Genomic DNA, 144,179 nt, shown 5'->3' with positions numbered 1-144,179 from the left:
GGAGCGTGGATGCAAAGCTTGTGTGCAAGTGATGAACTATACCTGTTAGGACACAGAATGATTCAGAAAAAATAAATAAAAATAAAGCACATTTTTTTATATATAAAAGCTCTAGTATAATGTATTTGCAGATACAAGGTTTGCTATATTTTTATATAATTCAAGGAAAACCATAAATCTTTACAGTAAGTGTGACTTAAGTCTCCAAGATGTCCACATATTTTCCATCAAACTGTGAGCCTCTTTTTTAGTTTCTCTTCAGTTCACCAGAATGAGTGTTTTATCGTCTTGTAGCACCATAATGAATGTCTTGCCTGAAGCTAGAGGTTTTTTTTTCTTTTTCTGGTCTTCCAATGGACAAAGGGGTAGGATGAAGAATGTACCCTTCCTCACAAAGGACTCACAGAAACAAAGACTAAGAATCCAAATGACTGCTTTAACACCAGGACCCTAAGACCTCAATTTTCAGTCACAGTGCATCGAAAATGACATTTAAATTTAGACTTTTAATAATGGTTACGATCTGTTTAACTTCTTTCGCACATCCTAATCTGATATGAATATTTATATGAATCGTTTATTATAAGGGGCCTGCTATTCACTAAAATGTCAGACAACGAATCATACCTGTGGCTAACATTAGTCAAGCACTACTCCTATGGAAAAGTGCACCAAAACAAGACAAGTGTGCCAAGACAAAACAGTGATATGAAATGAGCTAAATATCAAGTGAAATTTCTACCATAGTCATTAGAAGTGAAATCAATTATTTTAGGGTCTTTGGTCAATCTTTGTCCATCACATAGAATATCATGGGATATTTTTATATCTGCTTAGCTTATTTAAACTCGCCCTGGACAACCCTCGGCATTCAAGGGAAGCATAAGCAACTGACACATGATTTATAATTGGCTGAACATCACTTCCCATAGAGCTGCTATTTGCATATTTCCCAGCACTCTTGTCAAAGTGGCAGAGTTTTATGTGCCTTAACATATTTAGCAGCCTGTGGTGTTGACAACTTGAGGTGTTGCTGCAGCTTTAAATATCACACATGCTGTTGGAGTAAGATCAATCCTTTGAGAGCCGTTGGACAAATCTCTTTTCATCACAGTTGAGAGTAGGTTTAGTGTGACACTCATTTCATCGGCCACCAATGGCTTATCAAGCTTACCTACAGAATATAACCCATGATGGCCATTTGTCCTTATCACAATCCACAATCTAACTGAACGATTTCTCAAAGTCAAGCCACATGCTTTATTGTAACTTATCTCCTGTTTTCTCTAATTTCTCAAAATGTCCAATTTAGACTTTTTAAAGTACCAACTGTTTGATATTTGCTTTGCCATTTTCAAATTGAGCTCCACAAATACGCAATTCTTTTTTTTTTTTGTAAAAACATTTTTTACAAACTTGCGTCATCACATTGTGGACAGGACTAACAGAAACGGACATATATTTATATTTAACGTTATATTTATCGTTTCATTTTGACAAGCATTATACCTATAGGGAGAGGGGAAACTAGGAAATCATCTGCAGTTTACGTTAACCATGTAAACTTGCATTTAATCATTCTTTTAACTAAATAAATAACTTTATAGTGTAATAAGACATTTTTTATAATTACTATTGTTTATTAAATTATTTCATACATATATTTGGAAAATGACCAACTTTTGATTGGGTGGGCCACAATTCAAATCCCATCCCTAGCTTCACCACTGTTGTGATCCGTGAAGGTGGAAAAAATGAAGTTCTTTGATTTCTTGTATAAAGATTTAAATGCAAAATAAAAGGCATGAGAGTCAGCTGTTTTTGTCAGTTGTAAATTTTAATTAAAAATATTTGTGATTTTAACATGTTTAAATGTTTTGCCACTTGCGCAACTTAATATATAAATGTGTATAGAAGTAATGAATTGCATAATATGTTGTTTGCATAATATGTTGTCTATGAAATATTGTATAACTGTACTGTGTACACAATGAGAATCACATCAAATGTTATATGTGGTATACTACATGAACAGTTGCACACTGCAAATGCATTATATGTGAAAGTACAATGAGCACAGGCTGCTTTTCCACCGCATATGTACTGCATATGCACTGCAAACAGAGTATGTGTGAACCTGTTGTAACAGTGTCAGTATATTGAATCTGTGCATTATGTCTGAAAGTAAAAGCAGCCTAATATTCCTGCTGCTATCTGTGTTTTTAATGTTAATCAAACAACTAAAGACTCACTGCCAAAAAAAAAAAACACTTAAAGGTCCCATGACATGAAATTTTCACTTTCTGAGGTTTTTTAACATTAATATGAGTTCCCCTAGCCTGTATATGGTCCCCAAGTTTCTAGAAATTTCAATCGGTGTAAATCGAGCTTTTGCTATCTTTCTCTGCCTTTGAGAAAATGGAAGCTCAATCGCGCTGATCTTGAATCTCCTCCTTGTGACGTTATAAGGAGGAATGTTACCTCCCCTGTCTCTGCTTTGCCCGCCCAGAGAATATTTCTCGCCCATGAGAAAATGAGCTAGGAAGGAAGTAGGAACGCGCGCGCGCGATTTTAGTTTGTCCACGAGAGATATCATGGCTTTTGAGCGAGCGAAGCATAACAATTGCTCAATAATTGGATGTACAAATGAACACGAAAGGGTCAATACAGAGCTGGGCTTGCTGAACGTCTGAAACTAAAGTCTGGATCACTCTCTTTGGCTCAGCTACACACCTCGGAACAGTAAGTCAACTAATGATATATAAGTGTGTTGCTTTACTGTTTATGTTTGCCTAGACTGTTACAAGTAGAATGTGGCTGTCACATTAGCTATGCAGCTATGCAGTTTATGTGTGTGAATACACACACTGTAACGCGAGTGTTTTACACTTCTTTGTTATTTGGATAACCGTTTTCCTGTTGGTTATACGGCGCGCGCGATATCCGCATTTCAAGATCGCAGAGCTTGATGATGTAATTGTAATAAGATAAATTACAGATGTTACAGATCTCTCATGAAAAGGCAACAGTAGGTTAGCGTTAGCTACATGATAATAACTGTAAACCATCCGAATAAAGTACCGTATCCAGACATAATATTTTAAACTAACCATTCGGAAATGTCCTGCTGGAGCCGCTGAGTTGCAACTTCTTCATCCGTTGCTTCTCCATCCGGATCAGATTCTGGGTCAAACTGAAATGCTTGAACGACTGCGTGTCTCCGTGCCATTGCAATATATCCAATGTAAACATGCATGGTCTACCGTTGCCGCAGATGGTCAAGGCCACACCCACCCTCCACCTTGCGCCGCCTTTCTCCTCCTTATTAGTATTTAAAGCTACAGACACCGAAACGGCCTGTCTGAAGGAAGCTCATTCTGGGACTGGCTTATAGTGGCTATAATTCTGCACTGAGACTGAATTTTTGAAAAGAGATTTCAGATACAGTACTAGGGACTACTAAGGCCTATATTAAAGCCTACAAAAAATAGCATGTCATGGGACCTTTAATGCTCTTGACTGAATAACTTTTGTAACTTTAATAAGGATTCATCTATATTTAATTTATACAGTGAGTACTATGCGGTGTTATTTTACATTCGGTTACTTTATTCAATGTCTTTAATCTACCGAAGCAGTTTATTTCAATTGTATCTATGTTCAATTGTGTTTATTTGTGCTATTGCTTGTAGTTTGATTATTTGTTCTTATTTTATTACAGACTGTTTAATTATATTTAATAGTGTTTATATTCTATATTTATATAAAAAAAATCATTTTTTGCACACAAAAAAGGAAACTACTTTCCCAGGATGAGAAGCTTTAATCTAATTGGTTGTTTCTTTTGCATACAGATATTCAGATATTTGTCAGAGCCAGAGGCATCTAGTAGATAGTTAACCAGATATATACTACACATATACTTAATTTTTAAATAGGTCGAAATTCTCACTACATTCACATTTTTTCAGTGTTTTCTGTACAACCATTTGCAAAGGCTGTTGTCCCATTATTTTAATGTCATTGTGATAAACCTCTCATACCCCTTGTGAAAAAGAAGCGTACTTTAATTGTATTGAATGTGCACTTGTAGTGTACCTAAGTTTTTAAAAAAGCTTTACTTGCAGATAATATAGTATGGTAACACTTTATAATAACGTTCAGTTGTACAGTAAGTCATATATAAGTGGTTAGTAAATGATGAACTAATAATTTACAAAACATTCATAAATGATTAGCAAGTGATATACTAACATTTTATGTATGTTTTGTAAATTCCGTTACAAGTCATTTACAAGTGATTAGTAAATGATTAACTAATTATTTACGAAACAAACCTATGCATTCATAAATTATTAATAAGTGATATGTTCATTATTGTATGTATGTTTTGTATATTCAGTTATAAGTCATTTACAATTGATTAGTTAATGATTAACTAATCATTTACAAAACATGAATATGCATTTCATAAATGTTTAATAAATTATGTTTTTTTTTTTTGTATGTATGTAGCAATTAGAGGGTGCAAAAGTGTTGTAAATGCCTTAAATACACGTACAGATCATTTGTAACAGGCAAGTAACAGTGTTCGACACAATGATGTGTAAATGCATGAATAAATAATTTACAACACTTTCTGCGTCCCCCTAATCTAAAGTGTAAACTATTCATCACTTGTAAATGTGTTACACATCATTCGTAGATTACCACTTCAAGAATCAATTAAGGCATAAGATCAATGAATCGTATCTACGAATGATGTGTAAGACATTTACAAGTGATGAATAGTTTACACTTTAGATTAGGGGATGCAGAAAGTGTTGTAAATGATTTATTCATGCGTTTACACATCTATAACAGGTGTTGAACACTGTAGTGTGTACTGCAGTGTAAGTGCTGACTGGTGAGGGTATAGACAGCTGTCTTCTCTGAAACACATGGAGTCCACTTTAACCACTGCGTACCTGATGTGAGCAAAACATACAAATATAAATAAAAATGAATTAAACATTTATGAAACGCATAGTCATGTTTTGTAAATGATTAGTTAATCATTAACTAATCAAATGTAAATGACTTATAACTGAATCTACAAAACATACATAAAATAATGAACATATCACTGATTAATCATTTATGAATGCATAGTCATGTTTTGTAAATGATTAGTTAATCATTAACTAATCAATTGTAAATGACTTATAACTGAATCTACAAAACATACATACAATAATGAACATATCACTTATTAATCATTTATGAATGCATAGTCATGTTTCGTAAATAATTAGTTAATCATTTACTAATCACTTGTAAATGACTTGTAACGGAATTTACAAAACATACATAAAATGTTAGCATATCACTTGCTAATCATTTATGAATGTTTTGTAAATTATTAGTTCATCATTTACTAACCACTTATAAATGACTTACAACTGAACGTTATTATAAAGTGTTACCTATAGTATTAATCACTATCAGAAAAAAAGGTACAAAAGCTGTCACTGGGAAGGAACACTTTGAAAAGGTACACCTAAAAAGTTCATATTAGTACCTCAAAGGTACATATTGGTACCTAAATTATACATATTAGAACCTTTTGATAACACATTAGTTTAGAGTCCAATTCTCACTATTAACTAGTTGCTTATTAAAATGAAACGTGCTGTAATGTCTGATGACAAAACAGAAGATGTCGCTCACTAAAGCTTTTAATCAGGATTGCAGCTGTAAGGCCCGCTATATTGGTCCAATCTGCCGGTTCGCCAATACACGGGGAAGGAATCACGTGTTCTGTCCTCACTCATGCAAAGTATTGGTTGGTTAAATTTGTAATACATTAATCATATGTATACTCGTTTATTTCATCTGACTCCATAAATGAAAGGTTTTAATAATATCTGTGCCTCACTAAAAGTGAGCTAATGTTTGACTATTCCTTTTAACTCTTTAATGAAAATAATGTCAAAGTCAGTTAGAATAATCAAATGTAACAATTTATTATGTCAGGTAAATGTATCATGCCAATTTCATAATCAATTCAAAGATAATCGATACAAAACATCAAATGCTCTGAAATAGAGAGAAGATGCAAACCCAACTTTAAGAAATACATGAGGCTGAGAGATCTCTCTCTCTCTCAGCCTCACGGGCCAATCTGAAGTACAGAAAAGGCCCCGAACTCTCTGCTGCATCTCATTAAATAGTCAGACCTCTTTCACATGGAAACATGTGCTAACAAAAGAAATTTGCATGCAGTAGTCGCACTCTCATGGGGGTGGGTGACCATTTGCTTGAGAGACCACCTTCCTTTGTAAGTCAGTTATCCATAAACTCTTAAAACCTTATTACCTTTTATTTTATCTATCAGGATATGAGATATCTGTACCACTCACTTTGAGACATTTCAAATGACACCAAAAACATAACAGTCAATGATAAACATTTTTTATTGTACAATGACATCTTATATGTCAAAATATTAACGAAAATTGATTTCTCAATTCATGACCCCTTTAATTCCAATCAACATGCAATTAACATGCAATTACGTGTCCGAAAACATTACATTCAGTTCATAATTAAGTAAATGAATTTAAAGTATATCATATATGTAATAAGAACGTGTAAAACAATACCATACATGTTGATTTCAAAATAATGATTTTTGTCTTAAAATACACAGCTAATTGATCAATGGTTTCTGTACATATCAGTCAAATAGTCTCATCCTTTCCAAGTATATATGTACTGTAAGCTGCAATGTGAACCAGACTGTGTAGTTTATTAAAGGTTTGGATGCAAATGCAATAAATTCCAAAACAACTTCTTTAAGACTAATACAGATATGCAGCTAACACATTCTGGTGTGACAGGGAGGAGAAGAGGAAAGAGATGAGCATGTCCTTTGGTGACAGCTTGCTGAAGGTGACTCTTGTTCTGATGGTCTCCAAACTCCCACCTGCAACAGATGCATAGAAAAGAGCAAATATAGCAGCGGAGAAAGGTGCGATATAATGGTCGTCTGAAAGTGACAGGAGCCTGGCTGTATGCAAATAGTGTGTGTATGTGGAAGCACGAGAGACTGTGTGTGTGTGTGCCCTGTTTGTCTGCCATACTTTTTACACATCATTATTTCCAAGCTGTCATTCAGTATATGGCCGAAGGGAAAGAGGAACAGTTTTTTGCCTCCAGGGAATATGCTGAAGCTAGAGTCTCTCTGCATGAGTGTGTTAGAATAAACACCAGAGAACTCAATCACACTATTCCCTTGTGCCCTTCACTCTTTCCTAAACACCACAAAGTTCATATGCAGGTCACCAGCAGCTATTGGTTAAAGGTGAAACACAGACAGTTCGAACTGGGATGGTTGGAATACAGTCAGATATTGTTATCCCTTCTGGGCTTATCTTAATCTCATTCCTGGATAACTCTCAGAAAAACACTGTAATCACAAGCAACAGGGACATCGGCTGAACATCACTGCCCATAGAGCTCTTATTTGCATATGTCTTAGTGTGCTTGTCAAACTGGCAAAGTATTTTTTTGCCTCAATGTATTTAGCTGCATGCGGTCTAGACAACTCGAGGTGTTGCTTGTAGTTTATGCGATCCGAGCCTGCAGTAAATAACTCCTTGCAGAGAGACGTTTTGCACAAACACTGATTAAGAAAAAAGTTACGCTGTATATTTGACTATGCAAATCAGTTAGAGGCAAGAAACTTTTCATACTCATTATTCAGACTCACGTGTTTAGGTTTATGTTCAGAATTCCGAGGCCTCTAATTCACACGTTAAAGATGTTTAAAGCATTTGGATCAATGATACAACACTCTATTTTTTCTCCAGAGCTATCAATTTATTCAAACATAACTAAATAAATATTTCAACATAGGCTCAATGAAAAACATAAAAAAAAACATTAATCTAAATGTATCTAGAAATCACTGCAGTTTCCAGCTGAAATTAACACTACAGTAACAATAAAACACTAACAACTTTTATTCCTTTATTCCTTCCTCCTATTCCTCATAACAGAAATTATGATTACAAGAGCAGATTGTTGATTATTGAAGGTTCTATATTGTCAAAACTGAAATTTCCTGGCTTTTTTCATGATAACAGAGGTCTAGGGGCTATGAAACTACAATATAAGTTTCAAAACAGTCAATCCACAGACAAATGCACGCAGCCTGCATAAAGTAGCTGTGCCTTTTCTCGATCCATTGTGACTTCCGTAAAAATTTGATGTCAGAACTACTCAGTCGCCTTCAGTCACCACCCCGAGCACTGCCCACCATCAGGAAACTACATCATTGCACAGGCTTCCGATTCTGAACAACATTAATAATAGAGAACAGTGGCTAATGTTTATTTATTCGGAAATACCACAGAAATTAAGTTCGACCTTAACCTTCTGTTCTGCACATTTCACAAGTGACTGCATCTGTAACGAAGCTGAGAAACGCAGGCGAAGACGAGGATCGAAATGCAGGGTGATTTAATAAAGTAACACAAAACAGGGAACACAGAACTCAAAAGAACAAAGGAACAAAACCAGGGGAATCACAGAGACAACCATTACACGTACAAGACTTCGCAGGGAATGATGAGGTGAACCAGGCTTATATGGGGTGAACTAAACAATATAATGAGACACAGGTGAATGTGATAATCAGGGATGATGAGTCCGGGCAGTGAATTATGGGAAATGTAGTTGTGAGTGAATAATAATAGTCTGATGTAGAGTGCCCTCAGGTGGCTCTCAAGGGCACTCCAGCTGGTGACCGTTACGTTAACAGTCTCTGGATCGGCAGACGAGAAGAGAACAGTATCTGGTTCGGCAAACGTGACGTGAGGTGACTCAGACTTAGCAGACATGACGTGAAGAGACTCAGACATGGCAGGCATGACGTGAAGAGACTTAGGCTCTGCAGGACTGACGTGAAGAAACTCTGGTAAACCGCATCATCTCACATCATGATCATACCTGTCAACACTCCCGTTTTTCCCGGGAGTCTCCTGTATTTCACACCCAACTCCCGGCCCCCTCCCGTTTTGCTATTTCGCCCGGAAACTCCCGTAATTTGTATGGCCCAAACCTCGTTATGTGAATAATCAATCACATCAATATAATAGGCTTGCAAAATCTGCGCAGAACCAATCACCGGGCGGTCATCCACTCCTCACTGCAGTCGTAGACCTTATGTAGCCCCGCCCCTTTTCAGCGCTGGGCTTGTTGTCTTTTATATTCCGGTCTGTATTTTCACAGCGATTTTGCGTATTTATGAATGAACGCCTTGTTTTAAAATCTTCCCATTTGTTAAGACATCTGTTTTAAACATTACAATCCTCATGATAACTTTCATTAACTTTACATTAAGTAAATCCACTTCAAAAGCTAATTACTCTTGGACAGCAATGCCATAGAAATATACAGAGCGACCACAAAAACAGAAGTTCAAAGACAATATTCTAAAGATGGCTGCGCCCTTATTTCTCTGGCGCATAAGGTCTATACTCTTGCAAACATTTCAAGCGAGGCGCATCTCAAACAAACCTATTATTCCAAGGTTGTCCAGTTGCCAGATCTTGTATGAAACGCATCCTACTCACATAATACATATCATACAATTTTCAACCCATTTGTGAGCTCCTTAACCTGGCAACCTACAACCCAGTTGCGTTGTTGATATATGGCACAGGTAGATGGGGGAATTTGAATCAAGAATCAGTCGTAGAAATGGCATTAAAAGGATCAGGTGATACGGGGGGAAAAAACTAAATATAGCTGCAAATTTAACAAAAGCTGGATGGAGGAATTTAATTTCTTATCTCTAAAATACTCCTCTGGAAAGACTAAAAGAATTCAGCTTCTTAAAGGTGCTCTAAGTGATGCGACGCGTTTTTTAGGCCAAAACATTTTTTGTCACGTACAGCAAACATCTCCTCACTATCCGCTAGCTGCCTGTCCCCTGAACACACTGTAAAAAATGCGGTCTCTCTAGACACCACAGGCTCCACAAACGGCAACAAAAACAAACTGGGCTCACCCGCACCCCGAAACATAATAAACAGAATTCCAGCCAATAACCGACAAGAAGTATTGGAGGGTGGGGTTTGCGGGGTTAGTGCACGTGAAGGGTGTGTGTGGAGGAGAAAGAAGCATGAAGAGGGAAGTTTGAATTATGGCCGACACACGACCAAAGAGACGACGTTCCGATGAACAAATTGCAAAGAAGAGGGACAAGGATAAGTGACAAGGATAAGGAACGAATTTACATCGGAAATACCTTAGAAAGGTGGCGAAAACTCCGCCGGCAGAAGGGCTTCCAATCCGACATTCAGTTGCTCTGTTTTTGCAGTACAGGTAAATCCATTTTTCTTTCTAAACTGACGTTCATGTTCGCTAAACCAATACAAGGATGTAATTAACTAGATCTATGCAGTCAGCGTTAACTTTAATGAATACAACATGTATGTTTCAAGCAGCGATCAATCTCTATTGTAAATGATCAAGCAAATTCACAACAGACAATTTGTGTGAATGATTGTTTTCACCCACTGTTTGTTATGAATTTGAATGTTCATTTATAACGTTAGGCTGTTGACAACTTTGACTAAATTTGTTTACGACGCGGCCGTTGTTTATGCTCACTGGGAAACGCGAAGCTAACGTTATCTTGCTATCATTGCGTCCTTGTATGGGAGCTATAGTTATAACCTCAGGTGGTGAAACGATTTTAAGATAATCTTTCTCTTTTTCTGCATTCTGTTCTGCAATATATAAAAGCATTTATCTAACTTGGCGACATTACACATTGAATGAAGTATCAGTAAAACTTAACTTTGTTTGTAGTGACTATTTTGACTTTCCTTTATGTCGGAAGGAAGGGGAGGAGGGAGGAGACGGGATGAGGAGGAGGGAGGGTCTAGCTAGCCTCCGTTTTGTTTGACAACAATTCGAATGTCAACAAGAAGTTATGACTCCCGGGATCGCTTAGAGCACCTTTAAAGGTAAGTTCATCTGTCTCAGGGCCGGCCCGCTGCATAGGTGGAAAGGGCGTAGGTTTGATTTTGAAATTGGTGGGGACGGGGACATCCCCAGAAGCTGAGCTGCATCTGTCATTAAAGGGATAGCTCACCCAAAAATGAATTTCACCCAAAAAAATCTGTCATCATTTACTCACCCTCAAGTTGTTCCAAACCTGTATGAATTTCTTTCTTCTTCTGAACACAAAATTAGTTATTTTGAAGAATGTCGGTAACCAAACAGTTGATGGACCCCATTGACTTCCATAGTAAAAAAAAAAAATGCTCAGTGCTGGTTACCGACATTCTTCAAAATATGCATACAGGTTTGAAACAACTTGAGGGAGAGTAAACTATGACAGAATTTTCATTTTTAAGTTAACTATCCCTTTAACAGAAATGAACTGTCTGTTGGCATATTTGTTTCACATCAATAATGTCCAGTTTGTCCAAAAAAACAACAAAAAAAATAACACAAGGACAAGTATTTCGGATATTGCCATCTTTGTGGTGCCTATGATTTTGTCCCTATAATGTAGTGCTCTCTCTCTCTCTCTCTCTCACACACACACACACACACACACAGAGACACACGAAACTAACGATTGTTTGCCACTTATCCCGTGATTGTAATACAGTAGTAAAAACTTATTTGCCCCGCATTTTTTTTTGCACAGAACTGTTCATTCCTCCCTAGCTTACCGCATCTAGGTTTCGTTTGGAGGAGCATTGCCGTTTCACACAAGAGCCTCTCACAAGTTAGAAAGAAAAAACAAAGCCAATCAGTTTAGCTATGTGTTAACTCAGATATATTAACCGTTTGTGTACCATGAATTGTGCATTTTTCTCAGAACGCTCTTGTAAGAGATTTTAATCTAAGTAAGATGTTTCCTGATTAAATAAAATAAGCATAATACATAAAAACCACAAGACACACCAGTGGTTATATATAAATATATTTTAAGTTTTGATCGAAATTATTGCTAGGGACATATCAGTGTCACTGGATATTGGTTAGCAGGGGGGACACGTCCCTAGTGTCCCTACCAAATTCTATGCCCCTGGATGGAATAAGCAAATGCTAGGGGCGCCACTCATCAATTTTTTAGCGCCAAAAAGAGTGATTTTTTATTTATTTTTTTATTTAAAAAATAATATTTTAATATTGTTAATTCGAAATATTACCAAAATAAAGCAAAAAAGCCCACAAAAACTTAAAGGGGGGGTGAAATGCTCATTTTCAGTCAATCTCCTGTTAATCTTGAGTACCTATAGAGTAATATTGCATCCTTCATATCTCCAAAAAGTCTTTTGTTTTATTATATTTTTAATTGAAAGATTGGCTGTACCGAGTCTTTCCGGAAAAAAACGAGCGGCTGGGGGCGGGCCGTGTGGGCGATGTGCTAAAGCTGTGCTAACGCGCCGAGCTAGTGACAACACACAGAGACATTTGTTCAACAGTTTTACTCACCGTTCCAACGCACGACCGCGAACCTTTATCATTGTGACTGCTCGATCCTTAAGCATTAGACGATCTGCAAATTCTTCGATCTGGGCTTTGTTTATAAAACAATCATCGTCGAAATGCAGGGAACAACAGTCTTACACAACTCCGTTTATGCTCAGGAAAAAAACTCCATCCACTGGTCCCTTAACGCCGGGTTCTTTGGGAATCTGTGCAGGGTTGTCTTGCCCTGGCAACCAAAAACACACTTCTTTGGTGACATTGACTTCCCAAAAGCCGGGCAGGGCGCTTTGATGGCGAACTGCTTTCACTCTCTTGCTCTAGTCTACGAGTGCGCGCGCGCCCGCGATCTTACCAGAGAAGTGCCCTTAGGACCCATATAAGGAAATTCCGCTCTATCTTACGTAAGACAGAGCCATACTCGAAAAAAACTTTCCGAAACTTGTGACAAACCGAAAGGAGTATTTTTGGAACAAAAATACTCCTTCAAACGTACAACTTAGTTTTTGAAACTTTGTCCATGTTTAGCATGGGAATCCAACTCTTTAACAGTGTAAAAAACTCAGTATGCATGAAATAGCATTTCACCCCCCCTTTAACTAAGTCCCCCAACTCATCTCGGTCCGCCGGATCAATCTTCCCCCGCCCAGCGAGTACTTGAAAAGAGTTACCATGATATGTATAGGCTATACAGTTTTATAAAAAAAAAAAAAAAAAAAAAAAGATATTTTATGTAAAATTAACATTAAAGAAGATCTACATTTCTCAGTTTTATTCATGGTGAAAACGTGAATCGTGCCATATTTTAGATAGTTTAGTGGAAGATTGCTGCCATCTGAAAAACAAAAACTTTTGAAATTGCTTAGCCCTGATCTGTCTATAAACAAAACACAAACTTTAATACATCACCTTTAATACATTTTATCTTTGACTATAATTCTTTTTCTAATTCTAATTATTTGTTAGGTGCCATTGCCCCAGAGCTTGATGATGAGGTAAAAAAAATCTGCCAGACCCAGCCAATTGGATTACTTTGTGATGAGTCAAACAACATGCAGACAGAAAAATAACTAGTAATACTGGCAAGAGTGTATGATGAGAACAGTCTTGAGGTTGTGACTAAATTTATTGACATGCCAGTCTGCAATGTGGGTACAGAAGCTGGAAACCACTTTAAGGTGAGTTTATTTACACAATGAAGAATGCACTTAAGGCTCATTTTAATTCGATGACATGAAAGTTAAAGGGGCTATATGCGTTTTTCTGAAATTTAAACTCGCGACTGACACCTGTGGCCAAAAAACGGAACTGCTCTTCCTTTCTGCTCGCTCTCGTAAGTGCACACTTCACAAGTCATCCGCTGCAAAGAAGTCTACATTATGTTTACAGAGGTAAGAACAGTCAAATACATATATTGTTTGAGAAACTAAGTTTGTTTGCTGACTAGCGGTGGTGGCAGAGTGATCTGAAACGTTTAACATGAACGCGCTTGACGTCACATCCGCAGACAGCGCGCGAAAAATCCGACCCGACAGAAAATAGGAAAAATAGGATACAGCCTTATAGGTGCACCCACTGTGAGCTGACAAGGTGTCAGTATGCTCATCAGGAGATGTTTGAGTCATACATGGTCAAATAAAAAGGCTATTGTTACGTTTATTTTGGGGGAAAAGTTGCATTTAGCCCCTTTAACAAAAAATGTATTTGTCTGTTTGTGACAGAAATAGAGGAATCCCATCGGATAACCTGCTGACCTTCAACTCTGACAACTGCAGCGTAATGAAAGGAAAGCATCATTCAGTTATCACCAAACTAAAAGCCAGTCAACCTTATGTTCAGGATGCGGGTTGCATATGCCACATTTCCCAACTTGTCACAGAATGTGGAATGAAGGTATATAGCCACTTCCACAAAAGGTCAGTATAAAAGAAGAAAAGTTTGTCTGTTAGTTAGTCTGTTCTCTGTAAATTTAGGGTATAATGACTCAGTTTATCCATTATTCATGTACATTTTCCTGTCCTTATTTTTTGTTGTTTGTGTTTCATGTAGTGCCAAAATAAGTGAGGTGTATAAAGAGTTTGTGGAGTTCACAGACACAGACAATCTGAATCTGCTCAGAGACTGCAGTACACGATGGCTCAGCCTCCACACGTGCATAAAAGGGTGCTGAATCAATGGGCTGCTCTGAAGGCTTACTTTAATAGTCATGAATATGAGAGGAGTGCTAAAATCAGGAACCTACTGTAGTAGGCTACTTCAATAATCCTGAGATCAAGTTCTAATTTCTGTTTCTGAATGCTGCTCTTAAGCCATTGGTTGCGTTCAACACTGCCTTCCGGGTAGAATGAATGAATGGTGGAGATCTAGCATTATATACATAAAAAAGTGTTTATTTTATTTAAGTTTACCCATGTTTGCCCAATAGGCAGAGAGCGTGATGATCCATAAGCTTCACAGTGAGATGACAAGACTGTTCAAGAGATATGTGGGCTACATTGTTCCAGCTAGATTAATTGTGGATATTTCAATCAGTGAAGTATCATATGGACATGAACACCAGCTGGCGAATGAGGATCTCTTCATTGGGGGTGAGGCCAGAACATTCCTTGAAAATGAAGAACTGCCCTCCATGGCAAAAATATGTCAGTAAGTTATAACTTCAGTAATAATGCATGCTTCATTTGTCTTTCTTCTTGATTCCTTGTTAATATGTGATTATGCTATTAATTGTGCTCTTAGGACAGTGAGAGCTTTCTATGTGGAAGTCATTGGGGAGATGCTAAAGGTCTTTCCCTTAGACTCACAGCTGCTCTGTGACCTGAAGGTGTTGGACCCAGCCTCTCGCCTTGGACATCTCTCCTGAATCAGGTTGACCTTGTTATTTTATGATTTACCTACCCCCTCAAATTATCTTATTGTTGTAAGAATACCGGCTCTGTACATTTAAGTATGAAGTATATTAACCTAAGTAACCTAACTTATGTATTGAAAAACTGTTCATACCACATAGTGACAAGGCTAGGTTGCATGTTTCCACAGCTGAGGCTTGATCCAGATATACTGAGAGAGGAGTTCACAGAGGTCACAGACAGCAAGGAGTTAACCCAGGAAGAGACAGTGGACAGATTCTGGGGCCTTGTAGGGAAAAGTGAGACTGAGACCAGGTTTAGTCAGCTGACTAGTCTGATGAAGACACTGCTTTGCATTCCTCATAGCAATGCCTCCTCAGAGAGAACCTTCAGCATGGTCAGAAAGATTGTAACAGAAAATCGAATGAGCATGAATAATAGCACACTTTGTGCTCTATTGTGCTGCAAAATCAACTATACAACCCCTGCACACAAGTACACTGCCTCCAGGGGGAAACTTAGAGCAGCAAAGTCTGCTACTTACAATTATAATTCTGGATGTAAGAAACACTAAACCATACTCATGCATGTAAACACACAATGTTAATGTAATGTACAATGTTAAATACATGAAATACATGTGTTTTTGTTACATGTTCCACAGTGCTACAGCACATGCACCACAGTGTTTCCGTTTATGTAATATGACATTTTTTGCAATAAAAAGAAATGAAAAGAATAATTCCTATGATTAATACCATATAAAACATTTTATTAAACAAAGGTTCTGTTATTATACAACATGCTTGATGTATCAGTTGTTGCTGCTAGTCAGAGCTATTGCTGTAGGGTGTATGCTTCCCCTGCCAAACTACACTAGTTTTAGCAATAGTTCCGTGATTTTACAACATGCTTGTTGTATCAGATGTTGCTGCCGCTAGGGGTGTAAGGTTCCCCCAAAAGATCCCAAACACTGTTAAATTGGCTACAGCAAAACGCTTGTTGCATGTTGTGTCCTTGCTTGCTCCAGCTGGGGTGATGCTTCCCCCATTAGATTGGATCTATAGTGCTCAACATATGCCACTAACATTCGGATGTATTAACCATTCTATCAGCCTCAGTCGTGTTCGGGGTAGTGTGTAAAAAAAAAAAAAAAAAACAGTGGACAGCAAGTAAACTACAAGCAAGTAAAACAAGGTTATGATATGGTAAATGGACTGCATGTATATAGCGCTTTCACAGACCTATGGTCACCCATGCACTTTACATAGCCTCACATTCACCCATTCACTCACTCATTCATACACCGACAGCGGTGTCAGCCATGCAAGGCGCCATCCAGCTCGTCGGGAGCTGCTGGGGTTAGGTGTCTTGCTCATGGACACCTCGACACTTGGTCAAGTGGAACCGGGGATTGAACCTTTCGGTTTGTAGACAACCTACATGAACCACTGAACCACTGCCGCCCCTATCATTGGCAGGTGTTAGTGTGCGCACTTTTTGCAAACCTACATATTTGTGCCTAAATATATCTAAGTATCAGAATCACGCTTGTTGCATTAAACCATCCAGCTGTATTAATGACATGCTGCTTAATTCTGCATGTACTGGAAGTTTCCACCAACATTACTCAGTATTATGACGTATTTCCAATGAAAATGATCATTGAAAATGAGATCTCCATCTCTCATCTCTAGCTTACAGTCGTCACTCAAAAGAAACTGGATCTGGACTGCGTATATACAACCACAAGCAAGCAGCTGTTTCATTTTGATATCTCAATATTCACTTCTTCATTTCAGACGGCATGTCATTCATGGCAATATGCATGTTTACTGCTTAAGCATTTCGGTATTGACAACATGCTTGTTGCTATGGCTCATGCAGGTATTGGCAACATACTCGTTTAGGTTATCCAGGTAAGGGCAACATACTTGTTGCTTACGGCTTTCCAGTATTGTTGGTAACATGCTTTTGCTCAAGCTTTTCAGGTATTGGCAACATGCTTGTTACCTTGGCTCACTCAGGTAACTGCAAAATCATCCAGAAGAATTGTGCTGTCAGTTGGGTTTGGGGGATATTGGCATATGGTTTTGTTTTGGGGGTTTATTGCTGCTCTCCCTGCTCTTATTAAAGTCCCCATGAAATCATAATTGACCATAATTGAAATTGCAAAAAGCAATGTAATGATATATTTTCAAAATGTCACAGTTTTTAATATTTAGATATCTTTGAAAAAAAAGTCCAAAATAAGAGTCATAAAAGTCATTTGAAATGCTCAGAAGAGTCAAAATCACATAATGCAACCAACCTGCAGAAGCATGCAGAAAAAAGATATTAAACTTTAAATTAGAAATTATATAATAGAGATGACCCTTATGACTGTATTAATAAATAAATAAATCTTTTAAAATATCAATTTTAAAGAAAAAAAAACATTTTAGTCAAAGTTTTCATGTGGCTTGACTCCCCAAAAAGAAAGAAAGAAAGAAAGAAAGAAAGAAAGAAAGAAAGAAAGAAAGAAAGAAAGAAAGAAAGAAAGAAAGAAAGAATATTAATATTAATATTAATATTAATGAAAGAAATAAAGAATATTAATATTAATGAAAGAAAGAAAAGAATATTAATGAAAGAAAGAGAAATTATATTAATATTAAAGAAAGAAAGAAAGAAAGAAAGAAAGAAAGAAAGAAAGAAAGAAAGAAAGAAAGAAAGAATATTAATATTAATGATAATGAATACAAATATTTTTATATCTTGAAAAATAGATTTAAAATGTTTTTGAAAATAATGGTTCTCTCACATGTATTTAAGGTGTAAGAAAAGTAACTTTTTATTTGATACACTACATGAAAATACAACATTTACATTTAATCATTTAGCAGACACTTTTATCTAAAACAATTTACAAATGAGAAGAGCAATAGAAGCAATTAAACCAACATTTGGGCAACAATATGCAAGTGCTGTGACTAGTCCCAGGTAGTCTTGCACAGTACATATAGCAAGGTGTTTTTTGTTTTTATTTCGTTTTTTAATAGAGATGTAGAATCGTACGTGTTAGCATTATGGGTAAGGTGTTGATGAAAAAAAAAGTGTCTTCAGCTGTTTCTTAGAAATGGCTAAAGACTCAGTTAGGCGGGTCATTCCACCAGCATGGAACAGTCAAGGTAAAGGTCCGTGAAAGTGATTTTACAAAGAGTACATTTGTAAGATTTTGGCACATGCATGCCAAACTAGATGTACAAAATATTTTTTAGTTTCGGTTTACATAGACCCTCGTATTTGTCACTGACCCACATGCTAATTGATCAGTTCAGTACATTCTCTTTTAGGGGTCGACAGGGAGGTATACACTTCACCAAATTAAAAATAGTTTCATGACAATCTAATGATGGACAGCATTATCAGCACACAGTAAAACAACCATGCATTAGAGCACAGACAGAGCGTGAGAGCGGGATCAGGTCAGAGCAAAGTCATCCAAGCTCTATAATAACCAGTAAATGCAGTGCTTGCATCCATCAGTGAGGCTGGTTTCGGGGTAATGACGGTGGGCTCTGTTGGTAGAGAGTGACTGGCTAAGGGCAAAATGACTTGTATTACCCTCCACCTACATCAACCATACTGAATGCAATCATAACACTCCACTGTACTGTTAATGACACCACCTGCTACCTCCCTGGCACTGGTTTGTGTGTGTGTGTGTGTGTGTGTGTGTGTGTGTGTGTGTGTGTGTGTGTGTGTGTGTGAGGGGGCTACTGGCTGCTCATTTCCCCTGCCAGGTTACATTCTAAATAATAACACAGAGAAAACAGCCCTGGTATATATGTAGCTCTGAGAACATATGGGATGTGGTGCCTCCAAATTCAGATGGGAAAATTATCAACAGTACAGTTTTTTTTTTTTTTTTTAACACTGTCCAATTGTGACACAAGCATAAAGCTTTAGATAGAAAAGGGTTTTTGTTTTGCACTTAGACATGCGCTTTATAAAAGCTTAACTACTTTTTATTTGGGAACTGGGTTTTTAGAATGTGATGAAAACGATGTGAATCATTCAGATTGGTTAAATTAAAACTGTGCTTCTGTCCATCCATGGTGGATTAAAACAAACAAATGCCCAACAAAATCAGAAAAGGATGCTAGGACAATGGTCAGACACCTCTTAGAGGGCAAGAAGAAGACCCCTAGTGTAAGGACAGTACTTCTAGTTGGTCAGGGTCTGGTTTCCTCCCTTCACCCATCTTTTTAGCGCAATTTTCCACCAGACAAAATTGCGATTGTTAACTCATGATTTCTGTTCTGTCTGTGCGCACCAATCTTGCACTTCTATCTACTCCTCAACCAGACCACCTAGAGACTTCGAGTTTTCGGCATTATGTTAAAGGGGGGGGTGAAATGCTATTTCATGCATACTGAGTTTTTTACACTGGTAAAGAGTTGGATACCCATGCTAAATATGGACAAAGTTTCAAAAACTAAGTTGTACGTTTGAAGGAGTATTTTTGTTCCAAAAATACTCCTTCCGGTTTGTCACAAGTTTCGGAAAGTTTTTTTCGAGTATGGCTCTGTCTTACGTAAGATAGAGCGGAATTTCCTTATATGGGTCCTTAGGGCACTTCTCTGGTAAGATCGCGGGCGCGCGCGCACTCGTAGACCAGAGCAAGAGAGTGAAAGCAGTTCGCCATCAAAGCGCCCTGCCCGGCTTTTGGGAAGTCAATGTCACCAAAGAAGTGTGTTTTTGGTTGCCAGGGCAAGACAACCCTGCACAGATTCCCAAAGAACCCGGCGTTAAGGAACCCGTGGATGGAGTTTGTTTTCCTGAGCATAAACGGAGTTGTGTAAGACTGTTGTTCCCTGCATTTCGACGATGATTGTTTTATAAACAGATCGACGGATTTGCAGATCGTCTAATGCTTAAGGATCGAGCAGTCACAATGATAAAGGTTCGCGGTCGTGGTTGGAACCGGACGGTGAGTAAAACTGTTGAACAAATGTCTCTGTGTGTTGTTAGCTTGGCGCGTTAGCACAGCTAAGCTTCGCCCACATGGCCCGCCCCCAGCCGCTCGTTTTTTTCTGGAAAGACTCGGTACAGCCTATCTTTCTTTCAAAAATATAATAAAACAAAAGACTTTTTGGAGATATGAAGGATGCAATATTACTCTATAGGTACTCAAGATTAACAGGAGATTGAGTGAAAATTAGCATTTCACCCCCCCTTTAAGGAAGGTCTAATCTCGGGAACGCACAAAAAAAATCCAGGAAAAGATTTACTATCTCTTAGTGTTGTGATCCCATGACGTGAGAAAATTGCGCTAAAACACTCACTGAGTTTTTATTACTTGTTTTTTTTTTTTTACTGTGTTTTTATTGAACTTTTCTAACAGAGCACTATTACATATCATTTACATATAATATTAATCATGTAAAGTAAATCCCCCTTCACTCATCTTGAAATTAATTCCTTAAGTTTAGGCCCGGACCTCTGTATGCAGCAGCAGTGGCTAAAACATACAGAGGCCACACTCTTAAGTTTATGTAAATTATTACACATCTGATCCATACTTATTCAGATAAATAAGTATTTTCAGAAACAGCTTTGGTACAACAGTTTACACATGCAGCTGTTAACATTGTTGTGGCTAGACCAATCAGACACAAAATTATGCATATTATTTAATGAATAATCCAACAGATCCCGCAAGCCCATAACAAGCAAAGGTCCAAGCAGACCCCATAAAACGGACTTCTCTCCATTAATTAATAGACAAACATTTCTATGCATGTAACATTTTTATGAATGAACATGCATATCCCCATGGCATTGAGTATTATTACTGTTTTGTATAATGTATTTTGTATTGTATCTGTTTTATGCATAACTTCTGTTAGAACTTTTAGAAATAACCTTATTGGTATCATGCTTCCTGTCAAAGTCATCCTTATTTAACGCCCTGCACATTGGTGTACATCACCTCCTTATACTGTAGCATGCATTGTATACTTGTTATATTAATCAGAGTATAAAGAGACACAAACTGGCAGCTCACTCTGATCATGCAAACGAGTCAGCTTCCAAACAAAGAAACCTTTCCCGCTTGAAAATTGCACCTTTCTCATTGCTCAAGCCAAACTCGACCTCCACAGACTCTCAGTGACCTTCCCTCTCTGCCTTCTTCTTCTGTTGCTGTTTGTGTGGGGCCTCACGTTTTTCCGAAGCCATGATGAACACATCAAGAATGTGGTGACTCTCCTGTCTCCTGACAATGACGTAGACCGTGTCTTCATTCAACCCGGAAGAATTTGATTGCAACTTCACCACCATCAAATTACTGAACCATCAAGACTTTCTCCTGAGACTCGTTCAACGGCTAAGGCATTCCAAGTATATCGTACAGGTAACAAACTAAACAGAGGTTTAGTATAAGTTCGTATCACTCCTTGTTAATAAGTTTGCTGATGGTTCTGTTCAGGAGGTTAACTGACTGTTGCGTTTGGTCGTTATGTTTCCATAGCTTCATTCCTCTGCTTCTGTCTCAGTTTCATTCATTCACTTTCACTTTCCATTCGACCCATGTATTTGGCTGCATCCGAAATCACACCTATACTGTAGGCAAAAAAAACAGTATATGACAAAAGAACTATATCCGAATCCACAGTACTCATAAAAGAATAGGCAAAAAGTACCAGGATGATCTACTACTTCAAACGAGATTCTGAAGTGTGCATACGATGGACAATTTACCATCCCATGAGGCCACGGGAGAGGATTTATGAATGAACTACACACATTCATACTATACAGAATGTAGTTTTTGGTGGTCATTAGGTAATTACTTATTCAAATTAAGTAGAGTATGCGATTTCGGACGCAGACTATGTGTTTGTTAAGACTAGTTATGTGTTTGCGATTTGTGCACATTAATGTGAGTGTTGAATTCTGTGGTCACTGCTTGCAAATCAAAACCTTTAATGATGTGATTACAGCTCTTAACATGCTCTTAGCACCGCTCCCAGTAAGAAAGAGTTCTTTTTCTGAGGCCACGGAAAAATAACCTTTCTAAGAGTTGATAGACAATTTTTACTGGGTGTTCGATGGACGAACAGGTTAATTTATTGTAATGTTAATTAACTACAACAAGTTAATTCTATTAACTGATCCAAATATGTATAATTAATTACAAGTTATGATGAATTATATGTCCCTTTCAAGCTAATTTTCTACAACATAAATGCATGCGTGACTGTACAATCTTTTCCAACATGTTGACACTCTATGTGTTTAGAACATTGTCAAAGGTATTCTGGTGGTGGTTTGGGAAGTGAATAATGCATAGGTGAAACTTTAAAGTTTGTGTGTGCTTTGGAATATGCAAATGTGTTCCACAGGAGGAAAGATTTGCCAGCATAAATTCACAGAACTGGAATGGAGAAGCACCAAATTGTAATCTCCTCCTCATCAGAAAGGGATAGACATGTCAAGAGAAAGTCCTGTAAGTCCTCAGGCCTGTAAGGGGGAAGACGTCCATCCAGTCACGAAGTAACAGACACTACATTTCCTGAGTCTCCAGTCTGTGAAGAGGGAGGAACCACATTAGTCTACAAGCTGTGAGGAAAGAGACATTACCAGATTCACTATAGTCAATGTATTCCTCCAGTGAGACAACAACAAATACAGCATATCCTTTTGTCTCTCCATCCCAGAGAGACAAATGCAGATTGACCAAGTCCTCAGTCTCTTAGAATCAGACTGACACGTCTGCAACCAGGTTAAGCTTCAGCGAGCAAACCTTCACTTCAAGGTACATTTTGTCTGTGTGTTCCAGATTGGTAGGAACCTTTTGGTGTTCCATGAGATCAGCATCTCACAGTACTTCGTGTTCAGGGCTGTTGAAACAGATTCTAACTCCTTTCTCACTGCACTGTTACTCAGCACAACCAGTGGGAAAATATCACTTAACCAAACCTCTTAACAGAGACCTTGGCATTAGTGTATTGTCAGTATGATTTTCTCATTTTCATTAGATGTTGTTTAGCTGATGCCAATAAATAAAAAAATTATCTTTCATTTATTTGTTTAATGTGGAATAAGGTTAGGCTATTTACCTGATTAGTTTTAGAGAAACCTTTCTGGATGTTAAGAAATATTTCTACAAGATAACTTAACATCCAACTATATTACTTATATTCTATGCAGGCACTTTATTTATTTATCCATTTAGGATAGTGTATACTAAATAAATGTTAGTTCATAATAATATTTATTGTATTACAGTTCTGTAGATAATACAGTAAAAGGCTCTACAGTTGATCCGATATTTTACAAATCCTTCAGATTGGTCAGCTGACATATTTTCTCCAAGTTACTTTTCTTTCTTTTTTTACTGTCAAGGTGAAAATCCTTAGCTAGTCCCCTGAAATAAAAAGAAGGAAGGAGTCACCTGACACTCTCACACTCACCTTAAAGGGTTAGTTCACCCAAAAATGAAAATGATCCCATAATTTACAGTAATAATTTAATTTTTTTAAAAGAAAAAAAAACTTAACTTCATTTCATTTCATTTATTTATTTTAGGTCAGTGCACATTAATCAACATTACTGTAAATGTGCCAGTGTTAGCCAGCAGGCTAATTTTCAACTGTAGTCCATTGGCAAGATAGGCACAAGATAGCTAAAAAAGAACATATTAAGTCACACAGCAATTAATATACAACAATAAAACATAATGCCATAGCACTGGGTACATTAAAACATAAAATCATAAAACATAAAACATATAACCATACAGCCATACAACTGTTTGGGAATTAATAAAGTAACCATCTATCCATCTATCTATCATACATATACCATAGGTTACAGGACAGCTAAAGTATAGAGTCAGACCTACATTAATTATTATGAGAGGTGCTCACATTTTTGTATGTTCAAAAGCCAGTCCTTAAGATGGTGTGTAAATGTATGGTGTGAGGTGGAATTTCTAATGTCCACTGGCAATTGGTTCCATAATTTAGAGGCTCTCACAGAAAAGCATAATTGGCCAAAGGAACTGGACCTAAGAGGGACTACACAGTCCCCTCTTAAGGCAGACCTTGTGGTTCTGCTGCTAGATGACTTCTGTTGTATAAAAGTGCAGAGTGGTGTTATACAAAAGTTTGTTTTTTTTGTCCAATACTTTAAGTGCTTGTTTGTGAAGTGATAAAATAGGCCTTAGTGTTGTGCTACATACCTGGGTCCAGCTTGTTATACAATATGTTAGGTGAAGAATTATCATAGTATTCATGTATAGCTTTGCTACAGGTGTTGTCAAACAGTTCCTTATATACCTAAAGTTCCCTAGGTTATATTTGGTTATTTGCACTACCTTTCTCACTTGATGTTTAAATGATAGAGTAGAGTCAAGAATAATGCCTAGATATTTAAACTGTGTAACTGTTTGAATGACCTCCCCAGACACACAGACATTGGGTTCACAATGAGATACAGTGTTGCTTTTGCTAAAAAACATACAGACTGTCTTCTTAACATTGAATTGAGATCCAGCTGTGAGCCAGTAAACCATTTACGTACATGTACCATTGTGTCACTGAGCTTGGCAGAAGCTTGAGCTTTAGTTTTCGCATGAACATAATATGACTGTATCATCAGCATACATCTGCACCTCACATCCAGTGCACACTAATGGCAGGTCATTTATGTAGATGCTGAACAGAATAGGACCCAGGACAGATCCCTGGGGTACACCCAGTTCGTTCCTCAGGGGTGGTGATGTTTCACCATTAACTCTCACAAACTGAACTCTATTTGATAGGTAAGATCTCATCCATTCAGTAACACTGATTGAGAAATTAAAATAAGACATTTTGTGGATGGGTATTTCATGGTTGACAGTGTCAAAAGCTTTTTTCAGATCTAAGAAAATTGCTCCAACTATGCCTCCTTTGTCCAGTTTTGACTTGATGTTTTCCACAAAGAAACAATTTGCTGTCTCAGTGGAGTGATTGGCTCTAAAGCCAAATTGCATGGAGTGAAGTTTAAAAGGACTACTGTTAAGATGCTCTGTCAATTCTTGTTAACATTCTTGTTAACTTAACATCAGTCTCTCAGTTTCAGAACAATTCAAATTATAGGAAGTTAAGTAAACACAGTGCTTGGTAACTCAATGAATTCAGTTCTTCCAGCCCACATAAAAAGTAAATTTGCCTGAATACTACATTTGTAGAATAAAGAAAGCAATTTTCCGGCCCGTTTAAAGCCGGAGGCTGAAGAGCTTTTCGTCGATTATGATGCTGTTGTATGTCCTAGTAAAAACAAAAGAGGTAGAGTCTGCATTCATTTTCTCTTTTAATTGAATAGCGGCGACTGTCTGGGTCGGTGTCTCAGTGACCATGAGCTCATTTAACCTGTAATGGCAAGTAAAATGAAAGTGGCATAAAGGGCAACACAGTAAAAGAACGTCTCGTACTTTTGTCAATCCATCAGTATCGACTGACAGGAGAGGAGAAAGGATCTTCATTCATCATATCGCATAATTTACCCATAATTCTCTGTCACCAGAACAAGAAGAGTGATGAAAGAAAACACACAGGATGGACCATAATAGGAGCCACTTGAGTACAGGTGTTGAGGGAGAGACAGACATAGCAGTGAAGGGTAAAGAGTAAAGAAAATATACATGTGACCTAAAATAATGTTTAAACTTTCCCATAGTCCACAGCTGTTTGTCTTATTTGAGAAATTATAAAATGGCCTTCACAATGAAAAACATGCTTCTTTGAATGCAGTTCGTTAAATAAAGCATTTCCCTCAATCCCTTCTGAGCATAAATAAAGCCTGTACCAAACATCCAGAGCCTCATTAACATTTATTGTGTCTCGATAAAAAGTTGCAAAATTAATTTGACAAACAGGAGAGAAATTAGACATGAACCCCTGTGCATAACAAATATCAGCTTGTTTTTATTCATTTATTTATTTACATATTTATTTATTTATTTTCTACCCAGGTACTAAGAAAACAACTCATTTTACAGTCAAATTTATGGTTGTCGGGCCACCGTTCAGGTTCAGAGGTGTACTACAATGACGCAAAGTTTGTTTATTCATTCAAGAAGAATATTAATTTGTGGCTTGTTCCACTTCGACTTCTTCTGGTCTGTGTAAGGATTTTTAAAAGGATGCTAAATTATTTTAATTAGTAAAACACCACCCTGTAATCAAAATTAAGACATGAAAAGAAAGAAAAGTCTTAAATCAGAAAATAGTTATTTTACACTGTAATAATTTTTCAGAATATTTTTACTGTCTTTTTGATCACTTTTAATTATTATTACTAGATTATACTCTGCAAAAATCAAAACATTTGTTCTAAATGCAGCAGACCTTCTCAAAGTATAATATAATATAATATAATATAATATAATATAATATAATATAATATAATATAATATAATATAATATAATATAATATAATATAATATAATATAATATATCACTGCTTTATCAAACTTATAGTGCTATAGCTGACTTCTTTCTCAAAAGAGTAACTGTAGTTTAACTATTTTAATACAGAAAGTAGCTTCACAGTGAATGATTGAGTGACAGGAGTGAGTTTCAAGGCCTCAAACCATACGATGCAAATCAACGGCTCTGTGGGGACTGTGCTAAAAAATCCAACAGACAGTGTAACTTCAGCGGGAGGCAAAAGTGCCCTGTGGAGTTACAAAGATGGATTCATTTTAGGTTATGTGCTGTGTGTGTGTGTGTGTATTTGTGATGAAATGTGAGAAGGAGAGAAGGAGAGAAGAGAGACATTGGTTTGGACTAAAACTGTAATAGGAAGGGTAACAAGGAGAAGAAAGTGAGAAATATATAGCATTGGTCTCAATTGAAATATATTGAGAGAATCTATAGAAAGAAAAAGAGAGAATGGAGGAACAAAGAAAAGGAGATAGAAGACAGCTTACATGATAGGTTGAGTGTCAGGAGGGAATCATAAGAGATAATGACAGCGGTGCTGTGCTTTAACACACTTCAGCACTCCCGTCAGCGCCTGATGGATGAGGTCTGGGCTCTTAACTACTCGCTGGACCAACTCAAACACACTCCACAGAAAACACTCCACACTGTTCTTGCTCCTCTCGAGGCCTCTGATCCACAGCCAGCAAGGTCATAGAATTGAATAGATGAAATAACTGTTATCAAACAAATGTATAACGACACTTCCGGGTTCATGGAAAAGAGCGATTTCATATTTATAATTCAAATCAAGCTAAAAATGAACTGAAAATGAATGTGGAACATCCAGTTTGGGCTTTTTAGATGTTGTTCCAAATAAACCCATTTAACTTTCCCTCTTCAATTAAATATAAAAGGAGAGGTTTTAAGAAATGTTGACACAAGCTCTTTTCAGTACAACAAAAGCATAATGGTGACTGAGCTCTAAGGGCTGCAGAAATCACAAAGAAAACAGAAATCATGACATGGCTTAGTGCGATTATCAAAACGTGAATGCTCCGATTCAATTAAATATAAGCGTTGCTTGTTTCAGTGAATTTGCGCTTGTAAATTGGATTGCGGAGCGCAAAGTTTGCCAACCATCTTCCAAAACCTGTAATGAGAAGCACTTATAAATCAGCTGTTGTCAACAAAAAAGAAGCTTTAAGATCTCCCTGCGGTTTTCATCCAAAATAACGGTATTCATGTTTGAAAATGAATTAAGACAGCCATAAATATTAATATTGTCATTTTATTATATAAAATAATAATATAAAATTATTCAAATTGTGCAGCCTAAGCAATTTTTATCAGAAATACTGCAATTAGATTTTCCCCCCAAATCGTGCATCACTATATGCTCTAAAAAGAGACAATAGTAACAGAAAAAAGTATACCAAAAGTGTATATATATATAAAAAAAAGTATATAAAAACATATACCATGACAACAGTCCTTACAACTGATGCCCTATATCCGAAGTCTTCTAAAATCATATTTTTTTAGGAATGAACCAAAATTTAAGTTGTTATTCACCAAATAATATTCACTAATAATCACTAATAATGATTCACTAATAATCAAATATCTCAAGCCATACCTGCATTTCAATTTGATATTGATTCATATTTGTTCATAATCGATTGGTTTCAGATAGAGGACAAGAATGCTGTAACTGTCTACTCTCAAAGTCCACACATATACACATGTACACAGATCCCCATGGTTCACCTCCCAAAATCCAGGCAGACTGCAGAAATAGTGGATTTGTGTCATTGTAGAATAGAATGTTCCACCCTGAGTCGACTGAGCTGTCTGCTCTGAATGTTTGTCCTGTTTGAGTGTACACTGTTCTTTCCAAGGTTATTTTAACTTTGCTATTGCAGGGTTGTGCCAGGACAGATATATTTGAACCGAGAGAGATAACTGAGCCTTTAATGTCTTGGGAAACATACATTGGTATATCGCTTACACAGTGAACACAATGGCCTTTCTGTCTGCATCACTATTAAAATAGGGCCTTGGGCGTCTCAACAAAAGTTCCTTCAAGAGCATAGAAACCTCTTCATAAAGATGCGGGATTCTGGCCAAAACATCATGATTATTGTCATTTATTTTCAATTCATACAAACACGTCTGACCTTTGCTCTGCGTCTGGCTTCGGTACAGGAGACTCGCATTAACGGGATGCTTGGCTTTACCGCTGGGGCTTCGTCTCTTCAGCCAGGACTCGCTTGATTCATTTTCCCTTTAAAGTAAATGTGTCACTTGTGGTTTAGCTACTTTGTGGTGTATTCAGAAGCTGAATGAGGGTTTTGTGCCCTTGAGGCTGAATGCAAACAGGTCTTGAGCAGGAAAGAGAGAGAGAAAGGGGGAAAGAAAGGGTAGAATGATGGAAGAACACAGACAATGAGACTGTCAGGTGGCCTCGGAGGCGTGGCACAGGCCATCAATCATTCTGGCCGATGAACATCAAAAACAATGTGAATATCAAGAGTGAAGGACTGAGAGAAAGCCAGACTCTAAATATAGAGCCACCTATTGGCGATGCAATTTTTCACGCCAGTTAAATGTGCCCTGACAAGAGTGCACAAGACGGTTTTCTCTATGTCGGACGTGTGACCTTCGTGCGAACGTTTTTATATCATTACTGTCCTACCTTTGACTTCTTCCCAGACATATCTTGTTCCTTTTCAGACTCACTTCATTCATCAAAGTTTGCATGGCAAGTCTTATTGGCCAAGGTTGCCAAAGTTAGTGCAAAGAGATTCAATTACTGTGTTTGAATAAGTCCAGTAACACACACATACACATAATACAGAAACTAAACTCTATATTTTCTTGTGGCTAACTGACCTGATGAGTTTGCTTGATAATGCATTCTCCAACACCACCGCTTGTTATCATTATGTGAAAGGACTTGTACTTCACTAATTACTTTCTGACCAAAAGTATAAATATCAGCATGATCGGTTTTGCTCTTTTGACCCAATGTGCAGACAGGAGAAGAAGAGGGGCACAGAGAGGTGGACCAAAAGTGAGAAAACAGACAAATGAAACAGAAGGAGGCATCATTAGCCACAACATGACTAAACAGCATCCACTTACATCTAATTTACAGTGTTTTATAAAAGCATGTTCACAGACACTAGAATAATTAGTATAATTTGCTAATGCTAACATCGCTATTACTGCTCATACTTACGGTTACGCTAAGTATTATGGGTCAATAAAGACTGCCCGTGTGATACTATGATGAAATCACCATAAGAGCTCATTAACAGCATACATATCTTGCAAAGTAACACCTTGTTAAGGCCCGTTCACACCAAGCACGATAACGTACTTGGTTACTTACGTAACCTCGGTTCCCTTAGAGTTAAGGGAACGAGTACTGCGTTGAAAACACTGTGGGAAAACTCCTTTTCTCGAGAATATTGAAGCCTTTATTTTAAAACGCATTGCTGCAGCACATGCGAGAGCTAGAAGCTCGCGTGAGCGTGCTAATTGGCTTGTGCAAAGCAACTGCACGAACCAATGGCGGAACAGCAGATGAGCGCGAGCCAATCGGGGCGCTTGGAACTCTGCCAGAGTCAAGCGCGCGAAACTGCACGTGACAGAAGAGTATAAATACACAGAGAATCCGCCATTTGACAGGTTTAAATCGACTGAAGCGAAAAGACACCTGCCATAAGAGACAATAGCACGGCAAGGCAACGCAGTACTCGTTCCCTTATCTCTAAGGGAACCGAGGTTACGTAAGTAACCAAGTACGTTCCCTTACGAGAACGTTCTCTCGTACTGCGTTGAAAACGCTGTGGGAACACTATTTAAAACGCCGTGCTTGTCGTCTTTGGCCAATCTGACTCACCGAGAGCTCCAGGAAGTACAGAATAGCCTAGGATAAAGAGACCGAATCTTCGGGCCCTTAGATATCCAAACAGATAAAGCTGGGCCAAGGGCCAGTCTTAAGAATCCCACAACACGAGATGACAACCAGTGTCTGAGTCAAAAACTAGTCTGGGTCCACAGAGCCAGCGTTAGATAGAGACTACTCATGCCTATAAGGCAGGTACCATAGAGGTCTAAGATGTGGACGGAACGGACCAGCCGGCCGCCGCATACGTTATATAGCGCATAACGTCCTGCATAGACATTTTCATAACTAGTCTGGATCCATAGAGCCAGGGCCTAGCTAGAGAGAATTCGTACCTGCGGAGCAGGGACTTTTGGGTTGTAACGTTTCACAAATGTGGACGAAACAGACTAGCCGGTCGTCGCACAAGTGTGACAGAAAGAATGTCAAAACCAGCCTGGGTCCGCAGAGCCAGAGCTTAGATAGAGAGAACTCGTGCCTGCAGAGCAGGAACTTCCAGGTTGTAAAATCTCACAAATGTGGACGGGACGGACCAACCGGCCGCCGCACAAATGTCTTCGATAGGAACACCACTTGGCCAGGCCCACGAAGAGGCGACGCCTCTCGCGGAGTGAGCTCTAACACCTATGGGACATGTAAGGCCCAGTGAGGTGTAGGCCAGAGCAATGGCATCCACTATCCACCTGGACAGCGTGAGCTTCGTGACAGGAAGACCTTTGGTTCGGCCTCCGAAGCAAACAAAAAGCTGTTCAGACTGTCTGAAAGAGGCTGAACGCTCTAAATAAATTCTCAAAGCTCTGACAGAGTGTGAGAACATCACTGAACTCTTCTGAGGTGGGAAGAGCTGACAGAGAAATAACCTGGGCTCTGAACGGAGTTGAGAGCACCTTAGGAATATATCCATGTCTTGGCCTAAGGATGACCTTAGAGTCATTGGGGCCGAATTCCAGACAGGAAGCGCTAGTAGAGAGCGCCTGTAAGTCACTCACTCTCTTGACTGACGCCAGTGCCAACAGCAGGGCGGTTTTCAGGGAGAGAGGTTTTAGGTCGGCTGACTGAAGTGGTTCAAAGGGAGGTCCCTTAAGAGCCCGCAAAACCAAAGAAAGGTCCCATGCTGGGACAGATGGCGGCCGAGGCGGGTTAAGCTTTCTGGCGCCCTTAAGGAAGCGAACTATAAGGTCGCATTTTCCTAAGGAGGCTCCGGCTTCCAAAACATGCTGTGCAGCAATGGCTGCTACGTATACCTTGAGAGTGGAGGGGGATCGACCCGCATCCAGCATCTCCTGGAGAAAGGATAGCACTCTTGGAATTTCACAAGTGTGTGGGTCGAGGTTTCGAGCTAAACACCAGCTGGAAAACACTGACCATTTATGGTGGTAGAGGCGTCTGGTAGACGGAGCTCTAGCTTCCCTGATCGTGTTCAGGACGCCCTCTGGGAGGTCCTGGGGTACCCGTTGAGTGGCCAAGCGTGTAGGGCCCACAAATCGGGACGGGGATGCCATATAGTCCTGCTGGCCTGAGTCAGAAGGTTGCGCCTCACTGGGATTGGCCAAGGGTCTTTCACAGACAGCCGTATCAGCTCCGGAAACCAAGACTGGGTTCGCCATAGAGGAGCTATCAGGAGCACTGCGCATTTCGTGTCTCTGATCCGTTCGATGACCTGAGGGAGCATCGAGACCGGAGGAAAAGCATAGAGGGGAAGGCTGGGCCAGTCGTGGGCCAACGCATCCCTGCTCTTTGAAAAGAAGATTGGGCAGTGACGATTGTCTTCTGAGGCGAAGAGATCTACTTCTGCCTTCCCGAAGACCTCCCAAAGTAGGAGAATCGTCTGAGGGTGGAGAGACCATTCCTCTGGGGGAACCCTGCCCCGAGAGAGCATGTCTGCTCCCGTGTTCAACGTGCCCGGCACGTGAGCTGCCCTGAGCGAGCGCAGATTGGTGTGAGCCCATAACAGTAGCTGGGTGGCTATGGCAAGCAGGTTGCGGGACCTGAGGCCGCCCTGGCGATTTATGTAAGATACCACTGACATGTTGTCCGTCCGGACCAATACGTTATGTCCAGCCAGGTATGGGAGGAAGGTTTTCAGGGCCAGAAAAACTGCCCTCATTTCGAGGCAGTTGATGTGTAGGCGTTTCTCCGAGCTCGACCAGAGGCCGGAGGCAGGCCTGCCCTCGTACAGGGCTCCCCAACCTAAGTTGGAAGCGTCTGTTGAAATCATCCTCCTCTTGGAGACCACCCCCATACTCACGCCCTGCTGAAACCAGCTGGCGTTCGTCCAAGGGGCCAGGGCTTGAACACAGCGCTGATCCACCTTGATAGTCAATCGGCCTGAGTGCCAGGCGCGGGGTGGCACCCGAGGTGCTAGCCATAGCTGAAGAGGACGCATGCGCAGTAGGCCTAGTTGGAGTACTGATGATGCTGAGGCCATAAGGCCAAGGATCCTCTGAAACGTTCTGAGGGGTGCATGAGAGCCCTCCGTGAACGATGCGGCGAGCCGCTGAATCGATAGAGCACGGGCCGGGGAGGGCCATGCTCTCATAAGAACGGAGTCGAATACTGTCCCCAGGAACATGATACGTTGGCTGGGTGACAGAATACTCTTTGAAAAATTCACCCTGAGCCCTAGACATTCTAGATGTCTGAGGAGCCAGGCTTTGTGAGTATGTGACTCCGCCTCTGACTGAGTCAGAATGAGCCAGTCGTCGAGGTAGTTTAGAATGCGCATTCCCCGCTGTCTCAGGGGGGAGAGAGCTGCATCCATGCACTTCGTGAATGTACGAGGTGCCAGAGCCAGTCCAAACGGTAGAACCATGTACTGGTATGTCTGTCCCTCGAAGGCGAATCTCAAGAATGGCCTGTGGTGGGGATTCACTTGAATGCGAAAGTAAGCGTCTTTCAGATCTACTGAGAAAAACCAGTCGCCTGGGCGAATTTGCGCCAGTATATGTCTGGTCGTGAGCATCCTGAACGGCCGTGACATGAGAGCCTTGTTCAGATGTCTGAGATCTAAAATGGGCCTCAGGCCGCCGTCTTTCTTCGGAACGAGAAAGTACCGGCTGTAAAAGCCTGACTCGCTTAGAGAAGGGGAAACCCTCTCGATAGCCCCTTTTGCTAGCAGACTTAATACTTCGGTGCGGAGGACATGACGTAATGTGCTGCTGACCGAGGTTTGAACCACAGCGCGAAAGCGCGGGGGTCTGCGTGCAAACTGAAGCGAGTAGCCGTGCTTTATGATGTTTATCACCCATTCTGAAACTCCTGGGATAGCCTGCCAGGCTAGAGCCCGAAGAGCCAGAGGCATCGTTATATCTGGAACGCCCGGAGACGGGGGCTCGAACTGATATGAAGTCAGGGGAGAAATTTTGCTCGTTTTGTGCTCTGTGTGGGTCGCTGTTAAAACAGCGTTTGGGTGCAGGGGTGCGTAACACGTGACGGGCCCATTGTCTGCATACACAACTGCTCCAGCCGCCTGAACTGAAGAGGGAGCTGTGAGAAGCACTCGAGCGATCTTCGGGGCTGGTCCGGCCGCGGCGGGACATAGACCCCTTTTCCTGCCGGTTAGGACGGCTTCTTGGGCTCATGGTCGAGCGTCAGCTTCGGTCGAGGGCCCTGGCGCCTGGGAAACGGGAATCGTTTTGCAGGCTTCAGGGGTCGAGTGGTGTCAGCCGCGGGGAGGGGCTGGAGAACCTGAGACGCGGGCTTTTCCGGTCGCGGCGTGCTCTTGGGGCGCCGTTGGACCGAGCTAGAGCGCTTGGGCAGGAAGTGCCTCATAGCACTTGAAGCTTTCTGAGCCTCCGTGAAGCGATCAGCGAAGCCATTTACAGAAGGGCCGAAGAGACCGGATGGAGAGACTGGAGAGTCGAGGAAGGCGGTTTTGTCAGCGTCCCTGATCTCTGTTAAAGTAAGCCACAAGTGGCGCTCTAAGACAACCAGGCTAGACATGTTGCGGCCCAGTGCTTGCGCGGTGGTCTTTGTGGCCCTCAGCGCCAAATCTGTAGCACTCCTGAGGTCTTTGAAGGTGTCTGGGTCCGGGCCAGACTCGTCCATAGTGCGGAGGAGCTTAGCTTGAAACACCTGCAGGGTCGCCATAGCGTGGAGTGCAGAGGCGGCTTGGCCGGCGGCAGCATAAGCGCGGCTGGCGAGAGCCGAAGTGGTCCTGCACGGCTTAGAGGGGTGCAGGGTTTTAGCCCTCCAACTCCCAGCAGTGGGAGGGCATAAGTGTGCAGCGACCGCTTCCTCTAATGGAGGTAGAGAAACATACCCTTTCTCTTCAGCGCCGTCGACAGAGGAGAGCGTTGAAGAAGCTGAAGAGCGCGTTCGCGCTGAAAAGGGCGCGCGCCAGCTTTTAGTGAGCTCATCATGAACTTCAGGCATGAAGGGGGCGGCACGTTGACGAGGGGCCTGTTGGCGCCCCGGCAGGTACCATTCGTCGAGGCGGCTTTTGGTAGGCTCAGCTGGGGAAAGCCAGTCGAGTCCCAGTTCTTCGACAGCGCGAGACATGACACGGAAGAGTTCGGCGTCGATGCTCGCTCGAGTGTCAATGGGATCCAGCTGAGAGAGGGGGGCGGGGTCCGCGGAGCCCGACCATTCCTCACTTTCAGATGCCGCCATAGAAACAGCGTCGTCCAGTTCTTCGGACAAACCGAAAGAGACGAGACCTGCCACTTCAGAAGAGGGGCGTTGGTCGCTCTGTGAGAACAGGACTGGAGATGAAGGCGCGGGCGAAGCGTGCGGGGAGAGACCCGGCGTGCATTCATCCAGATGAGCGCGTTCAGGAAGCCTCTGGTCGCGCCGCTTCTTCCTACGGGGCTCACGGGGCGTCGAAGATGGAAGGTGGGCGGGAACACTCAGCGAGGCGGCGGAAGATCTGGCACGGAGCGTGGCAACAGGCATTCCGTCACAGTGGAGGCAGCCGCCTTTAGTCGAGCTGTTATTCTTTAATATGGAGAACGATTTTTAGAATTATATCTTTATCTTTATCTTTATAGTTATCGTCCTTGGTGTGAACGGGCCTTTATACTCCACCCAAAAACTGAAATTCTCTCAACAACAAGTTGAAAAAATTATCCATTTTTTGCATATGGGACCCCAGAGTTGATACCTCAAAACCCATAGAAAACAATTTCATGGTAATCCATACGACCCCCAGTTATTAGATTAGATTATTTTTCGAAACATTTCAGTTTGTATTCCACAGAAGAAAGTCAAATACATATGGAATGGAATGAGGTTGAATGATGAAAGAAATTTCATTTTGGGGAGGAGTATATGTATATTTTTAAGTTGTTTGGCATAATCTTTTTCAATTATTACTTAGAGAAAAAAACAGTCGTTTTGTTAATATTATAATTAATATTTGAAAAACTTTTGTCCTCCAAATCAATGACATGTGGTGCAACTAGAATTCAGAAAAAAAAAATAATAATCATAATTATAGGCCTATACAAGGGTTATGGAAATGAAATGCCAGGTCAATAAATCTGTTAGATAATTTGACCTTTTATAACATGGCATGGTTAGTTCTGGTGCTAAAATTCCTAGAAACCATTAGTTGTAGAAGAAACAAATACCTTGAAAAATGATATGCAAGAAATTATTATTATTATTATTATTATTTTTCTTTTGAAAAATAATGATTAAGATGCAAACGTACATGTTTATTGCTTTGGTTGCTTTGGTTTGGTAAGCTTTAAAAAAAATATTAAAACTACATGAAACAAACATAATACACAACTTGTAATATGTTTTAATTTAGATTTTAAAAAGATTTTTCCTGCACTTGCTCTTGGACACTGTTTGTCATTCACCTAAAATCTATCAGGACAACTTAACAACAGTGGCGTGCAGTGGTGTTCTGAAATGAAGAGGCACAATTTGTTCTGTGCTATTATTTTCAGGGAAACGCACTGCTCAGGCAGGTCTCGACAGTTCCATATCACTTCGCCAAATGATTTCAATTATTGCAATGGTCTTTACAGCCCACAGAACTAAAACCCACATCGACAGTGACCAAGCAAATAAATATTGTAAACAATAGGATAAAAGCAACAAATTATTTAAGTTTTTTGCCACAAAATTACTTTTTATTGTGTATTTTGCAATTATTATGTATTATAAAGGCAGTACCAATTAAAACAATATATTTTATGTGTGAACTGATATGCAGCTGTTCTTTTTAAAGGCACAATATGTATTTTTTTTGCTTTAAAAATATAAAAAAATCACTATCTATGTTATGTATTTTTTAAAGTTGTGTATTTACATTATCCCGACAGTTCCAATTAACTTCTAAATCCAGAGAAATTAATATTTTAATTCGAAGACACGGACCGTGTCTTTATTTCCGTTTTGTCGCAGTCAATGGCGTCATATCCGCGTTGTCCCTGGTTTCCGCCTATGGTTTCCGCTCGTATTGCCATGGTAACCAGAGCTATGAGCAGAGCCCTCTGATTAACCAAAGCGACAGACGCAGACAACTGTGGAGTTTGCAATGTCTATTTGCACGCTGTTGCTGTTTCGTTCAAACATTACGGACCATGGCAAGCAGACTTTGGATAAAAAAGGAGAACTAAAACGAGAATCAATATCAGCGCGGTGTTTTCGAGATGCCGAGAGCTCCAATAGACAGTTTATAAACGAGAGCTCCACGTCCGAGACTTCGACCGCTTCTATTAAACAGGTGAGCACATTTACATAAAACTAACCAATGTTATATAGTTCAACAATGATAAAATGTTATAATATGATCTGTATGTTATTCTCATGTTGATGTAGCTTACTGCTAGTCTCATACAGATGAACAACAAACTAACACATAAATTTCAACACATTGAAATGCAGTTTAGTGTGCTAAATGTAATGTTAGACCAAGTGAAACAGCGCTGCGTTACCTCACAAGTTTAATTTGTCTAATAAACTGACCTGTGGGTAGTAATTCTGCACTCGCGTGTAACGTTAGTTCGGTTGAATGAAATGTCCATATTCCTTTTATATCCGCGGGAGCTCGCGTCGCGTGTGGAGCTGATAGCTGTCTCTTAGCAATCCCGAACTGCTTCATATCACAGTCATGATAAAAGCATCGATGTATTCAGTCATCCATAAACATTATTAGATCGGCCGGCTTGACGTTGACGACAAGAACCATAATTCTTAGCATGTGTTGCGTCATCAAACTACGCCTTTGTTATTGTAAGACGTTAGCTGGGAGTGGGAGTGCCCCCTAGTGGACAAAAAAATTCCATACTGTACGTTTAATAGTCAACTTATTTTAGGACCATCGTTCGTCAAGCTCAGTAAACACTGGTCACAGACAGGAAGATTCAGGCCATTTAAAAAAAAAAATAAAAAAAAATTACAAACATGACAAAGTGGTGATATCTATGTGTCTGAGTTGTTTGCTTTCTTTTTAATTATAGTCTTCCCATTAACACCATTGTTTTGTTCATTCAGATAAGATTGATTTGCGAATGCGCATGGCAAAAGAGGCGGGGTTTATCGCACAAACCAATTATATCTAATCAAAACAATCATAGCTCGATGGAGACATTGCCTCCTCTCGTGTGACTTTCCCCCATTCATTCAGAGGAAATGCCCCTGCCTAGCAACCACTTAACAACTTGGCAACCACCGAAAACCTGTTAGCTTTGTGGGGTTAGATGTCTGTTACCTGTAACATTTGCATGAGCACTCAAAACAGAGTCTAGAATTGGGTTTATTTGCCATCCAATAGATTACAGCATCTTCCCGATTGGATGTTTTGATTTACAATTTCGAATTGTTATTCTGTCTCACGTCTGTTTATTTATTAGAAAATGACTGCACTCGTTCTGGCCGATTTTTGGTTTACTGCTCTGAATTACTGGAAAGAATTAAAGGTCTCCTCTGGCACATCAACAAATACTGTCAACAAACATATTCAGGGTCATTTAAAGAGATTGTGTTATGCTGCACACACATATATACACACTACATCAGCCAGAAGCAAGCGAGGCAGGTGGAAATTTGCATCATGTCAAGCCTTGTCCTGTCTGCTGACTGCAAGAGATTGCCTCTCTCTCTATCTCTCTCTCTCTCTCTCTCTCTCTCTCTCTCTCTCTCTCTCTCTCTCTCTCTCTCTCTCTTTCTCAGAAACACACATACACAGTCAGACACACACAGAGACCTTGAAATACCTTGTTTACCTGGATTTGTGTGGCAGACATAGTCAAACCTAATCCCATTTAAAGCTTATGTTTCTAATTCAACCTGACACAAAGCATGCAAATGAGTGTACCCACAACAAGCACTCACACGCAGACACCAATTTGCCTCATAACACTTTATGACTTGTGGAAGATCTCTTTTAGACCAGGTGTTACAAATTAACACACACACACACACACACACACACACACACACACATATATATATATAAAGAGCAGCATAAAGAATTATCACAGGCCTATCAGTGGCATATATGATAAGCAAATAGCCAAGCGAGGGAAACAAAATGAGAACATTAAGCCAGATGCACACTACAAGACTAATGTTCATTTCTTTTTGATATATTACACATACTATAAAATTAGATAATATTTAGTATATATAGATTCATTGCAATGCTTGAACTGAATAGGCTCTCCCAGCTGAGTCTGATTCATCTCTACCCAAAAAATGCTTGCAAATGTCTTAAACTATGGGGCGAAATGGACAATTCTTATTTTTTTTATGGAATATTTCTGGTTATTATAAATAATTTATCAATGCACATCAATATTATTCTTTTTTTACTCCATGTGTCCTCATAATCTTTAATAAAAATGTTTCCCTCTTTCTTGCAACAGCTTCTCTTCTCTGATGACGTTTACTGACGCAAGGGCAGAATAACCTGTCACTCACATGGGATCACAGTAATAGCAAATCACAGCAATCCAATCAATTCTTGATGGACAAGATCAAGTCATGTCTTACATTTTGTCTTGTTCAAGGGGCTGTTTCACTTGGATATATGCCACAATAAGGAAGAAAAGACTGTCACAACTAGGGCTATTCAGAGTCAAGGAATCGACTCATTTTGAGTCGACTCCCCATCACTTCCATAAATCTCCATGTTTGTTGAAACGTTCTCAAGAATAAACTGTCACACTGCAATGCAAATTAGTTAAAGGAACACTCCGACTTTTTGGGACTTTAGCTTATTCACAGTATCCCCCAGAGTTAGATAAGTCCATACATACCTTTTTCATTTCTGTGCGTTCTGTAAGTGTTATTTGACGCACCCACCGCTAGCCTAGCTTAGCACAAAGACTGGATGTAAATGGATAAGGTAGCATACTAATCCCAATAAGTGACAAAATAATGCAAACATTTTCCTATTTACATGTTGTGATCTGTATAGTCACAGCGTGTACAAATAACAAGGCTATATGAGACAGAGACCATTTTTAATCGTATAAATACTGGGAACTATATTCTCACTAGGCGTAGGAGCACAGCTAACGTTACTTGGGCGGAGTGATTAGCGCAGCACACGAGACGCCCTGTGGTGAGGAGCAGAGAGTTCGCTCAGAGTTGGAGTAATAGAGTCAGCAATTACTAGATAGTAAATTTATAGTTTACAATCATGGGTGTTCGCTGTATCTTGTCTTACAGCTTCCAAAGTTTGTAACTCCTCGTCTGTGTATTCTGGCTCAAAACTATATGGTTCTGGATCTTGGTTTGATACCCAGTAAAATTCCTCTGACAATTCCTCAAAGTCAGCCATGATCACGAGTCACGTTCGCTACTAGCTAGTTAGTCACGTTTGTTTTGTTTACGGAACCATCAACAGGGCGTTTTGTGTGCTGCGCTAATCACTCCGCCCAAGTAGCTGTGCTCCTACGCCTAGTGAGAATATAGTTCCCAGTATTTATACGATTAAAAATGGTCTCTGTCTCATATAGCCTTGTTTTTTGTACACGCTGTGACTATACAGATCACAACATGTAAATAGGAAAATGTTTGCATTATTTTGTCACTTATTGGGATTAGTATGCTACCTTATCCATTTACATCCAGTCTTTGTGCTAAGCTAGGCTAGCGGTGGGTGCGTCAAATAACACTTACAGAACGCACAGAAATGAAAAAGGTATGTATGGACTTATCTAACTCTGGGGGATACTGTGAATAAGCTAAAGTCCCAAAAAGTCGGAGTGTTCCTTTAATGCAAGAATGAATTTCAAGATCCTGTACTCTATATTCAGTGAGGGCAAATGACATTGCATTTGACATACGTAAATCATATATGATTCTTTAAACAATGACTAGTTATGAGATTTAAGCTTATTGTGGCCTCACAGCTAAAGCTATTATCTAAAACCTAGCATGGTAAACATTTAGTAAAGTAGACTGTGGTTTTGTGCAAAAGTAGTGCTACTGAACGTCTTTCGTGGCATTATGACAGGCTGTAATTTGCAGGCTTTAAATGACATACATAACTGATTAAAAAACACTCTTCTATTTCTGCTGTGTTCCTATATAGTTTGACAGGTCTGTTTGATCTCTGAAAAATTGCATGAGCTTCTAAAGACACTGCAGACCCTTTAATATCCCTATCCAAACATAAACTTTTAGGCAATCAAAACAAACTCTGCAGATGTACTAACACACAGAGACATGCTCAAATGTGCACACGCAAACACTGGCACATATCAACCTCTAAACTTGTAATAAGTGTCTACTGAGATACGCCACATATCATAAATCCTTCATTAGTCATTTTCTCTCTGCGTGATGAATGTCTTTGCCCCAAGTGAAATCTATATCAGATTACAGCAATATTAATGTTTCAGACATTTTCGCAATCTCCCTCCCTCTACATACACAAATCCCCCTGGATACAGAGCCGCTCCGAAGCTTAGTCTGTGTTAGCACTACTAGCACAATGCACACTCGGAGACACTCACTGAATACACAAGGCATGCGTTTGCCATGCTGATGAAGGAGACTGAGACCTTGATCAAAGAATCATCAAGGTGTAAGAGTAGGAAAAAAAAGAAACACACAAACAAACCTCAATTGCTGTTTTTATCTGATCTCCAAACAGTAGTCACCTTGGAGCCATAAGTGTGTCTCTCTGGTGTCCTTATATGTGCGGGAGTAATACACAGGAAATGTAAATTAAATGTATCTTACAATTGCAAACCATTGATAAAGCTATAGCTGACTGACAAATGTGCAATTATGTGTCCACCTAGAAGATATAAGCCGAATATTAACCGTCAATGTCCTCACTCAGAGGGACCAACAAAAGTTATGGCACTGCACGGATGTTAGCTTAAAATGGTAATGGTAATTTGTGCTTTTGTATAAGCTCATTTTAGCTCAATTTCATTAGCTAATATTGGACTTCTCCTTGGCAGTGCCGGATGTCTTCGCCTTTTGCAACAGCCAATTTTGCTGTCCAATATTAGCTAATGAAGTCAGCACACTGCAGCTCGGAGTGCAGACTCTAATGAGACTAAGCTGTGTAGAGTTTAAAATGGGATTATGTCTGTTTTACACAGTCTTTCTGTCAAATTAGCCCTGCAGCAGATGAAAAAAAAAAAAAACACAATATCTACTCCCAGGGTCCACCTCGATTCATATCAAATATCAAATTAAAACGGTATTTTATTTTTATTTTAAATAAACCTAGCCAGGGACAGAGGCTGCAAATGAGCTATTAGCTACAGTAGAAGCCTGATGTGTACACAGCATCTGCTGAATTCTGTAACAATGTTATCCTGTATTATTCCTGTAAAATAAACAAATATATGAAGAAAATAAATGAAAAAATATGGTAACACTTTAGTTTAGGATCCAATTCTCACTATTAACCGGTTGCTTGTTAGCATGCATATTACTAGGATATTTGCTGTTTATTACTACTTATAAAGCACATATTAATGCCTTATTCTGCATGACCATATTCTACATCCAATAATACCTAAACTTAACAACGACCTTACTAACTATTAATTAGGAATTTATTGAGGCAAAAGTCATATTACTAGTTAGTTAATAGTGAGAATTGGACCCTAAATTAAAGTGTGACCAAATATATGTGACCATATATATCGTATAAGGTAGTGTTTTTCTACCTAAAAAAAAAAAAAAACTGGTACTAAATTCCCACACTCTTAAAAATAATGATTCCATAATAGGGTTTTTGCAGTGATGCCATAGAAAACCCATTTTGAACCCATTTTGGGTTCTCCATATAGAACCTTTTCAGGTCAAATTTCTTAAAAGAACCATTATTTTATTTGTCATTATAATCTAGATCATTATAATCATTATATCATCATCATTAAGATCATTATAATAATCTAAAGAACCATTTTCAATGAATAAAGAACCTTTTTTGCATTGAGAAGGCTCGATGAATTTTAAAGGTTCTTCGTGGAACTATCCATGCCAAAAAAGAAGCTTCATTTTAAAGAGTGCCATAAAAGCCATAAACGTCCATTCGGAGTCACACATCAATAGTCAGGAATCAAATTTGCCAGTGGGATAAGAACTCATCCTTGAGCTTCAATGTTAGAATGGAAATAAATAAATAAATAAATAAATAAATAAATAAATAAATAAATAAATAAATAAATAAATAAGTAAATAAACTAATCATTTAAATGGTCTTCATGAAATTGCTACTGTATATTTGGCTTTTAAGGGTTCACCAGGATTCACCAGGCTCTACCAGTCACTCTCTCACTACAATCCCAACCACCACAATACATCACCAGCACCTGTCACTCATCAGCATGCCAAACACCACAGTTTATAAGCACACACAGTTCATTGTCTGGTCTCAATGCAGACTATGAACTTCCTACCTGAGAAAGAGCCATCTTTGATATTTAACAGGAATGAAAGTGAGGCTGTGAGGGACATACATCTCTTCAGAGGGTTATACTGTTATTTAATGTGCTTTTTGATTGTTCTGCTGACGAATCACTGCAAACATATCTTTCCAAGAAATTCCAGTAGATAAACTCCGGACAGCATGAGCTGTGGCAAATTGTAAGTGATCTAGGAGCTTTATACAGCGGATGCCACTGAAAACACGGTAAGTCCATCCCACACATCCTCGCTTTCATACCTGTCATGAGCTGCTCTGAATAAGGTCTATGGAAGCTTGTTTACGCCACTTAATAAAAAATAAAAAAGGTAATAGGCTACGTGCACGTGGCCGCCATTTTGGATTTCAGATCAGCGAGTGTGCGGTTAGACACTTCCGGTTTCGCATTACACCTGGTGCAGGGAACCGGAGAAAGCCGAAATGTATCTTTTGTAGTTGTTTATAGAATCAATTATCACTTAAAATACTACTAAGATCCATATTACTATCACACGATAGCCAATGGCAATTAAATGCACGCATGCATAGTCAGATTAATGAATGAAATATAACTGTTCACGAACAGAAGATTGTATTTGACTCCTGCTGCATACACATACGCAATGACAGTTATGCCTACTGTAGCCTAAATATAGAGTTACAACTACGATTACAGTTGTTTGCATTAAATGCACGTTAGCCCTGTGATAGGCTACAATTTATATCCATAAATACTATTTTCTCAATTCTGCATGCATTTTTACTTACATCAATTGCTCGATCAATATTATCATCACATATTTTACATTTACATTTTTTACTGTAGGTACCACAAACAAATATAGGTAAGTTTGTGTATATTTTACACGTAGTACTGTATGTGTTGCTTATAAACACCAGACAGATTATTATTATTATTATTTATGAAACAGATAAACTTTACTCATATAGCCAACTCATAAACAGATCAACTTTACTCATCTCACTTGCACAAAATAAATGCAGTAATAGAAAGCATAGAAACGCACAGGTGAAATACACTGAAAATTATATGCATTTAAATATTTGGTCGGGTTGAAGTCCTCCCTCCGGATCTCCTGTATCCACTCAGCCCGTACCGCAGCGTCAACGGGGAATGCATGAAAGCTGACTTCTCTGTTGTAACGTGACGAAATGGTACAAAACGGCATACAACGATGAAGAGCTGAGGCTGTCATCGTCTGAAAGGCAAGTCACCTCTCTTGAATACTCCTTGTGAAAAAATATCTCTGTGGTAATGGAACTTGGTCGCTGTTGTCTCTCGCTGTCAGATCACCGTAGTTTTCACTGGAAGTACTGGCCCACACACTCAAGTTCGAACGTGCACGGAGCGAATTGTAGCCTATCACAGGGCAAACGTGTGAATGTTCACAGTGTATTTTATGTAAACAACTCTAATCGTAGTTGTAACTCTAAATTTACAGTAGGCATAATTGTAATTGCGTATGTGTATGCAGCACGAGTCAAATACAATCTTCTGTTCGTGAACAGTTGTATTTCATTCATTAATCTGACTATGCATCCGTGCATTTAATTGCCATTGGCTATCGTGTGATAGTAATATGGATCTTAGTAGTATTTTAAGTGATAATTGATTCTATAAATAACTATAAAAGATAATTTTCGTCTTTCTCCGGCTCCCTGCACCGGGCGTAATGCGAAACCGGAAGTGTCTAACCGCACACTCGATGATCCGAAATCCAAAATGGCGGCCACGTGCACGTAGCCTATAGTGACTTTATCTCGCAATTCACGAATGCGAGTTTATCTCTCGCAGTTCTGAGAAAGTCAGAATTGGGAGATATAAACACAGTTGCGAGAAAAATAAGTCAGAATTGTGAGAGAAAAAGTCACAATTATCTTTTATTTTTTTAATTCCATGAGGAAACAAACTTGTATACGCTACATACTCAAGAGGGAAGTGTAATGAACCCAGTTCATAAAGGAATTTTCAGAGATGCTGATGATGTTTTTTTTTTTTCGGCTTATAATTATGTTTGATAATGAAACCAGAATAAATAAATAAACAGGAAAAATTTTGTATCAATGTACAGATTATCACCATTACAAACATTTAGGCTATGAATGGAGAGCCCAATTCCAACTACTCTCCATCATTATAGCAAATGAGATCGGGTTGTTGTTCAGTCTCTCCTTTAGTCAATATTTTGGCTACATTAAAGTTTCTCACTTTGATCTTAACTACATGCAGCTAAAATGCTCCATGATGATGCACTAAATTGATACTGAAAACCGATTGACTTGGTTACCTCTGATAATAATTGGTTAAGCTATATACAGAATTTTTATTTAACTTCTCTGTGCATTTGCAGCTGGATTGTGGACGGAAGCAAAGGACATTTATTTAATATGCATTATTTTGCATTTTTGTCAGGGAGCATTATGCTGTCAGTCTTTTCTGTGCAGGGATTCAAACTCACCTGGGCTACAACTGTCACGGTGTGGTGTAGGTTGAAGACAAAAAGACCAATGGCTCCAATACATTTTACTAATTCACTCAAATAGGCACATACAGGCAGAAGGTTAACAAACACCAAACACGACGTTACATAGACAAGAATGGACAAAGACTGACTGAACAGAGGGAACTAAATACAGACACTGATGAACATAAACCAGGTGACACAGATGAAGGTGATTGACAAGACAGGTGATGATGATGAACTAATGATAAACAGAACACAGGTGACACAAATGAACTAATAAAGACAGACAGGACTCAACAGAAACCCAACACTGACAGTACTCCCCCCTCCCAGTAGGCGCGACCTTGCGCCGCAGATGGTAAGTCTAGGGAGGGAGGGTGGGCGTCCTGGAGTGTACCACAGGATGGTGAACTAGGACAGGGGACTCCAGGACGGGACCGCAGCGCAGGCGGCCATGGCGAAGATGACCCTTCGGGTGGCCGTGGCGGAGATGACCCCTCTGAATTTTCTTGGGCCAAATCAGGGGCTCGGGTGAGACACCAGTCAATATCTCAGGGGACGAAGGTTCAGGCTCTGGGATGGTGACAGGCTCAAGGATGGGCAGAACCAGCGGCAAAATAGTCTCTGGGCTGGACGGAACCAGCGGCGAAGGGAGTTCTGGGCTGGACGGGACCAGCAGGTGAGAAGCTTCTGGCTCGGTGGGTATGACTTGAACAGTCTCTGGCTCAGCGGGCATGACGTGAACAGTCTCTGGCTTGGCAGGCATTACATGATGCGCAGGCTCGGCAGGACTGACGTGAAGTGCAGGCTCAGCAGGACTGACGTGATGCTCTGACTCGGCGGGCAAGATGCGAGGCGAAGGCTCTGGACTGGACGGGACCAGCGGTGAAGGCTCTGAAAAAAGGTAGTAAATTAAGTCCTTCTCATCCGGACTCTGGACGAGGACAGGAACAGGAGACACTGGACTCTCGACGACTCCCACAGTGAGGGGCAATCCACATAACCACAAGGTGTGGTCTATGAACTCGACAAAAGAGAGGTGAATATCTCCCAACAGCAGCATCTGGGCGAGTAGATCGTCCAACCCACTCCAGAACTGCTGTTTGAGAGATTCCTCATCCCAGCTCACATCCTGATACAGGTAGAGGTAAACATCCACATAATCCTCCAGCGAGCGACCGTTCTGAGAGATCCAGTCTTCCACGTTCATTTTAAATGGGTCCGTTCTTCTGTCACGGTGTGGTGTAGGTTGAAGAAGACAAAGAGGCCAATGGCTCCAATAAATAAATTTTACTAATTCACTCAGATAGGCACATACAGGCAGAAGGTTAACAAACACCAAACACGACGTTACATAGACAAGAACAGACAAAGACTGACTGAACAGAGGGAACTAAATACAGACACTGATGAACATAAACCAGGTGACAACACTGACAACAATGTACGCAAGAAAAAAAAATGTATATGTATATATATATATATATATGTATATGTATATGTATATATGAAGAGTTCAGATGCTGCATTCTGAAATTTTCTTCTAGAATGATCATTTTTATCAAGCTTGTATATTTAAGTTCAATAATTTCACTTAAATGGCAATGAAAATGACCTGAAATTACTTAACTTAAATATACAAGCTTTATAAAAATGATCATTCTAGAAGAAAATTTCAGAATGCACTTAGAGGCTTTTGCATCTGAACTCTTCATATATATTTTTATTTATATATATTTATATATATATATATATATATATATATATATATATATATATATATATATATATATATATATATATATATATATATATATATATATATATATATATATATATATATATATATATATATATATACATACATACATACATACATACATACATTAGGCCTATATGCATATATATTTATGGATCGGCTATCAGTAGATAAATTAATTAAAATAAGTTAGGTTCATTTTGAATGTATATTTGAGGGGGACTGTACGAGTTTGAAAGATAAGCATTCTTATTTATTATGGATCAGCTATGTCACTCTGTAATCTTTTTGAGGTTTGCTTTTTGGAAAATTATTAGTTTGATACCATGCATAAATAAGTGATAGAAATGAATGGTTTTCAATTTCAGTTAGAAGCAGTGATTGAGTTTTATTCTTTATTAGTTAACAATTCAGAGTGGGCCAACAACAAATGAACAAGACTGCCATGGGGTTTTGTAGGAAAAGGTCTAACTACAGTAGGTAGGTGTATACTAAAATATGAACATGAGCATAGTGATTCTTTTTAATATATTTTCTTTTAGTTTTCTAGGGGTCCTAGTTTTCTTTTAGTTTTCTAGGGGTTTCTTTAGTAGCCTAGTTGACCAGGCTACTAAAGGCATTATTATATCAATCTGAATGAGATCCAGAATAGTATAATGATGAGAACATGACAAAGTGAACACACAATATTCGTCTCACATGGAAATATAGGTACATTTATTTATTTACATCCGCCCCACTCCCCATTTGACCAGCCTGGTTCCCTTATAGCTGCCAATCATCTGTTCCTTAGTGCCACTAATCTGCCTTCTCATCAGGTCTTCAGCAGAGATCACACTCTGTTTTTAATTGACCTGATGTGTCAGCACATCATGAGCAATGAGGCAGAGCTCCCAAACACTTGCCAGAGTTTGGTACAGTGCCAAAAATATGTTATTTTGCTCAGCAAGAGCCCAGAAATGAACTGAACCATTTCAGTTACAGTTTGACCCATGAAGCTCCACTTAGAAGCCCTTGACCAACTCAGCCATCTCCACATCTGTCGGAATTCAGCAGATGTGGTTCACCCTCGAACCCCCAAAAATGAATTCAACAGATCAGTTGTCCATTCAGGAGTCCAATGCAGAGAAATAAAAGATTCAGGGTGTATAGAAACTTAAGGTATTAATCAGAGGCTTCTTGGAGAACAATTAAAGAACTCTTTTGATAACTGAAAAAAAAAAAAATCTGTCAAAAATCTGATAACTTTTTTCATGTATTTCTGTAGAGTTTATTCCTAGATTCATTAGGATTTGAAACAAATTACAGCATAACAACATTTTAAAAGGTGTTTAATTATAATCATCATTTACCAGTAAGCATAAGTTCTAGACATCCAGACTCACACATTGCTAAAAAAAAAAAAAAGATCCAATTATGTGTGATAAGCAAATGGGGAGAGCGTTGCACAACCTAATGCTTTTTGACTTTCTCAGTTTGTGTAAATCTACTTAGGGTTCAGGGTTTTTATTTAATTTCACACATGTCTAGTACAATTGTGTGGTTTTGTTTTATTAATACAGTGTATACGTTTTTCTTGATTACATTGTAAAATGTGAGGGGCACATTGTAACATGACCATATGACAAATTAAATGTTATCTGATCTAATAAAAAGAATATACAAGACAAACTAAAATATTTTCTCAATAAAATACAATTATTTACTTTTTCATATAAAATAATGGCATTTTTGAATAATTAAAAATAAAATAATTTTTGAGTTTGACAACGAGCATACCGCAAAACACAGCTACACAACTTAGTTCAAAACATAACAATAATTAATAATTAGGCTACAATTTACATATGTGGTTTCAACAACCAGATGCATTTACACTTGTCTAGTTTCGTCTGGAATGCGGCCCAGACCACCTCCTGAAGTGGTTTGAGCGATCAGATTCAAATCCGTCTCAATTGCGTTTCTGAGGGCATTTACACCTGGTCTTTTCACGATCGGATAGCTATCCGATCTGAGAAAACGCATGAAGTGGCCAGGTGTAAACAGCCCCTCAGTCTTTATTCAAAGCATTAACGAACCATATCAACTGTTAAATAACATACTGGAGTTTAAAATATCTGATTTGTCTAATTTAAAATAAACACCAAAAATAGAGAAGAAAAATGAACATAAGTAAGAAATTTTACTATGGTTAAATAAATGTTTAGTGATATCTTCCAAAGATTTCTGAATTTTGGCGCAATTTTTTTCTCTGTGTTGATATGGCAACTAGTAAATACCCTACGTTTCTTCATGCTACCATGTGTGGAAGTATTTCCCCACGTTAGGTTGTGCCCCGCTCTCCCATATATATGCCATCTGAAATTTTCTTCTAAAATGATCATTTTTATCAAGCTCGTTTGTTTATGTTCAGTTATTTCACTTTAATGGCAATGAAAATTACCTATAGGCCTTTATCACAGTGCGCGTGACGTCACTTCCAACGGCGAGTAGTAGCGTAAACCGAGTTCCGGTCGAGTCTGTAGCAATGGCGGCGGCGCGAAGGTTTTCAATATCACTGCGGGATCTTCCCCAAATCACCAACGTTTACACGATTGTGGAAAATCTTTCACAAACGAAAGTGTCCAAATTTGAGAAGGGATATAAATTCTTCTTTGAAAACTACATCTTCAATTATGAAGGTAAGTTTCATTTTAACGTTTGTTTATTCTCTCGAAATGGCTAACATGCTACCTAGCTGGCTAAACCATGATTGTCTTACAAATACGCAAACCGATACAATTTTCAAGTAAAAAACGATTTTTATTTTGCTGTGATATGGTAGTGTGATTATAATGCTGTTTTTGTGCAATACAGTATCTGATGTTGTAGATAGTGAGGTGATTATCAGGGCACAGTGTTACCGGTCCATGAGGAAAAACGAAGAGCCACACTCTCTTCAGGTTACCTGTTCAGGTTTCAGAACTTTAGTTAGGTCCAGTTCGAGGACACAAATTTGATTGTGTTTATAGTTGCTACGGTTGTAGCGGGTTAAACTGCAGTTGCAGTTTGTTTGAAAAAGTGTTCAAATGAAAATTGTTAGACTGCTGTTGCAGTCAATTTATGTTAATGTTTCATTTGTATTCTAATTTTAAACCGTATATAATGTTTTATTTATTTAGATTTCATTTAAAGTCGACGAGAATCCTCCTGTCATCAGTACTTTTTGCTGTTCCTGTGTGGCTGGGAAAGAGCTATGCAACCATTTGGTTGGCTTGCTGTTTCAGAGTGCACACTACAGCATGATGAAACTTAAGACGGTACCACCCACTATACCCAGCACAAGCACTCTACAGACTTGGCACAGGCCCAGGACTCAGGTATAGTAAACAGCTATTAACTATTTTATGCATTAATTATGACAATCTCAGACAGTATTTTTGTCCTATGTGTTTTCATTGCTCCAAGGACATGAAAAAAACAAGTTTTGACTTTCTAGCTGTCCACTGCTGCAAACTCTTATTTTATTTAGAAAAATTAAGCTTTCAAAGTTTATAAACATGCTCTCAATAATAACATAATTTTTATTTTTTTAACAGGGAATCCATCCTGAAGCAGTGGATCGATTGCTTGTGAGGAAGCCAAAAACCTCTAGCAGAAGTGGTATTAAGTCCACTCTTTACAGGGCCTACACAGGTGATTACATTTACATTATTTTATGTCTAGCAAAAAGATGTACAAATTAAAGGACTTTTAAAAGTATTATTTCTATTCTATTCTATTCTCTTTTTTTTTTTTTTTTTTTTGCTTTGCTTTTAGGTCCCCTTCCCAATAATTTGCTGCTCTCTTCTGTGGAGTCTTTAAGAAGTGTCAGGCCTCAGCCACTGATCTGCAAGGTTCTGCATGGCTTGTCGGAGATGAATCTGGTGGAGTCTAAGTTTGGCCTGGTACCCAAAGGTTCTTTGCTGTCCTATCAGTGCCCTGCTGAGTCATCAAGGGATGCTGTCAAACATGCAGAAGCCCCTGCTTTCCCTACGCTTCCTCTGGATGGGTATACTTTTGAAGGAAGATTTAAATTTGTCCCGAATTTCCATGATATGTTGTTCTTAGAAAGCTTGGCAGTCACTCAAGAACTAAGCACAATAATTGAAAAAGACACACGGGACCAGTCACAGTCTGCTCTATGGAACCAAATGCGTACACCACGCATTACATCCAGTAGATTCCGTGAGGTGTGTCATGTCAGAGGAGAGTCGACTAGCCAGGCACTAGCTGCCCGAATCATCAGAGGGGTTCGTCAGACTCCTGCAATGAAGCGTGGACTTGATCTTGAGCCTGAAGTGCTATTTCAGTACTCTAGTATGATGAATGTCAATGTTTTACAGTGTGGGTTTGTTATACATCCTGATGCGCCACACCTTGGCACAAGCCCTGATGGCAGAGTCTACGACCCTACTGAGAACCCTCCCTTTGGACTTGCAGAGGTAAAATGTCCTGACGTTGATGACATTTCTCAGGTGACACACATAAAAGTTGTCAACGGTCAAGCTAAGTTAAAGGAAAGCCACAAATACTACTGGCAAGTTCAGGGACAGCTTGCAGTAACAGGACTGAGTTGGTGTGACTTTATAACAAATACCAAAACAGACATAACCATTCAGCGCATCTGGAGAGATGAGAGTTTAATTGTCTTAATGAGGGACAAAGTAGACATTTTTTTCTTTTATACATACATGAATGTGTATTTTAACTCTAGGAGTTGTTAAACTAATACTGGTGATGATTGTTTATTGTTAAAGGTCAAGGTCACCCAAAAATGAAATGCAATAATTTACTCACCCTCGTGCCATCCTAGATGTACATGATGCACAATATACATATATATACATGATATAAGAATATAGATCATATATAGAGATTTTATATCTTATTTATCTATATATTTATATATATATATATTATTTATTAACTCTTAAGAGTGCTGATGTGCTTAAAATAGTGCTGATGTTGATTTGTTTACTGTTACATGAACAGTTTACCCAAAAATGATATTTATGCCACAAATTATGGCATAATTGTCATTTTCGGGTAAGCTACTCTTAAAGGTTCTTCAAATATCTATTTTGGTTGAGCATCTGTTTGTCTTAAATGTTTAATAGTGCCTATTCATAACTAAGTTCACTGTAAATTGTTAATGAATAAATGAGAAATAGTAACAACTGAGAAAATGTAACAACTTTTTAATTGTCACAATGCAGTCAATATATATGTAAAAAAAAAAGTGGTGCAATAAAAAACAATTAATTCCAATTTTTAAGCTCATTTACTAAAAACATATTGCAACATTAAATGCAAGTTTTCACAATTCAATATTTTTTTACAAATTAAACTATAAAACAGACATTTGATTGGTGGCAAATTAAATCATGTTTCTTTTCTGTATAAACGTTCTATACAACATCATTTACATCAAGTGGGCCTTTAAAAATTAGCCATTAAACAGCAGTTTTCACAATTCAATATTTTTGTACAAATTAAACTATAAAACAGACATTTGATTGATGGCAAATTAAATCATGTTTCTTTTCTGTATAAACATTCTATACAACATCATCATTTGCATCAAGTGGGCCTTGGTAATTAGCCATTAAACAGCAGTTTGCCCATATTTGGTTCACTGTGCCTGTCAGGGTGAGAGGAATGGTAGAGTCCCAGATGTGGTTTTCTTTGATTCGCCGAATGACTCTTTCCACCACGATCCTTAGACGGGCTATTGATTGTGTACGTTTCGTCTCCTCTTTTGTAAATTGGGCTGCTCTTTTGAATGGAGGGATAACAAGCCTGGCTCCCACATTCTCAAGCAGTCGCTCTATGGTAAAGCCTTTATCTGCCATACAACAGTCTCCAGGCTCGAGCAGGTCCAGAAGTCCAGACTGTTTTGTTATCTCCCTGTCTGAGATGGATCCAGTGAACAGCTGTGAAACAAAGGTTATGGCCCCACATGGAGCAACACCAACCAAGCCTTTGAAAGTAGGGTAGTTTTTGTAATGTGAAAACATCTCCGACTGTAGTGTAAGTGCTGAGGGGTTTTCACATCTGATCTCAGTACAGTCCAAAATAACACGGACATCTGGGAAGTGCTCCTTAAATTTTGCTGGCATGGTTGCTCTGACTTGCTCTTTGGTCATCCAAATAGGCAAGGACCCCAAAACAAGGTACAGAAAATTTGCCCATGTTATGATAACTCGACTGACCGTTGTTGTACTCACATTGAAAATATCTGCCAAGACCTTCTCTCGTAGACCTGCAGACACGCGGCAGCAATAAAGGAAAAGCTCATCAATAAGCTGAAGCTTTCTGTTAGGGCTTGGTCCTGGAACCGTCTCTAGACCATGTCTCTGTGCCTTAGACCAGTACACAAGGTTCGATGCTGATGGTTCTATTGATGCCCAGAAAATCCTGAAAACCTTCTCTGAGGGAAAGCGTGTGTAAAATCGGAAGTCGTCATCCGAGAGACAAAATCGATTTATTTGAATGCGGGAGACAGACAAAGCTCTCACTTCTGCCTCCAACTCTCTAATTCTCTCTGCTGCAGCATCCAATAGATCTGGACACGGAGGTGTTGAGTAGTCATGGTCTGTGAGTGGGACGGGTCCGTAATAGACAACAGGCTGTTCATCACTGACCTCAGATTCACTGCAATGTTGGCGCTTTGACGTTATCTTATCCAGTACATTGGGTCGTTTTTGGCGAACACTCCCCCAGTTGTTCCATTCAAACCTGGACGGTATAACTCCACGTTTCAAGCGTTTACGATCGGCTGTTGACGAGTAGTCAGATTCTGTGAAGTGTTGCCCGCAAACGTACGTACTCCCTTTTAAAACTGCAAAACTTTTGCCTTCATCCCGCCGAATAGAATGAATCCACATTTTCCTAACTTTTTCATCAGTTGGAAAAGAATGAAAACTGAGATACGGCTGTTTAGTAGAACTATTACAACATTTAGGAACGCAACAACAATTCCTCGCTGTGCTCGCCGCCATTGCTACAGACTCGACCGGAACTCGGTTTACGCTACTACTCGCCGTTGGAAGTGACGTCACGCGCACTGTGATAAAGGCCTATTAAAGGTTCTCTAAGCGATGTCGGGAGTCGTAACTTCTTGTTGACATTCGAATTGTTGTCAAACAAAATGGAGGCTGGCTAGACCCTCCCTCCTCCTCATCCCGTCTCCTCCCTCCTCCCCTTCCCTTCCCTTCCCTTCCCTTCCCTTCCCTTCCCTTCCCTTCCCTTCCGGCATAAAGGAAAGTCAAAATAGTCACTACAAAGTTAAGTTTTACTGATACTTTATTCAATGTGTAATGTCGCCAAGTTAGATAAATGCTTTTATATATTGCATAACAGAATACAGAAAAAGAGAAACATTAGGCTATCTTAAAATCGTTTTGCCACCTGAGGTTATAACTATATGTTAGCTCCCATACAAGGACGCAATGATAGCAAGATAACGTTAGCTTCGCGTTTCCCAGTGAGCATAAACAACGGCAGCGTCGTAAACAAATTTAGTCAAAGTTGTCAATAGCCTATATATGAACATTCAAATTCATAACAAACCGTGGGTGAAAACAACCGTTAACTTACACAAATTGTCGCCCTATTGTAAATTTGCTTGATCATTTACAATAGAGATTGATCGCTGCTAGAAACATACATGTTGTATTCATTAAAGTTAACGCTGACTGCATCTAGCTAATTACATCCTTGTGTTGGTTTTGCGAACATGAACGTCAGTTTAGAAAGAAAAGTGGATTTACCTGTACTGCAAAAACAGAGCAACTGAATGTCGGATAGTAGCTAATCCCTTCTAAATTCGGGACTTTGCGCGTTCCTTATCCTTGTCCCTCTTGCAAGTTGTTCTGTTCATCGGAACGTCGTCTCTTTGGTCGTGTGTCGGCCATAATTCAAACTTCCCTCTTCATGCTTCTCTCACCTCCACACCCCCTTCATGTGTACGCGCACAACTCCCCAGACCCCACCCTCAAATACTTCTTGCCAGTGATTGGCTGGAGCACTGTTTGTTATGTTTCGTGGTGCGGGTGAGCCCAGTTTGTTTTTGTTGCCGTTTGTGGAGCCTGTGGTGTCTAGAGAGACCGCGTTTTTTTACAGTGTGTTCAGGGGACAAGCAGCTAGCGGATAGTGAGGAGATGTTTGCTGTATGTGACAAAAAATGTTTTGGCCTAAAAAACGCGTGACATGACTTAAAGCACCTTTAATTGTCATTAAAGTGAAATTACTGAACCTAAATATACAAGCTTGATAAAAATGCTTGATAATGGCACTTAGAGGCTTTTACATCTGAAGTCTTCATATATATATATATATATATATATATATATATATATATATATATATGAACCAGTGCAAAGAGCAGCTCTAGGTTGCATGCACCAGGCTGATACACCAGAAGGGAATTTTGATTCATACTGTATCAGAATAATATGATAATCTTTAAATGCAGAGAACCTTACTGAATCACCATTCTTTATTAGAAGTCATAAAACACTTAAATGTGTGTAATATTATAGTTTATGTTGTTCATTATTATTACACTGTGATGGCAGTCCACATTGAATGAACATTTCATTTGAATGGTTCTAGTTTATTTTCTGCACGAGAAATTGATACTTCGTTTAAGGGATAAATGTTTGTTGTTGTTTTTTTTTGTCTGTTTATTTATAAGTCTTTTGTTTCTTAAATATTATTTACCCAAACATTGGAACTGGAGGTGCTACGTTGTCTCTTTAGCGCACATTAAACCTCAAAGAGCGACAAAGCCAAGAACCATTTATGTCTAGAGTGCATGCTAGTAAGTAAATGAAACCACAACCAAGATATGCATGGGTTTGACATTTTATTTAAGTTTGTGGTTCCGCCGGGTTCCATGACTGCAGCATGGAACAAAGGTTTGGAATTAAAAAGGTGCAGACTTTCCTGGTGTCCTTTATATATTCGGTTGGGAATTATGGGAAATGCAGTTTTTGTGTTGGGGTTGTGTGTTAATTAAAAGTTTTTAAAGGAAATTTTCTGTGTTTATGTTTAAGTGTATTTTCACTATGGCTTTATGGTAAATGTGATTTTATGTTTATTTGAGTTTATATATTTTCCCCCTTTAAGTTTGATGTAATGGAATGAGAATTTCTGTGAAGACCCCTGTAGTTATAAAAATGGTTTGGTCTGGATAAAAGGGCTTAATTTTCTGTGGTTGGGTTGTGAGGGATCCCTGAGAAACATCTGAGACCCAGAACTCAGTAATGTGCTGATGTCCCATTTATTAGTTTTTTTTTTTTTTTTTTTCTCCCTCTTTCTTCTGCACAATGTGTGGTCAGTACTTAAGTTTTGCAGTCAATAAAATGACACTTTGTTGACTCCATGAATGTCTCTTGAAAATTTTATGGAAGAACCCTTACATACACCAAAAATGGTAAGTGAAAAGCACAAATGAAGACACCACAATAAAAAGCTTTTTAAATTGTGTGGGTATTTCTCCTCTTCAGTCTTTTGCACAAGACAGCTTTGAGATTGATGTGATGAAATAAAGTTCACAAGAAAAGTGTTTGTCATGCATTCAAATCTTTTGGCTAATGTAATTTTTTTTTTTCAACCTGAAAGTGTGACCATGGCCACATTAACACAGACTGGGTAGAGCTCCAGTGGTGCTGGAGAAAAGTAAGACTTATTGTTAGCCAATCTTTGTTATATGCAGAGCAGTGTCGGCTTGTCACATTTTCCATTTCAATATTTCAGCAATCAAGTCCTGTGCCCGCTATTATTCCAGTGGTTATTTGGAATCATAAAGGTTCTGTCCAATATGCAAATGAATCAGTTTGTAGTCGGTTCCTTTGAATGAATCAGTCAAATGGATCAGCACCATAGAGAACCATATTCACATTTCAGTTCAAATCATTCATATTCACTTGGATCTTGGATCTCAATTCATAACTGTTTTACCGTTTGACAAATTGGTGGCTAATTCGTATCTAGATTGGGTTTGTCACTAAAAGTAACATGACAGTAAAACGTGGTTTTGTTCCCCACATTTTCACATCGATGGCTTAATTTGATCCAGGGTTAGGTGTAATACAGTGATTTATGTCAAGAAAAGTTTAACTGTTTGATAAAAACTTCATTTAACACTTAGTCACTCTTACAGTCTCAAATGAATCTGTATTTACAAAAGCTTTTGCATACATCATCTGTCTTTACATGCATTATCATTATTCAGTATTTCTTTCTTTATTCCTTATGCCTTTTCTGCATTTCTGAAAAAACGTCTCGGGTTACGACTGTAACCCTTGTTCCCTGAGAAAGGGAACGAGAACTGCGTCGAATGACACTTTGGGGGAACGCCCCTCAGCGCAGCGCCTCTAAAGTATGAACAGGCCCGGAGTGGGTAATCGGGAGAATCGGGAGAATTCCCGGGGGGCCGCTTCACTTTTGGGCCGGTCGAGAAAATGTTTTTTTTTTTTTTCACATTTCAATGTCACGTTAGTTACATAGGCTACACACGTTTCGCATTCTGACACCGCAGCGCGCAGCCTCTGCATGGGTTGTACCATGTGAGGGAGTTCTCCCCTCCCCTCCTATAGAGTTGGTTGGGTCCATAGTCCGTCTTTTCCAAAACGTTTTCTCAGGTAGGCTACCGCGGCACCGCCAGCGCCTACCGATAGCTGGGCCGGCCCTACCGTAATGTACACGTCAGGGAGGATGGATGGGAGGAAGAGACCAGGAGGTATGGAAGCTTTGTTTCCACCACAGAAAATGACCATAAAACATTTTAAAAGATAATTGCGACTTTTTATCTCACAATTGCGAGTTTACATCTCGCAATTCTGACTTTATTTCTCAGAATTGCGAGATATAAAGTCAAAATTGCGTGAAATAAAGTCGCAATTGCGTGTTATAAAGTCAGAATGAGAGATATAAAGTCAGAATTGCGTGATATAAAGTCGCAATTGTGTGTTATAAAGTCAGAATTGCGAGATATAAATTCAGAACTGTGTGAAATAAAGTCGCAATTGCTTCTTATAAAGTCAGAATTGCAAGATATAAAGTCAGAACTGCGTGAAATAAAGTTACAGTTGCTTATAAAGTCAGAACTGCAAGATATAGAGTCAGAATTGTGTGATATAAAGTCGCAATTGTGTTATAAAGTCAGAATTGCGAGATATAAAGTCAGAATTGTGTGAAATAAAGTCGCAATTGCTTCTTATAAAGTCAGAATTGCAAGATATAAAGTCAGAACTGCATGAAATAAAGTTGCAGTTGCTTATAAAGTCCATTTACCAATTTACCATTTACCATTTATAAAGTCAGAACTGCAAGATATAGAGTCAGAATTGTGATATAAAATCGCGTTATAAAGTCAGAATTGCGAAATATAAAGCCAGAATTGTGTGAAATAAAGTCGCAATTGCTTATAAAGTCTATGTGAATTATTATTTAACCTTTACATTATTTGTTATTAATACAAACTACACAATAGTAAGAGCTGAACTGTTGCTTCATTTATCCAATTTAGAAAAAGTGCTAATTTGGAATTCCACCATGGAAAAAGTGGGCCGGTCTTGGGCCTGAAACTCCCGGGCTGAAAAGTGGCCCCACTTTTCAGGGGACGCAGTTCTCATTCCCTTTCTCAGGGAACAAGGGTTACAGTCGTAACCCGAGACGTTCCCTTTCGAGGGAACTCGAACTGCGTCGAATGACACTTTGGGGGAACGAGTACCCACTATGCCACAACGAGCCCTGCCTGTCCTAGTGTGAAGCTGCGCACAGGCACACTTAGGACGAGAGCACAAGGGTGCCAGGTGTCGATGGAATGTCCAGGCTATAAAATCTAATAAAAGTGTGAGGGGTGGCCCATCCTGCTGGGATGAGGAGGACCTCTGGATATATATTTTGAGAGCTCTGACAGGGCAGAGCAGGTGAAGTCTCTCCTCATCCGCCGTCACGTGAGGTGGAGGATGAAAAGCCCGCAGAACCGTAGGCCGGGCTATTTGCCCAAGGTGCCATCTAATGTGGCACTAATGGCTCCAGCGGTTCGAAGGGGGCCTCAACCAACCCTTCGAGAACCACCGCCAGGTCCCAAGTGGGAACCCTGGTACGAGCCGCAGGTCTCATCCTCCAAGCCCCACGGAGGAAACGTACAACCAACTGCTGTCTCCCCAAAGGCCCATCACTCAGAGGAGCGTGGAAAGCCGAAATGGCAGCCACGTACACCTTGAGAGTGGACGGGGTAAGACCAGCCGAGAAGCGATCTTGGAGGAACTCCAGCACTGAAGCCACTGGGCAGTTAACTGGGTCCACCTCACGCTCTCTGCACCATACGGTGAAAACATTCCATTTTAGGCAGTACAATTTCCTCGTGGAGGGAGCTCTAGAGCTGAGTATGGTCTCCACTGCTCCTGCTGACAGGCCGGCCTCTCGGTACTGTGCCCCCTCAGGGGCCAGACCCACAGTTTCCATAGTTCGGGCCGAGGGTGAAATATTGAGCCCTCTGCCTGTGTCAGCAGGTCCCTCCTGATGGGAAGCTCCCATGGAGGGCCGTCCAGGAGTAACATTATGTCTGAGAACCATACTCGGGCCGGCCACAACGGGGCTACCAATAATAGACTGATCCCGTTGCGACGAACCCTCTCTAGAACTCCCGGGAGCAGAGCGATCGGGGGAAATGCATATAGACGCAGCCTCGGCCACGTCTGTACCATGGCATCCAACCCCAGCGGGGCTGGATGTGTGAGGGAGAACCACAGTTGACAGTGAGTCGTCTCTCGAGACGCGAATAGATCCACTTCCACTGGGCCGAACCTCTGACATATTAGCTCCACCACCTCGGGATGGAGTCTCCATTCCCCGGGCCTCAACAGGATGTCTGCTCCCTGATTCTGATTCCCTGGGATGTATGCTGCTCTGAAAGACAACAATTTCCCCTGGGACCACAGGAGGATCTGATGCGCCAGTCTACATAGAGGGGGGGACCTCAGACCCCCTTGATGGTTTATATAGGCCACCACCGACATATTGTCCGTCCTCACAAGGACGTGATGACCTTTGAGGTCCGACAGGAAGCTCTTCAGAGCTCGGGACACCGACAACATTTCCAGGCAGTTTATATGCCAAGATGAATGATGGTCCTGCCATAGACCTCTCATAAAGCGGCCGTACATGACCGCGCCCCAGCCCGTGAGGGAGGCGTCTGTTGAAACGGCTTTCTGGCGACATGACGCTCCCAGCACGGGACCTTGGGACATAAATCTCATGTGCCTCATGTGCAGGAGACCGAATGGAATGATGTTGGATGCTGCTGCCATGAGCCCTAACACTCTCTGAAAATGTTTTACAGTGATGGCCTGGCCTAGCTTTATCCTGGTCACCGTGGCCAGGATGGATTCGATCCGTGCAGGAGACAATCGTGCCCGCATCGTGACCGAATCCCACACCACTCCCAGGAACGTGGTTCTCTGGGCTGGTGCCACCACGCTCTTTTTTGTGTTGAGTCTCAACCCCAGGCTCTGGATGTGGGCAAGGACGACATCTCGATGCCAAACTGCCAGCTCTTGTGACTGGGCCAGAATCAGCCAGTCGTCGATATAATTGAGGACCCTGATACCCTGAAGCCTCAGCGGTGCTAGAGCTGCATCCATACATTTTGTAAATGTGCGAGGGGAGAGAGCTAGGCCGAACGGAAGAACCCGATATTGGTACGCTTCGCCCCCGAAAGCGAACCTCAGGAACTTCCTGTGAGATGGAAGGATGGAAATGTGGAAGTATGCGTCCTTCAGATCTATTGTGACAAACCAATCCTCGGATTGAATTTGGTTCACGATGATGGGAATAGTGAGCATCTTGAACCTGAATCTCCTCAGAGACCGATTCAAGTGCCTGAGATCTATTATTGGACGCAACCCCCCATCCTTTTTGGGAACTATGAAATAGCAGCTGTAAAACCCGGACTCCCTGTCTGGAGGAGGAATACGTTCTATAGCCTCTTTTACCAGCAGAGAGTTTACTTCTTGTTCCAATACCCGACTCTGCTCTGGGTCGACTACAGTCCAGACCACCCCGTTGAACTTTGGTGAGCGGGAACCGAACTGTAGTCTGTACCCCTTTTGAATGGTGCGCAGAGCCCAAGGAGAAATATTCGTGAGATTTTTCCATGCATCGAAATACTCTACTAAGGGAACCAGCCTCTCGAGGCTGGCTTCGGGTATTAATCGGGATTCGTTCTTGGCCCCCGAGTGAAGCGGATCTCCGGCAGAGTTCGACCGAAAACGATTCTCGATGTGCTTACGCGAATGCTGCCTGGCCGCAAGCCTGTGGGGCGGACAGTGCAGGGCGCGTTTGCTGGAAACGATGCGTCCCGAAGCGCACTTGACGGCGGGAAGTCGACATCGATTTCCTGCGGGCTCCGCGGAGGAGGCAACCTCGATCGCTCCACCACGGGTGGGGCCGCCCACAGAGGACCTAGGCTGGCTAGGACCTCTTTGTCGAAGCCTTTTTCGCCTGCAAGACGGCCCTCAGGTCGCCCTGCTTAGGCTGAGGCTTCGGCTGAGAGCGTCATCTATGCCCCCATGCTGTTTGAGGGGGGGCTCTAGAAGCGACGCTCTCTTTTTGCGCCTGTCTGTAGGCGGAGGAGCTGGTGGATGGCTGCGGCTGCCTACTGGGGGCAGGCTTCTTAGGCTTGGAGCGGCGAGGGAGATATTGCCTGAAGGCTGCAGATTGTTTCTTCGCCTCCTGAAACCTGTCGACGACGATGTTAACTGAGTCGCCGAACAGGCCAGAAGGCGAAATCGGGGCATCAAGGAGGAAAGCCCTGTCCTTCTCCTTGATGCCCGACAGATTTAACTATAGGGGCCTCTCCGAGACCACCATTGCCGTCATGGAACGGCCGATAGCACGGGCTGTCTCCTTTGTGATTTGGAGAGACAAATCTGCAGCCTTCCTCAACTCCGCAATATCTTCTGGAGTTGGACCCTCGCCCTCATCAATATCCTTAAGAAGGTCGGCCTGGTACGCTTGCAGTACAGCCATAGTGTGCAGACTAGCACCAGCCCGACCCGCAGCCATATAAGCCCTGCCCACTAACGATGATGTTTCGCGGCATGGTTTAGTGGGCAGCACCGGGGTTTTTAGGGATGATGCAGACTCGGGGGCTAAATAGGTGGCAAGCGGCTGTTCCACCTGAGGCATCATCCCATAACCGTTCTCTCGCCCCCCCAAGATGTTACTGTAGTTCAAAACAGGGGGGTTGGACAACCTCCACCAGCTCCTCATATGCGGGGACATGGGGTGGCGAGTCATCCCCAAAATCCCCGCCTTCGATGCTGAACACGTCTACTTCCTCAGAAGCAGACAGCTCAAGCATCAGGCGGGAGAGCATCGGAACTGGCAGATGAATCACAAGAGCTTGCCTCGGCAGTCTCGGGATCCCCCGCCAGATCCATCTGCGAGCCCCATGAAGAGAAAGCTATCTCTGTTGTGTGCCGGTGTCCTTTTGTAGCTTCCGCATATGCCGTCACACATTACGTCATGACGCAACACCAATCAGGATTGGTTCAGTTTCATTCATACTTCAGAGGCGCTACGCTGAGGGGCGTTCCCCCAAAGTGTCATTTGACGCAGTTCGAGTTCCCTCGAAAGGGAACTCGTTTTTACTCCACATTTGGAAGAATATTAAAAGTAAATAAGATTACTGCTTTGTTAATACAACTAATTGCACTTTAATCCTTAAACGCATACCTTGGGTCTTTAGTGACCCGAGATGTCATTCACTACTCTCCTCCTCATTCACTTTTTAAGGTTAGACATCGACCTTCTTAGTATTCGTCAAACAATTCATTATAACCAATATAACAAGAACAAAATTATAAAATTATAAAAGAATGCCTGTTTTCCCATTCATTTTTTTGTAAAAACTGGATAGGGTTGCTAATGACCCATGGTGTATCACAGTGTAAGTATATTTTTTCTGCACAACAAGTGAATATTTGATGACTGAATAAGTGCAATTCACCTTTATTCCCCAAGGTGGCAATGTCTGATTTGTGAAGTGACATTTCACTCATAGTTACCGCGGGCAGAAAACAAAAGAATTGAAAGTATCATCAGCAAAACCTGAAATGGCTCAGCGATTTACCGCAAAGCAAGTATTGAACACAATCAAATATTAGTGTCACTGTCACTTGATGTTGGATCTGGTGAAGAAGCTGTCAGCGATCAAAATATTGCTTTTGAAGATGCTGAAAATTATAGTTTTGAGAATATGTTTGAGATCGTGAATATGAGCCAGATGCTGAATATACTGGGAAATGAGCTCTGATGAGTACAGTGATGATGGTATAAAACATCTGCTCAAACTGAACCCTTCCAAGCTCCAAAAGTAACAAAATATGATTTATTTTATTCTTAATTGTTACTCTAATATCAATATCTAATTATCGCGGCAGGTAGAGATCCATCCGTGTTAGATATAGAATATGTAATAATGATTGCCGAAACATTCATGCATTAAAGGGTTAAATGTTGTTATTTATAAAATAAAATAAATTATAGCTGACATTTCAGCTTACATGTTCATAAAAGGCAATTTTCTACTTTTTGTTTTATAACTCAAAACTTTCCTTTTTTTTTGGCCACTATGAAAAATAAACAGTATATTTATGTGATGATCTAAGTACATTATAATAAGAAGTATATGCTAATTATAGTATTCCCCTGTTAAAAACAATTGCTGTAACAGTTTACAACTGTAAAATATTACAGTAGGATACTATATTTGGTAATAACACTATACTGAAATGTTGCTTACAGTACCAGTCCTATAGAAGCACAGTTAGTGGCTGGCAACACAGCTGTAGGTTATTTACTGTAAAGTTACAGCAAAAAGTTCTACTGTGCATTGAAGAGCTGTCAGAAGGAACTGTAACGGATTTAACATTTATAAAGCTGATTATCTGGCCGTACTTAAATTATTATGCAACTGTTAAGCATACTGGGTATGTCAAATCAAATTCAGAATATGTTTCTAAAATAAAATGGTCATATTGCTCACTTGCTATTAAAAAGTCTGTTTAATGAGGCATTTGAATTTCTTTCTCCATTCTTTATTTTTTACCTCTCCATATACACAGACCTTTAGCTTTCTGCTTGCATCATGCAGCACCATTCATTCATTTTTAATGGTAGGTTGGTCAGTTAGCTAATATAGTCAGCTTTATTAAGAATCACATTTAATGGGCTACATAAAGCAGGATAGACTGTTATGGTCGCAGATGAAAGCTGATGCATTCTATCTTTATCTCCTCTAAGTCAAAACCTCCTTCTGAAGCTGCAGAAAAAACTGCCCCAACATAAATGCCCATGACAGAACTGTAAAACCGGTCCTAGATCAGCAAAAGAACTGCTTCAACCCATAAGTGATGGACATTAGACCGCACTGGACTGGGACTGACGCCGCTGATGAGGAGCTCGATCTGAGGCCAGAACTAACTCAGGATTCCTTTTATGCTGATATTGGGACAGAAAGTATATGACTATATGATAGTATATGACTTCAGTGGGACAGGAAGTGGGCGCAACATTTATTTATTTATTTTTCTCTTCAGAGACCCACGAGATTGCATGTTTTAATATATATGTGCAACCCAGCAACCACCTGAGCAAGAGGCATAATTATCATTTGATGTATCATTGACATAATCCTTATACCCTATTGATAAGTGGAAAGCTATTGAGACGATAAAGATAGGACTGTGATCTGACGCTGCATGCAAATGAGATCAACTGCACACATTAGCATAGCTAATGAAAACATTGCCCTTGAAAATAAATGAACGTGTCATTAGAGTTATGCAGCTAAACATGGTAACCCATTGAAAGCGTGAATGCTTATTTCACTTTAACCTTTTCTCATATCTGTATCTTAGACAGCATAAAGAGCGTATCCTCACAGCAATTACATACAATCAAAGACTATACAGACAGACAGTGCACTCATATTACTATGAATGAGAGAAAGCGCAAACAAAGAAAGTGCCAATCGCCGATTGGTAAAGTCATTGCGTCACTAGAGCTGCTGTTATAAGCTCCGGTTCCAATAGAACAGGGTTTCTCGGTCCTGGAGGGCCACTGTCCTGCACAGTTTAACTCCAACCCTGATCAAACACACCTGAGCAAGCTAATCAATGTCTTCAGGGTCACTACAAACTCACAGCTAGGTGTGTTTGATCAGGGTTGGAGCTAAACTGTGCAGGACAGTGGCCCTCCAGGACCGAGTTTGAGAAACCCTGCTATAGAAACAGTCAGGCTGTGTCCGAAATCGCCCCCTATTCCCTTAAATAGGGCACTATTTGAGGGGACAGCCATTTGTAGTGGTGTCCGAAACCATAGTAGACGTTATTGGATGCGCCCGAAAACTTAAACGATAAATGTTGCCTTCAGAGGACATATTTCAAGGTCAGAAGGTTTCAAGGCACATCCGAATGCAATGTTAGTTTCACTTCCAGTCTCCTGAGATACCTTCATCTGATCAATTTTTGAAGGTATACCATAGATGTATCCTTCGCTGCCCTTGATATCCCACAATCCTGTGTTTTCCATTCTGTGACAGTTGAGCTAGAAAATAAAGATGGCGTCTGAAAGTTGCAGCTGGTCGTCAGTTTGTGTGTAAATGTACATTTTTGATCAATGTTTTCACTTATGATGTAATTTCTAGTGAGAAATTACTATTGTAGTCATTAAATATTCTCTTAGTTTGCACCCAAGCTCGCTCTATTTTGCTGCGATCATTAAACCGTTATGCTGCCTCAGAAGTCCGTCCAAAATCAGTTTCGTGAGGTACCTTCGTGCGCAAACGCTGCCTGCAAAGTCATTACCTGATAGGGCAGCGAGTCAACAAGTCAGCTGCCTAAGATTTTGGACGCAGCCAACTAGTGCACTCATTCAATCCCACAATGCACCACAATAACGAGAGTACAACTGATGCACGCTCAACAGCTAGAGAATACCCATAACGCACTGTGAGAGTCGTGCATTGAATGAACTCCCGCGTCTTGCCAGGAGATTGCACTCGCGGCTGAATCATCCATCCATTTTCAAAAACCCTGTTGGTCCAGCCTAATATCATACAGGTATAGATTCTTTATTAATTGATTAATAAAATGTTTAATTATGGTTTATACATGATAGTTTCCATGACAGAGTTGAGGATAAATCTTTTTATTACTACTGGAGCTGCCAGTTTGCTACGTTTCAATTAATTATTAAACTGCAAGCTCAAACTATGAAAAAGCCGCAGCCCTTCCAGCGCACTCAGTGTCTGTATTCACTCACTTGTTTCTATCAACTCCTTCAAGTGGACTATATTAGTGGAGTAATGTAGGGAATAGTGAATGAGGGAATAGCTTGGTCCAGCCTGAAAAATGCATTTATTTTGTCATGATTCGAGCATTTAGAAACAAAATTTAGGAGACTTTTTTTGTTGTTGCCACATTTCATTGGTGATTTCAAATATGAAATGTAATCGTAAGCTTGGCGAACAAGAGCTTGGATTGGGGAATTTGATGTTTCCCCATTCAAAAAGATAGGAGCCGCACTTCCATGCCCCAGAGGCGTTTCAAAGATGGCCGTCGAGTGAAATGACTTTGTCTTAAAGGGACTTTTATACAATAGACTGCTTGCTGCTACATACACACAATTGCGTAAACGCTGCATCTTATTTGCTTACTAAATCACGCCATAAGACTGTTAAACAACTCTTATTTTAAACTCTTACGATTGAATAAGCAAGCCACGCAAAATGTGCACAAAGATATGGAATAAAATTAGTTGATTTCAGATGCTTTCTGTAAGCGCGCTGTGGACTGCTAACAGCAGTATTTGAATGTTGAGCCACAGCTCATTGGCCGCTGATGCAACAGCAACCAATCAGCTGCGCTAGATAATGATGTGATCGCTATCAAATTAGTTAAGGATCGCCCCATGAGTTTCATGCCATAGGTATTTATCAGTTATCTGTCATGGTATGCAAATTAGCTTATTGCTATTTTTTTTTAAATTGGTGCATCTCTGTTATAATATTAGTTGTTTGGGTAATACAAGATTTCAGAGTGAATTATTCATGTCATTCTACCCCTGTGTAATATTTGTTTACAAAGCTTTGAAGAAAATCATAAAGTTTTTTGTATAACTCCAAAACTTTTTAATGTGCATCTGCATTAAGCTTACAATGTAAATGACATGAACAAAACTGTTCAAATTGATAATCACAATTATTTGCTTGGCATTTAATCATCAGTCAACATTTTATGTATGTGATGGCTTTGCCTCCTATTATTAGAGCCTATAGCTCTACCAGCTTGGATGTTCAGATCAAGTAAAACAAAACAAGATAAACACATGGCCGTAATCACGGCCAGACTCCATGACAAGGCTTGATGTCCCATCATTCTCCCTTTTGGGCTTGGATGTTAGTAGCTCTGCGACTAGTGTAAGGGAGAGATTATCAAACGCTGTATGTTCCTGCTGTAGCTTCACTGCTGAGATTTTCGCTCTTCTTCTCTCTGCTTGATTATGCAAAGCAGGCCTATATTCTCCCTTTGAAGTGGGGTGAAGCTCGACACAGCTCAGCTGCCTCAGGGACAGCCTGCCAAAATAAGCAAATAAAAAAAGAAAGGGTTCACACGGAGGTCAATAAAATGGCTGTTGTGGTCGAGGTCAGCCCATGTCGCAAATTTAGATTTTATAAAGAATGTTTCTGAAACATATGGCAGCTGCCCAGTCAGTCAATGACTTAACAGGCAAGGTTTTATGTATGAAGGCACCTGAACTCCTAAAGAAACTGGTTTCAGACAGGCTAATGATCAAAAAAAAAAAAAAATATATATATATATATATATATATATATATATATATATATATATATATATATATATATATTAGTAAATTGACTCCTTTCACTATTCTTTCATCTAACCGCTGAACTGCAGATCACTGTGGAATTACACCTTTTTTTGTAAATGCAATCCATATTGTGCAATGATTTGAATACAGCTCTTCTATAATAAGCATGTTTTTATTTTCTAAATTACGTTAATTTTATTATTTTTAAATGAAAAATTATGAAATAAGACTCAATAAAAGAATGAGCTGAAAAGAACATACTAGTTCGGCATAATCCTATTTCCTATAAAAAATAAATAATAATATTGTAACTAAACTGCTTCTATTTAAAAAAAAAACACTTGTTGAAAAAAAATTGTCTGCCAAATCAAAGGCATGTGGCACAAACAACATGCATCCCTGCAGATAAATAATAAAAACAAGTGAAATTATAATGATATAATAGAAACCCTCATCATGACTGTATGTCAAGATCAGTAAATCTACTGAAATATTATATTATTTATGACAAGTCAGCTAGTTCAGGTTGAAAAATAGAATATGGTGTGGCTCCTCGAAATCATATAATATTTATGAATTAATAAGTAATAATAAACAACTTTTTACCTTGAGACATATATATATATATATATATATATTTTTTTTTTTTTTTTTTTTTTTTAAGAAGTTTATATAAAATTATCTATTGCAGGAAAGTGCAGAAGCCATTGTTTGGATGGACACATATCTTTATAGCATAATCTTTTAAGGATAATGTGACATGCTCCTCAAACATAAAGCAAACCAACAGTGCAGAGAAAAACTTCTGTGTCTCTCTGTGCACCATTACCCGTGAATACATTTGACATTTCAACGTTCTGGAGGAGAGACACTTTGAAATCTTTGCCTGTTTACCTCATAATTAGTCCCATAAGCAACAGTGCAGAATGTGTATGAAGTAATTAACAGGCGAGATGAAGTTGACTCATTACAGCTGTTTCACTTGTGCACTCTGTCTGTTATCATAGAAGCTGCTCCATCATATGCTGTTTTGATATCAGATTATGATACTAAAAGAGTCATACTGTAGATGTCATGTATTTAGATCTATCGACTAGGAATGTTTGTGACTATTCATGGTTTCATTGTCATTGAAAAAGTATCCATACATAAAGAGTAAATATTTTCATACATTTGCATAGTCACTGAAACATATGCTGTTAATGTATTATTGATGTAAATTGTATGTTTTTAGCGCAATTTTCCACCGGACAAAATTGCGATTGTTAACTCATGATTTCTGTTCTGTCTGTGCGCACCAACCTTGCACTTCTATCTCCTCCTCAACCAGACCACCTAGAGACTTTGGGTTTTCGGCATTATGTTAAGGAAGGTCTAATCTCGGGAACGCACAAAAAAAAATGTAGGAAAAGATTTACTATCTCTTAGTGTTGTGATCCCATGACGTGAGAAAATTGCGCTAAAACACTCACTGAGTTTTTATTACTTGTTTTTTGTTGTTGTTGTTTTTTTATGAACAACTTTGGAGACATGCAAATGTTTATGACTTTTAAGTTCATGAATTATTAAATGTATTGTATTCAATGGATGATTAATTAAATGTGTGAAATATTATCACATTTATTTAGCATATTTACACCGTTTGACATTATGAGTTTCATTATTTTCTGTGTGATTTCTGATGCCATATTAACATATTTTTTAAGGAGTTTATAACTTTACTCAAGTCTAAACTGACTAAGATTTAATTAGTTCATAAATAACAACACTAATAACATTATTCAATCATTACTTAATCATTTCAACTTTATTTTTAACTGCTGTGGGACTGCTTAAAATATGACAAACGCACCATCAGCATAAACCCATTCTATTTCCACATCGTATTCCAGTTCCTCAGAAGCTCCCTCTCTCTGGATGGATGGATAGATGGATGGATGGTTACTTACAAATACCTATAAATACTTGAGAGATCAGAATGAAAAAGAAACTCACAAGGCCTCATAACGTGACATTGTTTGCAAAATAACAATAGTCCATTATAACTACAATAAAATGAGGCAAAAACATCTCAAATATAAGCTATGCCTCGGTAAGCATGGGCAAACACACAGACATTGTTGGAGCTGTGAGCATATTTCCTCTATAAGCAGAGCCAGGCCAGTCATAAACAGACCCCCATTAACACTGGGTACTGTGTAGCAACCCGCAGAGTTGGCTTGGTATCTGCTGTGCAGGCCAGGAAAGCAATCTGAACATCAAACAGACAGAGAGAGAGAGATATAGTTTAAGAGAGAGAGTTTGAGAGAGAGAGAGAGAGAGAGAGAGAGAGAGAGAGAGAGAGAGAGAGAGAGAGAGAGAGAGAGAGAGAGAGAGAGAGAGAGAGAGAGAGAGAGAGAGAGAGAGAGAGAGAGAGAGAGAGAGAGAGAGAGAGAGAGAGAGCAAAGGGCAACGGCCAGATTAAATCAGATATCAGTATGGGTCGCCAGCGCTCTGTCACCCACATGAGGACATAGATGAGACGGTTCAGCTACACATGAACTGAAGTGAAACAAAAGAGCCACGAACACACTGTGCTTAATCCAGTTCCGTTATTTACAGGGGTGACAACTGCATTTACAACTGAATTCACTCCACAAAGATTCAGGTAGTGACAACAAAATCATCATTAAACCTGTGTAGTTTGTACAAAACCGACATGAGCAAGTACTTCTTTGGGCGCAGTGTTGTTACTGTTACCTAAAATTAAAGGTAACACGATATTTCGATAGTCCACCATGTCATCCACTTTAGACATTCTAAAAGCAAGTTTGCACCCACATGTCACAACCAACTCTCATTAGAGTAATAGTAAACTGTGACTGTGTAATGCTTAACATCTGCTAAAACTTATTTTACAAACTTTAACCTAACTGTCTTCTAATACTCTACTGAGAGTTAGTTGATATGTAGTTGCAAGTAGACTATGTAGACTTAGTCTATATTAGGGGGTTTTCAGACATGTAGTTTGTTTGCTTTTTCTCCTTGCTTCTGTTCGTTTTATTAAAGGGACTATGTGTAGGAATTTCTCCCATCTAGTGGTGAAATTGTATTTTGCATTCAAACATATAATGCTCTCTAGCGCCTCACTTTTTCAAATGCGCGTTGCATCTACGGTAGCCCTTATGTACCAAAAAGCTATGACAGGATGTCTTCTAATAGCACTTCTGAGTTTTTCTTTGGGCGAACAGGTTTGTTATTTAAAACAAACTGAAACTTGAAACAATGAAAAAAATTACTGACTGTGAAAAACTTTAACTATGAAATCTGATTTTAAAATCTGGTTTTAACAGAAAAGAATTGTATTTGAAAATTACAGTGATAATTCATTCTCTCTCTTCCAGCACGTGCGCGCCTTTCTCTCTCTCTCTTGCTCTGCATCTCGCGCACGCACCTCTCTCTCTCAATTCAATTCAATTCAATTCAATTCAATTCAAAATTGCTTTATTGGCATGACTGTACATGTTACAATATTGCCAAAGCTTGGAACACATAGAATAATTATACAGTATAAAATTATAAAGTACAAAAAAAATAAATTATAACATAACTTAAATCTAAATGAACAACTTAAATTAATTGTACAAATTAACAGTGTAACAAATTATAATATCTGTGAACGTTTTACACCACAGTGTTTTAACATATACACACACACGTCACTGAAGGTCACTGTGGTGGACAGTGGGGAAACACACTGAGGTCAGACACACACATCACACACACATTCACCTGCTGTCTCTCAGGCTGTGGCACACACACGTATCTGGCAGCCAGTGCTGCTGTCTGGCCCTCTCCTAGCAGGATCTTCATCTGATCTACTTCAGTCATGGCTGTAAAGTTCTGTATTAGGTTCATACCTGTCAACCCTCCCGTTTTTCCCGGGATTCTCCCGTATTTTACATTGCTTTCCCGCTATCATCCCGTTAAAATAATTTCCCGTATTTCTCCCGTATTTTTAATCTTTCTATAATTTTTTTTAAAAAAATCCCAAAGGGCGCAAACCAGTTAAGCGGAAATCCCGCCCTGCAGCTAATTTCATTGGTTAAGGTTACAATGACGGGTAGGTTTAGGGGTCAGTGTTTGGTGTAGGCAATCAGTACTGTGATTCACATGACCAATAAAATCTTTAGAATCGGCTGCAGGGCGGGATTTCCACTGAAGTAGTTTGGGGGAAAAAATCGCGCAAAGAACAGCAGCATCCGAGGATGGGTGAACATGAGAGAGATGGCATTAACACACGCAATTATGTCAAAATGTCCGTTTTGTCGAGTATCCTCATAAGAACAGTCTGAGCAGTCTATTAGTTAAAAAAAAAAAAGTCGTAAATGAAAGTAAAGAGTTGTGAGAGAATGAGACGCGTGTGAGATCCGTCAGCGGCTGTTTTTAAAGAGACAGTAGCCAATAAAGCTTTCTGTCAGTAAAGTTAATCAAAGAACAAAGGTTAAGGTAACAGAGAAAAGCACTCACTGCTCTTGACTAAAGATCTTTTTTTACTTTAATAAGGATTAATCTATGTACAATTTAAATTGTATGCAGTGCAAACTGTTTGATAACTTCAATTTCTGTATATTTTTCCTACCTGTTAGACAAATATTTAAAATATACTGTTTTATGTTTTTCTACATTAATTTGGAGATTAATTGTGAAATTATTACATTATAAAATGTAAGTTTTTTAATGGCAATTAATCGTGATTAATTAACACCACAGTGTTTTAACATATACACACACACGTCACTGAAGGTCACTGTGGTGGACAGTGGGGAAACACACTGAGGTCAGACACACACATCACACACACATTCACCTGCTGTCTCTCAGGCTGTGGCACACACACGTATCTGGCAGCCAGTGCTGCTGTCTGGCCCTCTCCTAGCAGGATCTTCATCTGATCTACTTCAGTCATGGCTGTAAAGTTCTGTATTAGGTTAGTGAGTTTGCTAAAGTAGAGTTCTCTGACTGAACTGTATTTGTGACAGTGAAATGTCTCAAATTTCTCTCTCTCTCTCTCTCTCTCTGCGTCTCGCGCGCGCACCTCTCTCTCTCTCTCTCTCTCTCTCTGTGTCTCGCGCGCGCACCTCTCTCTCTTTCTCTCTCTCTCGCTTGCTCGCTCTGCGTCTCGCATGGCAGAGAGGAGCAGCGTTTTAATCCAGTTAAACACAGATATTATGTTGCTTCTCTAATTTTACATGCAAGTATAGGCGAAATCATTTGTCTTAATGGGTCGCGTTTCAGTCACTATTTCATATTAATTCCGTTGTTCTTTCTCCCTTTCCCCCCGTGATTTTGTCTATATCGCGAATATAAGACGACCCCCCATTTTTCAGCCTATTTTTAGGACAAAACCCTCGTCTAATATTCGGGTATATACGGTAATAAAGTACACAACCAAGCAATGAAAAAAAAGCTTGTAATTAAGACCGTAACATTGACTTACCTGTCGAGAAGAAAGCAGGAAACTTCAGCGTCTCTTTTGAAAGCTTTCTCCTGCATTAGCTATCCCGACATTAACCCTTGTTTTTGTAATCTCCGGTCACGTTTCCTTTTACGGTCTATTTTGGACTTTTTCGACGACGAGGACTCCTTATCCTGTGACTCATATGAATGAACGGTGTATAAATAACCATACAGTGCAGCCTTTTAAACTTGCCGCGGCAGTGACAAGCGCCTCTCTCTGCTCCTCCACTTCTGCTGGCTTCAGTCACGTGACGCTGGCTCTGAACGAAAACGCGTTGTGGAAACGCGTTGGCCTAGTACTTTTTGTCCCTCTCTGCTATTATAGTTTTTCAAGATGGCGGAACTACATGGAAGCCTCCGTGGACTTACCCATCTCATGTATATAAAGATAATAAATTCTTCGTTTACGAGGATTAGTCTGATCATTGGCATAGGTATTTGTACACCATTGAGGGCATATTTATGAATAAAAATATTAATTTTAGATAATAAAATACCTAAAAAGCTACACATAGTCCCTTTAAGGAAACATTTCAAAAATTTGACAATCAAAATCATGTAACTTAAGCGAACTTTGCCCTCATTGGTCAGAATATTCCAGGACTTAGCTCATAGCAGCATTTATGAATTTTAAGAAGGATGAACAAAACCTCACCAATCGTTTGAAAGCGAGACCAATTTGGTTGAACCTGAACTTTCATGCATTCAGTTTCCTCCATAAACATCGTAATGAACAGTGGACAATTTCTCAACTCGTCACAGGTGTGCAAGTTTTTTCTGTCCTTCTCACAGTGGCATTATTAAAACAGCAGACATGGGGAGCTAGTGTAAATGTCAGTGGCTATTTTAAAGTCTTTACCCAACCAGGGCCCATTTCTCAGACCGGCAATGGACTCTTTACTGAGTATGCTTTAACGTTGCCAGTCTATCGTTTCTCGCTTTCTCCTCTTTTCCTCTCTCCCTCTGAGAGGCAATAATTCATTTCCTGCGCGAATGAGCCGCTCACTGATTTGAAAGGGCAAGCGGAGCCCAATGCAGAAAATGGAAGGGCGAAGACACCTGCCGTCCCGGCACAAACTCACACTGAGATATTTTTTTCTCCTTCCATATGCAAGCAGAGCTGCTCTAAAATACATTCGGGCCATTCCACCGAATGGGTGACATTTGCTTGTTGTAACTCTTAAAAATTAAACTTAATTTTTTTATTTTTTTCAACACTGAATCTAATACTCAAATATTTACCTATTCAAAATGTGTATTGGTCAATCTCAGGCAACTTTATTTAATTTTTTACAAGGTTTCTAAGCAGAAGATGGATGCATGTTTTCACAGTCCTGTTACCGAAACTCATGTGACATGCCTAAGCATGTCAATTATTCCTTTGTTTTCCCCACAAGAAAGTGTTTATTTTAAAGATATTGTTGGTTATATGTTCAAACAACTGATATTTGTGACAAAAAAAATCACTTTTAAGGCAAAGTGTATTTTAATAAAAAACACAAAGCCATTTTTTCATTTTAAAGAAGACCGAAGCCTCAAGTTTATAATTTTTTTTTTATAATTTAATTTATTAAACAATTATATAAATGATGGACCAAACAAAACTGATAAAAAAAGTGGTTTAACTTTATTTTTTTAGAAAATAAATAAATAATAGTAACAGGACTGAACACTTGGTAACAGGAATGAACTATTTCATAACAGGAATGAGGAACAGGTAACAGGAATGAGTGTCCATATGTGTGTGCACGAGAGAGAGTGTACATGACTGTGTGTGCATAAGATTTCTATGTTGAAGTGATGTACTATATGCTAGTAGTACTTCACAGCAAAGGAGGTGGAAAGAGAAATAATATTTACAGTATTAAATCAACAAAACAGAGGACTCTACTCACTCCTGTTACGTTAACTCACTCCTGTTATTTTTTCATATAAGTAACAGGACTGAAAGTAACAGGATTGAGTTTTTAAGCAAAAAGTTATCAAATACATGACATATGGCCACATAGCATACATGCTAATAGCATGAGGACACTGAGCAAATTCTAGTAACTTAACAAAAGTTAATATCTTTAAAATAAACAAATACATTCTAAGAAATTATTTAGGTAACAGGATAGTATGTTGAGATTGACCTTCTCAGTCATAGTTACAATTTCATCAAATATACAGAAATTAAAATAAGAGGACTAACTTATGGTCTTCCCATTGCCTTTAGAAGATCAAGATGATACAACTTCCTGTTGAAAATGTGTCTTGTGGAATATTCCAAGTTTTTCAGAGGGGGGAATGTGTTAGGGTAACAGGACTGAGTGAAAACCCGGGGACATGACTAAAATGTGTATTTTATCTAAAATATTAGATAAAATATTTTTTTTCTCATAAAAACAAACAAACATTTTAAATACATTGGATATAAAGTCACACAACAATCCCCAAAACTTATGATTTCTGAAGGATTTTAATCATTATATTTCATGGCAAAGTTTAGAGACAGAGAGTGGGGACATGCAGGAAATGCTATTTTTTTGTGTTCTATGTAGTTTTTATTAATGTTTTTAATTATAAATTTTATAATTTGTAGTTAGCTTAATATGCAGGACATTTTGCTTAATAATAAAATGTATTTTAGAGTTATTTTCATGCAATTTTTTACATATGATGTTCTGGGGACATAAATGTCACCCATTCGGTGGAATGGCTCATTCCAGTTTGTTTTATTGTACATAAAATAGCAACATTAAGTTAAACACAAGTTAACATCAGTTAATGTACCTCAGAACAGAAATTCAATTGTACATTTATGTAACTTCTCTACTGATGGATAATTTGAGTGTACCTGAAAGTACCAGTTTTTTTTTTTAAATGTAAAGATATTTCACACACACTTTTAAGGGTTCCACAGGTTACATATGTGACCCTGGACCACAAAACCAGTCACATGGGTCCATTTTTTTAAATTGAGATTTATACATCATCTGGAAGCTGAATAAATAAGCTTTCCATTGATGTATGGTTTGTTAGGATAGGACAATATTTGGCCGAGATACAACTATTAGAAAATCTGGTTCCACTTTATATTAAGTGGCGTTAAGTACTATGTACTTACATCAAAAAATAAGTACAATGTACTTATTGTGTTCATGTTGTATTGTAAAACACTTTTGCTGTTATTGAGGTGTGATACGGGTAAGGTTAGGGACAGGTGTGGTGGACTGGGTAGGTTTAAGGTGTAAGGGAAGGGTCAACTGTGTAATTTGTAAATGTAATTACATAAATTAATTACAGCTGTAAGTACATGCAGGAAATTTTAAAATATAAGTACAATGTAAAAACATGTAGTTACACAATAAGTACATTGTATCAAATTATTAATTTCAATGTAAGTACATAGTACTTAAAGCCACTTAATATAAAGTGGGACCAAAAATCTGAAGGTGCAAACAAATCGAAATATTGAGAAAATCTCCTTTAAAGTTGTTTATTTATGTTCATGATTGTGCTGCATTCACTCACAAAAATAAATGTTTTATATATTTATGGTGGGAAATTTACAAAATATCTTCATGGAACATGATCTTTACTTAATATCCTAATGATTTTTGGCATAAAAGAAAAATCGATAATTTTGACCCATACAATGTTATTGTTGGCTATTGCCACAAATATACCCGTGCGACCTGTGACTGGTTTTGTGATCCAGGGTCACATATACATTATATATATATATACACACACGTTTTGGAGGAGAAATACTCAGCCCCTAAGACCGTAAATAATTTATATGATACAACACAAAACTGTGATGTATGTAACTAAAAGATTATGCAACTCAATTAACACAATTCAATATTGACAATAAAGTCCAAGAATCAAGTATTTTACTACATAAATAACCCTGTGACTCAATGTGCAGGAAAAATAAGTAATTGAACAATATCTAGACTAATATTCATCTAAATGACCTTAAAATGCATCGCAAACCTAGACTTATGCATAGTAAATACAAACCTAGACTACAGACACAGCACAATTCATACCTTACAAGTGAGCGTGGCAAGAAAAATATGATAGGCTCAACATGTGATAGTGTGATAAAACCCTAGTAGTACACACAAACAACACAATCCTCAGAGTGAATCATGGTGGTTGCAGCATCAAGTTTTGGGTTGGCTTCTCTGCGGCAAGGATTAGAAAACTCATAAAGTTAGAAGTAAAAATGGATGGAGGCACGTACAGTAGAATCCCTGAGGACAGCGTGCAGCAATCCACAAAAGCACTGAAATTTGGAAGACGATTCATCTTCCAACAGGGCAATGACCTAAAACATACCGCAACAGAGCTTGAGCAATATTGCTCCGAAAGAATGAGCAAAAATTCCATTATCAAGATGTGCAATACCGACTTGGAGGCTACGGAGGCTGACAACCGTAATCCTGCCAGAGGTGATCCAACCAGGTTCAACCTTTGGGGGAGTGAATACTTGTATATTCAAATGCAGTTATAGTTAAATAACCCATCTAAGGTGCAGTTTATGTATAGCTGAAATAGCAACAAGCACTGATGACCTCTTAGGGTAATGCTGTTAATGCATAACCCTGTGTACTCTGCTGAAGTTTTTTTTTTTTCATAAAAATAAAGCTACAATGCTGCTGTTATAGCACTAATAGACTGTTCCTTAAATCCATACACCTTGTCTAAGAGCCGAGGTGCATGCGATCTCATTTTCATATATCATATTAATGGTAAACATTCAAGGTGTGCTCTTCCATGATTCAGGAAAACTCTTAAGTTTTATTAGACGCAATTTGTCATTGAGCTCAAAGGCTGACAACAGCGAAACCTCCTCAAGCGGTTCAGCTGAGACGTTTAAAACACTTATGCAAAAGAGAAGAGACCTGAGCCCGCATTCATTACTCAAAACCTTGTTCATGTGTTGCGTTCTGAGATTTCAAAACAGCCTTCACTTGCGAGAGATCATCTTAAGTGGTGCTTCAGCTGGAGGGTCGCCAGCGATTAACATTTCTGCCTAACCTGTGCCTAGGCGGTTTTTTGCCTTTGCCGTGGCATGAAGAAACACTTTTCTAACACTTTTCTTTTGGAAATAAATTAATACTTTAATTCTGTAAGGATGCATTAAATTGATCAAACGTATCAGTAAAGACTTTTACATCGACGCAAACAATTTCTATTTCTAATAAACGCAGTTCTTTTGAACTTTCTATTCATTAAGGAATCCTGAAAGACAATGTATAATGGCTTCCAAATTAAGCAGCACAACTGTTTCCAACGTTGATAGGAAATTAAAATGATTTCTGAAGGATCATGTGAAGACTGGAATAATGATGCTGAAAATTCAGCTTCCATCACAGAAATAAATTACTTTAATAAAATAGAAGTGTTACTTTAAATTGTAATAATACTTCACATTATTAGTTTTTACTGTATTTTGAAATGTGGAAAATAATAATAAACAAAAATAAAATTAAACTATTCTCCAACAGTATTATTTATTTATTTATGTATTGTTTGTTTAGTGAAGAGGGCTAGGATAGACAGTCATGACTCAATCCCATGTGAACACCCCACCTCTGATGTGTTAAAAGTACAACTGCATGCTGCACCATGGCCCTAAGTAAGTTTTTAATATATTCTCCGTAATCGAGAAACATACATAGGTCCCCAAGTTTTACCCTTTTGCGGGATCACTAACTGTCCCACTGAAGGATGGAGGTGGGCAAAGTAGAAATGATCAGATAGAGAGTCAATTAACTGTTGCTCCAGGTCCAGAAGCTCCACCCCTGGATAGGACGCAAGGACCGCCTCCACAACTGATTGGTTCTCGGCTCGTGACATGGTGCAAGTGGAGTAGACAACCACTCCTCCAGGACGCACTGCTGCTAGTGCCGAACTGAAAAACAATGAAAACCACAACCAGCCAACCATTATTTCTAAAACTATGTTAGTAAAAGCAGTGGTGTTATTGTTAACTACAACTAAAACTATTTAAAAACATTTTCATTCCTTGAAATAAGGCTGAGATAAAACAATATAACTATTACATGAAAAACTTAAACTTAAAACTGAAATTAAATGTTTAAAGTCCACCTATTATGCTTTTTTGGATATTACCTTTCATGTAGTGAGTTATTTAGCTGTTTTTGAGTTTAAAATGTGTGCAAAGTTTCAAAGATCAAAGTGCATGAAGTTTGTGACAAATTTGCATAATTCCAGCCTATGGTCTTCATAGGACATAGCACATTTCTGCGCTGTGAAAGCAAATCCTCTTTTCATAGACTTCCAAAAGCATGAGGACTCTGGCTCGAATTGATTCAGTAAAACCAACGCCTCTTCTAGTCACTGTGCATCAAGTGCCAAGGAAGCCTCCGGAGCTGAAATTCAGATAAGGTAATGGCGGTTTCATTTCTGACACACGTTGTAAGCGGTAGACCAATCACAAACACACTGGGCCATCTAACCAATCAGAGCAGAGTAAGCTTTCAGAAAGGATCCTTTATCAAACTGTTTCATTCACTGTAAGAAAAGAGGTGATTCTGCAATGTATATTATGAAAGTGTTTTTTGACATTGGATACATGTAAACTGTTGTAGGAGACTTAAATACCACTGGAAAACAAATTAATAACCTTTGAATCGTTATTTATGCACTAAAACAATAACAAAAAATAACAAAAGCACAAAATTACTCAAATTAAATTACTCAAAATAAAATAAAAGCTAATTCAAAATATGAATAAAGACTATAATAGTATATACATAATACTAAAATAATACTGAGAAACTTTTTCAACAAAATGGTGCTTCAGGTGCTTAACCTTCAGAAAATGAAGTCAACCCCAGGAGGGTAAAATTATTATTTAAGCCCTTTTATTTTCATTATATGAGGTCTGCGATATTTGGAACGCTGTTACGATTTTGTCATTTTCTAGCAATATAGCTAAAATATAAAAAAAATATATAACTTTATATATTATTTCTCATATTAATAATTTTCAATATTAAATCATTTATTATTTGCAAAAAGTCTGAAAATGCAACGAGATGATATAAAAACATTCTTCCTGGCATACTGTTGGAAGGATACAAATGTTATCACTATGACAAAAATTGACAATTTTTTTGTACAAATTAGTAAACCATGCAACAGCAGGATGCAACAGCATTAAATTTCATACACATCTAAATAATGCTTTTGGTCATTAAATTTAGTTTACAAATAGGCTTTTTAAACCGTTCGTGTCAAAATTATGCCTTTATTGTTGTATGATTTAAAATTTTACATAATATCGAAAAGGTCAAGAACTTTGCTCAGATGAAACAGAAACAAGAAAAATAATGAAGCAGCTTTGTTTAGCATTGTCTACTTGCCCACATGAGAGCGTGTGTGTGTGTGTGTGTGTGTGTGTGTTCCCGTGATAGATATTTACCAGAGCAGCTCCTTCTGTAAGAGTGGTAGTTGAGTTCTCTCCTTCAGCCTCATTTCCCCTTGGTGGGTATCAGGGGTATAAAGCCAACTCCGGTCATTAGAGCACGGGGCATCAACAAGCACCTGACACACATGGACGGAGCAACGCACACAGAAAAACACACATCAGAGAACAGGTTTTAACTCCGCAGGGAGGAAAAAAACAGTGTACGAGACTGAAGGGGAATATTTCATGTTCACCTGGGGGATGGCGAACATAACACAAAGAGGAAAGCAGAAGGACAGCAGGGACCTGCCGGTATCGGCCTCATTAGCTCTTTAAAAGAACCAACACACTCCCACCGTCCTCTGTGAGACCGGCTGGGCAAATGAGAGAGTGGCTGAGGCAGAGAGAGAGAGAGAGGTATAGTGGAAACCCCACACACACACCTGGGGCCAATAATCTCAAATCGCACCTGAGCTAGAATCTTCTACAGTGGTTAAACAAACAACTAACGCAAGCGGCAAGAATCTCCCTGAAAGATTCAGATGAGCAATAGACAGGACTGAATGAAAAAATGATCCAAACCTCTCTTTCTCTCTGGAAATCCTGCGGCCCCATACCCACCAAAACCCCTCGTTCCTCGCTCTAGCTAAGCTCATCTTTCTCGGCTTCCTTTGAGACTGCTCTCTCCTCATTAGAACTGGCTGAAACTGCAGTCAAGCTGACAATTGAGCCCCACTGTTTTTCTCCCTGCCAGCTTTGTATTAGAGCCTCTTAATTCCCTCTCTTAGCTCTGCTGCCTGTCTGGCTAAGAGAATGCCGGGGGGCACTCTGGAGACCGACGTCACTAAAGGACATGATGGTGTGGAAAGACCCCCGCGGGCCTGACAATGCGATCTAGGAACGGCTGCATTTTTAAGAGGAGAGCTGAACCTGTTACCCTCATCTAAGTGCCAGCACTGATAAAGTGATTTGATTATGGGCGTCAGAGACCTATTCTTTTGTCACTTCGGGACAGGAGGTTTCATTACCACAGCTTGAACGCGTACCTGTGTCCCCTCCATCGAGGGTCCCGGAGATCTTAAGCATCTGTCCAATGTGAATGGAGGTCAGTGAGAGTAAAAACAAAACAAAAAAACAACACTGCCACCTTCTGGTTGGATCGGTGTATCACAGCCATGTACTTATACAATTCACTGCATCTGAAATGAGAGCTTGTGGCAGTAAAACCCCAACAACTTTTATTCCTTTTCACACAAATTATGATTACAGCAGCAGATTACTGATTATTAAAGACTTACTTTCCTGCGGTTCCTTGCACAATACTTACAATACAATGTTATGACCTCAAAACACTTTTAAAGGTGTTGTATGTAAGTTTTTGACTGTACTAAAGCATACAAATACCATTGAACAAACTGGGTCAGAGATCGCGGATTCTACCTGACCTAAAAAGCCTCCGCACTCATCTAAAAATCTCTATGAACGGGAGCATTAAAACGCATTATTACACGGCTCTGTGGAATGCTTGATTCTGATTGGTCAATCGCATCATCCAGTGGTATTCCTTGATAATAACCGCTGAAAACAGATAACACAGGCTCAACTGGGTTACTGAAGTCAGCAGCGCTCTACACTTGCTAGGAACATTTTTTCTTTGTGGAAGTTTTGCTTTTGGTGAGCTAATAAAATATTAAAACTCAGTCGAATCAATGTTTTGTGTACAGTTATTTAATTATGCCATCCAGTATCATGGCCTCACTCTCTCGTTTCATACAAACGCAGCTGCTGCCATTTCGTGAAACACGAGACACAATAAAAAATTTTTTTAGAAGCAAGCTAAAATAGCATGGTAGCTACAGCAAATACATTTATATCTCTAGTTTTTTTTTGTTAACACTATCGGTTAAGTTTAGGGTAGGGTTTAATGTCGGTGGTATGTGATTTTCAAACGCAATAGAGCATTAAAGAGGCTACATGCGATTTTCTGAAATTTAAACTCGCGACTGACACCTGTGGCCAAAAAACGGAACTGCTCTTCCTTTCTGCTCGCTCTCGTACGTGCACACTTCACAAGTCATTCGCTGCAAAGAAGTCAACATTATGTTTACAGAGGTAAGAACAGTCAAATGCATATATTGTTTGAGAAACTAAGTTTGTTTGCTGACTAGCGGTGGTGGCAGAGTGATCTGAAACGTTTAACATGAACGCGCTTGACGTCACATCCGCAGACAGCGCGTGAAAAATCCAACCCGACAGAAAATAGGAAAAATAGGATACAGGCTTATAGGTGCACCCACTGTGAGCTGACAAGGTGTCAGTATGCTCATCAGGAGATGTTTGAGTCATAAATGGTCAAATAAAAAGGTTATTGTTACGTTTATTTGGGGGAAAAAGTTGCATGTAGCCTCTTTAACCTTTTAGCGCAACTCACCAGACATTTAATTTCTGAACTGCTGTGATACGTACAACATCCAACATAATAAAACAATGCCAGATTCACGTTCATCAGTATCGGATAAAGCTGAACATGTTTTCAGCGCCAGCCACTGAACATTTCACTGTGAAAGTGACGTGAAACATGCAAGAAGCAGAGTAATACCATTTTGAAGAAATGTGGCCACAGGGATGTTTTTTCAGTGAGCCAGTAAAAAAAAAAAAAATTTACTTCTCCTAACATCGCAGCCACCCTGAGCCCTTTTCATTTAAAACCATCACGACACCTCCTGTCGCATTGTGTATTCGTTTACCTTTCTGCTCAGTGGCCCGACTCTTTTCTCACTGCCAGAAGACGATAATACTCAGTCAGCAGTATCTGGGAACCTTAAAAGCTCCATATTCACTGCTTGATTGGCATGTTTGGTCTGGAGGGCTGCTAGCGACCTGCCTAGTGTCTCGTCACCCCATGATGAGTGGGAAAAAAATGCGTACATATGCAGCTTTGCCTTCAAATGACTGAGTGTGCAGAAAACCTCTATTCCACCTTGCAGCTTTTTTGGTTGCTTTGAGATAGAAAGTAAGGGCTTGCACTAAGTGTTACGCCAACTGTGATAAATGAGGGAGTTTGGAGGCATCATCGGTACTCATGTGAGAGTGTCACTCTGACATTCACAAATAAGCAGGTTTCTTTCCCCCAAACACTTGGTTGGGATGACATTCAGGGGAGGTTAATTCAGTGCATTTAGCTTCTGCAGTTGAATCTTACAAATGTTAGGTAATGCTCTCTCCACTGGAAAAGTCATTTGATGATTCGTTCTGGGTAAAAATCAGTGCTTAAAATAGCAAAATGATGGCTTAAGTGTTGTAGTTTTAATGGCTGTGGCAGATGAGCAGAGGTGAGAGTGGTACCTTGTCGTAAGCCCCTGGCCGCACGCTCCCAATGCTCCGGCCGTCCAGGTGAGTCACTGAAAGCAGATGTCGTAGTGTAGGAGGAAAATATGATTCCAGAGTCTTCAGTAGCCAATCATGTCTGTGCCTATCCAGCTCATTACAGTGCAAGAGACCTGGGAGTTAACAAAACTATAATTGTAGGGTACAACAAAGTCATTGACATTTAAATGGGTCATTTAATGAAAATTATATTTTAAATTAGAAGTTCTATGTACTACATAAATGTGCTGTAAGTTTCAGTTCTGAACAACCGAGTCTAAACATAAAATACACTACTGTCTGGAGTTGTATGTAAGTATGGGCATGATTTTTCTTTTTTTTTATAATTATCTTATGCTAACCAAGGCTGCATTTATTTGATCACAAATACAGTAAAAAGTAATATTGTGAAATTTTATTTCAACTTAAAATAACTTTTTTTTCTATTTTAATATTATTTTTTTTAAATGATTTAAAATGAATCATTTTTAAAATGTCATTTTATCACTGTGATGGCAAAGCTACATGTTTAGCATTGTTACACCAGTCTTTAATGTCACATAATCTTTCAGAAATAATTTGAATATGCTGATTTGGTGCTCAATAAACATTTCTTGTTATCACAGCTGAAAACAGTTGTGCTTTTCAATATTTTGGTGTAAACTTCTACTGACTATAAGTAACTTTGCAAGTACATGTCAACTTATTCTACTAACCATAACCCTAACCTAATCGTCTACTAATAATACTCTAATGAGAGTTAGTTGACTTGTAGTTGCAAATTAATGAGAATTAGTTGACATGTAGTTGCAAAGTTACTTTTAGTTAGTAGAATGTCTAAAGTGGACTATCTAAATAAAGTGTAACCTAAAATTGTATAAATTATTCCACTAGAATACACTTGGAATCACTTGTTTCTCTGCTCATCTCCTCATTTATGTCTCTCTCTCTCTATTTTCACAGACATGGTTTAAAACTTTACCCCCACTTTCTTCACTTCTGATTCCTGCTGGCATCCTTTACTTCAAGAATGATTCAAAATTAGAAAAGGCAACAGACCAGGCCACTTATTTTTCTTATTTTAATATTTGAATTATCTGTGCTTTTAAAAATGTACACTATACTATTGATAAAAATGTTGGGGCCATTAAGTTTTTTAAAATAAATGAATATACTTATATTCAGCAAAGATGCATAAATTGATACAAAATGACAGTGATATTAATTTACAAATAAAGCTGTTCATCTGATCTTTGTAAAAAAAAAAAAGCATCAAGTTTGACAAAAATATTAAGCAGCACAACAGTTTTTAACATTGATAATAATAATAAATGTTTCTTGTATCAACATATAAGAATGCTTTCTGAATGATCACGTGACAATGAAGACTGGAGTAACGATGGAAACTCAGCTTTGCCAACAAAGGAATAAATTACATATACACATATATATACACACACACACACTCACCTAAAGGATTATTAGGAACACCATACTAATACTGTGTTTGACCCCCTTTCGCCTTCAGAACTGCCTTAATTCTACGTGGCATTGATTCAACAAGGTGCTGAAAGCATTCTTTAGAAATGTTGGCCCATATTGATAGGATAGCATCTTGCAGTTGATGGAGATTTGTGGGATGCACATCCAGGGCACGAAGCTCCCGTTCCACCACATCCCAAAGATGCTCTATTGGGTTGAGATCTGGTGACTGTGGGGGCCATTTTAGTACAGTGAACTCATTGTCATGTTCAAGAAACCAATTTAAAATGATTCGAGCTTTGTGACATGGTGCATTATCCTGCTGGAAGTAGCCATCAGAGGATGGGTACATGGTGGTCATAAAGGGATGGACATGGTCAGAAACAATGCTCAGGTAGGCCGTGGCATTTAAACGATGCCCAATTGGCACTAAGGGGCCTAAAGTGTGCCAAGAAAACATCCCCCACACCATTACACCACCACCAGCCTGCACAGTGGTAACAAGGCATGATGGATCCATGTTCTCATTCTGTTTACGCCAAATTCTGACTCTACCATCTGAATGTCTCAACAGAAATCGAGACTCATCAGACCAGGAAACATTTTTCCAGTCTTCAACTGTCCAATTTTGGTGAGCTCGTGCAAATTGTAGCCTCTTTTTCCTATTTGTAGTGGAGATGAGTGGTACCCGGTGGGGTCTTCTGCTGTTGTAGCCCATCCGCCTCAAGGTTGTGCGTGTTGTGGCTTCACAAATGCTTTGCTGCATACCTCGGTTGTAACAAGTGGTTATTTCAGTCAAAGTTGCTCTTCTATCAGCTTGAATCAGTCTGCCCATTCTCCTCTGACCTCTGGCATCAACAAGGCATTTTCGCCCACAGGACTGCCGCATACTGAATGTTTTTTCCTTTTCACACCATTCTTTGTGAACCCTAGAAATGGTTGTGCGTGAAAATCCCAGTAACTGAGCAGATTGTGAAATACTCAGACCGGCCCGTCTGGCACCAACAACCATGCCACGCTCAAAATTGCTTAAATCACCTTTCTTTCCCATTCTGACATTCAGTTTGGAGTTCAGGAGATTGTCTTGACCAGGACCACACCCATGAATGCATTGAAGCAACTGCCATGTGATTGGTTGATTAGATAATTGCATTAGTGAGAAATTGAACAGGTGTTCGTAATAATCCTTTAGGTGAGTGTGTATGTATATATATATATATATATATATATATATATATATATATATATATATATATATATATATATATATATATATATAACAGTTACTTTAAATTGTAATAGTATTTTACAATATTGCTGCTTTTACTGTATATTAAATCAACAAAATCCAGCATTGGTGAGCATAAGATACAATTTTCAAAAAACTTCCCAACCCCAACATTTTGAAATGACACTACATGGTGTATCATTAGGTATGTTCCAGTCAGAGATCATTCCACATATATTAGTCCTGGCCCTGGCTATGGCTAACCTGACTCTAAACTAGGTTTGTAACTTACCAGGAGTGGCTGTCTGTAATATGGCCAAACTTTTCCCCCCAGGAGCTGCACAGAGATCAAGCACATTTTCTCCTTCCTTCACATTCAAAGTCAGTACTGGGAGAAGAGAGGCTGCATTCAGGAGGTAGTACTGCTTTAACCAGCCTGGGTGGTGGCCTTGGGTCGGAATACGCACTGGATCCTGATGAATAAAACACTGCAGGGGGATGTGTGTCGTATGGGACTTGGATTCAGGATGTGCCGTCTGTGGAAGGAGGTTTGTGTATCCAAGAGCTGTGAGACACTGCTTGAGGTTTGTAAGGTCACTGAAGCGATTAAGCAGGACACCGTATTGCCATGAGAGTGGATTCAGAAGCACATCCCTGAAGACATCAAACATTTATGTGGGCTAAATTCAGAGATTGTTTAATATATTGCACTTCTGTAAAATCTGGTAAAATCTTACATTTCCAGAAAGCTAATACTTACAACAACAACAAAAAAGTACTGTGAAAGTATCATGGTTTGGTAACGCTTTACAATACGGTCTCATTTGGGTCCTGTTTTTTTAGAATATATATATAAAAATTTGCTTTATCTTAAAAAAAAAAAAAAAATCCTAAGTTGTGGAAAGAGGCCATAGTTGCCTGTAGGGATGACAAGTTATCCTAAGGCTCTAAATGATTTTAGACCTGTTGCTCTGACATCATTGGTGATTAAATGTTTTGATAAATTTGTCAGGGAAGAATTTTTAGTCTTTTAGTTCAGTTGGAGTTAGCTTACCATGACAGAAGGGAAGTTAACGATTATGAAACATCAGGAGGGAAGTAGACCCATGTTAGATTGCTCTCTGTAGATTTTTCTTCAGCTTTTAATACTACTCATGTGTCATAAAGAAACTGATTTCAGAATTTAAATTAGAATTTAAGATTATTGGGGTGGTAATCAGATATTGCTGATGATACTGTTAGTTTGCTGACTAAGGATGAGAATTGTCATGGTCCAGCGGTGAATGATTTTATGACATGGTGTGACGGTGCCTTTTTGCAAGTAAATGTAAAAAAGACCAGAGATATGGTAATTGATTTTAGAGTCCTTTGGCTTCTTGACCAACAAGAGTGAAAGATCAAATGGTGGAATGGGCTAGCTGTTACAAGTACCTTGGGCTCATCATTGATAATAAGTTGCGTTTTGATACTAATGTTGAAGCAGTATGCAAAAAAGGCCAGCAACGGTTACACTGTCTTCTTATGACCGTGTACTATGCATATTATATTGAATATGTCCTTTGCTTCTCTATATGCTGTTGGTATGGTAATGTAAATGTTGAACATTGAAACTCACTGAATGGCATTGTCAACCAAGGTAGCAAGATTATTGGTATTAAACAGACAAGTTATCAAATAGTTTTGAACGGTTTGTCTTACAGAAAGCTAGAGCTATTCATGCATACTCATCCACTGTTCCATGAATTTAAAATGCTTCCTTCTGGTATGAGTTATAGCCTAGTATGCCTGAACTTAAAAGCAATCGGTACAACTAAAATAAACTAACAATGAGCATTTTTTTTTTTACAGCATGTTTTAATCTTAGTTAATAAAAATGGTCATATTCATTGATGTTATGGTCATATAATGTTAACAATTCAACTTTTGATTTCAATAATGTATTAGTAAATGTTAGGATTAACATTAACTAAGAATAATAAAATGCTTTAGAAGTATTGTTCATTGTTAGTTAACAAATGAAACCTTATTGTGAAGTGTCACCCATGGCTTTAAATGTCAAACCATAATACCCTTCCCATAATAAATGTAATACTATTATAACCTAGTAAGTGAAAGCATGCTAAAAATGAACATTGAAAACGTTTTTACAGTATTTTAGAAAATGATTCTTTTGAAAAATCCTATGCCCACCTTGCACTACGCCACTGCTCTCCAAGCTCTTCACTGTATTGTGCATCAAATTGCTTCAGTACAGTCATACAGACTTGCCTCCGAGGTGCAGATTTACACTGTGCTGCAAGCTAATGATGTGAACAATTATTTAACCATATTTAAATAATAATTATATGTGTGTGTGTGTTTAATAAGAATGATTATAACAATTATCGTATACTTGATACACATAAAACACATAATAAAGTGTTGCCAGTTTTTTTTTTTTTTTTTAGTAATATAACCATATACATCTACCCTCGATGTTTAGTCCGCTCACCGTATTAGTGACTGTGCAATGACCATGAGACGAGGCGATTAGAATACACTTAAAATACTTCAGCGCGAGAAGAGAACTGCTTGAAAATCCCTTACAGCATAATTTCGGAGAAAACATCGATGTTGGTATACCGGTTTTTTAAAGAATGTGTTGTCCGTCTTCTGACCGTGTTCCCCCAGAAACGTGGATTATGATCTTAGTTCCGTGTTTCTGTGTTCACAGGTCGGCTTTCGTTCCGCGTCAGTTCGGTCCGATGCATTGCGAACAGCCCCAACAAACACCACCACCACACTGGTCCAACAAAACCCAACAACTGGTGAAAGTGTTGTGAAATAAAGTCCGTACATTTTATTTGGTTACAGTTTATTGTGTGCCCTTGTTACAATGTAATTATACAAATACGTGCATTATAAAAAATAAAGGTTACACTTTATTTTACGGTGTCATTGTTGCAGTGTAATTATCTGAGAACCAAGGAAACTATTTTTTTTCCTAATCATATTTTTTTGTGATTCCATATCTGTTTAGGGTTTAAAAAAAACATCCTACAATTTACACATTTTTATTTTTATTTTTTATTTTTATTTTACAGCATGTCCACTGTAGTGGACAACAGGATCATTTGAGTACGAAAACAGACACATTTGGTAGAAACAAATTTTACCAGATTATAGAGGTTTTTTTTAACTAAGAATACATACATTGTGGGCTGTAAATTGATTATTATCCAAGAATACAGACATTTTGATTATACAATAGACACATTTATCATTCTTGAATCCTTTTCCTTATATTTTGCAAGGATATCTTTACTATTACAGCTTAACACTTTGTTATGTCCGTATCCTTTTATTGGTCCCCTTGAATCCTTTTAGCGTTATTTGAACAATGAACTAATGTGAAACTGATTTTTTGGGGATTTCTTCCTTCTGTCAAACTGAATCCAATCTAGTTTTTCCTTCACTCTTCATTTTGTTCTTAGTATGTTCTTTGTTAGTGGTGATAGTCCTGGAAGCAATTTCTCTTTTTGGTAATGCAGAGGAACATCTTGTACATTTTGTACATCTCATGTACGTCTTATTTCTGCATCTTTCTGCATGCTTGGTATCCATCATCTCAGGCATGTGCATGGCTCCTAGTCTGCGCACAGATGGCTGGTTGTGGGATCCTCATTTTAGATGGTGGCTCATACTCATCCTCACTCTCTTCACAGCTAGGACTAATTTGAAGTCCAGATACTGATGTGTGTTCTTGGATGATCTGTGCAGAGCTTTGCTGTCAGACTTGTATTGTATCCAGGAATTTGTGATGGCAACATCAAAGAAGTGACTGATCACTCGCGATGTCCATTTCCTGGTCCTGCCTGACATACGATAGAAGCTAAGCATGCGATCACAAAGATCCACACCACCCATGTTGTCATTATACTGCTTAATTACTGCTGGTCTTTTAACCTGGACCATGTGCTTTTCTTTCTTGGACCATCTGGTACAGATGTCTTCCGGGTCTTTCCCATGCACAGTGGATGTCATGAGCACTGGTTTGTTGTCGAACCATTTTGTGATGGCCAGCTCAGGACTCTTTCAGGCCACTGACACTGATGTTCCTCTCCTCTCCCCTCTTTTTTGTCTTCTGGCAGCAGGCACAGCTTTGGGACACGGTTCTTCATTATAGTTCCAGTTGCAGGAGGGCCCTTTGCCAGCAATGTGTCCAATAGATCTATGGTTGTGAAGTACCTGTTGAAGAATATGTGGCTTCCTGTTGGAACAGATTCAACCATGCGTAGAACTGCTGCAGCTCCAACTCCTAACCTTTGGACTGTAAAGGTATTCTTCCCTTGGTAGACTTCAAAATCAAGCATCAGACCATTTGGGGATGCGAGGACAATGACCTTTAGGCCAGTATAGGGTTTGGCTTGCCGGGAACATATTGCCTGACTGGACAACGGCCTGTGAATGAGAGGATTTGCTCATCAATGCAGACCCTTTCTGGCTTTGCAAGGCTGAGACAGCCTTGCCGCACACAATCGAGTATTGGCCTAACTTTCCAAAGAATATCTGCCTTCTTTGTTTCCTCTGTTACAGCCAGGTCATTGACAATCTTGAAGGAGTTTCTTATCCTGAAGAATCTATCCCTAGTCATTTTGCTACTTATGACTGGCACTTTAGTCTTTTTGGTCCAAAACATTTTAATTCTGGGATAGCCAAGGCAGGCCATGTGGACTGAAATGCCAAAGAAGATTTATATTTCTTGTGGCGTAGTGTTCATACACACTCCTCTGCTTTGCAGCTCTCTTTGATTTGTGTATGTTGCCAAATCTTCAAAGACCTTGTTGTCAATGTACTGTGAAAATGTGTTGTAGGGTCATCTTGACACACAGGAAGCCCAGATAACACAGGTGCAAATCTGATATGAAGGAAAAAAAGAATAATAAATGATAAATAATAACAGTTTAAATACTCAATGCAGCTGAATTTAAAATTGTGGAACTGCATCAAACATACATAATACTCCTGGCCCACAGAGGGCGTCGAGTTTCCTGCTCATCCCTGTCTGTATCTGTGTCTGCATCTGTCCCTTCAACTGAGCCTTCTGCATCGTCTTCCTCTTCTTCATCACCGTCTTCTCTCACTGTTTGAAATTCATCCTCATCGCTCTCATCATCTGACAACTCTAAATCTGTATCTCCCTCGACTATTTTGTAAAGAATTCTTTCTGCTTCAGTTCTGTTTCCTATAACAATGTGGAGTCATTACATGAAGATAGCCCTGATGTCCACTATAATTGACATTCATAAAATGGCAAATTTTTCAAAAGATACATAATGTAGTTGCTATCAGAACTAAATATATGATTCCTAACACCTTAAAGGGATACTTCACCTCTGGAAAGATGAATGTGTATTTAAAATAGGTCATTTATGTAGAATAAATGTGAAGAAATTTTTGAATTTGGAGCTTTCTAGACTGAGAAAAGCCAGAAAATGTATTTTTGGCTTATGTGGATGAAAGACAACAACTCCCAGAATGCACTTGCTTCGCTGCCCTAGGAAGCCACTCCCAAGCCACGCCTACCGGTTAGAGAGCGCAGTTGAAAACAACAAGGTTAGGCTACCAGTGAGTCTCCGTGACGAGTTTGCCCGGGTTTTTGAGATCGCACAAAATGTCCGGGATTCGGCTTTTGCGTTCTACAGTCGCCATTCATCATGTTTACTGTGGCGAGCAGGACGAGGCTGACGGCCGCGGGAGAACGGCGCGAGGCCGGTGGCGTCATTACTGAGACGCGTCGGTCTCGTATCTCTCACGGAGGAGCGGGAATTTTCTTAGCAATGTTAAAACGCACATCAACCGATCACTTGTTTAGCGTTCATGTAAACACTACATTCAGATTCACCAATCGGAATGAATTCAGCTAGATTGAAACAAAAGGTGTGCATGTAAACAATGAATGGCAAAGAAAGCAAAAGCCGAATCCCGGACATTTTGAACGATCTCGCCCGCTGGACAAGTCCGGGAAAAGGAGGATGGTAACCCCTACTACTCAGCTCTCTCCTACTACTCAGTTTTCTCCACAGAACAAGAGCCTGCTAGCTTAGCTTCCAAAGAAAGACGGCTGAACTGTGTGTACATTCTGTGAGTGAGATCCCTCCCTCTATGGGCGGGCTGAAAACATGCGGAACAACGCCATCTACTGGCTGTAGTCTTTAGCCTCTGGCCAGAAAATCCTCCGATGACGCAATATGACGATTTTTGCGTCATCGGAGGATTTTTTCCAGACAAAAAATACATAAATCTCTCATCTCATGGGGATATGAGGGGGGAAAGCATGGTAATTCGAAAATACTACAGGTTTTTTACTAATACAAAGCTTAATGCTAAATCCTGAAGTATCCCTTTAATGAACAATAAAATATATTATTATAGACAAACAATATTTGACTCACCTCTTATCTTTCCATAAAATGTGCTTGTTCCTGCCGTCCATTTTGGATTGAAAGATAGAGGGGGTTCCCGGCCTCCCAGCCAATCAAATAAAATATCACTGAAAAGCCCAGGATGTCCTCTGTACAGTACAGCAGGAATTAAGAGACTTGCACAAAAGATTCCAAGGAGAGGGATGAAACTCAAATGTCCACTACCGTGGACATAAGTCAATGGGCTGGGTCTCATTAATATTAATTAATATTAATATATAATTAATATTAATTAAGTGCATGTTACTTACTATAGAGTTAGGGTAGGATTAGGGTTTGGTTGAGGGTTAGTTGCATGTAATTATGCATAATTAACTATTAATACTGTTGTAAGTATGTAACATGTAACATAAAACAATAAAATGATACGATCAGTAAGTTATTTGACCATAGGCTATTTTTACATTTTTACCTACTTTAACTCATCAACTTAAGCTGAGAAGTTTTCAAGTTTTCTCTTTTTTAAAAGTCAGTTTTATGTAATTTAAGTTGAAATGACTCAAATAGCCAAGATGATTGTACTTAAAACTTTAAGGCAGCAATGTATATATATATATATATATATATATATATATATATATATATATATATATATATATATATATATATAGTGTAAATTAATCAAAGGCATGTTGCCTACATAATACATTATACATGTATACATAATTTACTGTTATTATTTAAGTAGCCTATAGACTACATGTAAGATGTGTAACAGACACTGTATATTAAAGTATAGCTACTTTTTTATTTTAAGTTAGCCTAATTGTTAAAGTGTAATTACTCAAATAAGTAGGCTACTACTTAGGCTACTTACTTTAGGCTTAGGGTTTGATTTAGGGTTAGTTGCTGCTTGTAATTATGCGTGCTTGCAGGACTGGACACCATTAAGTTAAGTGTTACCAAAGTCTCTTTCGTCAAAAGTAGGCCTATTTGTTAAATGTTTAAAGCTTTTAAGGACCTTCACACTCAAAATGAGGAAGCTTTTTGTAGTTCTTTGCTCATTTTAATTTTGCAATCAGAGTTGTTCAAAAGGAGAGATTTTAAAAGTACCAGATACTGTGATATGCAAGCCTAGAAAATGATGAGCATAAGTGCTTTCAGTAATTTTAATAATGCACTTTAGAATGCTATGGATTTTAGAGCGATGATCAAAGTTTGATTACAATTACTAGCCTACTGGAAGGGCAAATAATGGAGGAAGACCTGAAAGATGTGTGATGGCATTCTATGGAGGAATATAGACGTTAACATTTTAAACCTAGTTTAACTTTTTTAATCAGTATAAAATATGAACTAAGGTGATTTCAAACCTTTTACATTTTGTTACACTTTCTGATTGCAGATGTAAAACAGATTTCCCTTTGAATTTTAATATCACCCTTGCGAAAAAACAAACAAAAAAAACTTTTAAAGTTAAAAAAACTTTAACTTTAACTATAAGTGTAGGCATTTTTGTCTCTTTTCCATGAATTATACAGAAAGCATTTCCACAGTTCAGCTCTCTTTAATTGTTGCAATGAACAAAACCTTGATGGTGTAGTTACTGCATGTACCAGCAGAAGGCGCCGCTAACAGTTGTGCAAATGTGCATTATCAAACAGTTGTAATGACACGGAGATGTGTTGAGTGTGAGAGTGAAAATTAACAGAATAAACTTTCTCTCTTTTTTAATTTGACATTCATATTAAATGTAAACGGGTTACAAAGGGCGCAGGTACTGGAAGCAGAGCAAACTGGATGATGGATCTAAACAACTAAATATTAGTGTGTGGGGTAAAAAAAAAAAACATCCAACAAACAATGTAAATTATAAAAAATCGCAATAGCATAAAATAAATATGAAAGCCGGTTTTTACAGTATATGACATAATACATTAAAAAATATATATCTATGGAGGGTGAGCAATGTTACACTTGAAGTAATACACTTTATCATATTTCAGAAGATGGCAAATGTGTTTTCCTCCCTGATAAAGCACGATGTACCATATAACTCAATAACGAGCTTGTACAAACTTTAAAATGTTTCAAATCAAATGTAAAAGTTTACTTTCTCGAGATATTTGTATCTGTTGCTGGTGCTATTTGAGAGTATGAATGTCGTTCTCAAAATTAAGACAGCGTAGTGTATAAACGTATAGATGCTGCTGATATTTTAAAGGCAAACTGTGTCAAAATTAACTGCACATTTTATATGCACAAGAGCTTAAGATATGCACATGGACCATAAGAACATGTTTGTACAATTTCAAGTACACAAATTTAAACTTTTATATATTTACATATTTTTCAATTCTCTTAAAAAATAGGTCTGTAACATGTTTTCCACAAAAAAGAAAAAAAAAGAAAAGAAAAAACAACTCAATTGAGTTGCATATGTCTGTTAATACTGATTTTAAGTATTTTGGTAAAACTAAACAAACAGGTCTACAGAAATAAAGAACATTATAAGAATATGTCATACAGTGAATGTCCACGTCCCTTCATCTCATAAACACTGGCCAGGAAACAGCTTCTGATGACCAATGACAGTCATTGGTTGCTTGAGTTCATGTGATCCATCTGGGTATGCTGATTGGGTATCAGTTCCTCGCTTATGGGCAATTACATCTGCGTAGATTGCTACACTGCCCGTGCTTGAAGATAAGAACAAAACAATACTTTGATTGGTTGGGACCCTTAAGAATTGTGAACCATCGAGGTAGGGGGGAAGCAGAGGTAGTGTTAGGAAATTACATCATGAGTATCGCTGTTCGGCCTCTGCCTAATTGCTACAGGTGGGAGAGGTTTGCCATAGAAATCTGCCAATAAAAGAGAGTCATGGAAGAAAAAAAATTAGGTCAGCAATGTCCATTTAAAAAAAAAATCAAGGATCAACTAATTTCAACTGACCACAAAATACATAATTAGATTCCTAGATTAAAATGTCACTGCTCAATGTTTGCCTGCTCAAAAGAGGACATAGAACATTATATGTAGAATTCAAAATGTTTCCTACAAGCATCAGGAAAATAAATTGCATACATTAGTCACAGTGCAGGAAGCAAGTTGTTAAGGAGAATATGCAAGTAGCATTTGTTAGGTACAATATTAAAGGGGATGGTTGTGGTATTTCTGTTGGCTGATGACAGATGACTGTACAGGAAGGATGTGGCTGAGGCTTGCTGTGTGGATGGAGAGAAAACAAAGCTTTAAAGACAGAATTATGGGAGACACTTACATGGTTAGGAAACAGAATGAGAAAAGAAAAAAAATGTTAGTGATGCGCATGCCGGAGATGGAACAGATGCAATGAACCAACAATTACCAGAATGCCTTGTATCTCCAAGAGGCTCAAGTTTGGGGAGCCTAGAAACTTTGGGAGTAGCCCATCCAACTAAAACCAAGAAAAAAGTCAAATGATTAGCTGTTAGGGTCATTAAAATGAAGCAACAAAAGGGAAAACTAGGACAAATCAGTGGTTATTTTGACTATGAAAATGAATGTTTAGCAAATGATAGAAGAGATTTTCTCTGACTTTCCAGAAGTCTGTTGTAATCAAAATGTCATAACTCGATCTTCCACATGACAGACTTCTCTCTGGTGACATATGATGGACGTCCAGACTCCATCCAATCAAAGACCGATGAATTTACCCCCACTCCACATTTTTACCCTTTTCAATAATCCATTTACTCTGATGTATGTCACAATACAGAAAAAAAAGCTATTTTAATATGCTACTTCTTTTTAAACTTTTCATCTGTTAATAGGCAAGTAAAGGGACTACTCTTTATTTTCTAGTATGCCATTAAAGGTATTATTTCTATAAAAAATATTACTTGTGTTATGGATTGGATTTTAAATAAATATGAGTTGATATACAGTGGGGAAAACAAGTATTTGATACACTGCCGATTTTGCAGGTTTTCCCACTTACAAAGCATGTAGAAGTCTGTAATTTTTATCATAGGTACTCTTCAACTGTGAGTGATGGAATCTAAAACCAAAATCCAGAAAATCACATTGTATGATTTTTAAATAATTAATTTGCATTTTATTGCATGACATAAGTATTTGATACATCAGAAAATCAGAACTTAATATTTGGTACAGAAACCTTTGTTTGCAATATGTTTCCTGTAGTTCTTGACCAGGTTTGCACACACTGCAGCAGGGATTTTGGTCCACTCCTCCATAAAGACCTTCTCCAGATCCTTCAGGTTTCGGGGCTGTCGCAGGGCAATACGGACTTTCAGCTCCCTCCAAAGATTTTCTATTGGGTTCAGGTCTGGAGACTGGCTAGGCCACTCCAGGACCTTGAGATGCTTCTTACGGAGCCACTCCTTAGTTGCCCTGGCTGTGTGTTTCGGGTCGTTGTCATGCTGGAAGACCCAGCCACGACCCATCTTCAATGCTCTTACTGAGGGAAGGAGGTTGTTGGCATCCCCAAAGAATGATGTTTCCACCTACATGCTTCACGGTTGGGATGGTGTTCTTGGGGTTGTACTCATCCTTCTTCTTCCTCCAAACACGGCGAGTGGAGTTTAGACCAAAAAGCTCTATTTTTGTCTCATCATGACCTTCTCCCATTCCTCCTCTGGATTATCCAGATGGTCATTGGCAAACTTCAGACGGGCCTGGACATGCGCTGGCTTGAGCAGGGGGACCTTGCGTGCGCTGCAGGATTTTAATCCATGACGGCGTAGTGTGTTACTAATGGTTTTCTTTGAGACTGTGGTCCCAGCTCTCTTCAGGTCATTGACCAGGTCCTGCCATGTAGTTCTGGGCTGATCCCTCACCTTCCTCATGAACATTGATGCCCCACGAGGTGAGATCTTGCATGGTGCCCCAGACCGAGGGAGATTGACTGTCATCTTGAACTTCTTCCATTTTCTAATAATTGCGCCAACAGTTGTTGCCTTCTCACCAAGCTGCTTGCCTATTGTCCTGTAGCCCATCCCAGCCTTGTGCAGGTCTACAATTTTATCCCTGATGTCCTTACACAGCTCTCTGGTCTTGGCCATTGTGGAGAGGTTGGAGTCTGTTTGATTGAGTGTGTGGACAGGTGTATTTTATACAGGTAACAAGTTTAAACAGGTAAAAACTAACAGGTCTGTGAGAGCCGTAATTCTTACTGGTTGGTAGGTGATCAAATACTTATGTCATGCAATAAAATGCAAATTAATTATTTAAAAATCATACAATGTGATTTTCTGGATTTTGGTTTTAGATTCCATCACTCACAGTTGAAGTGTACCTATGATAAAAATTACAGACCTCTACCTGCTTTGTAAGTAGGAAAACCTGCAAAATCGGCAGTGTATCAAATACTTTTTTTCCCCACTGTAAATGAAATAAATTACCTAAACCTAAATTTGACATGCTGTATTTTCCAGAATACAAGTCACATTTTTTTTAATTAACCTAAACATGCTGCGACTTATATAATGCAATTAACATCAAGTTTACAAAACATGGATTTGTGCCAAATGCAAAACATATGGATTTGTGCCGAATGAGAAAGGTAGGTGAGCTTAAGTTTATTTGTATAGTGCATTTCCCACATTCAAGTAGTTTGAGTTTAGCTTTAAATAAATCTCTTTAGGCTTGGCATTTATAATAAATGTTGTTTATAATGACTGCCACTATAATTTATGTTTGTTTTATTCTTATATTTTTTATTCTTGTTCTCTTCTGAATATTGTTACATTTAAAGGATTTGTTGTGGAGTGAAGGGAACTAAATACATGATTACAGCAAATATACTGTTTGTAAATATTTGGTTTGGTTTTATTTATCAGTGTTTTACATTATTTCTGAATGTAATAAAAAAATGTGACCAATGCAACTTATCAGTATTTATTCTCTCAACAATGCAATTTTGACCAGGTGTGACTTATAGCCAGGTGTGAATTATTCCACTCCCTCCCTCTGTTGCTTGTTTTCTGGCATTCTTTAAAGTGTTTAATATAAAGTGGTCCTATGCTTGTGTTGTACACTTTTCGCTGCAGCTCACCCTCTGGTCTCAGCCATTTAAAAAAAAAAAAAAAAAAAAACGGTTTTGTTTGACAAAGGTTTGTAGTGCAAAAATTACGGTAAACCATTTTTTAAATCATTATTTGTTCATTGTTCATGAGAAACTACTTGTAAAAGAGGCATTCTTACCTGGTAGGGGAGTAGGGGTGGGGCTTTTGGCTACTGCTTCTTCCACTCTAAGAGGGTCAACTCTATGCTTGCGTTTCAATCGCAATTTCCTAGTTTTCTTTTTGGTCTGGTCCACTGCTCCTGATTAAAGGTGAGAGATACATTGCACTTTTTTAAAGTGATTTCAGAGCCAAAAAGGTTTCTCATGTGTCATAATAGTAAAAGCTTGTATTTGAAATGAACTGACAATACAAAAATAAACCTTTATTAATTTATTACTCTCAGTCAGTAATAAATCATTTCCTTTTGAGGAAATTGGAGGTCCTACCTGATTCTGTACTCTCCGGGGTCTGTCTCTCGCTCTCTTCATCCTCCTCCTCGTCCTCCTCCTCCTCATCTTGAAAGGCTGTCTGTTCTTGCACACTGTTCTGCTGGCCCTCTTCTCTCTGTCTTTGCATCTCTTGCTCTTGAATTAATTTGTCTTCAAACTGGGATTTTTATATAAAGTGAGTATTTTTTGCATCTTAATGATTTCATCCAACTTGTGTATTAAAAGAAACAATGCGACAACTAACCTCAGTAACAACATTGTTTATTGGCTGGAATGGGTTGGGCATGTTGGCATCATCTAGCTCATCCTCTTTCAGTGTCCTTCCTTCTCGCTCAGCCTCCTCTCGCTCCTGCCTGTCTCTGTCAGTGCAAAACATCTTCATTAAACTGTTGTTTGCATTTTGAACAGTTTGAAGTCATAATAAAATATCTGAGTGTAACAGATTATCAGAAAAAAAAAATGTGGTTAGAGGCTGCAAACATCATCAGCAGCCACTTAAAAATGGGTGTTCCCCAGGGTTCTGTCCTAGGCACTCTTCAATTCTCTCTTTACACACACAGCTCTGCGGCCTTACGCAGTTTGAACTCAACTGTGTTTTTTGCTGTAGATGCAGTATTGATGGACCTGATCGCTAAGAGCGATGAGACGGAAGAGAATCTGACATGGTGATGTTGGTATAATTCTCTCTTTTAAAATACCAGCAAGAATGTAGGGTGGGGACTTGGTTCTATCAATTGGCTGTTAATTGGATTTTGTGTTGCACTCAAATAAATAGCTGACGGGCCAGTGCAGGCCAAGGCTAACAGCGTGCCAGGCAGGGCCTGTAGCCTCGGACCTCAAGGCCAAAATCAAGCTGCGTTTCCACTGTCGGGCCAGTAGCCCCGCAGTGCTACACTAAAACCCACCCTTAACATGCTTCCATAGAACAACGTCACACAACCCCACCGTTTTACCAGCACAGGGAAACTAGCGGACTGAAAACTAACTAGATCGGTAGTGCACATCAAACATGCTGAATCAACACAACATATCATTATTTCACATTAAGTGAACACACATACTTATTCAGTTGTGCCTGCCTCAATTTATTTGAGATCATAGCAATACACAAAACAACTCCATTAAGTACAAAGCCTTACACATTTAGAAAAAAACTATTACAATATCATATTTTACGTCACAATTTTTTATAAAGAATGAGCATTTCTATTAATTAACCACGAAATTATGCGATCTCGAGTATGTTTGAGCGATCTCTCCCATCTCACTGTACTGTTATCCCTTCAGTCAGACCAACAGATGGAGCTTACAGAGAGAAAACAGGAGTCATGAGTTGTATGAGTTAACCGTAGTAAATGTAATTTATGACTAGAGCCCGACCGATATATCGGCGGGCCGATATTATCGGCCGATATGAAGCATTTTCCAAACTATCGGTATCGGCATTTATAATGGCCGATAAATGAATATTTAAAAAATAAAATAAAAGCAGCTAGGGCTGGACCCGAATATTCGTTCGGTGGGTTGGTTTTCGATTAGAAAATTTGACATTGGAATATTCGGGGGGTTTTTTTTGCACACCTGGGATCCCCCGCGAAATGGTTCTCATTCGCGCTTGAATAAGGCCGGCGACACACTGGCTGCTGGCGTGAGCGTCTCAGCTGCGTGGCGTGTCCGTTTTAATTTCGGCTCCCATGTTAACAGGTTGGAGTTTGCACACTGCCTGTGTGAGACACGCGTCTCAGATGCGGCTCCAGCCACGCGGAAAACGCATGCATGCTAGAAATAGAACCGACGCCGTGTTCCAGCAACTGGACTGTTCTCTGGCTAGAGCGCAGAACAGCGGAGTTTGTATGGACCGAAGTGCATGCCTGAGCTTGTGTTTTGGGTTAAGCTGCATTGCTTTGACATTGTGGAAAATAGAATAATAGTAGAAACAAAATGTATTAGCCTTTTTACCCCTTATTATCAATCTAAATTAATCTCGTTTTTAATTTAACTTAATTTCGTTTTTCTTTATTTAAATTTCGTTTTTTCTTTATTTAAAGTAACAACATGTAGTTTTTCAACCTTCATAATATATTTCCAAGACCCTTGTGATGGTACATCGACTTACAATAGGTTGAATGAGACGTCTGCCATAGCCTGACGGGGTCTGTATCGCTTTTACTGGCACTATGTAACTTCGGGGTGCGGGTAGTAACCAAGCTCAAAAAGAACTACAAAATTCGACTGCTGTACGGCATACGTCACTTCCCCCACCACTTCGTCAGATTCGGACGTGAGAGGCCAACCAGCGTCTGTTTTCGTGCGGCTGTTTTCGCCATGGCTGAAGCAGCAGCGAAACGTAAGAAGTCCAAGGTTTTGTCGGAGGAGAGTCGGAAGAGGAAAAGGGAGAGTGATAAACTGAAAGGCTGGACGAGGATCAATATTGGTTGAGCGTTTGCTCGCTGGCGTGAGCTAAAGGAGGAGGAGGGCTGCCCTACCGATGCTGACTTAGCCGTCATGCTGTTGGACTAGTAAGTAAATTGCTTGCATACTATCTTTAGTTTTTCTAATCTGTTGTCTGCCTGGCTACGTTATGGAAACTGGTCTATCAGGATGCGGTAGGCTAAATTATTTACGACAGCGGTAATGGACAATTCCGCTTCCAACCTGTAGGGCGACCGCAGAGGAAAAGTTCCATGTTGTTGCTTTAAATTTCGTTTTTTCTTTATTTAAATTTCGTTTTTCTTTATTTAAATTTAATTTTTTCTTTATTTAAATTTCGTTTTCCTTTATTTAAATTTCGTTTTTCTTTATTTAAATTTCGTTTTTCTTTATTTAAATCTACCCTTTACTGTGTCAGTAATTTGTTCGTCAGAAAAATATTAGACTACCTTAAAAGTATTGCTTAATTTAACAGACGTGTGCGTTTTATATCACTGCAGTGTCCGTTCTCGGAGCATAAGCCCTGCCGGCGTGAGGTGCGCCGCTTCCCGCTCGCGCTGTTCTGTAGTTTACTAAAAGTTTATTAATTCTGAACGTGCGGCGTCTCGCGTGTCCATCTATAGGCTATTGCACCAAATGCGACACTACACTCCCTTGTGAAGTCGACTGGATGAACGGTTCTCGAAATAATCAAAATGCAAACGGACATTTGACAGAGCTTTTATCAAAAGCGACTTACATTGCATTTCAAGGTACACATTTACAATCTTATCAGTTCTTGCTTTGAACCCATGAATGAACACACACACACACACACGGAATGACCTTTGTCTTGTTTAATAATAATACAAATGATGATGATAATAATATCATCATCATTGATTTTTTTTTTTATTATTACTGTCAATATTAATAATAATAATAGTTGATTTTTTTTTTTTCAAAGGTTGTTTTCATATCTTAAGTTTGTGTTTTTATATATTATATTTATCAGAACTGTTCATGTTTTGTTACGCGTTTCTGGATTTTTTAAAAATATATATATATATATCGGCCGACATATTGGAATATCGGATTTTTAAATCACCAAATATTTGTATCGGTATCGGCCTTAAAAATCCTTTATCGGTCGGGCTCTATTTATGACATATGTGGATGCAGAAGTCTGGTATCAACAAAGGCACAGGGAAAAGACTGATAAATACACGATTACAACCATGTATGCTTTGTTTAAGTTCTTCAAGCAACCTCAGGTAATTTCTTTAATCATATCTGTATTTATATTATGACAATAGTTAAAATAAGTAGCTTTTAGCATCACATATAAATATATTTCTGCTTCATACTGTGATCAGAATCCCCATCGGATCACAACCGGAAGTTATTTCACACACTCGCTGGTGTCTGAAATTGAGTTTTGAGCTGAAAATTGTTTTAAATGTCTTTAATGTTGAGGTTAGCTGTTAGCCTGATATGAAAACATGGGAAATGAGCAGCGGTGTTGACTCTCAAATGCCGCCTCTGTTCATAACCACCGCTCAAGCCCCTGTTGGCCTGCTTTGGACCAAGGAATTCGGTGGGCCAAAAAACTCTGGCCGTTGGCCACAATGATGCCCGACGAGGCACAATCAAGCCCCGAAAGTGACAATGGAAATGCGACTGACCCTGGCACGCACTCGCTTTTGGCCCAACAGTGGAAACACGGCTAATGAGAGCATGCTAAAAGTTTGGAAAAGTCCGGCATTTCACCAGAGAGAATAGTCTGTCACTTGCATGGAAGATTGAGTTTAGATTAAACATTACAAGAACAACAACAAAAAATAAACATATACATGGATGATTCATCCACAATAAAATCTATAAGATGCATTTACTAAACGGTACATTTTCATTTTATGCTGACTTTCAAGTAGTAACTCAAGCAGTAAAACAAAGAAAAACACAGACTAACTATGAGTACATATTTGAATATAAAAGCAAATAAAACCAGCTTAGTTGATATGAACTAATTTCAGAACTAAACTACATTGTTTTAAACTATTCTTAATGAATATGCGGCTCCTGACATATCTGGAAAAGAGGGATTAGCATGACAACCCATGTGAAAAGTCTTGTTAGCTCACTGACCTCTCCTCTCTGATCCGCCGAACTCTTTCTGCTCTTTCCTTCTTGTCTTGTTCTTCCTGAGCCTTCTGCTCTGCTGTATCTCTTTGCACACGCTCTGAAATTGCCTCGTAATCCTTGGCAATGTTATTCAGGAGCCAGTTAAGGCCATTCTTGATGGATTTGTCAACCTTCTTACCATAACCCAGCACAGCAGAACAGGGCTCCTGAGATCAGAGAAAACAACATTTAGTTCAGTTTTATATGATTGTTTTGCAACATTTCTTTCAAGTAATTTGCTGAATTTTAAATATAAAAATAAAAATAAAGCGAATTTCCCCACTCATTATTTCCACATTAATTACAAAGTCAAACTGGTCTCTGATTAATATAAACTTTTTAAATATTAACTCACAATCTGACAGAGGCATTTATTCTCGTTGACAATCTTCTCTAATGACAGGGTCTCGATGATATCTGCTTCAGCCAATGCCCCATCTTGGTCCTGTTTATTAGCCAGTCTGAAAGCCAATCAAAAGAATACAAGCTGGTCACTAGGTGTTGCAGGTTACTAGGTAAGCTGTCACAAACAAATGGCCTGAAGTCTGCACTTGAGGTAGACTGAATAATTAGCCTTGAGATGTTGAGCACTCTTGACTTATTAGCACACTTAACAAGCTATATTTGGTCAAGGACTTCATCTGCTGCTCACTTCCTCAGTTAATTTGACCCACTGCAGCTTGTCCAATGCTCCAACAGATATACAGATGATGCATTGCACATTTGCTGCACACCGCCCCAATCCACTTGGACTAGAGGCAGGAATTATGTGAGAATGCTCTTCACTGATTACGGCTCGACATTCATCAAACCCTCCAGGCTCATCAACAAACTCAAGGTCTTGGCTCTAAACACCTTGCTCTTTCTGACAGGCAGGCATGGGTGGTGAGGAAGGGCTGCAAACATTTAAAAATGGGTGTTCACCAGAGTTCTATTCTGAGCCCTCTTCTATTTTCCCATTTACCCACACAGCTCGGAGTCCTTACACAGCCTCAACTCCATCACATTATTGTTGACGCAGTTCTGGTGGGTCTGATCGATAAGAGCTAGTAAGGATAGTTAAGAATTGACATGATGGTGTTGGTATAGTTGCCAAATACCACCAATAACAAGAAGGATTCGCATGAACCACATATGCTGACAGCTTGTTTAGGATCGGCCCCAAGGTGCAGAGATCTTTTTACAGGTGTACCAATGAAATCATTCTGTCTGGTAGTATTACTGCCTGTTAAAGGAGCTGGACCATGCAAAATTGTAGAAATAAGTGTAGAAAGCTGAATGTATCAATGAGGATGCGCTTCCCAAAATGCAAATCTTCATAAGGCAGAATAGTATTAAAGCCAAAGAAAAAAAAAAAGATTAAAGACCCCAGCCACCATACCAAAAGCCTTTTACAATCATTTCCCCATTATATCTAAACACTTAATGCGGTATATGAAGGTGGGGTATTTTACTTTTCTCCTTTCTAAACATGAATCTGCATATCTCATCAGTATGTACATATGCTTTAGGCAAAGTGGGATTTTGCACAATATCAGCATAAATCCCTATTATTTGCATTTATCACTGAAGACCAGCAATAATTACTTTCTTTTTGAATACATAACGTCGATGCATAAATGTCACATTCAGACACACCCATTTAGCAGCTGTGATGTCTGATTAATGGATTAAACTGGCCCAGGTTTCTATATTTTTTTAAGATTATTTGGTCACCACGCCTTTATAGCTTTACTGAGTGATTGCAAATTAATGTTATTACACAACAACCAATTAGAACACATTTTACAGATGTAAAACTATTTTTGAAGGGCACTGCATATTTTCTTTAATTTTCTGTACATTGTGCTGATATACATGTGTTATATATTCATTTTGTCTAATGCCTTGTTTTTATTCTATCGACAGCCATCTCATCTTCCATGTTTGATGATCTGTACTTATTCCAGCCATTAAGTCACATTCAATGACAAGAACATGTCAAGTTCTGAAAACTCACACTAATACAGGTTTGCCTGCAATACGAGGGTGCCGGAGAACCTCAGCCATTGTGTCTCTGGTTTCTTGGATTCTTTGGACATCACTGGAGTCCACAACAAACACTACTCCATAAGACTCAGAGTAGTAGTTTTTCCAAATGCCGCGGATACGTTTACCGCCACCCAAGTCGAAGATTGTGACCTCAAACTTCCCCTGCTTCAGGTCCACCTTTGAGAAGCCCACTGTAGGGGCTACATCTAAAGGACTTTCTATGACAGAAACATACACATTATGAGAATTATCCTGGACCTTGAAAACACAAAAAAATAATTAGAAACAGGAAAGAAAATATTATAGTGAAGATTTACCTCCCTGGATTCCTCTGACTGTAGCGGTTTTTCCAGCATTGTCCAGTCCAACCATTACTAATGTCACTTTCCTGTAAGAACACAAATACAGCATCACTTTATTATGCATCAGACAGACCTACCGAAGTTCAAGACGGCCCTTCTAAGGTGCTAAGCTTTGAGGTGCAAAGGAAAAATCTAGTTTAAAACACCAGTGCCAAGTACTTAGAAAAGTTTTGATTCTTTTTTATACCATTTTCAAGAAATAATTATTTAAAGATGATAAGGTTAAATAAAATAACTAAAAAAAAAAAAAAAAAATCATTATTTTAAAATTATATTTAAAGTTATACATAAAAAAAAATATTCATTCTTAAATCTAAACGTTTTTGGGGAGTTGAACCACGTGCCATTTTATTTGACTTGACTTTTGACTTGACAGACTTTTATTGTCATTCAGTATACAGCAAGTGTATACAGAACGAAATTTCGTTTGCATAGGCCACAGTTTGTAAATGTTTGTACAAGAATTCTGTATTCTGTATTTCAACTAACCTTGCCTAAAAGATTAACTAAAAGGTCTACATGGGCTCTTTTCTATTATAGAATTTTCTGTAATTTGCCTGTTTCTTATAGGTTTTTTTTTTCTGCATGGTCACACCACATTAGATTTATTTGGTAGAAAAAAATTAAGTTTTTCAAATGTTAATAAGAAATGATTATATATATATATATATATATATATATATATATATATATATATATATATATATATATATATATATATATATATATATATATATATATATTAGCCTAATCTAAGATTAAGCCAAATTACTTAATACGTGTGTCTTTTCAAGAATTTCATTGTTATTGAAGCTTTTTCATTTTGATATCAAGACAAATGTATCATCCTAAAAAATGCTATGCCCCAAAAAAATCAAGATATATCATATCAAGTAATCAAAATATGTTCATGAAGTCAACTTTAATCTGTTTAAAGTTGCCTTCATGAACTTGAAAAACATGAAAAAAAAAAAAAACCACTGACATAAACTTATGAATTCACCCACAGCTGTGAGCGAAGGCAAGCTAAGCCTGTACGTTAATGCATCATCTCGTGGCAAAAGCGCACAGGGATAAAGAGGATGATTCAGCATACCACACACAAAAATTCCAGGTAAACAATGTGGCCTTTTCCGACACAAATGACGTCAAAAATATCAATTAAATGATAAGCTGTCTGGGGCTGTAGAGTCCCAGCTGTTTAAACTACAAGGCTTCCAGTGTAGGCTTAAGAGGCATAAAAAGACATCTGTGGAGTAACACAAATATCTTGAAGTGACATGGGATTTCTGCTCACCATCATCAACCTATGCTTAATTCTGAAGAAATGCCAGACAAATACATGGGCCAGGCAGCGTAAACAAACCTTTCAGCCATCACTGATGCAAACAGGAAAGCTAAAGTCCTTAGCTACCAAAAACATCCACACACAAACAGATACTTAACTGCGGCACTTGCGCCGCAGGGACATCAAGCGCACTATCCAGGTGACAGTTCTCTGCAACCAGGAGGCCTTCATTGAGACTGGGAATAGATCAAGATGACAGCTAGCTTTCCCTTGACTTTGGTTGTTTTTGTTGATACACACACACGCTCTCTCTTTGGTCTCTCCTGGCCTCTGGTCAGCTCTGTATCTGAGGGATTAGCTGGGGATTTCTACTTAGCCCAACAAGATCAGTGACAGGGTGCTAGAGGACACACTACGTTCAGCCAATGAAATAAGACAATAACTTAGACAGTTAGTCGTCAGTAAGACATAACCATAACATCACTGGCACGTTTGGGGCCAGACATCTCCACTTTAAACGGACTGATTCTTAGGTACGATCAAACATTTTACCCAGATTTATCCTTATCAAGCATCTTGTTTCAGGCACAGCAGGTGATGTGAGTAATCAGATATTTATCACTTGGCTTTAAGCCTATGCCTGATTGTGAGTCATGTTCCAACGTGTATGGTGAGAGGTGCATTTAGGGCCTCTAATCAACAGCATCTTTATGAAAGTGGACTTAAATACTGAAATTGAAAATGACACCAGGGCTAATGCATCTTCAAGACAAAATATGAATCTACTGTGTGGAAAACGAACAAAATATCTTGGCACAAGTGCTTTGGTGTCACCAGCAAAACGGTTTTGTTAACAGTTTTAAAAATATAAAAAACAATATTCTCATTACTTAAAATAAAGCTTGAATAAAACAAATTATAAATATTAGATGAAAAACTAAAAAATAGACATGTTGGCAATTAACTTATTTAAAAAAAAAAACTGCATAACTATACTTATAAGTACATATTTTTTTTTTAAATAAGTATGTTTTTAATGTCAAAAAGTTTAAAGTTGCCTTCATTAAACTTTTTTGATGACTTGAATGCACCTCTTCTGTGTTTAGCATGTTTTTTTTGTTTTTTTCTGTATTAGCCTAGAATTAATCCTGATATTTTTGGGGCACAAAGTAATGAGGGTGATACATTTGTCCTGATGAAATGCAAAATGAAAAGGCTAAATTAAAATAATGAAATTCTTGAAAAGAAAAGCTAATTAAGTGACTTGGCTTAATCTTAATTAAAAAAATAAATAATAATCCTTTCAAACTAAAGTGGTGTGACCGTGCCAAATATCAAACCAATTGGCATTAAAATTGTTTGACATTTTCTTAAAAATAATATTGTTTTTATTATTACTTTTAAACAACTGGTTTCAAGATCTTGTTTAGAGAATGTATTAAGACCACTTAAGATGTATGAACATGTCTATCTTTAAAGTGATATTTCACTCAAAGATGAAAATCATGTCATCATTTTCTGAAGCCACATGCTCATGACAAGTGAAAGGTAACTAGAAGCTGTTACTCTGCCTAACATCTCTCAAGTACCAAGCAACAATGTTTGTTTTGGGTGAACTATGCTTTATACTAAATACAACTTGATTAGATATTTTATGTTCTACTAGGCTACATTAAAACATGTTTCAATATTGCTTTCAATCATTACCAATAGCTTTCCATAAAATGATGCATTTTGAAAGTTACACATTGCACTTCCCCCTTCAATACAAAATAATAGTAAAAATTTCAAATCTACTTGGTGTATCATCACTTTCATCAGTCATGTTGAATTTTTTTTTTTTTTTTTTTTTTTTGTTGCCATAAATAAAAACACAATGACATAGGCTACAGTATAAAGAAGACAGTCGCACAGTTAAGTAAAAAAAAAAACAATACAAAAAAAAAACACCCATGGTAATTTTTTGTGTGGCTTCCGTGTGCAAATACAAATTGGGAACACTGTACAAATATAGATAACATATACACAGTTGCACATTATAAGAATTGACAAGTCTGCTCAGAAAAACAGTTAGTAAATGCATCTTACGGTCTATCTGACTCGATGGATCAAAGTTGTAGACACTCACCTTGCAGGTTCTCTCCATCGTTTCAACCAGTTGCAGCAGTTCGCCATCAGATTGAACATTTCACCCCAAGTGTCTGAACTGTGATTGTTTTATTTCATGACAGCCGTTTTGCCTGATTGCTAAAGTTCCTGGCTAATTTCTTTCCTTTCCTGTTTTAATCAACCCGTTATCTGCTATCACTCTTTTATATGCCTATCTTGGACTCGTGATTTGAGTAAAGACATCTTGTTGTATCATTCTAGCAGAGAATAAGGGCAGACTAAACTAAAGATGACCAACTAAGTTACATTGTTTAATGATCACTTACAAAACTGACCATAGAGTTTAGTTTCATTTTGCTCACTACCCGAATCAATGCACCCTCACTGAAGGCTAACCAGTTAGCTACTGCATACGATCCATTAAAACTATTCAATTACATTCGTATGTCTTTCCATGGAAAATCTATATACATCTATATATCTATTATACAATGACTATACATACTGTTTCAAAGACGTCCCGGTGAATGCTTTACTCTCAATTTTAGACCGTTTTTTTGTTTTGTTTTTGCAAAAAGATGTAACGGGATAACTGTTAGCTTGCTAGCAGTCCGCTTTGTTGACCAAGCTGAATTTGGCTGCTATGGCTGCAGCCACAAGCTCGTCGAGGGTCGGGGTTGCCAAGTGTTTAAAAAATATTGTATGATATAATGTAAACTATGAAAAAATAATTAAATGGAAACTTTCTTTGTTAGCTTTCAACATGTTTGTACTCGGACAGCATATAATCTTTACACCGAGACCCTAATGATACTGCGTCGATCGAAGTGGCCGAAAAATATCAGTCTGGAAATGGTTGACTTGGCAACACTGTACTTGCTTACACTGTACTTGCCTAAGAGGAACGTAATCTAAAAAGTGAACAGTGCCTCCCGTGGACGGAGACGTAGCAAACTGTTGGTAATTAAAAATTAAATGAAAAATTCCACATTACATAAACGGGTAATATAAAGTAAAACATTGTGCGAGACAAAGTAAAGTAATACATGCAGTTTTTCATGTATAGCATGTCAATGATATCCTGTTTACAATGAACCAACAAACTCAAATCCCCCTAAAATGTGTTTATTAATTAGGACAAAAAAAAAGCTCTCAATATATAAACCCAGTCACCCAATCCAATCATATACAACTTAAACTCTTCAAACATTTACAGAAGATACAAAACAAAAATGAATAAATAAGACTGTTGCTGCTCATAAATGGAACAGCTTTAAACATGCCTCTGTTTGAGACACAAAGTAGTCCTCCGCTTGAAGATTTTTTTTTGTTTAAAGAGAAGTCCTTTAGAATATGTCATGACAATGTTCGGTGAGTCTTTGTGGCACATGTACACTCCACCATTAACATGAGTATCTGCAGTTTAGACTAGGCCTTCCCAGCAGCACCAGCCTGCTGTTATAAGCCAACACGTTTCTTCTGATCCCAACAAAAGTCAGTCTGTCATTTAAAGACTTGGTGTCTTTAATTCTTCTCAAGTGACCACTGACTTAAACAGAAGCAAATTAATGACATTTGCAAAATATGCAATCAGTGACAATTTACAATGGTTCACATATCAAGGTTTAAAAAAAAGAAAAGAAAAGAAAATGTTTATAGTGTGCTTGCAATACTTTGAGTGGCCTGTGAATTTCTGTCCAGTACTTCTGCTCATAAAGCACCATGGCACCATGTATCACTGGCAAACACCTGACCAACTGTCACAAAACAGTAAAGTTAAACCTTCCATTAAACGCCAGACTGAGCACAACATTTTGTGCTTTCAAGAGCAGGTATATACCCTGAACAGAAAGACTGACCAAATCCTCTTGTAGTGTTATGGTCCTTGGTGGCCTATCAATACCAGGAATTGAAAAAAATCTTGTGACAGAAAGTGATAAGTATTGAAAAGCATCTGCTGTGCATTTTATAGAAAGACAAACTTACTATTTTACTGAGAAAGCAGTTGATGATTAAGTAAAAATAAATACTCCCAAGTCTCAAAAGATTTAAAAAAAAAAAAAGAAATGCATTTTCAACATCAGAACTTTTAACTACAGATAACAGACCTTTGCTCTGAAATAAAGCAGCTGATCGGTCATACGAGACTACAAGGAGGCATAACTCGTTTCCCATGTGGATCTCAATATAGTTCAGTTTTGAGATGCTGACGACGATGTTAAGCACACATGTGAGAACGCTGATTGCCTACAGCAGCATTTAGCAGTTTTCCCAGTAGAAAGACCTGCTTGTCTTCAGGTAGCACCTATGAAGACAAAAATAAAATATGTAACAAACTGCAAAAATTAAAATAACCTTAAAATCAATAACAAAAAGGTACTTACTCTCATCATCCGAATCGAAACCAAAGAGGGATGTGCATTTGTCCTTGTGTGTTTGCAGCTCTTCCTCACTGTTGAAAGACTCAAAACATCGAGAGCAACGCTGCCTGGTAGGAAGTTTTACTGGCTTTGACACTGAGCCCAATAACTTTGAGCCCACCTGGGGTTCCTTCCAGCGTTTTGGCATGCTAATGTACGACTCATCTAGATAAGCTGAGGGAAGGGGTCGAATGAATTGTTTATTTGCAGGTTTTCCTGAAACGAGTGGCTCCTGCTCTTTAATGACTGGATCTGAAGTTTTGGCAGAAACTTCTTTGTTACCCTCACTATGCCCATTAACAAGGCTATGGTTCTTGCTACTGTAGCTAACAGAACTTTTATTGAGGACCAAAGGCTTTCCATCATCATCTTGACTTGCAGGGTCCTTCCACTTGGCTGCACCCTGAATCGGTTGACTGACTGAAGCATTTGCTGCTGCCTCCATACTACCTTCCAGAATTTGAGGGGCTCCACGCCCGGTTGGTTCAGAATCTTTGGGGAATGACTTTACTTCCAAATTTGTATCAAGTCGATAATGTGTTCTTTCATGCTTATAAAGGAGCAAAATAGTCTCAGCTTGCATAGAGCAACCAGGAAAGCAGCACATCGCTCTCAGTGGATGATGGACTAACATGTGCTCGCTCAGTTCCGTACGCGTTTGGTACCTTTCCTTGCAGCCGTAATGGTAGCATGGGAACTTCAGCTCACCTCTGTGGCATATCACATGGTCAAAAAAATGCTGGGGATTATATATCTTTCTACAACAGAAAAGACATTTTTCCTTTCCAAAATTGAAAAAGAACAGAAGCGCCTTCTTGTCGCCATGGTGGTGTGACAGCACATGTGAAAGGACAAGGATTGACTTGGCACTAAATGTACAAATCTCCACAGGGCATCTAACATGCGTAGATGCACCAGTTCTTTTTCCCTGGAATGGTGTTGAAGGCTGTTTGGACTTTGTCTGAGTCCCATTTTTATACCCCACTGCATTTATTTCCTTAAATTCTGTATTTTTGTCTATGGGTTCCTGGTTCTCAGAACTGTCTTCTGGACTATTTGTCATCTTCCTCCTTTTTATAGCTTCTACATCCTCTTTTTGGTCTCCAGGAGTAATCTTCTTCTTTTTTACCCTAGAGCTCACAATTTCATCTTTTCTTTTAATTTTTGATTTGCTCTTGTCTTTTTTTAGTCCTACATTCTTAGATTCAGTCTTGACATTGTCTTTCTGACTTTCTGCACTCTCAATTTTATCTTTGTTGTCCTGTGGTAATGTCGTCTCAATTTGCTCTTTGTTGTCCTGTGGTAATGATGTCTCAATTTTCTCTTTGTTGTCCTGTGGTAATGATGTTTCAATTTTCTGTTTGTTATCTTGTGGTAATGATGTCTGATTTTTTTCATTTGAGGTATTTGTCTCAGTCACACTCTTAACTTTCCTTTTCTTTCGGATCACTCCATTTACCCTATGAGCTGAGTTGCCATTGGAATCCAATTGTTTGTCCTCTGGAGTTTGTGCTTGCATAGCCTTTGGACTCTTCCTTGCTAGTTTCATATTGAAAAACTTTTTGTTCTCATCTGTGGGCTGAGATCTCTTTGCTAAAACCCTCCTTAGACATTTTGTCTTCATCTTGCAAACCTTCTCTTTTTGTTCATCCGATGTACTTGGGGGATCTGAATTCTTGACCAACCTTGTCCGCAATCTAACCTTAGGCTCTGTGCTTTGCCCTTCCTTGTGCAAATCTGTGATGTTCAAACTGCAGTTTAACCTCATTTTGAGGTTTCTAAACTTATTCTTCACACGTTTAAACAGTCTCTTCTGGGCATATTGTGAGGCGGTCTCGGTGGCATTCTCACAAACAGTTTCACTAAAAAGCCCATTAGACTTTTTCAGTTCCTGAATGTGCACTTTAAAATGGATTGATGGGCTGCGCCCATGAGTGTAGCGTTTGTGACAGAACATGCACTTTCTGTCAATTCGGTGATGCCACAGTGCATGCCGTAGAATGTGTGGGTTTTTGGTTTCTTTATTGCAAAGGCTGCAGGTAACTGAAAGCTGGCAACTTGCATCACTTGCGGGGATAAGGTCAGAGACTAGACCATCAACAGCTGCATGCATATCTGGTGATGTCTCCTCAGGTCTTGATGGCACCACTGGCACCTCCATCCTCTCAGGCACACTTTTAGTGTCAAGAGTGTCAATCTCAGTTTCACTAAAAGTAGCCACTGTTTCATCAGGGAGCATTGTCTCTTTAGTAAGAACTGGAGGAGCATCCTCATCAAGAACCGTCATGTTTTCTGGGGTACTATGAGGTACAGGAATGGTGTCAGCTCTGGTGTCAGTTGTCACTTCTGGTGAAAGATCAACATTAATATTTTCTGCAGGACTAATAGGACTGTAAGGACCGTAGTCTGGATATTTAGTGTCTGCATCTTGGGGAATTGAGAACTCGCTATTTAATTTTGGATCTTCAATAAATTCTTTAACTGGCTCATGAATGGCTTCAACTGGAGTGGATGTTTCCACATTTAAAGCTGGGATTGGTGTAGCCATGCTTTCCACCGCATTTTTATCCTGTGTTGCAGCTCCCAGGCACTCTGTAGGTTCAAACTTTTGCTCAGGAGACTGTGGTTCTTGTTTGGATTCATTATGGTCCAGATTGAATTCTTTATCTCGGTGTAAACCGTCAACTGATATTCCCTCCAATTCAGCTTGTCTTGAATATGTGTGGAATTTTCGAACCATAGAAAGGCCTTGTTCCCAGAAAACAATCTCCTCCCGCACCTTGAAGTCTTTTTTGCTACATAGAGTAGATTCTGCTGATAGTAACTCAAGAAGAGACGCATTACTGTCAGGGCATTTCAAATTCTCTTGAATTCTGTTAGTACTGCTTTCAGGGATATTAGGGGTCTCTGTGGAAAACAGTGAGGCCTGAACATCAGAAGAGAGGTCAACTTCATTATCAGGATATGAAAATTTCATTGTGACTTCACTGATTGCTGTCTCAAGTGAAATCTCTGTCAAAATATTTGACTGCTTTGGTTTTCTTCCTGGTTTCTTGGCCTGTCGAGGTTCACCGTTTTCTGCTTGGGCAGCTAACTGGTCCAAAAGCCATTGTGGTTTCCTGCCCTTGCGTTTCAGAGTGTTCATCTCTGTCTGTCGGGAAAGTAGTCTCTGACGCCTGCTATTAAGTTGCCGGGTGTGATTCTTTGCCAAGTCCAATTGCCTAAATGAACGTCGAACTGGAGAGGCCTCTGAATCTTTAACAAGATGTGTCCCTGGCTTCCTCCCCCGCCTTTTACCTGGAGGTTTGGAGGATGCTTCCCCTGAGGCAGAATTAACCCATGTTTTCAATGACTCTGCTTCCTGGTCATTTCGGTTTGTAGGTTTCTCTGCTTTATTAATAGTCCTGTCTGTGTTGTCTGCGTGACACTGACAATATCCTTTCATACAGTAACTTGGAATCCACTTGTCCTTTTGCATGATTTCACATAAGGCTGCTTTACCGACCTTATCACTCATTAGCTTCAGACAGTTTGTCTCGATGTTGAGAATGCTCCAGAACTCAGGGTCAAAGTACAGGTCTTTTTTCACGATCTGGAGAACCTCAAAGCGTACACTGTTACCCACAAGACTGGTGTCTGCATGATACTCTTGATCAGGGTGAGTATATAGGAGGAACACATTCTTGTATGACTCAACAGTTCTCTCTAGGAAGAAAACTAGCAGTGCACAAGCCCTACAGACCTCAAGGTCATTAGGAAGTAGGTATGCAATGGTTTTGTAGATCAGGGACTTGGTGACTGGATCATTCTTAAGGTCAGTCTGCAAGGCTCGTGCACAAAGCTCCACACAAATCCCCAGGCCATCTTTTCCAAGCTGAAAAATAAATATTTTATTGCCATTATAAAAAGACCATTCCATAAATATTGACAAACGGTGTGTTTGCTTAGATTTTTGTCTCTGTCTACAATTACAAACGTAATACAGTAAATGAATGATAAAATAATATCTTACCTCTGCCAAAATCACCTTCATAAATGGGAAAATCGCTTTTATGTTGGTGGCTGACAATATCATTACTTTGCATTCCTCTAGGAAGTTTTGTTTAGAAAGGTTCAACCGCAAGTAGAGTCTGCTCCATATGAAGACCAAATCCCTTAAAGGAAAAAAGAAATACAGAAAAAAATAAACGGAGCAATTCCAATAGGGTCCTCACACCATCGGTGCTCGGGCCCTAATGAGAATGTAATTTTCTGCAACCTCAACACTATCTTCTGTTCAGGTTGTTGCAATAACTGTGTAAAAAATATAAAATGCTAAAAAGAGGGTCAATACACTGAAAACAATTCCCCTTCTAAATGTTTGTAGAGCTATTGAGACCCACCAAAGGTAGTACATGTCTCCAATCTGGAGCTTCTGAGATAGGAAGCCTTTACTCAGCATCAAAATAGTCTCATCTTTCTCTTCATTCTCCATCATGCAGAGTATCTCTACAGCATCCTTCCCATCGATATCTGCCATCTTTAGAAAAGAAAACAAGAGTGTAATCTTTGACATTTCTCATGAAATATGGTGATCATCCATTATGTCAGAAAAACATCACATATATTTGGAAATCTTTCATGTCACTTTATTTATAGCTTCAGCTTTGTTTATATACAAACAACACACTATATAAATTATCAAATATAAAATAGTTCCAGAGACACTTGTTTGCTGAACCAATTAATTATCAATTATGTAAATCTCAGCCATATGCATGGTATTGCTTATAGCAGTTTGGAATTATACTTGGAAAAAAAATATATTGTTGCAGTATTTTGCTAGTATGTGACATTAAAAAAGAAAAAATATTTTTTTTTTCATTATTTGTATTATTATTGTTCATTAGTTACACTTACAAGTAAATAACTTAAAATGTATAATGAGCATATTTTCATAATTTCTTAACATTTACTTTAGGAAAATTGCATCCCATGTTTTCACTTAAATCCATCAATGTTGCAGTTATAGAGGTTAGTAACTGTATTATCACTCACAGTAAGAATTTATAAGAACACAACATGGCTATTAATAACAATATATTCACTTATTTGACAACTATAATATAACAACATAATAGCAATGCAGGTTGCATCTTTATAAATACATTCATGGATCCATACGACTGACTACGGTAATTAATACTTATAAATCAGTGTATAATGGATTATGAGCATGCGCATTGAAAAAGCAAATCCATGGCTTAAGTAATTATAAAAATAATCGAAATGTAACTATAACTGTTCTTATAATTAGGGCTGGGTATCATTAAAAAAATTTCAATACCAATACTGACACAGATACCTTGATTTCGATACCGGTTCCTGAACGATACTTTTTTCGATACCAATTTTATGAAATCCATTTTTAGCAAGATTACATAACACATTACCTCAGAAAAACTTTGGTTTTTATTTTTTCAGTTTGACTCATGCTCCTTAGCCAGTGCACAAAGGAACAAAAAAGCACATAGGAACAATTTTTTTTTATAAAGAGCTCATGCGCACCAAAGCTGAATTTGTTTGATCAAAAATACAGTAAAACTTGTAATATTGTGAAATAGTATTACAATTTAAAATCTTATTTGAATATATTTCAAAATTTAATTTATTCCTGTGATGTCAAAGCTGAATTTTCAAAATCATTACTTCAGTGTCACATGATCCTACAGAAATATGTTACTGCTTAATGTTTTGGAAACTATGATAAATTTTTTCATGATTCTTTGATGAATAAAAATTTCAAAAGAACAGCATTTGAAACAGAAATCTTTTGTAACATTACACATGTTTTAAGGTAATTTTTGATCACTTTAATGCATCCTTACTGAAAAAAAAGTCTGACTAACCAACACATTTTTGAACGGCAGTGTACATTCAGTATAGGTTATTATTGCAATATAAACACTGTCAGAGTGATCAACAAGGTATCTCTTCATTTACCAGTCAAAGATGGAGCAACTTTCTGCTCTTATGTTTACTCTGTGCACTGTCAAGGTCTTCATCATATTTGTCGTGGTACCGGTCTTTGCAGCAATTATTTTACCGCAAATACTGGATCGCACGCTGTTGGCATCTAGCCTGGAGAAATGTAGCCACAATTCTGATCGACTTTGCCACATCTTTAGGGTATTGTGTGTGTGTGCTCGCGTCTCATATGAGTATGTGCGCGGAGAGTTTGTGTGTGCGCGCGCGTCTCATGAGTATGTGCGCGGAGAGTTTGTGTGTGCGCGCGCGCGCGTCTCATATGAGTAGGCTATGTGCGCGGAGAGTTCCGCGCGTCTCGTGTGTGTAGAGTTTGCCTGTGCGACTTTAGGTGTGTCGTTGTGCATTTCATATGTATTTGTTTGAGCACTGATGTTGACGAGTTAACCCCTTAGGTATCGAAATCTGGTACCGAACAACAAGTCATTTTTCGATACTCGATATAATTGAGGCAATTCGGTCGGTACCTAAAAAGTATCAAACTCGGTACCCAGCCCTACTTATAATGCAGTATAGGTCTTAATGAGGCTTTATAAATATATTATATATAATAATAGTAATACTTATGAATAAATGGAGCTGTAATTCATTATAAACACGGACTTTATAGAAAGTGTTACAAAAAGATCTATTAATACATAACCCAACAGGGCAAATCATTTCAAGGCAGGACTTAAATGCACAACTAGGCAACACTAAGAAAGTCCAGAAAAGTCAGAAGCCCTATAAACCACAATAGGTAATGGAGAACGTTTTGCTATTGTTCAGGTATGCAAACTGCCAAAAAAAAGTGGACTGTGTATAAGGCCCGTTTCACACCAAGATAATTTCTCACTCACCTCCTTGTACAAGCGCTCACAAAGAGAAGCTCTCCGAAGGCAGATGAGGTAGGCTTGCTTGAAATAGAGATGCCTCCCTACAACAGAGTGCCGGATGCATCTCCTTGTCAGTGCCAAGGCCTCCGGAAGCCTCTCACATGCCACCAGGTAACGCAAACGCAGCTCAAAGAAAATGGATACTTCTGAACTCAGATATTTGTCCACTGCGAACAAAAACAGCAATTAAGAATTATAATAATCAACTCCATTCACAGTTTAGAAAATCCAAGGTAAAGATTACTTGATCAAGATACACTGTTTTTAAACAAAAGATTGATAGACTGACCATCTTCTTGTGGTAGCTCTGAATCCTTGAGAATGGCCTGAAGTACAGGGTTTGCCCAAGGCCCTCCATCTTTAATAATATGCCTAACCTGCAGAAGGTAAACATTCTGGTGCCTTACCAGGCTCGCATAGCAGTCCTAGAATAGACAGAAAAAAAATTAAACCATATTAATGGAAACATACAAGTGACACAACAAGATAACCACTGAAAGGTTAAAGAGCAGAATTCTACATGATGCTCCCCAAGAATAATAGGATTGATGTCATGCGATTACCTGGAACGAGTCTAGAATATCTTTTAAAGGATGCTCGATGAATTCATCTTTCCCAAAGAACAACAGGAGTTCAAAGATACTCCTGCAAATGAAAAAAAAATAGTAGATGCTGAAATTATTCACTTTTACAACCTGTTGCACCAATAAACAATACAGTAAGCATTTTAGCCACTTTTCTATCTTCAGACAGGATTAGTTTTATATTAGGAGGTGGAGAAATATTATCAGAGCCTCTCAATATTAAAGATTAACAGTCCACACCAGCTATAACGATAACGATTTAGGTGAAATCACTTTCAGAACGATTTTATTTAGCTGATGAACAATACAAAAGCCAATCAGAATCAAGCAACAGACAAGGACGCGCTTAGAATAAACAGAACAATATCGTCTGCTGGTGTGGACGCTAATATAATTTTGGTTATAGTTATCTTTATATTTGTCATTTTTGATGTGGACGATGGTAATCGTCCGATAACAGCTTCATCTAGTTTGATCAATGGTCTCTACAAAGGCCGATCAGAAGACCCGATCAGATGACGCAAATCTTGCGGGACAATTTTTCTATGCGCAGCTAAAATTGCTTTACTACATTCAAGTAAACAGTAAAATACAGTCTACTGTTGCTAAACTGCAGGACAAGCTAGACAACAAGAGTTATTAAAACTGCATTAAGCAGCGAAAGGCGCTCCGATATGGAGTGGAACACGGACAAGCAAAGTGAACTTTCATGCCTAATTGGTTAAATACACACAAATATGTCAAAATGCCCGGCTTGGTGAGTATTCGCGTAAAAATTCTGATCAGAGCACCCTTATTACAGACAAAGGTAAAAAAAAACTTAAAAGGTATCATTTACCTAAAAACTTAAATTCTGAGGAACATAAGAGATATTTTGAAAAATACCAGTGTTTTTTTAAGTCCATACAATGGAAGTCAATGGAAATCAAAACTGTTTGGGTACAAACATTCTTCAAAATATCTTTTGTGTTCAATAGAAGAAAGAAAGTCATACAGGTTTAGAACAACATAAAAGTAAGCAAATGATGACAATAGTGCTCAGTTTTACCAGACATACGTTCTACCTTCCTAATTAGTTTTACTAATTTGTTCTAATTAAGTTATACAGCACCTGTAAGGGCAGCATGAAACGAAGTTGTGAATGATAGTATTTTCTTTCCTATTGTGACATATATAAAAGTGAAACTGCTTCTAGAACAAGAAAAAATGTAGGGTGGGAGTCTTTCTGTCGTTTGCTATAGACCTTATGTAGCCCCGCCCCTTTTCAGCACTACGCTCATTGTCTTTTGTCTTCCGGTCTGTATTTTCACAGCGATCTTGCACATTTATTAATGAAAGGCTCGTTTTAATCTTCCCGGTTGACTGACATTTGTTAAGACATCTGCTTTAAACATTACAATCCTCATGATAACTTTCGTTAACTTTACATTAAGTAAATCCACTTCAAAAGCTAATCACTCCTGGACAGCAATGTCATAGAGATATACAGAGCGACCGCAAAAACGAAGGTTAAAAGACAATATTCTAAAGATGGCTGCACCCTTGTTTCTCTGGCGCATAAGGTCTATAGATCGGTACAGGGATGACGTACATTTGTAGGCCAAAACCCAGAAACGAGTTAGTATTTTAGCACTTTTTTTTAATGGGTTTTTGACTAAATGTTTGAAATAAGGTCTGTGGTGAACACAAGCTCAAGATCCTTTCATGTTTTATTCTACAATATAAAATAAACCAGTAATACCCTCTTGCAAACTATTACAACAATGTTTTTAAATAAAGACTGAAAGAGTTGCTTATTGATGGTGACATTGAACTCATGTGACCGTGGTGTAGTTTGTTTATAGCCTACATTTAGCTTTTGACTTCTGCCAATTGTATTTATGATTATCACAATGAACAAAATGAGAAAGAATCAGAAGCTTTCGTTTGTCACAGTCCTTATTTTCAGCAATAACCCAAAAGCTGAAGGAAAAATCCTATTGGGTTTTTGGGTAATTAGCTAACTTCCGGATAGGCCTAGAAAAATACATCACCCCTGCACCACTCTATTGATGTGATCTCATGTGATTGACCGGTTGTCTCGCGCCCTTGCGCCGGTAAACACGTCATCAGGGAAGTTGATGCAAGAGAGGGCAAGTTAATTTCGATGAAAGGGTTAGTTCACCAAAAAATTTAAATTCTGTCAGTAATTACTCACACATGTCATTCCAAACCCGTAAGGCTTTCGTTCATCTTCGGAACACAAATTAAGATCTTTTCAATGAAATCTGAGCGATTTCTGTCCCTCTATTGACAGTCCACGACTCCATGCAACTACCACTTTGACGCTTCAAAAAGCTCATAAAGAGATTGTAAAACTAATCCATATGAATTGAGCGATTTAATCCAAGTTTTCTGAAGAGAGACAATCACTTTAAATGATGAACATTGAATTAAGGCTTTTATTCACATATAAGCATTCATCAGAAAATTTGGACTAAACAGCTCAATTAATATGGATTAGTTTTACAATCTCTTTATGAACTTTTTGAATCGTCGAAGTGGTAGTTGCCTAGCTGCCAATGGAGAGTACAGAAATGGATCATATTTTATCAAAAATATCTTCATTTGTGTTGTAAAGATGAACGAAAGTCTTACAGTTTTGGAACAACATGAGGGTGAGTAATTAAAGGGTTAGTTCACCCAAAAATTAGAATTGTGTCATAAATTACTCACCCTCATGTCGTTCCAAACCCATAAGACCTTAGCTCATCTTTACAACACAAATTAAGATATTTTTGATGAAATCCAAGAGCTTTCTGACCCCCCACTTTCAAGACCCAAAAAGGCAGTAAAAACATTGTTAAAATAGTCCATGTGATTACAGTGGTTCAACCTTAAGGTCATGAAGCGACAATAATACTTTTTGTGTGCTACCCCCCCCCCCCACCCCTCCAAAAAATAACCACTTTATTCAACAATTTCTTCTCTTCCGTGTCAGTCTCTGACACCGTTCACGGTGTAAACAGTGCAGCGCTTCCGGGTTCTGCATTAGAATGCCGGTTCAGTATTGGCCGGCTCCATGCATGTGTCGTGGTGCTCACATGAACAGTGTCAGAGACTAACACAGAAGAGAAGAAATTGTTGAATAAAGTCGTTATTTTTGCACACAAAGTGTTATTTTCGCTTCATAAACTTAAGGTTGAACCACTGTAGTCACATGGACTATTTTTTACAATGTTTTTACTACCTTTCTGGGCCATGAAAGTGGTAATGGCATTGTTGTCTATGGAGGGGTCAGAAAGCTCTCAGATTGAATCAAAAATATCTTAATTTGTGTTCCAAAGATGAAGGAATGTCTTACAGGTTTGGAACAACATGAGGGTGAGTAATTAATGACAGAATTTACATTTTTGGGTGAACTAACCCTTTAAAGGGATAGTGTAAAGGGTAAGATAAACATACATAAAAAAATTAACAAACATAAATAATTTAGAATAAATACTAATTTACTGTCTATTTTCTATTTCATGGCAAAAGCAGAAGTGCAGACTCACAGGGCCAGGCTACTCAGTGTGTAGCGTACATGCTCACACTCCGGAGGAAATGATGCCACACCCTGGACAAAAGAGCACAGGGCACTCCGCAACACCTGGAGCTGGGGAAGAGGCACTTGCCATCGCCCGGTTTGCTCCACCACCAACTAAAAGAAAAAAAGAGAGAAATTTAACAGAGAAAGAGTAGAATGACTAAATACATTACTATCACTATGTGCTTCTAAAAATAGGAAGCATTACTGACAGGTGACTTTTAGTGTTTGTTTATAATCATAGGAGTCACTGCCATTCAATGGCAGGACATGGACTAAGTGATACAAATTTAGAAACATCAATCAAACTTTTGTAAAACGGCATAAAAAGTTTATTTTTTTAAAGAGAAGGCTGGACTCATTCATTTCGCAACCATTTCATTCGAAATTAAAAGCTGCTGGATAACTGTTGAGAAGAAACCAGCGGTTTAAAGCCAAACTCTGCAGTGACTGGTTATTAGGACAACCACTGCTAACACTGACAGCATCGAGTTATTCTAATATTTAACACTCTACAGTCATGCGTAATGATTTCTCAGACTAGGTTTGCCCGTTTAAGGTTTCATAAAATTGCTGGTTAATAAAATATAACGAAGAGTACAGACGCTTGCATCTTCTGCAGACTGCTTGTTTTGGAATGCAACTTAGGAATGCTAATCGTTAGCCACTTACCAGGCTAATGGAGCTAACTGAGAGAAAGTGACAGACAGTACGTCCTCTATAAATCGTGATCGGAAATGAACTATCGCTCTATTGAGATCTACTTTAACGGTATTTTGAAAACACCTGTAGATAGAGAGGTAAAATACTGTGTGAATGTTGGCTCACGGTGGCTGTGCACTGGGGGAGGGGAATCTGCTGACATGCTGCTAACACTGGTTAGCACATCTCTGTTTGCCTTTTTAAAAAAGCTTGCAAACGCTTTCGTCCATTCCAGTGTCATCTTACCTCGCAAAACCTTTCACAGTACGTCTTGCTCTGAAGTCCGCGTTCGTCGTTTGTTCTAGTGTTTGACAAAGTCTCCAGTTCTTTCTTAAACCTGTCTAACTCCAGTTCACTCTCTTCTTCCGCCATACTGCTTGTCTAAACCAGCGCGTACAACAGAGACCACGAACGTTACCGTGAGTGTAAGGACAAGCCCATCGGAACCATTTGATTGGTGGAATGCCCTGTCAGTTGCTGCTGAGCATTAAATGTCTGCTTTGTGATTGGACGATGACCCCTTCGATCAAACGGTAGTCCGAGTGTATCCTCACTCTGGATATTTGATTGGTTAGGCAAGAACCTTAATATTTTTCTGTTTTGTAATAAACACACCAAAACAAATAAGTTGTCAAAATCACTTTAATCGTATCTCTAATGAACTACGTTTTCCAAACACGCGCACTTCCATATTCTCGCCTTAATGCCTCCGTCATGTTTAACAATTATGGGCCATTTATTTGATGTTTATGAAACGTAAGATCTATAAAATCATCGAAATGTAAGTAACTGAGTAATTGATAACTAATAGTAATAATGAATAGTTTAATAATGAATAGTCAGCGTTATCAGTACAGCGTTAAACTAGAAACCATGCAGTGATTTAACTGATTGATAATCAGCCAATCACTGATGGATAGTAATTAACAGCATTAATTTAAAGGAGCACACGAAATGTTTGTTGGCGTGAATCAGGGCTTTTAAAATAATTGTTTTCTTGCGCACAGGCATTTTGTGCTTGCTTCAGAATTTTGTCAAAATTCATTGTGATTTGATTGGTGTGGGTGTTATAAGTTGTAAGCGCATCTACAGCATTGGAAGTTCTCAGGTAAGAGATGTTTATCGTGGAGATTTGTTACAGACTGGTAAAAAATGGGACACTGGGAAACACTGCGAAACACTGCTAAAACCATCCTTGGCAGGTCTTGCTTGTATATTATATATAATTTTATTTATTTTTAAATGCATTTTTTTAAATATTAAAAGATAAAGGCTAGCCCTCCATGTTATATTGCATAGTTACTATTTATTTAAAAAAATATATATAATACATATAATTTATTATTGTTTATTATTATTATTATTATTATTATTATTATTATTATTATTATTATTATTATTATTTATGTGATTGGCTAACCAAAAAACAAACACATTTTAGGCTTTATTTCACAAGGTCCTTCCAGTAAGTAGAGTTCCAGGGTGTTTACCTCTGGTTACTTTAAAACCAATCTGCTTTTTTCTGTTAAACATGGTGAATCCGCATGACTGACTTGAACCTGTTGTGAAATCTGCAGGGGAAGTCTTATGCATTGAGAAATTACAGATTGTTTTTTTTTTTGTTTGTTTTTTTTGTTTTTTTTTCTTGAAACAACTGGATTTGTCCCTTGCCAATTAGCTGACCAATGCTAAATGTGACCACACTGTAAAGTCTGTGTGAAATCGAAGTTGCGATTAGTGTTTTCTCCCTTATTGTGATGTATTGAGAATTGATTGGATTGTTGTGGTTCGCTATTGCTATGATGATGTGAGCAAGAGGTTGTCCTTCCCTCACACTGGTAAATGCATCTTCACCAGAGAAGAGTAGTTGCAAGAGGGAGAGGAAAGTTATTTGATCACAAGAGCTTGTAACTTGTGACAAGAGCTTGTCCACTGTGTTACAAAGAATATTCTTTTTCTTTTTATCATTGCTTGCATTACTCCAGCGCTCTTTCCTTTTTGGTTTATTGGCTTCTCCCTCTCTTTGCAGACATGTCTACTGGATTACAGCTTCTTGGAACCTCACTAGGCATTCTTGGCTGGCTGGGCATCATCATATCGTGTGCGATTCCTCTATGGCGTGTGACCGCTTTTATTGGAAACAACATTGTGACAGCGCAGACCATGTGGGAGGGACTATGGATGAGCTGTGTGGTTCAGAGCACTGGTCAAATGCAGTGTAAAGTGTACGACTCCATGCTGGCTCTTCCTCAAGACCTACAAGCCTCTCGAGCTATCCTTATTATTGCTGCCCTTCTTGGTCTAGTAGGCATATTTGCCAGTTTTGCAGGTGGTAAATGTACTAACTGCTTGGCAGATGGTTTCGCAAAGGCTCGGGTTGTTGCAGTAGGAGGGGCCGCCTTCGTCACTGCAGGAGTCTTGGGTCTGGTGCCATCTAGTTGGATTGCCCATAGGGTCATTGGAGACTTCTACAATCCTCTAGTGGCCCAAGCACAGAAGATGGAGTTGGGAGCAGCCATCTTTATCTGCTGGGGGGCAGCGGTTCTCATGCTGGTTGGTGGAGGCCTTCTCTGCAGTTCTTGCCCAAAAGGAAGGCCGTCTGGTGGGGGGCGGTATATGCCGGCTTCTCAAAATGGAAGGGAGCGCTTGGAGTATGTGTGATTGCAGGATGTTTGACTTCTAAAAACTGATGTCTGTTTTCCCTCCTTTTAAACCTCTGTTCGTGTGACCTCCCTGTAAACTATGAATTTTAACCTGTTGCTATATTACTTTCTATTAATATATAAAAATATGTAACAATAAAATGGAAGTTTTTATCCAACAGATGGCAGTATTGTTTTTGTAATGGCTGGAATTATAATTTTTCAAATTCATTTCGTCCTCCAGGGTGGGCTAAATAATGCCATTGGTAAATTTGGCACCAGTTTTTATTGTACTCTGCCAATGACTTCTAAACTCCATTTAATAACCAGTGCTTTAGGGAATTTTTTTTTTTTTCTTTTGCAAAATGAAAAATTAAATTGCCATGTGCCATACCTAAACAAAGCTTATTATAATTCCCCTTCATCTGTGGCAGTTGCTCTGCTGGAGCAGGACCCATCAGATAAGTGATTCAAAGTCGGTGAACTGTTTTTATTTTTACTAAAAGCGAAGTTCCTCCATCTGTTTTAAGAGAAGGTAATTTCTCAAGAATGCTGTAATTCAATCATGTGGTAAAATGTTTCCCATCATTGTCTACAGCTACTGTACTAATGGCATAGAACTGTGAATGCCTGTTCTGAAAATTCACCCAACTATTGTTGTGTGTGTATATAATTTTTTTTTTTTCTTAAGCAAATGTCAAATGTAGCACACTCTAACATGAATGTTGAATATTAGCAGTCAGTCAATTGTGACCAGCTGTTTTCAAGCAAGTTTATTTAGCATACTGATTTCCATCTTCCATTCAAACAGAATATTCTCTGTCTTTCTCCTGGCATCTTGCTGCATTATGCATTTTGAGCTAACTGTGAAGACCGCCCCAGGGAGAAGGGCTATGTCTGCCATCTTTGCACATGGGTGTGCTCTGTTCCACTTATTTTTGTTTATTTTTAACTAATCACTTAAAGGTGCACTGTGTAATTTAGCGGCATCTAGTAGTGAGGCTGTGAATTGCAACAGAAGATATGGTGGCCGACAGGGGAAGATGTTGTCGTCTGAGACAACAGAGTAGCAATGAAGTTTCTTTATAAAGATAAAGAAAATACGTTTACTTATTCAGTAAAACGATATGTTATTGCGAATATTATTGTTACTTGTTCATCATTGTGTCAGTGTTTATAGATATGTAGATATAATTGCCTCAGTCTAAGGTAATAAAAAATTAAAGGGATACTTCAGGATTTAGCATTAAGCTTTGTATTAGTAAAAAACCTGTAGTATTTTCGAATTACCATGCTTTCCCCCCTCATATCCCCCTGAGATGAGAGATTTATGTATTTTTTGTCTGGAAAAAATCCTCCGATGACGCAAAAATCGTCATATTGCGTCATCGGAGGATTTTCTGGCCAGAGGCTAAAGACTACAGCCAGTAGGAGGAGCTGTTCCGCATGTTTTCAGCCCTCCCAAAGGGTGGGATCTCACTCACAGAATGTACACACAGTCAGCCGTCTTTCTTTGGAAGCTAAGTTAACAGGCTCTTGTTCTGTGGAGAAAACTGAGTAGTAGGAGAGAGCTGAGTAGTAGGGGTTACCATCCTCCTTTTCCCGGACTTGTCCGGCGGGCGAGATCGTTCAAAATGTCCGGGATTCGGCTTTTGCTTTCTGCAGTCGCCATTCATTGTTTACATGCACACCTTTTGTTTCAATCTAGCTGAATTCATTCCGATTGGTGAATCTGAATGTAGTGTTTACATGAACGGTAAACAAGTGATCGGTTGATGTGCGTTTTAACACTGCAAAGAAAATTCCCGCTCCTCCGTGAGAGATACGAGACCGACGCGTCTCAGTAATGACGCCACCGGCCTCGCGCCGTTCTCCCGCGGCCCTCAGCCTCGTCCTGCTCGCCACAGTAAACATGATGAATGCCGACTGTAGAATGCAAAAGCAGAATCCCGGACATTTTGAACGATCTCAATTCAAAAACCCGGGCAAACTCGTCACGGAGACTCACTGGTAGCCTAACCTTGTTGTTTTCAACTGCGCTTTCTAACCGGTAGGCGTGGCTTGGGAGTGGCCTCCTAGGGCAGCGAAGCAAGTGCATTCTGGGAGTTGTTGTCTTTCATCCACATAAGCCAAAAATACATTTTCTGGCTTTTCTCAGTCTAGAAAGCTCCAAATTCAAATATTTCTTTATTTTAAATACACATTCATCTTTCCAGAGGTGAAGTATCCCTTTAAAGTCTTTTTACACCACTGAAAACATGGTTAGCCTATGTAGGCTATATCATATTGCATTTCTGTCAACAGATCCTCCTAAATATTACACAATGCACCTTTAAAGAGGACCTGTGTTTTTTTTTTTTTTTTTTTTTAAAGTCTTGATGTTTTTGGGGTGTAGCTAGAATATGCTTTCATGCTTGATTGTTCAAAACACATTTTTCAAATATTTTACACCACAGCACCTCTCTACCCAGTCTGACCCGAGTGTGTCGCATGGTGTTGATGAAGCCCCTCCTTCTGAATACAAAATTAGCTGTGATTGGTTGGCTGGCCCAGTGTGTTGTGATTGGCATTGTTGTGTTTGGGAAATGTCATGGCCCTTAAGCATTATTGCGAGTTCTACTCAGATGTAAATATTAAGAATATTCATATTAAGGAAATATGAAGGACAATTTCAAGCCTGATTCAGACTTAATGTTAATAAACAAGAGGATCGTCCAGAATGGATTTTGTGCACTGACTATGGATTTCACAGGAGGTTTCATAGTGAAATGTTTGTTTGTTTTTTTTTGTAAATTTCGGATACATTTTAGATACGATGTAACACGCCATTTAATCATGATATTTGTCGGAAAACTATGGTAATACAAACAGTAATCAATCACAAAACCATGGCTAATTTTCCTAAGGGGTGCTAAGTGAGAGCTTACAAAAGCCACAGAAAACACTATATCAACACTAATGTTGGCTTGCAGGTGAGCGGATGCAAAGCTCTGCCTTTGGTTTACATCGTAGCATAAAACTTATAATTGGAACTGTTTTAGGGCCAGGCCAGTTTTAAATGAGTAACATTATGACTTATGTGACTTAAAAAAAATATGTTGTTGTCATTCGTTGTATTTCTTGGACAGTGGATTCTGTTAAATAAAATATCTCCCTTTGGAGTAGACTTTGAGCTTTGTAAGTGAAAAAGCATAATAGGTGAAAAAGTGAAAAAGCATAATAGGACACCTTTAAGCTTTTGATTCTGTGTGAATAATGCTACCTTTAATAGCACATAGGAAATGTATACCTCAGAGTCGGGCGTTCATTATTACGAAATGTCACATAATCAAGTTGGAAACAACACTGAAGTAGACTAGACAAAATAATTACATTGTGAATTATATAAACCAATTTTTATGAAAATAAAATTATATAATTCTATTATACTTTTATTTCTATCAAAAGCACTTATTTAAACATAGTATAATAATGATTATAATGATTAAATGTATACTTACTATACTAGCTGTTCTGTATTTAAAATGATAAAAATATTTAATGTACAATAAAAAAAAATGTGCAAAATCATAACTCACTACAGACTTGCTAGCATCTACTAGATCAGTGTTTCCGCAATAGTTTCAAATAGGCTTGGCTCTTCCAGTGCCACAACTGGTGTATAATCTAGAATTCAGAGTTTTTAGACTTTCTTTGGTCATTCATGTGCTTGGAACTCATAATTCTGGTATTTCCAACACTTGGTACATAATAATCAATAGTCAATCGTGTAATCCCCACACACAAATATGTAATCCCAAGCCCTCATTCACACATTTGAGAGCCCTCCAAAATAAAAATAAAAAAATCAGTCACTGACAAATTTTTTGTAGATTTTTTTTTTTCATTCATTCTTAATTTAACCAGGTTAAAAACTAATTGAGATTAAAATCTCTTTTACAAGAGTGACCTGACCAAAAAAGCAGCTACAATAACAAACATACACATCTTAACAGAAAAACACAATCAAGGATCACAACAGCAATATACCAAAGGATAAAACGCATAATCTGTTAAAAGTAACTTAAACTCATTCAATGATGGAAGCATATTCAGGTTTAAGATGTTTTGTAAATTAGCAGAAGAAGCATTATTTAAAGCCTTTTTTTTTCTAGCTCTGTTCAAATCCGAGGAACTTTAAGATAAAACAAATCATTAGAACGAAAAACATTATTAATGTAATAAACTTAGAAATATTATATATAATATAAAGATTTATATTTTCAAAAATAAAAAAATATTTTGTCAGTATACACAGCAATTTTTGAATGGCTGTTAATTAATGATCCAGATGGTGTAGTTACGACATATCAGCAGGGGCTAACTGGGTCATGCTAACCAGCCAAACTTTTACCCCTTGGTGTAAACTTGACAACTATCAATTTACATGACACTGTACACATGGCGCTTTTTAATTTTATATAAAATTCTCTATTTCAAAATTCTGAAATCTTTGAGTGGAGCAAATGGGTTGGTTTTACATGCATTCATGTACCAAATTATTTACAGGCACTATATAAACAATATACTGATGAAATGTCTCTGAACGATGTGTAATTTTTTCGTTAAGTCCGTTTATTTACAGTATGACAGGATTGTCATTGTAACTTGCAGATTTCAACTCAAAAGTTTGTCCGATGAAACCTCATGTTTTTCTTTCCCTCCCAGTCAATTTCAAATGACATTGCTGCAACAAAAGGGCAGAAGTTTTTTAAATGCTTTCTTAAAGTCCTCGTTAAAGATGGTGTATATTAGCGGATTTATGAGGGAATTGAGATACCCAAGCCAGGTGAGGAAATCTGCAAGCACAGCAGAGGTGCTGCAGTTCGGACAAATATTCACTATCACCTCTTTCAGGAAGAACGGTAACCAACACACCACAAAGGCTCCCAGGATTAGTCCTAATGTCAAAGCCGCCCGTCTCTCCCTAGCCCCTGGGTTCCTGCGGACCTTGATGAGATTACCCGATGAGGAAGTGCTGCGCACCCTTTCCCCATCTGTTGATGGTTCGGAAAACGACTTCTCGATTGGGCAGAATGTGTCGGGACTGAGGGTGATGTCCTTATCAGAGCTCATTCCTGAAAGCATGACGCTGCTCACTGTCTGTTTGACTAAACGGCTGCTCCCTCTACGGTTACGCAGTGTCTCCGCCGCCTTGTAGATCTTGTAGTAAAGAACCAAAATGAGGGCCAGTGGAATATAGAATGCTCCAAAAGTGGAGTAGACAGTGAAGGCCACATGGTCGTGCTCAATCCAGCAGTCCATGACTTCCCTCTTCCCATCCTTGTGTTCAACATTTGAGGATTTCCTCCACACTAAAGGTGGTAGAGAAACCAACACAGAGAGTGTCCACAGGGAAAAAATGGTTATGATTGCTCTTTTATACGTGCGTTTCTGGGAATACGCCACAGCATCTGTGATGGCGCGGTATCGATCAAGTGCAATGGCAGCCAGGTGTAAAATTGAACAGGTGCAGCATGTAACATCGACGCCCAACCACAGGTGACACACTATCGGACCAAGAACCCACGTCTCTTCTGCGATGTACACAATGCTGATGGGCATCACTAGAACAGCTACCAGTAGATCCGTCACAGCTAGAGAGCAGATAAGGTAGTTGGCGGGTTGGTGGAGTTTGCGGGTGATCAGGATAGCAGTGATGACCAGGGAGTTGATGGCGGTGGTCGCTACAGCCAGGAAGGAGAGGGTCAGGGAGAGGAGGATCTTGCTGGGACTCATCTGGCTGGCCAAAACATCAGAGAGATCCACAGCTGAGCAATTGCTGGGGTCCATGGTGAAAGTATTCGCCATACGGTTGTGACCTGTAAGAGTTAGATAAAGCAAAAGTATGAGCAAGAGCAAAACTCCTTCTCGTTAGAAAAATAAAAAGACATTGGGCCCTATTTTAACGATCTGAAACGCAAGTGTCAAAGCGCAAAGCGCAAGTAACTTTGTGGGCGGGTCTTGGCGCTGTTGCTATTTTCCCGGCGGGATAAATGACTCTTGCGCCAGGCGCAAATCTAAAATGGGTTGGTCTGAAGTAGCTTCATTATTCATAGGTGTGGTTTGGGCGTAACTTGAAATAAACCAATCAGAGCGTCATCTCACATTCCCTTTAAGAGCAGACGCGTTTGTTCTAAAGCGGATTCCTATCGTAACGGCGGATTTGCCAGGCGCGCGCCAGGAGCGGTTCACAGCCAAGGAGACCGACGTTCTCGTCAGGGACGTTGGGGATGGAGAAACCCACCCAAATTAACTTTGGTTAAAAAGGCGTATGATAATTTGGGTAAATGTGTAAGCTAGATGTATGCTTTTATAATAAATTGTCTGTCTATCTATCTATCTATCTATCTATCTATCTATCTATCGTAATAATGTATGATTTGCAAAAAATGAAAACTGCTGCTTCTGTGTAGATGAGAGAATCAAAGTGTATGCGCGTTGTGCACACGTTACATTGATTATGGCCAAGCATGCGCCCTTAAAATAGCATGAATAACATGCACAACGCGCCACTGACTTTAAACAATTTTTTCCTGGTTAGTGGCGCAATTGTTTTCTAAACCTGCAAAACTGCATGAAGGAACGTTTGCGACGGAAAACGCCTCCTTTTTTGCGCTGAACCGCCCAGGGAGTGCAAGTTCATTCCCTAGTTTAGCGACGTGCTTCTGTGGAGGGAAAAGTCCGCTTTGCGCGGGTGCAAAATAGGAATGATACATGCGTCGGTGTACAAAGTCAATTGCGCTGGGTGCAAGATAGGGCCCATTGACTTTTCAGTTTACATTGATATGATTTACTCACCCAGGTGTATGACTTTCTTCTTTCAGACGAATACAATCAGAGTTATATTAATAAACACCCTGACGCTTCTGAGCTTTATAATGGCACTTTATAAAGCTTATTTTAAGAGCGCTAACTTACTAAAATTTCACAGGCTTAATTCAAGTGCCCATTGCTGAGGAAACACACAAACTATGTTTATTTTTTAGATATGTTATTTTCAATTGTAAACTCAACTCAAGCACTTTGGTACAGTCTGCTATGCAATTTTCAAGGTGGCAAATTTGTTTGCCCCTTTGTCCAAATTACCCCCTCACATTAGCATAAAATGGTTTTCAGGATTACACTGCTTAAAAATATGTCGGGTACTTAAAAGATACATATTACTTTTAGTTTTCTGTTTTGAGGCATATGATTTATGCTTATACATGCCAAGCTAGATGAAAGCATCTTAAAATGTTTACTATTTGTGTCACTACTGGTGAAGCTGTGAAGATGGTAAAGCTGAATCTGGTCTTGCAGTAAGATGCTGATAACACTGAGAGACATTGGCGCCACCCTGTCAATCTAATACGCCTCACACAAGTTTGGTGATACATTTTTCACAGTGCAGTGGAAACGTCTCGGTTACGTATGTAACCCTCGTTCCCTGAAGGAGGGAACGGAGACGTAGTCGACGTGTCGACTAGTTGGGATAACGCTGGGGAGCCTGTCATCTTCGAGTATTGTAAAAACGAGCCAATGGACATTGGCGTTCATGAATCACATCACACGCCCCGCCCCACAGTGCGGGTATAAATACGGAAGTGGATGCACACACCAGTTGTTTTTCGCTGAGGAGCTGACCGGAACCCGGTCAGCAGTGGTACAGCAATAGTGGCTGGGGGACTACGTCTCTGTTCCCTCCTTCAGGGAATGAGGGTTACATACGTAACCGAAGGCATACACTGTGGAAGCAACATCCTGCCTGAAGGAGGTAACATGGAGAATACACATATGGACTGAGCGAACTTAGCGGGCAGTACAACATATAACAGGGGGGAGACGCAACCGGTCAGTGACGGCAGAGCAGGCTCTGCCAAGGGAAGACACGGGCTCGCCGCAGGAAGTCAACCCGTGGAAGAATACGGATCGCCGTAGGGATCACAACATATGGACCCCACCTAACACAAGTTATCAAGCATACAAGTGATAGGTCTAGCATTGGACACTCCACCACGTCCAACACCGAAGGGGTGAGGAGGAACTCAACAGGGTTCGGAAGAGGGAACTCAACTGGAGCAAAAATGCGCACTTATCCAGTTCATATGAGGGGAATGGCGCAGCAAGCCAACACTATAAGCCAGGCTAAGGTGAAGCTGGCCTTGTGTGAAGGGAGCCCACAGAAAGCAACCGGCTCGACACATCAGCTCTAAGCTGCCCAGCCCACAGCTCTAATTCTGTCAGCGAGGCACTCGTGTCAACACCCAGGAAGGAGCTACACTCTCTTTTTTGGAGGAGCTCACTACCCAGGTGGGCACGGTGCACCTTGGAAAACTCACCAAGATGATGGCAACTCTAATTTTTTAAGTGGGCCAACCTCTGCATGGAAACCACCTTCCCTTCTGCTGGTTTCCGAAACAGACGAGAGCTGGAGAGGTCCTGTGACTTTGCATTCTGTCCTGAATAACAGCAAGGCAGGAGGAACAGAGAAAAAGTCAGGGCTGGGTCCGCCTCCTCCAGGGCAGCGCTTGCAGGCTCACCACCTGATCCTGTTTTAAGGGAGAGGTCAGAACCTTGGGCACATATCCAGGCCAGGGTCTCATATTAGTGAGAGTTAGCCGGCCCGAAACCAGGCATGATTTGTTGACCGAAAATGTGTGCAGGTCCCCTACCGTCTTGATGGAGCAAGCAAGCAGGAGAACTGTTTCTTAAAAGCAGAATTTTTAACTCAACTGCCTGCTCAACTAACTCAAGTGCTCAGGGGAGGTCTCAGAGTGCAGTAGCATTGGAGATAGGTCCCAATAAGGTATAGAGGGGCATCAGGAAGATTTCATCTCCTTGCACCACTCAGGAACCTGACAATCAAGTCGTACTTCCTATATCTCGACTGCATCCTGATGTGCGTTAATATAAGGGCAACACCATCAGAGTGGAGCAGAACCACGCTCCGACCCATCTTATGCAGGAAGAAAGCACAGAAGTGATCAAACACTCCCGTTAGAAGAACACCAACAATGAACAGGTTCTACTTCAGATCGTAAGCAAGCCTCACTTTTTAGAGGGAGCTCTCACAGAAGATATAGTATCTACGTTCTTTTAGAGGTAGATAGCTGAACCACCTCAACAGAACCTGGATTTATCCAACGATGCCCCATTCCTGATGAGTCTCAGAGGAATGAGTCAGGAAAGGTGTCTGGGGAATGAGGTCCTAGTTGGGCTATTATGGGGCAACTAAAAGAACCTGCTCCTTCTTACCTGACTTAACACAGTGATGTGCAAGAGGGCTTACTGGGGAATTAATGCATTCTGCATAGGCCGCGGCATCAGCTGTAAGCCGGTGTCTCCGTGTTTAAGGGAGTAAACAACTGGCAAGGGGACAAGATCAGAGTGTCAACAGATGTAACTCTGCGGCCCCAAAGATATCCCTGACAGCTGGAGCGCCTGGGGATGGAGTCTCCACTCTCTTCGGCAACAGGCCACCTGGGCGGCACAATTGAGCAGGCCGGAATTTAAAGTGGAAGAAGCGACCTCAGAAGCTTCTGACTCCATAGGAGGTGGTGGGCGAGTTGTGACATGCGAGGGAAGCGTATGAGCAACAGTTGCTGTACTGGGCAGTGCATCTTGCTGAGCAGCGGCATCAAGCAAGGAAACTGCTAACAAATCGAGGCAACCGAATGCCAATACAGTGTGATGTATGCCCAAGCCCTCCTTACTGCATGCCCGTTATACGTGGCCCCTGAGCATACCAGGTGTTGTTAACAGAGCGTGCTGCTCTGCCATGGCCACCTAGGGACTTGGTCAAGAAGTCAGTGCTGAAGCGGTCATCATATGGAGGAAACCGGTTATATGTGGCTACGTCTACCATATGCCCCAGGAGCCTCTGAAGGTTATTCAGTGGGACCCTTTCTCACTTTTAAGCACCGACCGGACACGTTCCAGTTGAGAAACGTGTAAACCAAGTCCACCTCCAAACTGGAAAAAAGCTCCTCAGTCCGTGGACGAGTTACTCTTTTCCAGTTGACCTGAAGACCCAACTGGCTATGTAGCACTCGAAGAGAGGGACTTGTACTGAGACTTCGACCTCTCAACGCAAGACACAGGATGGCCCGTGTTTGCGAAGGAGTGGATATCTGAAGTACACATCCTTCAGGTCCCACGCTGCAGACCATTCACGGGGATGAGCATTAGTAATGCGTACTGTGTTGTAACTTGAACGGAGGCTAGAAAAAGGGCCAGAATCAAGCACACAGATCCCTGATGGTCTAACTCACTTAAGATTGAGTACAATGAAGAACAGTCCTCACTTGGAAGCCTATCTTCATATCGGCTGGAGGAATGGCTCGATCGCAACCTTCTCCAGGAGGAAGCAACGACCGTACACACGGTAGACAAACTTCGGAACACAGATGTGAAACAAATAGGGCTGCACATGGATGGGTGCCGGATGAACTGAATCATCTTAGCCGAGTCTGATGTGGAGGCAGCAGCGAACCTCCGGGGGCAGGATGTGCCGGAAGCCCTCCATCTATGCTTGGGCAGCAGAGAACTGTTGGGCACAGCTCGCTGATCAGCCCAAACTGGGAAATTGGGGGGACCAGGAACCGAACCTTGTCTGCATCCACCATATCACCCAGGCTGAGCCAACAATGGTGCTCCTGGACCACTAAGGTGGGCATCGCCAGGCTGATCACACATGCCACGACACTCCTGCCCCAAAGGGCGAGGTCGGATGCGGTGTGGAGCTCACCTATGAGCACAGGGTCTGGGCTACCCTTGTGCATGTCCATGAGTGCCCTGGCCTGATAGACCTGTAGCAGCGCCATGGCACGCAAGAGGAGGCGGTTTGTCCACAGGCTTTGTACCCCTGTCCCCTGGAGAGGCCCAGAATAAAACAGCTGGTCGGTCCATTACAGATGGACCAGCGGGCTCAACGGCAGGCTCCACTGGCTGTGATGTGATAGAGGAGTGAGGGGCCCACAGGGTTTGGTTACCAGGCAGGGAAGCCTCATTATGATCCTCTGATCACCCATCCCACACGGTGCCGTAGCGGGCGTGGTAATGGGGACTCCACCTTCACGCATGAAGGCAAGTCTCATTCTCAACACCGCGATAGTCATATTCTCGCAATGAGAACATGAACTATCCACAAAAGCTGCTTCAACGTGCTGTATATATATATTTCCACAAACACGTGATACAGCTATTGTGACCATCCATTTGGGGGGACAGGGAACGATCGCATCCAGAAACGCACGGGTGGAATGACATCTTTTCCGCCCTCTAACCAGCTATCAACAACACATAAATTTGATGCTAAAACAGCAGTTGAGAGCTCAAAGCTCACGATCCATCGCTGTACTCGTGCTGTAGAACCACCAGCACTGGGAGAGTCTTCCTAGAAGAACACCGACACACTCGCTCGTTGTAAACAGTACTCTCCAGAAACATCAAGACCGATCAGCTCCGAAGCGAAAGACAATTGGTACGTGCATCCACTTCCGTATTTATACCTGCGCTGCGCTGCGGGGTGGGGCGTGTGATGTGATTCACGCACACCAATGTCCATTGGCTCGTTTTTACAATACTCGAAGATGACAGACTCCCTAGCGTGATCCCAATCAGTCGACACGTCGACAACGTCGAACATGACCGACTGAAAGAAAACACACAAGTAAGCGCGTTGCCAGCTTAAAAAGCAGGGAATAGATGGCCAACCCTGTCTTTATCAATGCCAAGCCATCCTAGTCAGTGTGATCATCCCAGCTATTTTCTCCTGCCAACCACACTTCTCACTTCCAGCTGTTGGTTATAGAGCAGGATCAGACTATGCTATCAGGCTGTTTAAACACTAATAGCACTCTTCTCTCTAATAATATTTTTTAGAATTAAACCTTTATTGGCACTATAAAAACATATTTACTCGCATTAGCTATAAACACTGGCACTACCAAAAAGCGAGCTGTAAACAATTAAAGTAGGCTCCAATATAGGGCCTACTCTGACACTAGCTAACATGTCAAATGCGTTACTTTCACATTTGGTTGTTTGTTTGGGTCGAACCCAAGTTCAACAGTATTCACACTGTATTTTTTTTGCGTCATAACTTAGCTTGTCTCACTTTTATACTAGGTTTTTGTACCTTGAGAAATAGCTACATTCTCTCTAATGGCATTGCGTCAATCCCGGATCTCAGGAAATGCACACTAATACACAGTTTTACTGAATAATACGTCATTGATAGGTAGTTCACTTCAGCGATTTGGATTGTGTTCATGTTAGCAGCAAACCATACCAGAGTTCACATGAACCATACCCCAGACCACCTTTTTAAAGTGGACTCAGGACAGGAAAACAGCGTTCAAATCATCCAAGCATCATGAACCGAAAATATCGAACCCGGGTGGCGGGTGCACACCAAAAGTGCTAGTATGACAGCAGTTTGAGAGTATAAAAAAAACAGTAAGTATAAAAATAAGTAAAAATAAAAACCTAAAACACACAAATATTGAGTAAACTAGATGTAGATACAAAATATGACCGCCGCTCAGGCCTGCACTGGCTTTCCACAAAAAGAAATGACGTGGAGCAATTTGGTTGTATTGCGTGTTTATGTATATGCCTAAAAAAAGTAGTAGTATGTGCATGTCTGTCTGTGTGTGTGTGTGTATGTGTGTGTGTTTGTGTATGTGTGTGTCTGTGTGTGTGTGTGTCTGTGCGTGTATGCGTGCGTACATGTGTGTGTGTGTTTGTGTGTGTGTCTGTCTGTGCATGTGGATTTGTATGTGTGTGTGTATGGGTGTGTCTGTGCGTGTGGATGTCAGCGTGTGTGCATGCTTGCGTTTGTTTGTATTCCTGCATGTGTGTGTGTGTGTGACAGTTACGCCGGTTTCACACCGCAAGCGTCAGCGGCGCGTGAGCAGCGCGTATTTTTTTCGGCGTCCATGTTATTCAATGAGTGCATTCACATCGCACGCAGAAGCGGCGCGGCAGCGCGTAGCAGGAGCAGAGCAGGAACTATGGCAAGCCAAAGTATTCATAAACGCCTGTATGGCAAGCCAAGAGGCTCAGAAATACGCCATAGATTAATCGCGTTTAAAGCCAAACGCCGTCAAATACGGCGTTTTAAACAGTATTGGACGCCATAAAATACGCCGTTGTAATTACAAACGCTGTAAAAGACGCGCGAAATATGTCAATGACGCCGTATTTGACGGCGTTTTAGTGTGCATGGAAAGCGCCGCTTTTTACGCCGTTCATCTCGCCATATGACGCCGTTTTGGTTGCACAGAGCGCGCGCTATTTTACGGCGTTTTGCTTATAGTATAATGAGACACGCCCGCTGATTTCCACAGCCAGTAAGTTTGAACTGTTCTCTCCCAATCAATGATGAACTGAGTCAGACCAGACGAATTCAGCACGGATCATTTGTGGTAATCCAATTCGTATGCTCCCAAGGAATTATTATTTTTATGTAGGCTATTAAAATAATCCAAGCTAAATAATAAACTGAAATTAAATAAAATATTAAAGAACATTCAAATCAATAAAGCAAAATTAATAGGATTTTCACATTTTAAAAGGGTGTTACATAGGGCTTAATTTTAATCGATCGTTTCACTCAGGGGAAAAATGTCAAAAAGACAGCAAAGTTTGCTTAACTTTTTCAAATACGCTGGCCAGTCAGATCCCAAACAAGCAAAAATCGTTTCCGCTGATCAAGAATGTGTAGACCATGGTGGAAACAGCAGTATAGACATAATATTTCGTTATTTCGCCATAATAAGGGGACATTCTAATCTGCATTAAGCCACATAAATCGTTCTTATAATGGTTTTCTATGGGGGGGGGAAATACTTAACGTGTAATTGCGTTCTGGGCTCATCTGATTTTTTTTGTACATAGCATAGCCCACTTTGTTATGATTTTAGTATCATAATGATTAATAAATGCACGCACAATTATCCGTGAACTTGATTTGAACAAATGCCTTTTTAACTTGTGCATGCAACATTCAGAATTAAATTAATGTGCAGCAATTTGTACAAATAGAGAGTCTGTAGGCCTACTATACTGTTGTAGCCATTAAATAAGCGCATTTAGTTTCATATTTGTTAAAATATTATAATGTTATTTTTTCCATTTATGTTGATTAATGAAAAGTGAACAGCACGAATAAGATAGGATGCGCAATATGAGACATGGAGTGGTTCAGACATGATTTTGACCACTTCATTAAGTTTTGATTTGTAGAAAGCCTTTCTTTAAAGTGAATTTCGTTTTGTATAAATTGTATCTTAATTTTAATCAATTTTTCATCAAGCAATTGCCTGTATTTAATGCCTGGATTCAAATATAATGGGCAATATAATCATGGAGGCGCCCGCGCGGTCACTTGCAATTGAGCTCATCTCATCCCAACTTAACGAAACTCAGTGTATGCCTCACAAAGGCATGAGAAATACATCAAATACACAAAGCTTGAAATGTCTTTAAACGAAATAATTCAAAATTAAAAAAAAAAAAAAAGAAAAAGAAAAAGGCTACTCTCTGATTATGTAATCCATTATGTGTATTTCTCTCAGCGCGTTCACCACGGAGATGGCGATCGTCAACTTCATCTTTGCAGCAGACAGTCAGAAAACACTAATAATAAAAATCAATGCATGCGTCACCGGATTTACAAATGCACATCTTGCTTGTTGCACGCACACATTATGTCGAAATAACGAGATATTATGTTGATATAACATTAATAATAGTCTACATCTTTTATTTGATTGTTGAATGCTGAATGTTCGGCTTGTTCAATTTAATAAAACTTTAATTGTGATCATTAAAATAACTGAATATTAAATATTTAGTGGCCAAGTTTTGCGCAGCTCCCCCTGTCAATGATTTAGCACCCACTCAGCACATGCGTTAAAAATTCTCTGGCGCCGCCCCTGCAGAGAAGCTTGTAATTTTTTTTGTTCCGTTACCAGTGTGCTCCTGAACCTCCCACTTTACAAATTAAACACTGTCACAAAACCAGTTGAGAAACAGAGAGTATAGAGTTATGGATGTTATCCTGTTTTTTAGGCTACCTGTTCACAGAAGCACTACAGGTGAATACGATGACGATGACCTATTCTATTGCTGCTATTTTACATGCAGGCTAAAACTAAACCCCTGGATTTTTTTTTAATGGGTCACAGTCACTTGTTCATTCTAATTTAATTTAATTTAAATTTACCGTAACATAATCTTTTCGGTTAATGAATGGAAGATCGCGTCGGTTGAAGGAAAAAAACACCGAAATGAATCCAGTTTGTTGATAAAAAAAAAAAAAAAAAAAAAAAACATTTCTCATTTTCGTTTAGTTTAAGTTTTTCAACTAATAGTTAGGCTATATTTTCCTTTATTTCAGGTTTATTTCGATTAGCATTTAAATGTTTTTAATAGTTTTAGATTTACTTAACTAACCCTGCCTGGGCAAAACATCGACAGAACTGTCAATTTTCCAACTCTTTCAAGCCACGAATTTTTATAAATATTCACGAATTATATAATGCCGGTCTGGGACACAATATTAGGCCAATCACACTCATCCAGGCCAATTAACCCACAGCTATTGTTGCAAGCATAATTTACATTTATTTTAAGAATAATGACTCAAATGTGGGAAAGAAATAACTAGGCTATGTTCTTTTTATTTATTCATTTATTTATTTATTTATTTATTGTCATTTGCCGAGTTTGCTCCCTTGCACCTTATGTTTTATCTTTTAAAATGACGGAAATTATTTCAAAATTCGTATTTTAAAAACGGCTTTCACTGAACTTCTATACCCACAAACGGTTGACTTTTTTCCCCAAGTCGTTTATTTCACTATGAATTGGACGATCGAAAGGGCAAAATATTTGAATCTTCATTTTACAAAATATATTGGATATAACGCCGTTGTTGTAATGTAATAATGTTAGGCTATTTAATGAATATATAATCAATGTAATATGAATAAAACACGAATTTAATTAGCCTACAAAAAGCGGAACACTATTTAATTCTGGAAGGAGAAGCTTATAGACCTACCAACAAACCTGCCACATTTTTTAGAAATGGCAAAAAATACATTCGTCTTATTTTATTTTTTTCAAATAGGCCTATTTAAAACACAAATTCATAGGGCATTATATATATCAATATTTTGTGTTATTCAGCACTTAGATGGAAATGTGCCGAGTTAAGCCAATACGACCTGGATTCTTTTCCTTGTTTAATAACTCCTCATATATGAGCATAAGAAT

At 39.1% G+C, this 144,179-nt stretch overlaps 6 protein-coding genes across 11 annotated transcripts; 2 read left to right on the top strand and 4 right to left on the bottom strand.

Annotated features, from left to right (window-relative positions):
- Positions 1-50,312: 50,312 nt before the first annotated feature.
- Positions 50,313-54,840, top strand: LOC308688825 (uncharacterized protein). Its single transcript, XM_081362226.1, has 4 exons — positions 50,313-50,489; positions 50,970-51,167; positions 51,387-51,483; positions 51,607-54,840. Exons 1-4 carry the CDS (start codon positions 50,484-50,486, stop codon positions 52,551-52,553), a joined length of 1,248 nt encoding a protein of 415 aa, XP_081218352.1. The 5' UTR covers positions 50,313-50,483; the 3' UTR covers positions 52,554-54,840.
- Positions 54,841-77,715: 22,875 nt separating this feature from the next.
- nsun3 (NOP2/Sun RNA methyltransferase 3) lies at positions 77,716-90,444 on the bottom strand. Of its 2 annotated transcripts, XM_081362435.1 has the most exons (6): positions 90,241-90,444; positions 89,940-90,049; positions 88,042-88,403; positions 85,019-85,173; positions 81,689-81,810; positions 77,716-80,152 (listed from the first exon to the last, which is right to left on the bottom strand). In XM_081362435.1, the coding sequence occupies exons 1-6, from the start codon at positions 90,355-90,357 to the stop codon at positions 79,885-79,887; spliced, it is 1,134 nt and encodes a 377-aa protein (XP_081218561.1). In that variant the 5' UTR covers positions 90,358-90,444; the 3' UTR covers positions 77,716-79,884. The 2 variants fall into 2 exon arrangements, with proteins under 2 accessions (XP_081218561.1, XP_081218562.1); XM_081362436.1 differs by lacking the exon at positions 89,940-90,049 and having other exon boundaries at positions 90,241-90,391.
- Positions 90,445-95,704: 5,260 nt separating this feature from the next.
- Positions 95,705-111,928, bottom strand: arl13b (ADP-ribosylation factor-like 13b). Of its 5 annotated transcripts, XM_081361018.1 has the most exons (11): positions 111,076-111,928; positions 107,615-107,685; positions 107,266-107,515; positions 105,622-105,727; positions 105,231-105,433; positions 100,918-101,032; positions 100,671-100,830; positions 100,364-100,483; positions 97,524-97,592; positions 96,953-97,017; positions 95,841-96,852 (listed from the first exon to the last, which is right to left on the bottom strand). In XM_081361018.1, exons 1-11 carry the CDS (start codon positions 111,132-111,134, stop codon positions 96,811-96,813), a joined length of 1,260 nt encoding a protein of 419 aa, XP_081217144.1. In that variant the 5' UTR covers positions 111,135-111,928; the 3' UTR covers positions 95,841-96,810. The 5 variants fall into 5 exon arrangements, with proteins under 5 accessions (XP_081217146.1, XP_081217148.1, XP_081217144.1 ...); XM_081361020.1 differs by lacking the exon at positions 96,953-97,017 and having other exon boundaries at positions 95,705-96,852; XM_081361019.1 differs by having other exon boundaries at positions 96,810-97,017.
- A 237-nt stretch (positions 111,929-112,165) lies between these two features.
- Positions 112,166-125,629, bottom strand: znf654 (zinc finger protein 654). The gene is made up of 9 exons (XM_081362027.1): positions 125,476-125,629; positions 124,496-124,641; positions 120,939-121,020; positions 120,665-120,800; positions 120,340-120,542; positions 117,859-117,995; positions 117,489-117,630; positions 113,441-117,350; positions 112,166-113,361 (listed from the first exon to the last, which is right to left on the bottom strand). The coding sequence occupies exons 1-9, from the start codon at positions 125,599-125,601 to the stop codon at positions 113,351-113,353; spliced, it is 4,893 nt and encodes a 1,630-aa protein (XP_081218153.1). The 5' UTR covers positions 125,602-125,629; the 3' UTR covers positions 112,166-113,350.
- A 570-nt stretch (positions 125,630-126,199) lies between these two features.
- On the top strand, positions 126,200-128,042 carry cldng (claudin g). The gene is made up of 2 exons (XM_081362542.1): positions 126,200-126,337; positions 127,259-128,042. Exon 2 carries the CDS (start codon positions 127,261-127,263, stop codon positions 127,888-127,890), a length of 630 nt encoding a protein of 209 aa, XP_081218668.1. The 5' UTR covers positions 126,200-126,337; positions 127,259-127,260; the 3' UTR covers positions 127,891-128,042.
- Positions 128,043-132,584: 4,542 nt separating this feature from the next.
- On the bottom strand, positions 132,585-133,703 carry htr1fb (5-hydroxytryptamine (serotonin) receptor 1Fb; the record flags this gene model as incomplete). Its single annotated transcript, XM_081360690.1, has 1 exon — positions 132,585-133,703. The coding sequence occupies one exon, from the start codon at positions 133,701-133,703 to the stop codon at positions 132,585-132,587; it is 1,119 nt and encodes a 372-aa protein (XP_081216816.1).
- Positions 133,704-144,179: the final 10,476 nt, after the last annotated feature.

The sequence above is a fragment of the Scardinius erythrophthalmus genome, assembly GCF_964197995.2.
Source record: "Scardinius erythrophthalmus genome assembly, chromosome: 3".
NCBI lineage: Eukaryota > Metazoa > Chordata > Actinopteri > Cypriniformes > Leuciscidae > Scardinius > Scardinius erythrophthalmus.
Note: the sequence above shows the minus strand (reverse complement) of the source record. Positions and strands in the feature narration are given on the sequence as shown.

Bases quoted from the DNA above. Each gene is read 5' to 3' on its own strand.
- nsun3 (XM_081362435.1), bottom strand. From the start codon at position 90,357: ATGTTTTCTCCGAAATTATGCTGTAAGGGATTTTCAAGCAGTTCTCTT. The intron at 88,404-89,939 runs GTGGGCATAGGA...TGATGTCTTCAG, and splicing joins GAGCAGTGGCGTAGTGCAAG to GGATGTGCTTCTGAATCCAC. The intron at 80,153-81,688 runs GTAAATATCTAT...ATTGTTTTTCAG, and splicing joins TTACAGAAGGAGCTGCTCTG to TTCGGCACTAGCAGCAGTGC.
- arl13b (XM_081361018.1), bottom strand. From the start codon at position 111,134: ATGTTCAATCTGATGGCGAACTGCTGCAACTGGTTGAAACGATGGAGA. The intron at 107,516-107,614 runs GTAAATCTTCAC...TTTCTGTCATAG, and splicing joins AGTCAGAGGAATCCAGGGAG to AAAGTCCTTTAGATGTAGCC. The intron at 101,033-105,230 runs GTCAGTGAGCTA...TTGCACTGACAG, and splicing joins CGGCGGATCAGAGAGGAGAG to AGACAGGCAGGAGCGAGAGG.
- LOC308688825 (XM_081362226.1), top strand. The intron at 51,168-51,386 runs GTATAGTAAACA...TTTTTTTAACAG, and splicing joins GGCACAGGCCCAGGACTCAG to GGAATCCATCCTGAAGCAGT. The intron at 51,484-51,606 runs GTGATTACATTT...CTTTGCTTTTAG, and splicing joins TCTTTACAGGGCCTACACAG to GTCCCCTTCCCAATAATTTG.
- znf654 (XM_081362027.1), bottom strand. From the start codon at position 125,601: ATGGCGGAAGAAGAGAGTGAACTGGAGTTAGACAGGTTTAAGAAAGAA. The intron at 120,801-120,938 runs GTAATCGCATGA...TGTCTATTCTAG, and splicing joins ATATTCTAGACTCGTTCCAG to GACTGCTATGCGAGCCTGGT. The intron at 120,543-120,664 runs GTCAGTCTATCA...TTTTGTTCGCAG, and splicing joins AGAGCTACCACAAGAAGATG to TGGACAAATATCTGAGTTCA.
- cldng (XM_081362542.1), top strand. From the start codon at position 127,261: ATGTCTACTGGATTACAGCTTCTTGGAACCTCACTAGGCATTCTTGGC.